This window comes from Micromesistius poutassou, assembly GCF_964030765.1.
Source record: "Micromesistius poutassou genome assembly, chromosome: 16".
Lineage (NCBI taxonomy): Eukaryota > Metazoa > Chordata > Actinopteri > Gadiformes > Gadidae > Micromesistius > Micromesistius poutassou.
In genome coordinates, this window is record NC_140286.1 from 10,710,162 (window position 1) to 10,853,771 (window position 143,610).

The following is a 143,610-nucleotide window of genomic DNA, read 5'->3' on the forward strand; positions in this document are numbered from 1 at the left end:
ATTTAAAAAAGAAAAAAAAAGAAAAGCTGGTTCCAGCACGACGGGAGGCGTTGCGGCGAAAGAGACGTTGATAAATAATTGTTAAAAAAAAGGGTTTAAAAATATGAACTCACTGTAATTGAGACGCCAACATGAGTGGAAATCACAGCCCCAGTAGGGCTTCTCAGATCGATTATGGCAGAGCTTTGATTAATTCCATCACCTTTTAATAGAAAGGGAAAAAAATTATCATTTAGCCGCCGTCCCTCGGCCTAACCATTAGCATGGTTTGTCATGTCTGCTTCTCATCCATAAACAACAGACAGGCTCAACTCCCGATTGCCAATACCGAAATTGTGTCGTGTCCGACTAAACACTGTGTGTGTCTAAAGGTTGTTCTTTTTTTCTCAATGCGGGCACCCCGAAATTGAATTCTATTTTAAACAGCAAGGCTTTCGGATGCGCTTCTCATTACGCGAGTATCAGCTGTGGGGTCAAATGAAAATGCCAGCACAATCTCAGCCGAGGGCCGTTCAGGGAGGGCGGTCTCCTCCTCCTCCTCCTCCTCCTCCTCCTCCTCCTCCTCTTCATCACCAACGACAGCAGTGACAAATGTCCGCTAGAGGCTTAACCTCATCCGGCCTGATGGGATGAAGGATTGACGCTGGCTGCAGAAGACCATCTGAGCGGGGGTGGGGTGGAGGGGGAGGGGGGGGGGGGGGAATGCCAATCTCCAGCAACACCCCGCCAAAGAGGCTAGCCGCGAGGCGCTACGTAGCATTAAGTCACAGCCTGGACATTGGCTTGGAGACTGCTAAACGCTATCAGGAGACCAGTAGAGCCGTAGCTTGTACCCTTGTCTCCTTTTCAGGGAGGAGGAGGGACCATGAGAGGAGATATATGGTGTTTGTATTGTTAGATGCAGAAGTATACCTGAGTTGTATGTGCGGTCAGTAAGGGGAGTTGTGTGTGTGTGTGTTTTTTGTTAATGTGTTTGAAGGTGAGTTGGGGTGTGTGTGTGTGTGTGTGTGTTTGTGTTTTTGTTTGTGTGTGTATGGTTGTGTGTGTGTGCGTTTGTGTGTGTGTGTGTGTGTGTGTGTGTGTGTGTGTCTCTGTTAGTATTACTATTTGTTCTTATTTGCCTTTTAAAATGACAGTATGTGCTTAGAAATTAATTGCCTGTTCTCTCAAAGGAATGACATTGGAGTGCGTGGATACGGAATAGAATTCATTGAATACCCTGAGCTTGAATCATTCCTTCTCTATTCTACCTACTACCTACTCCCCCCTCCCACACACACACACACACACACACACACCCACCCACCTCACCCCACTCAGACACCGCCTTTCAACACCATCAGACACAAAACACTGTTCCTTCACAAGTTCCCACATGGAACGAGTCAAGGTTGAGAGTGTGAAAGTGCTTCACCTGTGTTTCCTTGGCAACGTTTGACAATATAAATTCCTAACTTGCATAATTTGTAATTATCCTTTCTCTGAACCAAGTCAAGGAAACAAATATGTACATTGGTTCACTGATCTTTAGAGACGTGAACCAATGCGTGTGCGTGTGTGCATGTGGGAAAGAGTTAATGATAACACTGTCCTGGAAATGAGACAGAGGAAGTGGGTGATGGGGGGCGTTGCTCCAATCAGAGATTGATTGAATCATCGTTCCTTTGTTTCTCCGTGTGTTTGTGTGTTTGGCGGGAAGGAGGTTAAACTGTAAACATCAAAAAGAGTTAAAGATGGTTGTGGGTTTGTCTGAGTCTTGTCTGAGTCTTGTGTTTGTATTCTGAGCATGTTAGTTGCTATGTATGCTATTTGTTTGTAAGTCTGTGTTACATGTGTGTGTGTGTGTGTGTGTGTGTGTGTATCAACTAATGTATACCATTTTTGTTGCTGTATTTGTGCGGGTATGTTTGTGTGTGTGTGTGTGTGTGTGTGTGTGTGTGTGTGTGTGTGTGTGTGTGTGTGTGTGTGTGCCTGCATCGTGTGCCTATGCGTTATTTTGCGTGTGTATATGTATCTGTTAAAGGGGTAGTTCAGGATTTCGGACATTGGGTCTCATTTCCAAGTGAGCCAGTGTGTTATTTATCATTGGAGACCATTTTCAACAATTTTCATTCAGTCCTTCTAGTTGCAGAAATCGCTGGTGCTAGGCTAGCGCAACTCGAGGGGAACTGCTAGCCTGCCAATAAAAACAGTTTTACCCACTCCAAAGTACACCCGATGCAAACCAATTATAATGCCAGACTATCGATGTAAATGTCTGTGTTGATAGAATAATATTAGAAATAAAACTATCCTTGTATCGCAATGATCACATTACATTTTGGGGGACTACTTTCTCAGCAGCGGTGGAATTTCACTTTGCTCCGGTGTAGCAAACAATTCACTACAGCAGAAGGTAATCAGAGAAGCGCACTCCAGGTAATATCAGTCCGCCGCTGCCGTAGCTTGCTTCCAACTACAGGGATTATAAACTAAATGCAATGCGATGCAAGGGTAAGTTTATTTCTAACACTATTCTATCAACACAGACATTAACAATGATAGTCGGGCATCATAATTGGTTTGCCTCGGGAGTGAGTAAAACTGTTTTTATTGGCAGGCTAGCAGTTCCCCTCGAGTTGCGCTAGCCTAGCACCAGCGATTTCTGCAACTAGAAGGACTGAATGAAAAGTGTTGAAAACGGTCTCCAATGATAAATAACACACTGGCTCACTTGGAAATCAGACCCCATGTCCAAAATCCTGAACTACCCCTTTAACGTGTGGCACATGCGTGTGTGAGCGAGTGCATGCGCGCGTGTGTGTGTGTGGGTGTCTGAGCTCCACTGTGATCAGTCGGGCGGCGTGCGCTAATGCAGGGAAGGCATTAACCCTAATCTCTGCAGAGGAGAAAGCGCTAGGCTAGCAGCCGGCCCCTCAGAGACGGGTGGCGTGTTCCTTGACTCCCTGCCAATCCCATTTCCCGGAGAGCTTGCCCACTTATTTCATTTTGACCCGTTCCGCGGCACCGTATCGATTTGTGAACCATCGCCCTGGTGTTAGGGTGAGACGGAGCCCTGGTTCCAACGCGGCTTTTGTAAATAAATTTGAGCGGAGATCGTTTTAACTCCTTGCCTCAAACAAGCCCGTTTGCCCTCTCTCCGAGCAGACTAATACGAGTTCTTGTCTCGGCAGACTCCAATAAAGTTTTGTCTGGAGGAAAGGGACAAGGGGGATTGAGGAAATAAATCACGATTGTAAATGTCAGGTTTAAAAATACCTACTTTTTCTATCACCACACGAAGGAAGGCTGTCAATTGTCATATGGGTCGTAATGGTGTTATCTCGCTTTCTATTCTTCTGTCTGCCTCTCTCTCTTCTTTTTGTCTTTCTTGGAGTGTGTGTTAATCTATATGTCTGTGTACCAGTGTGTCTCTGTGTGTGTGTGTGAGTGAGTGAGTGAGTGAGTGAGTGAGTGAGTGAGTGAGTGTGTGTGTGTGTCTTCCAGTGTGCATGGTTGTATCTTTTTGTGTGTGTGTGTGTGTGTGTGTGTCTTTCAGTGTGTGCGTGGTTGTATCTTTCTGTGTGTGTGTGTGTGTGTGTGTGTGTGTGTGTGTGTGTGTGTGTGTGTGCATGCGTGCGTGCGTGCTTGGATAAAAATAACCCAGCAGTGATGGTGTTGGGGGGGGGGGTCTAGTCTAGGCATAGGAGACGCCTCTGTCTGTCTGTCTGTGGGTCCCTGCGGTACATTAGCCGGCCCTTAGCATGTATTATTGATTCCCCCCCCCCCCCACCCCCGCTGCTCTAATCATTGTCTCCACCAGCGCTACACCCAGACCTCCTCCACCACACAGCAGCACAGCCGTCCATATGCGCCCGGGAACTCTCCCTTGCACTGACCGGCATCAGTATGAACTTCGTCAGACACACACCGCACCACAGACAGCGCCACAAACCAGCCTATGCTTTCTGCTGCTGTGACGGGTGCGGCTGCGCAAAGGCTTCCGACACGCGGCCGCGCGGGGAAGAAAACCGTAAACTAATGGCCACTGATGGGAATAGCAAAAGAGTAAAGTGCAGGTAGAGAATGGCCACACGAGGTGGAGCCGGGAATGCGTGTGTGCGTTGCCTTTTTAGAGAAGACGGGGGAATGAAAAGGAAAAAGGAATCTCTGCAGAGATTAAACAGACACGGCGTGAGAGCGGCAGTCTTAAAGCCCCCCGCTCTTTTAACTATTCCCCCAGCATTTGTTCTGCAATTCTGAGAGCCGCGGCGATGTCCGCACAACGGGATATCAATTATATTCCCAGCATTATGGATCACACGCCACGCCGGCGAGCCCACCGCTGCCGAACGCACTCACTCACACGCACACACCATTATATCTGCGGTCTGCTGGGCTCATTGAAGAACACACACAAGTCCTGGGTTAAATATGGATGTATTGGATGTATTTTTAGTGTTATATCTCTGGAAAGGGATAGCTGTGTAGGCCTATGTGTCAATCGCAGCCTGAGGTGTGTGTGTGTGTGTGTGTGTGTGTGTGTGTGTGTGTGTGTGTGTGGGATGGAGCTCATAAAGTGAATGTGAGAGACTCAGCACCACCTTTCAGAGTCCGAACAGTGCTTGTTTTAGACGGACATTTCACAGCCACAGTACCCAATAAACATTTTCTCGACCTGCGTCGAAGCAAACAAGTCCAGTAGACGTCAAGTCTACTTTTTTTCTCAACTGAATAAACACTTTATATCGCTGTTTAAATGAACAACAATGGCACTCTGTAACATGTGAACGGTAATGTTTACACATGAATTGTTATTGAAAAGTGTTATTATTATATAATATTATTATTCCAAACGCAATATGCTATCATGTATATGGCCAATACGGGTGCTAAAATGTTTTATTCCAGCATTTACTCAAGTTCCATTTAGGAACTATTTTTCCGCACCAACACGTAATCCCTCCAACGCATGCGCAGGTGATATAATTTTGCTCAAGTTCGGCTGCATGCAACAGTTGCAGGTGAGTTTTGAAAAGACACTGCAATTTAAAATGCAACTGTATTTTTAAAGACATTACCCTTTTATTATTTGCATGCTAAACTGTTGAATTTGAGGCTTCGTGGTGTATTCTCATGGATAGCGGGTTTTCATATTTTTAACGTTGCATACGAACTGGGAGCGGGAAGCTAGCAGGCTATCGTTAGCTTAGCCATGAAACGGGACGCTGCTACTTCCCAGCTGGGGAGTAGCAGCGTCCCGTTTCAGGGCTAACGTTAGCTGTGTGTTATTTAAAATAAAACATGGGCATCGGGTGGCAAAGCCCTTTCCCCGTGCATTAGTCCTGTGAACTGTTGGTCAATTTTAGGACCCATTCTTCTCATTATTCATAGGGAGAGGGGTGATAGCTTCCGATGTTGCTAGCTAAATGGACTTGATGTAGCCACCAGTTAGTCCTTGAGGCTGGGGCGCTGGATGGTGAGACTGTCTTTGTCCATGCCGTGTTCTTTGGAAAATCAGGATCAGAGTCAGGATCACTTTTAACTCACTTTATTTGATTAAAGGTCCGGTATGATGTATATGAAGCAAAAGGAGGGGAATTGTAAAAGCACATGTGGAGATACACTTAGTAGGGCATTCGATAAAATGCGTTACCTGGAGCATTCTGACCCCTTGGACTATTGGTGCCTTCTATTTGTCCACCGACTCGATCTGCGAGTCGGATTTCCGAGTTACGAACCGGAAGTTGCAAATAGCACGCCCCCGAGGTCGTAAAAACGACTTGTCAACTTGTCTGAACTCAGAGGACCCCGAGTTCAGTAACAAAGATGGCTACTCCGAGCATCACATGAAAGTAAACATTGTGGTTTTCTACTATTTTAAGCACTTGTGTTTTTGTTGTAACCAAATGAAGAAGTTGTACACATAGCACTGTATACTGTTACCTATAGGCATGTCGTTACAGTCTTATTATGTGTTCAATACCGCCTATTTTGTAGCTTGTGCCGCTGAAATTGGCTAGAGACGCTCCATGTTGCTATGACAACAATGCCGATTCTTGAGCAGAAAGCAGAGCTCTGACTCGTCTTGTTGTGTGCCAAATAGAACAAAAAACCCGGGGTCACTCATTTTATGAGACGGATGTGACGTCACACCTGAGCTGCAAGTTGCGATTACGAGACAAATAGAAGGCACCATATGTTGTGACTTTATGAATGGGTGGGCGTGGCCTCCGTAATGCGCTCTGATTAGTTAAGCATGGTGCTGAGCTCCCGCCTTTTGGATACCCGTATGTGTGCTTGGTGCTGGTCCCTTGTGGCTATGTGTAGGTATTACAACTTGGTTTCCGGCTTGATCCTGGCCTCTCGTGGCTATGTGAAGGTATTACGCTTGTTTTCGTGGCCTTGGTATGTTGGCTTCTCAGACACCTGGCCTGCTGATGTCACAAGAATTGATAGGTGTATGAATGGCTCTCCACATGAACGGATGCCTCCCTAGACGCCAAGGACATATCTGGCCTGATTGAGCCAGAATCCGGGTTTGATCCTTACCTCTTGTGGCTTTGTGTTGGTATTACACTTGTTTTCGTGACCTGGGTCGCTGGGCTTCTCAGACATCTGGCCAGATAATGTCACAATAATTGATATGTGTATGAATGGCTCTACACATAGACGAGTTCTTCCCTAGTCGCCAAGGACATGTCTGGCCTGATGCATGCTAGAATATGCTACAATGCTAAAATACGCTACATCCACTGAGCCAAACACTTGTGTATTTTGGCTAGTCAAACTTCTCACTCTCTTCTCACCAACCTTGTACTGGTGTTTTCTTTCCAGCTGCTGTGAAGAGATGGAATTCCAAGGCCACAGATACAGAAATCGAAGCAGCCATGAGTTTACACCTGAAACATGCACCTGCAAGGACTGGGGGGGATGGGATTTGGTCCCAAGAAGTTTTCATTTTGTTGTTTAAAGAAGATGTAGGCCTACTTAGGTATAAATAAAATGTTTTGGATAGTGCACTTTATACCCTGAAATCTGTCTTTTGTTGAAGATTAATAGGACATTATTAATGCTTGATTGATAGAGTATGCTTGATTGATGTTGTCTATGAGCCGTCAAAATTACAGAAAAACTTTCATATCAGCCCCTCAACTAGACGTCGTATCGACCTCCATGACCAACGTCGATTAGACCTCTGATCAATGTTGAAATGTTTGCTGGGTACAATGTGTAGGAGGATTACTGTGCATGGCACGGAGGCTAAATCTATGGGAGAGACTTTGACATGACTTGTGGTTTAACAAATAGTCTAGCTACGCATCCTATGTATCGCTAAACAGGGGCTACTAAGAAGGTCTTTGCATGAGCACTGCTTATTGCTAAGGCAAATACCTAGGAAATAGTAAGAAACCTTTGAATTTGTTTGGACCATAATTTCTAACTGCCAATTGGCAGCCGGAGCCTTTTAGAGACATAAGCAGTTGGCATTTGTAAAAAAATATATATATATATCAACATATTTATGACAAATTTTCCAACAGAAAGCAACGAGGCAGTCTCAAGGTGACTCTGTTTTGTCACATTTCGGAGAAGAGAAGCTCAAGCAGGGGCTGGTAAGCATTAAAGGAGTAAGCATGCCTATGCTTACTCCACACCGCTAGTCCTTGGCTTAATGACATTGGCATGCAGGCCTCCATACAAAACAGAGCACCATGAGTGACCCGTTAAATACAAGGAACCGGGCCAAACGTTGGCTTTGGAGTATTTGTGTTTTGTCGCATTTGCTAAGTTTGAGAAGTTTGAGAAGTGCCACATATCTGTTCAGTGCAGCAGAGTCCTACCGAGGCTGAGTGTGAAAAGTGAGTTACATTTACATTTAGGGCATTTAGCAGACGCTTTTATCCAAAGTGACTTACAATAAGTACATTTGTCATAAGAAGTGAAACAATATATCGCCGTCGGCACAGTAAAGATGTTTATAGAACCAAGTACTAACAATCGCCAGGCTAACCTCATTCCCTGTATACAGCAGTGATAGCTAGCTACTGCAGATGCTACACAATTAAGTACATGCTACACAACATGCATGCACAACACAATTAAGTACATGCTACACAATTGAGTTTTTATTACTGAATGGCTATGTAGAGTCGGTGAACTCTGAACAGGTGGGTTTTGAATCGTTTGCGAAAGCTGGTGAGCTACGGTCCTGACATCAGCAGGGAGCTCGTTCCACCACTGTGGTCCCAAGATAGAGAAGAGTTGTGATTTAGCTGATCGACCATTGGTTGCTCTTAGTAATGGCGGTACCAGATGTCCAGCTGAGGTAGTTGAGTGGAGGGATTGAGCTGGGGTGTGTGGTTTGACCAAGGCTTGGAGGTATGCAGGGGCAGTTCCATCGACTGCCTTGTATGTCAGTACCATCATCTTGAATCTGATACGGGCTACTACAGGGAGCCAGTGGAGGTGGTGGAAGAGGGGAGTCACATGGGAGAATTTAGGTAGGTTGAACACGAGGTGTGCTGCCGCGTTCTGGATACGCTGCAAAGGTTTAATAGCAGAGACCGGGAGTCCAGCTAGGAGCGAGTTGTTTCACTGAGTTGTTTCACTTCCAACAAAGTAATCTCTGATAGAGGAATCCATTCAGACTAAACTTGGATAGATATGTGACAACATTCAGAACACACAGAGATTACTAACCGACCAGCCTGGTCAATGGCAAGGCAGAGAGTGAGTAGTCATTATTTTACATCCATTGAGGACGGATTAGTGTCATGCCTCGAATGACTGCCTCTTACTGGCATGTGTGGATAGGTCCTTCCGGCCCAGGGGCCCATGAATGAAACACAATTAACAGGCGTCTCTCAAGGGAAGCCAGGTGGATCAATTAGCGAGAGAACGCGTCGCCCACCCACCCGCAACTAAGGGCGTTCCAAAAATAGGAGCAGTCTACATAACACCGCCATTTCACGGCACATGCCAGGGGTTCAGGGGGCAGCGAAGTTGTACGCTGGCGGGGGTCATCCCTATGATCCCCGGGTCCTATGTTCCCCAGGTCCTATGTTCCCCAGGTCCTATGTTCCCCACTTTGTATGCGACCGGGGAACAAATGTGTTTTTCGTAGGCGCAATCCGGAAGAATCATGAATATTAGGGTTACGGTTATGGTTAGGGTTAGGGTTAGGGTTAGGAGTTAGCGTGCGAGTTTGCCTGACAGGCCGCCTGTCCAATCCTAGCGCTTGAGGCAGGACTTTTTCCGCCTACGAAAAACACAGTTGCGATCGGGGGACATAGGACCCGGGGAACATAGGGCCCAGGGAACATAGGGCCCCGGGAACATAGGGCCCGAGGAACATAGGGCCCGGGGAACATAGGTACACTCCCCGCTGGCGAATGACAAAAAGACGCGTCTTTTTCTCCTCGTCAACGCTCCGCTTCACGCACAGCCGGTGACTCATTAGACGTTTCTAAATGTGCCCGCCTCGAACACCTCGTAGTGTCCCGCTGATTAGCACATGGAGGATGGTCTCTGCAGCTGCTTGTCGCCGCTATTCTCACGGTGGCTCCGGAGAGACCTCTGGGCACCGACGCAATTTCACCTCATTAACATTTCAGGTGACGAGTCTGCCATGGCTTAAATTAACAATTCATGAGCGCGGCTTATAGCTATATTAACATTTTACAACCAATCAATCACCTTTCCTAATCTGGGCTCCTCTGCATGTGTGTGTGTGTGTGCGTGTGTGTGTGTGTGTGTGCGCGCGCACGTTCATCCTACGTGCCCACCCTATTTTGGTGTCTCTCTCACTCACTCACCCCCCACCCCCCTCCCCCCCCCCCCCGCCCGCCCCCTCTTTCCCACTCTCTCTCTCTCCCTCGCCCTATCGCTCCCGTCGCTCTTTGACCATGACATTTGTCTGAACAGCTCCCTAATCCTAACTTATATTCACGGCACCACATCACATCACATTCATTATTCCTTCTTCCGCAAGGAAACAAGAGAACCCAGCGTCGTCGTTGTCATCTGCCCGCCCACCCCAGCGAGCAGATCCTCAGAAGGTCACTCAAAGTGTTATGCCAATTAATAACTTAGTGAGATAAATCCAACTAAGCACCAACAAATGCAAGTGTCACACACAGGGTGGAGACATTTGCTAATTGGCACGCTATATATACTCTGAAAGTTTCCTATTCCTGAGCGGCGGGAAGACTAGGGGAGAAAAAAGTGTCTGTAGACGGAGTGGTACGTGCTTGTAACTCTCAGACGCTGTTTTAGAAGCCATTATATTTTCTTTAAACTTTGTCTGCGGCGTCACTTCTGCTAACACAATCCCTGCACAGAAATGTGTGGACGTGTGCCCTTGTGTGTGTGTGTGTGTGTGTGTGTGTGTGTGTGTGTGTGTGTGTGTGTGTGTGTGTGTAAGCGGACCACAGACGCTACAATCTGTGGTCCGCTTCTTGTACTTCAAACACCGTAAAATATAGGAAACACTTTATGATAATGTTCAGACATAGGTAATATATCATAAGCCTTTGGTTAATGATAAAATCATTTACAAAACATTCATTTATAGGCCTTATAGGCCTGATTAAAGATGAACTAATAATTGACATTAAAGGACCAGACGGTAGGATTTAGCATGAAGTGGCCGACTGCAGGACTTGACAATATGTTGCTTTCGATAACATGACGATGTGCGTTTGTATCAAGACGTTTTGTTTTGGATACCAACTTTCTCCAAAAGGATGAGCCTACTTTGAAGCCATATTATAAAGAATATAGTCCATTCTGCTCTATGCCACTACATCATACACACTCTCACACCTTTAATAAACAGATGATGATGATGTTTGTGGGCTCCTATTTTACGGCCAGGTGTGATGGTAAATAGCCTTTAACAAGCCCACCCAGATCAGCCAGCCTGGTGGTAAAATAGGGTCATCCTTTAACATAACACTTAAAAATCTACAAATGTATATTAATGGTTTGTTAATGTTCAGTTCCTCAATAACTAAAGGCTTATTAATGACTTATGAGTAAACGTTATTTTGACGTTTTTTACCAAAATATTCCACTATTTAAAAAGGGCAGAATTGCGGCAAAATAAATTGCATCAAAATGAAGATCCTATATATAGATTTTCCTTTCTTTCCTTCCCGTTCCTTTCCTTCACATCCTAACGCTTAGTGAACGTACCAACTCTGTCGGCCCTTGGCCCTCCGGTGAGTCACCCGGGCTGACAGCACAGCCCCCTCTCCCCGGACCTTGTCCAACTCTGTGGGATTGTTTTCCCTGGGTGACACACTCGCTGGTGGGCATACGCTGCTAATGGCACGTACAAAATGCTAATGGCTGTGTTAGGGTAATAAGGAGTGCTGCATGGCTAATACCCCCTCGCTCCCCCACCACGCACACCCAACCCCACTCCCGTAAAATCCATAACCATTACGGAAGTGCATGGAGAATTAGTCATAGGTAAATTACATTTCAGCTCCGATACCCCATGTTGCTGCTACAATATTGAGACCGAGCATTCCAGGAGATACGCACAGGCTGTAATGAATGCCAAAGTAATTTTTCTATTACCCTACTATGCCAACCCTATCCACCCGTGGCAGTTTCTCTTTTGTTGTGTCCATGTACAAGTCCTTTATTTTTCACCGGCGATGTTTAATGTGTTTTTAAGTCCAAACTGACCTCTTGTATATGTCTATCTATCGGAGTAGCTACTCAGTTTACCTTGACACAAACACACGCGTCAAATAGAATTTGGCCCATGTGAACTGACCCTGAATTTCTGTGGTCGTTGCCGACAGAAGTGGTGAGTAGCTAGCGTGTGTTATGCAGGAATAAGTTATATATCTATACTATAGACTAGAACACTACACTCCAGTACAGTTTACTAGACTGCAATACTACTACTCTACACTACAGTCAGGTACAGAGTTTACTACACAAGACTACACTGTAACACTATGACTATATACTACAGCCACAGTAGAACACCACTGCAGCCCAGTACCACCGTTTACTACACCGCAATACTACTACAGCCACACTAGAATACTACAATCCAGTACACAGTTTACCACACTAGACTACACTGCAATACTACGACTCTACTACACTACACTCTAAAGACTACTTCACCACACTGCACTGTGCTGCACCCACACCGCATCATCAGATGGCTGAGAGAAAGTCAAGGCCAGTGAACAACAAGGAATCCGACTGAAACACAATCAAGTCGACAACTCCATCTCTTCTTTTTCATCCCACTCTATCTCACCCCCCCCCCCCCCCCCCCCCCACACACACACACACACACGCATACACATACTCCCACACGCTTCCCTTTGTTAGTTTCAAACTAACAGAGTTAGTTTTTTTTTAGTTTCACTAGTTATTCCACGACATAAAGTTATTTGTCTGGTTTCGCACACAATGACTAATGCACACAGACGCACGCACACAGAGGAGGACAACACAAAGCGACAGAGTTCTGCTCAAACAACCTTGATGGCACTCACTTCCATTCAGTGACTGAGGTCCTGTTGTGTTTCACTGTGTCTTGGAGAATTCAATGACTGTATTTCAAAACACCTGTCGGTAATATATATTGCGGTCAAGCAGATAAAGTAGGATACATCACTGGGTTTACTTTGATTCTATGTCGCATATTCGATCTTATGTCTTCATTCACCTTATGATCTGAACAACGTGTGGCAAAGAAGAAATATGAAGAAGATAAAGACTATAGGGTTCGGTTCCTTCTGACAGACAATTTTTTATGAAAATATTTACACATATATTATCTTTATTATATATCTGAGCAGCTATGTGGAGATTACTAGAGGAGAGTCTGGTGTCGATCATCAGCTGCTTCAGAATCCCTGTCTAAACATGAAAATCCTACTGGTACAACGTACTAAGTATCTCACCATCTCTCTCTCTCTCTCTCTCTCTCTCTCTCTCTCTCTCTCTCTCACTCACAGACACACCCACTCACATACATACACTCATCCGTGTGCACACACACACAAACACACACAAACACAGCCTGGATCCATCTCGATGAGTAATTGCGGTGTGTGTGTTTTTCCCCCCGCGTCGCCGAGCTGAAGGGGTCTCGCAGTGACTCGCACTCTGCTCCTCCACCCCTATACTCCACACAAACACAGGCCCCACCCTGCTTTTTGCTGAGCATATTCACTGTCTTTTCTTTTTTCCTTCTCCTTTCTTTCAAAGTGGGGCGGGGCCAAGCAGCCATGGGGCGGGGCCAGGCAACCATGGGGCGGGGCCAAGCAGCCATGGGGCGTGGCCAGGCAACCATGGGGCGGGGCCAAGCAGCCATGGGGCGGGGCCAGGCAACCATGGGGCGGGGCCAAGCAGCCATGGGGCGGGGCCAGGCAGCCATGGGGCGGGGCCAGGCAGCCATGGGGCGGGGCCAGGCAACCATGGGCCGGGGCCAGGCAGCCCTGGGGCGGGGCCAGGCAACCATGGGGCGGGGCCAGGCAACCATGGGGTGGGGCCAAGCAGCCCTGGGCGGGGCCAAGCAGTCCCTGGGGCGGGGCCAGGCAGCCACTGAGGCGAGGTCAAGCAGCCCTGGGTCAGGGGTCAAGCAGCCATGGGTCCCTAACTCTTCCTCACTACGGGCAGCATGGTGGTCCTTGCAGGTGCCGCAGTGCGTGGACATCTGGAGATGTGTTCTCAGTAGGGATCAAAGTCGCCCGTTCACAGGCGTGCAGATACGCTATGATGGATCCAGCAGATGGTGAGTGGCAGGGGCCCGGTCCAAACCCCATGCAGGGCATGATTAGAGGCCTTTAAAGGTGGTGCTGGACACCTTGCAAACATGTGTTTATATCCAGAAACATATATATAGAAACATATATATGTTTCTTTACACCACTCATGACTCATGTTCTACGGTCACAACTTCCTTTAACATCAACTGTCCTGCTTTCCAGGCTGCCGTTACGGCGGCCATTTTCCACACTTAACCCTGGGAGGAGGGACCTCTTCCTGCGTTCCTTCAAAGTTTCTGTTTTGATTAAAGAATGACGTTTTTCCTTTCAGCCCTTCAGAGGGCTTGGGAGGGAGGGGGGGGGGTGGAGGGGGGTCGTATAATGTCAGCCTTTGAAGCCCTTTGAGACTTTGCACTGTGATGAAGGACTATAGCCTATAGGATCTAAATACAATTGACTTGAGTGTTAATTCTGGTGCTGAGCTTGGTGAGGACACAGTGTTCCCCCTGGCTAGAACTACAGCACCAAAAGTTTCCTGATCAACACAAAGGTTGGTGAAGTGGTCTGGACAGAGCAAAGGACGCCAGGATTCAGGTTAAAAATAAATGTATAATAATAATTAAATATAATAGATCTGTGTTTTATAAATATATATATATATATATATATATATATATATATATATATATATATATATATATATATATATATATATGGTGAGAAGATCAACACTATACATGCTAAGGGGAGACTGTGATCTTTGTGATTGGCTATTAAAGGTGTTAGAACAATGAATCAAGATAAGTTATATGAATAGAGGGAGTGGCAGGCGTTGAGAAGTCGCTTCACACTGCCTGAAAAACGGAAGAAAAAAAACTCTTGAAAACAAGTCGAATGAAAATGCCAAGAGTTAACCTCGAGCATTTTGGTTTTCTCTGCTCCTCTGCTGCCCTCTGCTGGATAGATAACCGAACGATCGCAATAATCTAAAGTTGCTCATGGATTAGGCTACAAAATTGTATGTTGGCATCAAACATCTAAATAAATGTGTGTATGCATATTATAGACATAATGTTTTGAAAAAAATTCATAGCCATCGAATGAACAGGGATATCCCGAGTATCAAAATAGGCAATTCTATTCATTCTTGAAAATCAATTCAAACAGACCTCCTCGACTTACATAACTTCTCCATCTCTGTTAGCCATCTACCAAGAAATTATTGCCTGATGATATAGCCTTGTATTATTTGGGGAGAATGGCTATCGCTAGTTGGAAAGCTATCAAACGATGAGGCATGAATATATGTGTTTGTGTGTATGTTTGAATGTGTGTGTGTGTGTGTGTGTGCGTGCATATGTTTGTGTGTGTGTGTGTGTGTGGGGGGGGGGGGGGGAGGGGGGTCTGTGTCTGTGTGTCTTTGAATTATTAATACAAAATGTCGAGTTGGTTTACAATATCATCTTTCGTACATTGAACACTGCCCATTATCTGACTCCTCGGTTTGGGGCTAAATGGCTGGGCTGCTCTCTCTGAAGTCAGCGTGGGCTCTCCGATCCGGAAAGAGGATCAAACAACGCTCACAGAGCAGACCACATGGGGGAGGAACACGATGAAATCATAATGGAGATTTATATATTCATGTTCTAAAGATCATTTAGTATCAACATGATGCTTAACTAGAAAGACAGATATATACAAACAAGTCTAGGGAGTCAGGGAGTCAGGCCTACAAATAGGCTACAGTACAATAGTAGGCTAAGTCAGCAAATACTAAACACTGGCCTTTCAAACCATATTTATTTTAGAGTCCAAACAGTCATGACTCTACAAGGAACATAAGTAAGTAAGTAAGCAATACTTTATTTATATAGCACCTTTCATACAGGCATTGCAGCTCAAATTCAACCTCCAGCAGCATGTCTTGCGTCTTGCATTTCCACAAAGCTCAATTTTTTGGACTGCCAAGCGATGAAGGTTACAAACAACAGACTACAAATGCTAACAGACCACAGTGAAGCCTTTGCCCTTTAAGACAGTGTTCGCCTCTCTAGATTTAATGAGGTGTGATGAGGGTACAACAAATGAGCTAAATGGATCCTATAATGAATTAATTAGCTAAGTTCTTCAGTGTTGTGGCTGAGAGACCTCACAGGTGTGTGTGTGTGTGTGTGTGTGTGTGTGTGTGTGTGTGTGTGTGTGTGTGTGTGTGTGTGTGTGCTCATGTTAGTTTACATACAAGAACAATAAAAGGTAGGTACAATAATATGAATATTATATATCTATATTAATATTTAGCCCAATTAAGACACCGGGATGAGGATGGTCATATTAAAGATACCAATGCATGCTCCTCTGTAGAAAATGTGTACCAAATATGGTAACGATAGCAAAGGGGGTTGCAATTTATTCTATTTGACCAATAGGCCTGAAACTATGTTGCATTAACAAAAATACTTTTACAAGTTTGTAGATCAGCTGAACATGATGGCTGGCCGCCAAGCGTGTCAATGTGATAAGCCATGCACACAATTTAAGATTATCTCCATGTTGCAACAAATGGCTAGTGGTGTCCTGTGGAGCACGGCAGTCTGCTATCCTACTTCCAGGACACCTAGAGCTATGAACTGTTTATGGGATGCATTCGAGTCACCATGGAGACTCGATATTTCTCCCGCAGACGATGTCTGTTTCAGATTATGTGAAATGGAACTGCATGGCTCGTGGAGAATGCATTGTTGGTCGCATGCACAATGACAAAATGATATATTGTTTCCTAAATTGTTAAAATTATCTTATAGAAATTGCGTTGCCCCGGGGCCGGAGTATTTCGGAAGTTGCGGGGTGACCTCTACAAGCTCATACACCACCGAATTATTGTAGACGGATTGCAATTCACGAGAAGCCTAGACCGAGGCTCCCCCTTTTAATTAATGCTGGGTGTGACCCCGTCTCACAGACTGAATTACGCGCACGCACGCGTGTGTTGGCGACGCGCGCACGCACGCACACACAGGCACACAAACGCATGCACACAAATACACGCACTTTGGCTTGTGCTTAATACACATGTCGCTTCAATTAATCAACTGGGTGCGAGGTGACGAGAAGTCATCAAGTTCCAAACAAGGATGTATTTCCAACAGCAAATCCAATCTACCTCTAATTCATTTATTGCGCAATTATCCCCCACGCTTTGTTCCACTAATGAAAGCGAGACATTCCGAGGCTGCACACCGAGTGTTAGTTCAGCCAAAGAATACTATTGAGTTGTCACACCGAGAAGACTTTCAATGTTTTTTTTGGTCCAAGTACTGGAGAGGAGGGCGTAGGCCCCTAACGTCATTACAGGAGAGTTGCACAGTTTAGTCTGAGTCAAGACTTTAGAAGTTGAGATTTCTTGGTCTAGGGCGCACTGACTTTCCCCCTCTAGCCTACTTCGTCGTAAACGATCTCGACATAGCTTTATTCGTGTGATTTATTTATTTGTAGGCTATTAAAGGAATTACCCACTAGGAGATATGGACTGGAAATGGAGCATTTTCACATTTTTTCTCAAGTTTTATTTGGCATATGGGATTCCGTACGACTTGTTTCAGGGGTCACCCTACACTGGAGTGGAACACAGGCACAGAAATAGGTAAGACAAGTGACTTTTTTCCAAAAAGGTTCGTTGTCCAGCATTTCCATAACCCACAAACCTCCAAATTCTGCCTGTTTCTTCTAGGCTACCATTAGATGTATGTTGTAGTAATAAAAAGGCTTTCGAGAGTGCCGTTACATTAAAGTGCCTATCTTGCTTTCTGAGCAGTCCAAGCAGATGGGGTGTCTACTTTTAGAGGACTTTATCAGTCAGCATGACCAAACCTGTCTCTGTTTATCTCTACAAATTCGATAAGAGCCATCCAACAGCGGAACCCGAGCCATCATTGTCTATCGTGCACGTATACAGGAATTCAGACTCACACACATCGTTCAACTACACGATACCATGGACCTGATACGAACGGTGTCGCATCTATGTGGTTCGTCCGTCAGTGGAGTGGGATGGGGGTGTTAACAGCTAGTTCTGTCCATCTACAAACTAATCCCGGACTTTTTTCTCTACTCTCGCAGGAATTGGTGCGCGTACGTCGTGCCCAGGAACGTGAGTTGCGCTGTCCAGGGGGGAGTGGAGAGCTTCGAGGAGCCCGTGGCTGCGCCCTGTCCCGCCTATCAGCAGAACTGCGATCAACAAGTGACGTAAGCATCCCTGCACCAAGCATCGAAAAGCCAATGAAGCTGTGTTCGATCGTTATCGTTATGTTTAGTGCCAGCAGGAGGTTTGGCATGCAGGAGCAGAGCCAGATCATCTAAACCTCACACACGTAATTGGAGGGTGTTGTTTTTTTAAGATCCTTTTAACCAACTAGATTTTTTTGGTTGCATTAGATGTTTCGTTCATAGCATCGCAATTAGAGGTTTGAGAGCACCCGTTGTTATGAATGCACGGTAACAATATGAATGTTGTTTCAAAATGAATTTCATTTTGACTGAGTGGATGGTTGATTGTTTGGGGAGTGAGACTAGTCAACAATGGCAGGAAGTAGTTATTGTAATCAGAGACTGGTTTAATTGAAATACCTTAGAGTTATAATAACATAATGACATAATGACATAATGACGTTTTAGGTAAAGCAACAGTAATGTGTGATATCAGCGCTTATAACATTAAGGAAAAGGATTAAAAACCATTTACACTGAGATGTTTCAGGGTGAGATCTTTGTACTCCTTCTGGGATATTGCAACACACACGACTAGAGGCTGTCTTTTTGGATTCTCTGACGTATCTTTTCCATTGGTCAAGCCAGTGTCGGAGACAGTGTCATCTCAGATGAGAATTATGATTGGTTTAAAAAAATCATCTTTCCAGATGTTACCCATGACATGAGTCCTGACTTCTGGGAAATTACGTCAGCTTTCTTTTTTATCGGAAGGGAGGGTTGCCTCAATCATAATTCCCTAGAAAAACTATGTTTACAAATTCTAAGCCCATTGATCACACATGATTACTCTCATGTTTGTTCCGTGTAACACATGTGGGGAATGGTTTCTTGTTTCCTCCGTCCAACTCTTTCAATATGCACTTTCCTGACAGGTACAGAACTCAATTTCGGCCAATGTACAAGATTGCCTTCAAGAGAGTCACACAGTTGGAGTGGAGATGCTGCCCTGGATATCAGGGTCAGGACTGCAAGGACATGAAACCATCTCTCAACCATCAAACAGTACAAGGATCCCAGCCCTTCTACTCTCCAAATCCTGGACATACCACCAGACATGCACAAAGTAAGACTAAAGACATTGTGAAATGTTGGTTGATTGCGACACACATTTTTGTTGGCGAAATGCATACTGGAACTAGGGTTGGCTGATGTGGAAAGATATTTGATCACAATATCAATGAGGTATCTCCCGGCCAAATGTACTGTATTTATGATTTGAAAATTCCAACGTTCCACCCAAGGAACCATCAAAGTTAAATTCAATAACACACAAGTTTAAACAAGCACTCCGATTGGTCAATTCCCATTCTTGAGTGTGTTTAAATACCCGGTGAAAGAACGGACAAAAAGATTGTGCCTAATTACAGAAAGTATCGCTACGCTAACTAGCCGAAACTACTTTCATGAGCCTAGTTTCCATAACAACGTTCAACTGACCAAGAGTCGGCTATCGTTACTATAGGAACTATTTTCTGATGGAGATGAACTCGGGCAGAAAGCTTGAATTTGAGGGCAAATTAACCCACAATATGAACATATTTTACAATATTGTTGATAATGAAGATGGTTTGTGTTATTGAATCGCAATCTTACACTCAATGGCGTTCTTGAATGTCATTATTGGTATTTGAAGCACAGTACTTGGGAACTCGGCGCAAGCGCCTTGTTCCTACAGCTGTGCTTCGCATACCAATAATGACATTCAAGAACGCCATCTTGTGTAAGATTGCTGAATATCCTGTCTTTATGATGAATCTATTTTTAAATTGAATCCCAGACTAATCATCGGGCCCACTCCCACACAAAGACCTAGCTAAACGTTAATATCAAATTCTCCTTTTGTGACATTTAAAAAGTTCTGCTTATTACCACCACAGTCCATGTGTTGTTTTTCCCCAAAAGACCAAAAAGTCTAATCCCGACGATGGTACTCTTGTCGCCCCAGGGCCAGAGCGGAGAGAGACGGGCCACCACGAGGCCAGGCACGGCCCTGGACCCGACAAGGTGCGCCACCTGGAAGGGGAAGTGAAGCGGCTCTCGCAGGTGGTGGTGGACCTCCAGACGGCTCTGAGCGGCCTGACGGACAACCTGCGCACGGACATCCAGGAGGACACCAACAAGATGCTGGTGACCCTGCTCAACAACCTGCGGCCGCCCGGGAGCGCGTCGCCGGGCGCCGGGCGGGAGGAGGAGAACCCGGTGGGGCTGGACGGTCACCAGGCCACCAGGGGCGCGGGCGCCATCGGAGACAGAGGCATCGAGAACATCATGGCCCGGCTGGATGACATGAGCCACACCATGCAGAGCAAAGACGACACCTTGGAGGAGCTCCGAGGGCTGGTGACGAGCCAGGAGAGCCAGATCCAGCTGCTGATGGACGCGGCGCAGTCTCAGGCGCCGCCGCCCGGCGTGCTGGACGGCGGAGGTGGCGACGTCTCGGCGCCCCATCTGGATATCCTCCAGTCCTACGTCGAAGACAAGGTGGCGCAGATGAGGAAGGAGGTGGATCTGGACCTGGAGGTGCAGCTGGGCAGGCAGCAGAGCTCCTGCAACGACAAGATCCAGAGCCTGCAGGCCATATGTGAAGAGGGTCAGGATCAGACAATGACCAGCCTCACCAAGCTGATAGACGCAAAGGACGCCGAACTGAGGAAGGAGATCCACACGCTGCGCTTTGACATGGTGGCAGCGGACGGACCCGTGCGCAATCTGCGCCAGACCTTGCCCCCCAAACAAGAACAGGACGGCACCGACCACAAAGCGCTATGGAAAGAGATCAGCCGCGTGGCGGAGGCCAACATCATCCTGAACGGTCGCATGGACAATGAGCTGGCCTACCTGGCCGAATCGCGACCGGACGAAGGGTACGGCCAAGCCATCGAGGAGCTGGAGGCACGCCTGAACATAACGCAAGAAAACGCAGAGACGCACTGCTTTTACATCGAAGAGAAGCTGAGCCGTGCGATAGAAGACCAGGCCAAAGAGCTCAGACAACTCCTGGATGAGCGTCTCAACACTATGGAGGACCAGTTCACCAGCATGTTGGTGGAGATGAGTAACAGCTCCGGACTGTTTGGGGACACGGCGGACGCTGGCCAGGGGGAGACTAACGGCAACAAGTTCCCCGCCAAAGGCCCGGTTGTAGCCTTTCCACGCCGTGGCTCTGATGAGGCGGTAGGTGCTGGAAGGTCATCTCCAGCCACTGCCGGTCTGGATCACATTTTGAAAGACTTGGGTCGCTGTAAGGACGAATTGAAAATCCTCCATACTGATGTTGGTGAAAACTCGGACAAACTCAGGAACCTGGAGGATATCGTAGAGAGGGTGTCGGTGGGTCACCTGAAGAGTGTCAACACGATGGACGGCTTCCAGAAGGGATTGATTAACATCCAGAACAACGTGATCGGCCTGGCCAGCAGCGTCAAAGGCGTGGGCGACTCGATGAGAATACACAACCACGAGCTCCACAGAATCAACTCTACGTGCTGCCACGCAGGGCAGAGCGGCCCGGGCACCCCTACAGGGTCAGGTCCCGGGGCGGGTGTAGCCCAGCACCACCAGATGGAAGGGCTCAGGAACAGGCTTGATACACTCAGTAACCGCGTGTCATTGGAACTGGGTCGTTGCAAAGACAGCACCCAGACCGTGGCGGACACCATTTCTACTGTCGACGGTCGTTTGACCAGACTGGAAAAGGTGTGTGAAAGGCAGGCCGTGGCTTCCAGTTACCCTGTCCAAACAAGGGATGGCATTGAGAGGAAGATTGCCAGTCTCCAGGGCTCTGTCCAGAGGACCAATGCCACGGTGGGGTCCCACACTGGGGACATCCACTCTCTGCAGAACTCCCTGCAGAGTGTGCAGGTACAGCTCTCTGCATTGGCCAAGCAAGTGCTAAAGGACGTCAATGAAAAACAGCCAGGTGAGTCACACGCACGCAGATATATTCCTTATTTGCTATCTTTTCAAAGTAGCAGGCCCAAGTGGGCCTGTTTTGACTCATAGTCTAAAAATCACATTGGTAACATATATTGGTATATACTTCATGATCTGTAGTCACAGGGCCGTAGGGTTCGAGGGGCCAGGGGATTTACCCCAATTTTATTCAGTAATGAATTACAGACCGCAAAACATTCCACAGTGTTTCTGGCTGTTTGTACTTAATTTCTAATGTCATTGGCAAGTCTGATCTGTAATGCTTTAAACCAGTTGACGATAGATTAAGAGATGAGACAATCACTCTGAAAAACAATGGCCTTAGGGCCTTCTCTCTCAACATCCTGTCTCCGGGAATTATTCACACACACACACACACACACACACACACACACACACACACACACACACACACACACACATCTGCGCAAACAGTGACTCTGCTTGCGTCATGAAACCAACAGCATGTGACAAAGTGTTGCCCCATAGCCAAAATGTGGCAGGCAGCGCTTCCGTGTTCCGTGTGTGTGTGTGTGTGTGTGTGTGTGTGTGTGTATGTTGTGCATGTTTATCTGGAGGTGTTGGTAGTGGTGTGGATGTTGTGGGGGTGTGTGTTGGGGGGGGGGTAGAGATGCTCTCCGACATATGGCCACGGGGTATCTCCAGTGGCGGTGGAATGCGGTGCATCTGAATGGGCCACTCACACTCACTCGCCCCGGCCACGTCATTTAGAATTCAAAGACACTGCAGGGACCTGAGAATGGAGTCCCTCCTCGCCTGCCTGGCTCGGATCATTATTCTCCATTAGAGTTTGAAGTGTGACGTTCAAGGGAAGGATTGTGTCTGGCGAAGGGGGGATGCTAAGAGACGCCTCCCGCGGTATGTCTTTTCTCTGCTCTCTCTGCTCAGGGGGCGCTCATTTGACTTGTTGCTGTTCCTCTGCCTCGTCGCCAGCACCATGCCAAAGCCTATGCCGCCCTGTAGGATAGTGTCGGCGTTCGAGTGTTTTTGCACATTATGCAGCCTGATAGGTGTAGCGCTTGTCCGTACATGACAGGGAAATGTGTTGCCAATCAAAACAGAATATTTTATCAACCGCACTCGAGTTAATGCATAAAATGCACACAAACACACGCACATGCCTACGCTCACATGTGCGCACGCACGCACGCACGCACGCACGCACGCGCACACACACACACACGCACACACACACAGACACACACACACACACACACGTGCGAACACACACACAGGTGCATGCACACACACACACACACGCACAAACACACACACATACACACAAACACACTCGCACACACACACACACACACACACACCATCCCAGCCAGTAAGCCTGACATAGGGAGTCTGCTGCTCATTAGAGACCCTGACTCACCCGTGATGGAGGGGAGAGAGGGGAGCAACCAGGGCTCCACACCCAGGACCAGATGCTGCTTCTACCGCTGATGTCATGGGCGAAGGGGGCCCCCCCGTTCCAGACCCGGTGCCTCCCTTTTCTGTCCAATCAGAAGGGGTTCACAGCATCCAAAAAAAAAGGGGGGGGGGGGGGGGGAAGACGAAAACAAAAGAAACTGACTTTGGGTGGTGTAGTCTGGGACTGCATGGGTGGAGGGATGTGTGGAGAAGGGTTATCCACTGCATCCATCATTGGGGTGTTCTGGGTGCAAGACGGTGGAGGTTTGGAAGGGGTTTGGAAACGTGAGAATATAGTGTGTTCACTTGGTGGACCAAGTATGGAGGTTGGAGCGTTGCTTGTTTTTGAAAAAGGGGGATATTTGATTTTATTACCTTAAATGGTGCTTTGGAGCAAAGCAAACAAGAGCAACCGATAAAGTACAGAAAATAAAGGCCTGGTTAGATTGCGAGCAGTCACCGGGGTGGTTTTCATATCCCTTTCTGAATACACTCAACATTTGGAAGAAAACCCAGATACCAACCCTTTCAGTTTTCCTCCTTATCCATGACCCTGTATTTGCTTTACTAGACTGCAATAGCTGGTAACAAATAGCACAGAGATGGTTTGCACATTGAAGCCATAAAAGGAGAACATGATTTTCATTATTTTAGGAAAGTATCTGAAATGATTTAAGCTAAACTCGGGAAAGACCGTGAACTGCCTCCCGGATGTAAGGGTGTGTCAGCAAGGGCAAAACCTTTTCCGAAAAATGTCGGAACTCATGCGCCATTTCCCGACTTCTGAGACTCCGCGGGAACCCCTGAGGTGACTCCGTAACAGACGAAGTGTTGTAATAAAATCACGGGGAACCATATTCTTGCGCAATAGCCCAAAGCCCTCACTCGATTGTGATTGGAGGGCGGGAATGAGCTCCCCGTTGCAAATCGTTGGCCCCAAAAGACCCAAAAGCAGCTGCTGCAATCAGCGCTGAAATAAGTTCTGCGACCCAGCCCTGTACGCTGCCCCCACCGCTGAACTCCCCAAACGGAAGAGAGAGGTTTATATCAAGGTTCTGTTTCCACACACCATCAAAAGCATCCGGTTTTATTTCGGAATGTCTGGAGTGTGATTTTGGGTGTGTGTGGCCCTAATAACATAATTTATTGACACTGCCGTCTGGTGGCTCCACAAATTTGACCTTTTCCCCCCCCCCAAGAGGTTATTTCCTCACGCCTTCTTTTTTATGGTGGGTGTCCCCACCCTATCCCCTCCCAACCTTCTCACCCTTTTTTTCCACACTTCTCGCCTCCTCCCTTTCCTCCCCTCTGTGCCCGCTGAGATCTTTCCTCTCTCCCCAAAAATGTCAGACGATCGCGTATTTCCTCCTCTTGCCTCGCCCTGGAAGCAGTCACCCACAGGGAGGCCTTCAAAACAATAGAGAAGAGGAACAAAACACACACATACAAACAACAGAGAGAAATACCTGTGGTACCTGTGGTTCAGGCGGGGGGGCGGGGGGGGGGGGGGGGGGGGGGTCGGAATTAGACAGCTTGTTTTGATTTCATGGATCACTGCCTCTTCCCACCATTGATCTTGTGGATCTTGATGCAGGGGGTGAGGTGGCCGGCTACAGTGAGCGGGGTCTCTCGTGAGCAGTAAATACCACACGGGCAGCATCAAAAGCAGCCTGGAAATGCAGAAAGTGAGGGTGGCAGTCGGAGGGTTTGGTGGAAGGACCACCTTGCGAGTGTACCGAGAGTTGCTTCGACGTGAGAGTGATATTTACTGTACACGACTCTCCCCTAGTTAACAGCGGTTTGGTTGTTGTTGAATCCCCGGAGGTGAACTGTTTCCACTCGGTCTGACAGCCCCGGGGTTCTGAGAAGCTCGGAGCCCATCTGGAAATATTCTGAAGAGAATGGACTTGGACACACACACACTCACACACACACACACACACACACACACACACACACACACACTCACACGCTCACACTCGCACTCGCACTTGCACACACACTCACACACACACACACACACGTCTGCATGTGCAGATAGATCAGACAAATGCACAGTCTCTCTCACACACACAAACACACACACACACACACACACACACACACACACATCACTCACCGACTGCAATCCTCCTCCCATCACTAATATCACTGCGCGTCATAAAGACGTGTGTGTGTACGTGTGTTAGTTCTTGCTCCCCTGATGTCTGCCGGGAGAACTCGATGAGTAGGATGCATGCCGGAGACGTCTCTGAATACACACACACACACACACACACACACACACACACACACACACCCGCGTTCCCCACCTCTGCTCCAGTGTTGATCTGGGGAATCAGTCCATTGCCGTGGCAACGGCTAGGCCATAGTGTGGGTATGGTAATGGGGGTGAGGGGGGATCCTGGACTACTACAGGGACACAGGGTACTGCTATTAAATGTAAGGTCATCTGATGTGTACAACTTTTTATATATTACACCCAATGACGTACCCCCTTTTATACCCCTGTTATCTGTGGGTGGGTGTGCGTGTGTGTGTGCGAAAATATTCTTTTGCATTTGTGTGTGTGTGTGTGTGTGTGTTTGCGTGTGTGTTTTGTGTGTGTGCGTGTTTGCATTTGTGTGGGCGTGTGCATGTATGTGCGTGAGTGGGTGTTTTTTGCGGTTGTACCCGTAGTGATTCAGAGCCCTAGCGCTCATGGGAAATATGCACTCAGAAAGCCAGCAGCCCTGAAGGAGTCGAGGAGAGGAAATGAGGGAGAGATTTGTGATTATCTGAGTGCAACAGGATTACTCGCTTTAATTCGCCCTGTCCTATCTTTTTATTGCGAGTGGGCTTCGGAGAGTGGTCTGTGGTCTTGCATATCAGGGGCCGGAGGAACGCATGTGTCTGACACAGACTGGCGACGCGCTGGTGGATAAATGGAGTGGTTTAAAATGAGTCAAGGATGTTAACTTGCGATCTGTCACTGACATCCGATATGTCAAATTGCATGCAGCTGTTGACCTGACATGTGTGTCTGTGTGTGTGTGTGTGTGTGTGTGTGTGTCTTTGTGTGTGTGACCGTAATAGAATTTGTTATCAACACCCCAAGAACCCACTCTCAATGTCTCTACTTGTCGAGATTGTGTGTGTGTGTGTGTGTGTGTGTGCGCGTGTGTGCATGGACGTGTGTGTGTGGGTCTACTCCACACCAATACCGCATTTGCACATGATCCTCATTTCCCAGATTCTTAGCCACTGTCGTACACGACTTCTTTTCCCGACTTAGTGATTATGTCAACAGTGAAAACAACAAACACCAAAACGTTGAATCCAAGTGTCATTTGGCTCAATAGCAGCAAGCCATTAGGACGGCCACAAGGGAAGGCGGTGATATGGGTGTTGTTGGGGAAACGAGCGATTTATGAGGACTCGTACATGTTGTGCAGTTGCTGTGTTTGGTGCGGGCCAACATTACACGTTATGCTGCAAAATATTTGGTGTGATGTGTAATAGAAAGGGGAGTCAGAGGAGGGGGGGGGGGGGGGGGTTATCAGGGCATACTGCCAAATGTTGACCTCAAACTGAACGTCCCCTTCAGCCGGGCTCCCAGGAGGGGAGTGGGCGGCATGTGTTGTGTGCCGTCTCACACGGACGGGCTGATGAATCCCACCACATGTTGAACTTAATAGAAGCGACGATACTTCTTCATCCGTCTCATTTCCCCCTCTCTGCCCCCCCCCCCAAGGAACGACCCTGAACGCCGAGACCCCTGGCTCTCCTGCTCCACCCAAGCGCGTCCCCCACATCCACATTCCCATCATCATCCCCAACCCCCGGCAGCCGCCGCCCAGCGTGGCTCTGCCCAACACGCACCACCAGGCCGGGCCCCCGCTCAGGCCCTCCAGCCCCGCCAAGCCCTCCAGCCCCCAGCAGCCAGCCCCCAAAAGACCCGTGTTGGAGACCGGGGAGGCCGGACCCCCGGGCTTCCCGCGCAGGATGACCGTGAGGAGGGGCGTGCAGGACGAGGCCCCTGTGCCCTTGCAGGGCTTCGCCGGAGCCCCAGGTCTGTGTGTGGTTGGTTGAATCAAAGCTAGGTTTAAAGGGGGGGGGGGGGGGGGGGGGGGGCTACATGCTGTTTGCTGCCACCTACAGGCGGCAAAAAGATGTCCATGTTTAGAAAGAGGTCAGGAAAAACACAACTATGCAGAAAGAAAAGAAAGGAAAAAGTTGTTCCAATGTGTTCCCTTTTCTTTACTTTTCATAAGACACAAAAAGTAATTCAAAGTGGTAATCTCGAAGACATCCGCGTTGTTCTCTTTGGCGCCACCGATCACGAAAGTGACAAGGTGAGGTGTGTTTTTTGGCCCTCACTTCCACGGCTTCCTAGAGATTCAGACAGTGTGACGTCAAGTTAGTTGGCAGTTGGAAACGCTGGCAGCGACCTTTAAAAAGCAGTATCTCGCTTCACGCACTGTCTCTCCGTCTACCCTCTCTGCTGGAACCACCACTGCTGCGTGATGAAAAAGTGGCACTAACCGCGAGTCCATAAGTTTAGTCACCATCCTGTTACCTTGTGTAGTCAGTGATTTTACATGAAAATCTTCGACTATTACTTTAATTAAAAAAATGTGGTATTCCCATAAAGAGGAAGCAGAACTTGACAGCATCCTTCGGTTGATGGATCACATTGTTAAGAGAGCCAGCGATCGCAATCGTAGTAATTAGTATGTAGCCATAGCAGTGTAGTGCATCAAATCCTGCAATGCAAAACGGAGCACCAAAAACACCATGACTTGTTTTGATACAACTCTTTCTCACATAGTCTCAGACTCTGTAGCCGACACCCAACCACACACCACGGCTCGCCCACGTTAACCATGATTATGCATCCTAGATTATTGTCAAACTTTTTTGTTTGTAAACCCTGTGTTGAAGAACCACCCCCTGGTGTTTAGTAGTTTGAGTTGTTTTTCCCCTGAAATGAAACAGCATGAGCACCAGGCCTTTGCTTCCTGATGTACAACACTCATTCTCAGCATGCGCGTCTGCGGTGACTTGAATATTTCCTTATCATGGTGACAAAATTATAACCAAAAAGGAGCAAACAAAAAAAGTTCAGGCAAGAAAAACTCACAAAAACTTGGAAGCTGCTCAGTACTGAGAAGCGAGCGAGTTAACATAAATGCAGCAACAGCGGCTCTCAGAGCCAAGCCATCTCTGATGGCGACAAGCAAGCGAAGCTTCCCCATTGGTTAGACTGCGATAGAGCAGTGTGTTTAAATGTCTTTTGTCACCTCTCGTCTGAAAAACTTCAGCTACTGCTGTGCTCTCTTAGCCACGTTCCAGCCTGGCCAACTGTGCACGACTATTTTTACGTGTGTGAAGTCGACTGATATTTTACTGCCAAAGCCAATTATCATCATAATCACTCATTTGTCATCATTTTTTTTGCTTCATTTATTCATTTATAAGAAATGTATTAAACATTTGCTGGTGTTTTACAGGCCATCTTCCAGTGATGCCTGTGTCGCTCAAGTCTCACCTCAGTCCAGGTAAGAACGTTATTATAAATAAAAGTATGAAATAAGTGGTGTTCTTGTTTATTTATTCTTACACACTGCCAGATGAGAGCTCCTAGAAGATCTCTCATCTTAGGAAGAGGTAATACAATTATCCTAGCTATATCACTTTGTTTTATATGCAACCAAGCACATAACATATATATGCATGAACATTTGACTTTATGAGGTTTTCTAACATTAAGTTGAGTTCCCCTAGCCTCCCTATGGTCCCCCAGTAGCTAAAAATTACATTAGGTGTAAACCGAGAAGTAGGTATCTTGCTCCGCCTTTGAAAAAAGGATCGCTGAAACGCTTCGATTTGGCTTCCGGCCCCATATGTCATCATATGGGGCCAGGTTACCTCCTCTTTCTCTGCCCGCCAATGAGACAATGAGCTAGGACGGTGCGAGCGCCACATGTGTGTGTGTGAATACACACACTGTAACGCAAGTGTTCTTTGTTATTTGGATAACCGTTCTGCTGTTGGTGTTATGGCGCATAACACGCAACACAATAACGCAAGCTTGCATAAAGCTCCCATTTGGTGAAAAGACTAGACTGCGTCGGGTTGGTTGAGAAGGAATTGGGAACCGCGACATGGAGGAGAAAAGGATTGTTGCCCAGGATTGTCTGTTGGAGCCCCGCTGTAGCGGGCAGCCCCGGGGGCAGGCAGTGGGCAGCGTTCAGCGGGCAGTGGGGCTCCGACGGACAATCCTGGGCAACAATCCTTTTCTCCTCCATGTCGCGGTTCCCAATTCCTTCTCAACCAACCCGACGCAAACAACCCCGGGCAACAATCGCGGGTAACAATCCCCTTCTCTTCCATTTCGCGGTTCAGTCTGTACTTAATATTGACGTGGAAGTGGAAGAACCAGAGGCGTCTGAGAACCCGACGCAGTCGCTTGAGATTCATAATATCATCCGGAGGCGCAAACAGCTTTTGACCATGATAATATATATTATACTGTAAACACTAGCGCATGGTACCGTGGCCGCAAGCTGCTTAGGGCCACACCCCCACCCTCCACCTTGACCCGCCTCTTAAAATGGCACGTTTGTGGAGAGCTCATTGTGGGACTGGCTCGTAGTGGCTGTAACTCTGCACCAAGGCTGAATTTCTTGAACGTCTTCAAGTACTGTATTAGGGGCACTAACACCTATATTAAAGCATCCATACAATAGCACGTCATGGGATCTTTAAGATGCATACACTTACAATGAACCAAGCACAACCATTTTCCCATTTCATTCACAGCTCTGGTTATAGTCAACACCTCAACCAAATTATATGCAGCTTCATAGCACCTGCCAGCTGAATTTAATCAATGAAACGTTGATTTGCAATGCAAATATCTCACCAGCCATCCCTGTGAGCAAGACTGATTTAAAAATAAACGTGCAACCCCTTTGTTGTTACCTTGCCTACAGTGCTGCTGTCATTTGTGCGTGCAAAGTATCATTTATGAGTCCACACACTTCATTTTTGTCATACCTTTCTTCAGTTCCTGTTGCAGCAGAGATCCCCTGGAACCGAGCTCAACCAGCCCAGTCCGCAGGTAAAACCCCCTCCATCTCCTTCCTGGTCTGGATGTGGACCATGGCAGTGGTTCTGGTCCAGCCCCAGGAGCCAGATGGGTCTTAAGTCACCAAGTCTCTTGCAGTAGTCTAGACAATTCCTTCATGAACTGTTAAAAACATTGAAACAAAAGCTGCCACAATGGAGGATAAACTCAATGAAATAGCACGCCATTGAAGATTAATTAACATTGAAACACATGTATTTAATGGGCTTCTTTCTGAAGATGATTCTTTTGCATAATGCTCTGCGACTCTTAATTGCCCTCCATTGAAAATCAGTATACTAGTGGCTCCGGAGCTACATTCACGTAAAAAAAGAAGATATTACCAAACTGCAACCTTTTTCTTTTGTCGAACACTATGTAGTGTAAGAACTTCAAACATATGGTTGGTAATGTATACGTCCTTCTAAAAAACTTTTTCCCCCATCAGCGGGAAACAAAAACCAAACTCTAAAAAACAAGCTGTTACTTTGTCTCTCCCTGTGATGGGAAATGTTAACCGTTTATCGATTAGTCATTCATTGAAAACGGTGGCGTTCTTCCTGACAACCCTCGCCTCCTAGCGTTTCAATGACTGACGCATCTCACCTTACTTCCATTCTGTTCTATTCCACGCTCTCTTGCACCACGCAGTACTGGCAGACCCCAGCTTCACGGTGGAGCCCGTCTCCTTCTCCGTGGGCCTCACTCAGCAGTACTACCTCTATGGAAGCTCTGGCCCCATCCGCTTCAACAAAGTGCTGGTCAACGACGGTGGACACTACAGCCCCAGCACAGGTAAAACAGCACTGTTTTGGTGCATGGGGGTAAACGTCTGTCAGTGGCCTTTTGAATGAACAAATGCACATGTCTGCATGTGCACTGCTGTCTGCCTCGGCACTTCTTTGTGACTCCTCCATGTATTCACTACAAGCTCAACGATTAAGCAGGGAAGAGCGGCTCTGCAGTGTATGCGTCACTCAGCGATTCTAAACCTTTTTCGGGGACGTGACCTCACTTTTAGGTCTGAAAATGCGTGCAAAGTGGGAGATGTAGTGAGACTGTTTGATTGACGTTACCTTGTAACCAAAATAACAGGAATGGCATGCAGTAGCATTGCCATATTTACACTGTATCCCTTTTTAATCTGTGTGCAATTAAGATTTGGACCAGGATCAATCCAAAGCACATCCATTATGTTTCATGCTTTGGTTTTCCTTTTAAATCCACCCGGACACCTAACAACTCCCCTCTCCTCCCTCACCTCATCCACCGCCCCTTCTCTTAAGGAATGTTCACCGCGCCGTCGGACGGCCGCTACCTGGTGTCGGGCGTGCTGACGGCCGGGCCGGGGGAACCCCTGGTGGTGACGCTGTCCGTGGACAACCGCAGCGTCCAGAAGCTGCAGAGTGCGGTCCCCCCGCTACTGGGGACAAGGGAGGTCAGAGGCTGCGGCGGCTGCGGAGGATCCGTGTCCTTCAGCCTCGTCCTGTCCCTGAGGAAGGGCCAACGGGTGGGCCTGATGCGGACCGCTGGCAAGCTGGCCTCCTCCGATGGCCGGGTGGCGCTATCCACGTACAGCGGCGTCTTCCTCTACACGCCGCAGAGCAGGAGCTAACAGGGCGGGCGTGGGGGAGTGTCACGACGACGGTGCCGCCATGAAACACAAAGGGACTGTTTATTTTGTTTTGTTTTCCAGCCCAGGCAGACTGTGGGATATAGAAGAGACGTATTGAATGCTTTATCGACTGGTTTGCTGAAGGCCTTACCCAATCTGAGCAAAGCCAAGTACCTGACATACCTGAAGTTCACATTGTGGTTCTAGGGTGGGATAAGGGTGCACACATATGTTTTCAAGTTGTTTTCCCAAAGAATCATTCAAGATATCAAAAACTAGAAGCTTTTTTGTAGCTAATATATTTCTGAATTATTCAACATTTTTGTACCTACTTTGTAACTTCAAATTGAATTATGTATAAACGTTTGTAAATGAAAGCTGATTGTTTTATACGAATGCACCTCAAGTCACTTATTCAGCCAGTTATTACTGTCATCTAAAACAAGGCGATGCTACAGCACTGCACAATGTAACATATCACCTTCAACTTATCTTCCTTTTGTAATCTATTCTCAAACATAATTAATGATCAATAAAAGATACTCCGCACTGAATGAATAAAACAAACGAGCAGTAAAGCTGGTCCATATTAAGAGATCACTATCAAGGCCTGTATTGAAGGGAGAAATATCCCATCTCCTCTTCCTGACATTATTTACCAATACCCTCACCCATTTCTTTCTTTCTTAAGCCTTTTAAGTGAATATTGAAACTTTGCTGGTGGCCATTTCCTAACCTTGTCTATCTTTGCCTGAGCCTGGAGGGAAAGCAGTATACAATAACATTGCCCACACACTAATTTGGTTAGAAACTTTATTTTAACACAAACATGACCACAAGCAAATCTTAGTTAGCTTCAAGAGGGCCAGTATTTATTTATTTCCACTTACAACTTTGCTCTGTAAACATTTTTTTTTCAACACTTATTTTATTACAAATCAATACAGAATATACACTTCAGGTATTTACATTTGCCGGACGCAATCAAATAGCAGGATCTACCTCCAAACAGAAAGAAGCAAAAACAGTCTAATAATCGATTCCCACAAAAGATTACACATCAGAAAAGAAATGAGAGATAAAAAACAAAAGGCATCAAAGACAGAGGCAAATATAGATTTCAGCATATGGCATTTTCCACAGCAGTTGTAAGATCAAACAACATATCATACCAGGAGGAGACATGATGCATTGTGAACGTTCCACACAAGATGTATCACTTTCATAGAAAGAATGGAATTGTTTTTTTCTCTATTTTTATCAGATCAATTTGACTTCACCATACATCAAAAAACGCACAAACAAAAAAGACCACTGTGACAAACACGCATCTCACACGCCACAAACAAAAACCATCCTGCATGTCTTGCAAAACAAGTGAAATAAAATCAATGCCCATGTCACAAAAATACCCATCTTTGTCAAGGAACAAATGAATTCTAGATGAAGGAATAGCTGTCGTCGTACATTTCTGTGCCTTTTTTTTTTCCAGTCCCCTTAACGTCTCACCTAGCGTGGTCTTCCTCCTCTTCCCACCCCGTGGAGCCACGGAGGGGTTCTGAACCTTTGGGATTCGACAGCTAAACCTCCAGCGTCCTCCAGTGCACAGAGCGCCGCAAAGTGCTTCGTGTTCCACTCAAGTAGTCGCTGTTCACGCCGACAGCACAACCGATGCCAGTGTTCCCACTAATCGCCGCGCCTTTACCTGGTTCCTATTTGAATATAGCGGCGGCCATGGAATATTTACCCACGCACACACGCACACACACACACACTTGTTATTCTAACCTCATTACCTTGGACCTACTGCTATCAGGCGATGCTGAAAACCAATGCCTTCCACACTCTGCTGGAGTACAGGGAAACACGGTGAGGTGCGAGGCCAGCATCTGGTGGTGTTTAGTCACCATAGCATCACCATCTGCCTTCCTATGAATAAAACTAAAAAGAAAATAACTAACCAGCCACTCTACATCAATAGTCTGTGTGTGTGTCATATACATGATATATAAAAACACTCACTGTCTCAGAAGCAAATGCGTGGTCAGTCATCAGATCGAGGACGAAAAGTAAAACAAATAAAGAAACTTAACACGTATAGCATCGAGTGTGTGTCTCCTCCGGTGCCTCATCGTTGGGTCGAAGCGCACACGTGGGCGGGAGATGTGCACCGCTGGAGTTACCCTATGTGTTGGCGATGGCGCAGCGAAGGCAAAGTGCGTTGGATAAGGCTGGGCGAGGGGCTTGGCGGCGGTGTGTGCGTGTGTTGTTGTGTGTTAACCTCTCACAAAGCGTGTGTGAAGGCCGCCACCCAGAGACACCCATTGCTGGACGAAGGCCAGTGGTCGTTCAAAAAGAAAATAAAAACTGAAATGACCTCGCGGACAAATCCCTTCATTTCACACACACATACACACACGGAAAAATTTTAACAGCTAGGAAACACATTGTTGTTAAGAACGCCACAGCTAGCCATCCTGGCTGATAAGCGCTAGTCTTTAAGTTAACCTGCACTCAAACATTCACGCATTTACAATCAGCACTGTTGAACACATATTTATAAAAAATAATAATAATTAATAACTTAACATTAAGATAAATAATTACTGCATTGTTAATGGGGGGGGGGGGGGAAACGACGACATGGGAGTTGATAACAAGATTGTGAACACACACACAAAAGAAACTAACAATATCCAAACGGTTTTCTTTTTTTTCTTTTAACACACCGCCAAGTATAAACCTCTCATACAACCTCCATCCTTCCATATCAGACCGTTATGCCCATCCCGCGAGACACAGTCCTACGTCCCGGCCTTGTGTTAAGTAGTGTACCCTAGTGCGGCCCTCTCCCTAGCAGCCAGACCCCGTCGCTCAGCTTCAAACCTCCGTCAGGGAGCGGAGGTGTGAGGAGAGAGGGGGGGGGGGGGGGGTTTGTGAGTACAACCAAACATGAAACATCAGCACTTCAATCGGGCTCCTCTCGAGTCCCCGAACGCCTTCGTGGAGCACCAGTCGAGAGGAGTCGGAGGATAAACAAAACCAGAAAGATCACATTATTGTTGGTGAGCTGGAAGAAAACTCTCATGAATTAATCGTCTATTGATTTGCTTTAGGACCCTCAGCTCCTGCTTGTTTAGAGTTGAAAGGTCTCTACTCATGATGCTAAATAAGAGCGGCGCTTTACACTGTGACCCCTCGCTTTGGAGACGCCTAGCGGTTAAGTGCGTTGTCATGGGAACCCCGGTTGCCACACTCGGGGGGACGTCTACATCCAGTAGCACCGGAACCGACCAACCCACTCCTCTGGGGAGTCATGCACAGTCCGGGTTGGAGGTCCGAGAATGGGGCGTGTGAGAGAGAGAGAGAGAGAGAGAGAGAGAGAGAGAGAGAGAGAGAGAGAGAGAGAGAGAGAGAGAGAGAGAGAGAGAGAGAGAGAGAGAGAGAGAGAGAGAGAGAGAGAGAGAGATGCAGAGAGAGAGACGGAGAGCCAGGCAGAGAGAGAGAGCGAGGCAGAGAGAGAGAGCGAGAGAGTGAGGCGCAGAGAGAGAGAGCGAGAGAGTGAGAGAGACTCAATTGCATCCAGCAGTCGAGCTGCGGAGGCTCAGTGCTGCCCCGGCCACGCCCAGTATCCTGTCCGTTCCTTCTGGTTCTTGATGTCCATCTGGTACCGACGTACACGTGTGCGTGTGCGCGTGTGTGTGTGTTCAACAGGATGAGCGAAAGAGAAGACTTCTTCATATCCATTGCTTAAACAGAGTGAGGGATTCTCTGGTCTTCCTATGTTCCTGAACTCCTACCTCTTTTGCATTATGTGCGTTGCATTACATGTTCTGTTTGAAACGGAAAAGCTGGTGTGCGGGTGGGGGGGAGGGGGGCTATGAGTGCTGGCTGCTAGAAGTCTAGAAGTGTTGTACTTGCTGTAGTTGAGTTCTTTGCATGTTTCGTCGTGCGTGGGGTGTCGTGTGTGTGTGTGTGTGTGTGTGTGTGTGTGTGTGTGTGTGTGTGTGTGTGTGTGTGTGTGTGTGTGTGTACGATCAGAGATGCTCGTCGGGGTTGATGTCAGGTATGGGCTGGCGCCAGTAACAGAAGGAGCTGTACTCTGGCATGGAGAACGCTTGGTTCTGCTCCTTGTTCAGCAGCGGGAAGACATGCTCCACCAGCTCACTCAGCCGGCAGTAGCTATACGGAGAGAGAGAGAGAGAGAGAGAGAGAGAGAGAGAGAGAGAGAGAGAGAGAGAGAGAGAGAGAGATGCAGAGAGAGAGAGAGACGGAGAGCGAGGCAGAGAGAGAGAGAGCGAGGCAGAGAGAGAGAGCGAGGCAGAGAGAGAGAGCGAGAGAGTGAGGCGCAGAGAGAGAGAGCGAGAGAGTGAGGCAGAGAGAGAGAGACGGAGAGTGAGGCAGAGAGAGAGAGCGAGGCAGAGCGAGACAGACGGAGAGTGAGGCAGAGAGAGAGAGCGAGAACCACAAAACACAAGGTGTGACTGCGGGCCTGAAACAATAATAATCAGAACAACAAGTGTAATGCATTCCATCTGCAGAGCGCTTTCCAGGGCTCTCACAGACACTTTGCATCCCATAGAAATGTGCCGAGCGTGGCGGCGGCCACGGCCCCCCCGAGATTAAACAACAACAACAACAACAACAACCAGCAGCACCACAACAGGACGTGCGTTGATTGGTGACCGCAGGGTGTACATCTGGCGGGGGGGCGGGGGGGGGGACTCACGAGGTCTTGTTCCCCCGGGTCTGCTCCTGGATCAGCTCTCCCTTGGGGTTGACGGTGAATATGCGGCACACGGGGACCCCCACCTCCTTGTAGGCGAAGACGTCCTGGGGGCGGGCCAGACGGAGAGGGTTAGAGGAGGAGGAGGGGGGAGGGGGGTGGGGGGGGATCGTCTCCGGTGGAGGTGTGAGTCACAGTAGCGTACACACAAACAACAAACGCTGATGTAAGCTGCTAATGATATTAAGACGTCAATTTCCTGCTCGGTGCACGATGCTGTTATTTTCTGGAAGTCCCTCTTTAGATGAAAAAGAGTGATGGGCAGTGTGTGTGCGTGCGTTTTTCATTCTGTTTGTGTGTGTGGGTTTGTCAATCTGTGCATGCGTGTGTCAATCTGTGCATGCGTGTGTCAATCTGTGTGTGTGTCTGTGTGGTTTGTTTGTTTGTTTGTTAGTCAGTCTACGTGTGTGTGTGTGTGTGTGTGTGTGTGTGTGTGTGTGTGTGTGTGTGTGTGTGTGTTGTTGGCTGTCCTAGCTGTGAGGACAGGTGGGTAGGGGGTGTTTGTGCAGCTGAGGATGAGAAGCTGTGGCCTGCTTAAGCTTCCCAACCACCAGTCACCACAGATGACCTCAGTCTGGGCTGAGCCCCCTTAGTGAGCCTCCTCCTCCTCTTTCTCCTCCTCCTCGACTGAACCCAGAGTCAGGGTATATTGCATCCCGAGACAGTCAGCACAGACACCGGATACGTGTGCCAGGAGGAAGAAAACAAACAAACGAACAGACACAGCCCCAAATAGGAAAAACAACCAAAATCCTCGTCATCCCGGCGACTCACGTTGGTCCGGTTCCCGAAGGCGGCGTGGAACGGCTGCTTGTTGTGCAGGAACAGGTTCTTGATGTCCGTGAGGCACTCGATCTTGAAGATCTCCGGCTTCTTCTCGATCACCTCCCTGGGGGGGGGGGTGAGAGACGGATCAAGAACGGCATTGCAATAAGCTAGCTAGGGTCGGGTGCACGCACACGCACACACACACACACACACACACACACAAATCTAACAAGTCATTGTTTTGAATCGAGGGGGATAAAAAAAATAAAAAAAATCCAAACCAAAATACATCAGCCTGTGATTCCCCTCGATCAATAACAAGGCGGTCGCTTCGGTGGAGGAGCAAAACACAAGTGAGAAAAGGGTGTCCTGAATACAGATGGGAGATTTATGAGGGGTTTAAGACTGAAGGCAGTGGAGTGGCCGGGGAGGAGAAAGGAAGGGGAGGGGGGGGGGTACGAATATAAGCCCAAGTTTCGGCGGCAAGCTTAGGACACAGGGAACAGAGAGGGTGGGGGTGGAGGAAGTGGGCGGGGCAGGGAGGAGGTGATGTCTCAGAGGGGGAACGCAGCAGGCAGGGATGGACAATGATTTCATTCAGAGTCGGACGGTGCTGGGGCCAGAGTGTGTGTCTGCGTGTGTTTGTGCGTGCATGCGTGTGTGTGAAAAGACACAATCCTTAATATTGAAGCAGTCAGCGATGATCAATGATTGAATTCAGAGTCGGACATGCTGCTGAAGCCAGAATGTGTGTGCGTGTGTTTGTTTGTGTGCGCGCGCGTGTGTGTGTAAAAAGACAAAATCCTTAAAACTATGTTTGCAGAAGTCCGGGACGAACAATGATTGAATTCAGAGTTCAGACAGTGCTGAGGCCGTGAATGTGTGTGTGTGTGTGTGTGTGTGTGTGTGTGTGTGTGTGTGTGTGTGTGTGTGTGTGTGTGTGTGTGTGTGTGTGTGTGTGTGTGTGTGTGTGCGCATTTGTGTGTATTGTGTCGGCTTCGCTCAGGAGGTAGAGCGGGTTAACTTGTGACCAGAAGGTCGCTAGTTCGATCCCCGGCTCCTCCTAGCTGCGAGTGTCGAGGTGTTCCTGAGCGAGACACACCGACCCTAACTGCTCCCGACGAGCCGGCTGTCGCCCCTGCACGGTCGACCCCGCCGTGAATGCGTGTGTGAACCCGTTCTGAGTCGCTTTGCACAAAAAGCGCCTGCTAGATGCCCTTCATGTGAATGTGTGTGCTACCTGTGGAAGGCAGAGAAGAGGCTGCTGGGGGACAGCATGAGCGGGCCCCGGGGCAGGATGGTGCCCTCGTCGTTGACCCACTGCAGGTAGCCCCGCGTCATGTCCGCCATGCCGATGGCCCGGGCCGAGCAGTACAGGAACTTGTAGCCGTTCCTTCAAACGTTCCCCCGGATGGAAGAGGAGAACAGACAAGAGACACACGACCACGCCCGTTAGACGCCGTGAAGAATCTCTCTCACTGGCACTCAAATTTGGTCTGCAACGGTCGTGCATTCAAATGACATTCGCAGACCTATAGAATCATCTACTACAGCCACACATGGCGTGTTGACCTTTGACCGAGACCAGATTAAACCATAATCTGGGAACATTATATATATATATATATATATATATATATATATACGGAGGGGTCTAATCCATCTCTTACTCTGCGACTGAGTGGTACAGCTTGGCGATGCCCTGGTGGGTCCAGTCCTTGCCCAGCTGTGGCAGAATCTGCCCAAACACGTCAGACCTGGAGAGACACACACACACACACACACGGTCAGGAGGAGAGGCAGGAGAAGCACTGAAGTGTACCTGTGCATGGGTGTTAAAAAACCCGACCTGTGCTCTGTCCAAGACAGACAGACAAGACATCGAGAACCCCTTTTCTTTGAGATAATGAGAAAGCACACACACACACACACACACACACACACACACACACACACACACACACACACACACACACACACACACACACACACACACACACACACACACACACACACACACACACACACACACACGCACGAAACCCTGTCCTGTCTTAACCCCAGCTTAGGGATCCATCTGCTCTGAAATGTAAATGGACTCATTAAAAGCACCAGTGCTCATTGCTTCCCCGATGATGACAACAGCACCCACACACACAGTGGGCGATATAATAAGCTGCAGTCAATCAGCGGCCGTTTGATGTGGGCCACCTATGAGCAGAGCCCGGTGAGAGTTACAGGGAGCGCACATCGACGTCACACATCACCAAACAATGAATGAATGAATAAATAAATAAATAAAGCACAATAAAAAGGAAAAAGGCTGGCTGGGGTCTTAAGACTAATTAGAAAAAGCTCAAGCATGTGTATAAATAGAAGTCATCTGCCGATTGCATTAATGAGGGCTAATTCTGGCGGGGGCCATTTACAGAACAGCTTGTGCCGTTTCTATGGGTAACCGCATGGCTATAGATAACACCAGCACCGGGAGTGGGACCGCCAGGGATTTAGACCTTTCACAAAGCCTGTCTGTTGGTCTGTCTGTCCTTCCAATCCAATACCATCCATCTCCCACCAAACTTCAAACCGCCAGTGCCTTCTTAACATCAACAAGGTGTCCTAGTTCCGTGGTTGTCATTGACTACCAGGGCCCTTTTGTCTTTTCCTCAAATACAATACGCCAAAAGTGCGTCAGCAGCACACTAGCCAAGGACGGCTCACACACTGTTCCAGATCATAAAAGAGGGATTGGAAAAGTAAAGCAACGTATTGATTAGGGTTTGGGCGATTTTCAGATCGAACGTTGTTATGACTGTGTCCACAATACCGTCTCAAAATATGTCTCTATAGGCTGAATACAAATATTGATGAGGGGAGGTGTAAAGAGTAACTCCATACCCTCAAAAAGTGATTGATTAGGGTAAAGTTATCTCTCAAAGTATATCCGCATACATGGAGATTATGGAGAGAAATGAAATACAAGGTTATTGCGGTTCTCAAGCTTGCTGGCTACGTCACATCTCTCGGTGAAGCTGCTTATCAAACCTGATAGCCAGTTAAAATGCTGAATTAATAATTCCTTTTACGGGCATAGCCTACTCACACAAAGCTTATGAAGCTTTTTTTTTGGGGGAGAGGCTATCATTTTCATATTGATCCAAGTAATCCTTCTCATTCAACACACACACACACACACACACACACACGGTTTATGACTCAATCCAAACTTTTTTTTTCTTTTAAAACAAAAGAAGAAAAAGTATCCTGAGATAACACAGAAGCCAATATTAAAGTCTCAAGGCTTAAGATGAAAGCAAACAGGGCGCAAATTTGGGTTCTTATTTGTAGAACTACCCAAAAAATAAATACATCAAACTCTCTTTACACAGAACACTGTGTAGCAAGGCTGCGTTTTACTTCTTTCACTTGCTACGTATATGACTTTACAGATGTCGAATCAACGATATAAACAATCATCACGAGAAAGCATACAACATTTCAAAAGAGATTTCACACAGATTACATGAATTCGAAAATGAACGCATACCATTACATAAACATCTCTTTAAACTCAGCATCAGTGCGGAGAAACAACAAAAAGGGCGCGCTTTGGGATGTTTCCGCGTGGCGAGCGAAGCACCTACTTGGTGATGGTGCCGTCGATGTCCGATATGATGACCTTGTCATCCCAGTTCCACAGGTAGATGGTGCCCTCGCAGCGGCAGGTGCCCTGGTACTGCGTGGTGATGCTGAACGTCACGTCGTTGGGCCCTTCCTTCAGCTTAAGGCTGGCCTGATGGGACACACACGGGGGGGGGGGGGCAACCCAGGACATCAGCACAGAGAACAGGGCAATACAAAACAAACTGGTGCAAAACAGAGGGAGACTTTCTGTAGTCTGAGCTCTTTTTTCGTTCTATTCACGGTGCTTTGGAGCCCCCTGCAGTCTGCTGTGGGAATCGTCACGCAGTACACAGGACTGCGCCAGTAGAGGGCGCTCCGACACATCAATAGATTTGTATTTTCTACTTTTTCTTTGTTACACTTGTCACGTGAAACAGGGTAATACCTCTGACTAACTTGTTCAAACAGTCATGATGGAAATAAGCCAATGTTGGTTTCCTCTAAAGCCCTCAGCATTAAAGGGGCATCAACAATTAAGGGCTCAATTTGTTGACATCACAATGCAAGGAGACATCCAGTCATTCAGTGTATTTCCTCTTATTTCTTTGTCTATTCTAGTATTTCCAGTTCTCCGGCATTGTTCCACAGCCGCAGAGACATACAAATACAAGGTAACACTAAGAGGCCCAAGGGTTGTGGAGAAGGAGGACTACTCTGAAACATTTACTTAAAAAGGCCAACTTTAACAAGCCTGTAGAGATGTTGAAATGTATCCAACATCAAGTTCTATAGTGACGTAAAATGACATGTAGATATTATTCTCAAATAATGGTAAATTCTGAAAAACTCCAAAGCCATTTTCTTATATAATAATTATTAAATGTGTAAGTGTATTTAACTAACCGGTCTGGTTCTCAAGAGTCAGGTGGTCAGTGCATTGAGGCTAAAGTGCAACAACCAGCTTTGTTTTAAACTCCAACCCACCTTGTACAAGAATAGAGACTTGCACTGTGCTCATGTCAAATACTGCTCCACATTGTTTAGAGTTCAAGAGCCACACACACACACACACACACACACACACACACACACACACACACACACACACACACACACACACACACACACACACACACACACACACACACACACACACACACACACACACACACACACACACACCTCAAGTGTTTTAAACCAAAAGAAGAAAACTGATCCTGAAATAACAGAAGCCAATATTAAAGTCTCAAGGCTTAAGCTGAAAGCAAACAGGGTTCAAATGTGGGTTCTTATTTGTAGAACTACCCAAAAAATAAATACATCATACTCTTTCTACACGGAACACACAGCGTGAATGAAGCAAGGCTGCGTTTTTTCGCTGACTTCGTTTAGGACTTTACAGATGTCGATCCAACGATCTAAACAATCATCACGAGACACACGGCGGGGGGGGGGTCTTACGATCTGGCTGGAGGAGAGGCGCAGGGACTTGCGGTAGGCGTGGGGGCTGGGGTGGACGTGGACCTCCCCCTGCTGCTGCAGCCTCTCTGGGCAGGAGGCGGCGCTGACCTCCTTGGACTCCTCGTCGCTGGACGAGTCCCCGGCTTTGGGCCTGTCGGGGGCCGCAAAGGGAGAGACGCGCTGTCGTCAGGGTGAGCTATGAAAATGTAGCTCGTTTTTTTTTGTTTTTTTTTACATTGTTTTCAAGTTGGTTGTAGGAATGCTCCATTTACAACACTGCAGCAACTAGGCTGTTTTAAACAAAGCCTACTTACCTAGCACAAATACATGCGGATCTGTGTAGATACAGAGCATGTGATGTTTATTTGTTCACCGAAATCTTAACAGCTACAGTATACAACAAATGCTGTATACCCAGAGTGCTGTAACACCATGTAGCAATACAACATGCGTCCTGGCTTCTAAAACCCTTGTACTGAATGAGGTGTTTATGATAAACCCGGCGGTCAGAGTGGTGGAGCAGGTCAGCGAACTCGTCATGTGACTCACTGCATGGCCAGCTTCTGCTCCGGGGACAGGGAGGGCCGGCCCTCCCCCTCCAGCTGGGACTCCTCCTTGGACTCCAGCTTGGCTTCAGACTGCCAGAGAGTGAGGAGACAGGGGATTGATACATATGGATACAGCACCGGATCGAGGATTGAAATGACTGCCAATACACACATAAATATATTTTCTAAAAATAAAACAATTATTTGTATATCTTTTTTTTTTCCAATAAATTAACTCTTAAAGTGTATACCTTGGAAGCCTGGGAATTTACCTTGATGCAAATCCTGGTTATGCTCCTCCCTAGGAACATTTCCAATATGTACTGGCTAGTTGTTTGTTTATTTACCTCATAGAACTGGGAATCGACCAGTTCCAGTTGAATTGGCTTAACGTTTGTCCATGTGTTTCTGTGCTTTCTGATACTTGCAAGGGTCCAAAATCGACGCCTGCCACCAGCCAATGGTGGAATTTTTACAATTTGGCAGGTAAAACAATTCAGGGTTACGGCCACAGTAAACCATGGACCCTGGATGCTTGTACACCTCTGAACTGAACTGAACTGAACTGACGTTACCTGCTTGACGGTGCTGTCAGCCCTCTTTCTCCAGAACCACCAGCGGCCGGACTTCTTTGGCATCTTCTCCTTTACCCAGGCCTCCTCCGTCGCCTGGGGACACACAGGGGACATGCTGCATTATGCTACACCCGTCTGCTTCCCCTCAAAGGCCTCAAAATGGCTAAAGTAGAATCATATCACAGAAGACACACGCGTAGTGGTGCTGCTTCTCATTACCTTTGGCAAATTCTTCTGAAATGCTTGCATGCTTAGGATCAGTGGGGCGGCAAGCGTCCAGTTGTAATATCTAGAAGTACGACAAAAGGGAGGATCTTTGTTTAATGATTGAAATCAAAAATGTAAACGTCCTCTACGGAAACAAGTATTTGGTTTCATAAGCGATTGGGACATTAAGGTCGTCTGACCTATTGGCGATCTTCACGACCAGGTTAGGGTTGTCAATGATGGCTGGACTCTCAGCGAACTCCTGATACGTGAGGATATGCTCCATGAATTTTTCTAGGGGGGGAAAAACATTGGGAGGGAAAAGCATGGGTTACACATTAATGGATAATAAGGGTGATCGTGTTACCTAGAAACACAGCTAGACATTAACTTTTACTACATTGATACGGTGTCCTTTCCCTGCTTCGCCATAAAGCCTCGTCGAGGAAAACAAGCTACATAAAACCGCCCCAATCAACCAAGGCTGCGTTTCCTAGCAACACAGTGTTCAGGTTACTGGGTTTCTTCAATAATAAGTCAAGTTATTTGAAGTTTGATTCAATGTTTGATGAATGGGGCAGCTCAGTGGCTCATCCTGCTAGTGGCTCAACCACGTAGGCAATACGCTACATGATAATCCCGGTATTCTTCAACCCACTGTCCTGTATCTCTTCACTGTCCCGTCCATAAGGCACAAAATAGTCCATCAAAAGCATTGATCAGTGGGAGGAGCTGGTGACCCCCCAGGAACAGGACCACACTCGATGCGACCGCCCTCGGAGCGCCCGTACCTTTGGATATCTCGGCGTTCTCGCTGAGGCCTCCGCACAGGGACAGGGTGACGTCCGGGAGGTCGCCGGCCGAGTCGGAGAGACACTCGGTGCCGCTGTCGGCGGCGGCGCTGCCCACCGACTGGGGGGACTGGGAGCCCGAGCCCATCTCAGAGTCCATCCAGTGCTTGGTGGCCGCCTCCGCCTCGCTGCAACACAACCGCAACTCGTGTTCAGCACCATAATAATGATAATGGTAATAGTAATTAAGTTCATTTATAAAGCGCTTCTCGAGGCCAAAGCGGTGTACATAGTGAGTGTGTGTATGTGTTGGGGGTCCGGCACCTCATATCACTGTTAACATTGCTAGGGTTGGAAGGAATTAAGGAAGGATGGAAGGACGGTAGAATAACCTTTTAGGGAAATAGCGGGCAGCCACATCCGGATCAAGTACGCTCAGGTCGTCTAGGTAGATATCTTCAGGGCCCTGGTGCTGGCTCCTCTTAGGGACACCTTCAGGGGAACAGCGAATCAATACAGCTGGGTTAAAACCACACCACAACGACAAAAGCAAAAACAACAACAACAACACCTCCGAAATCAGAGAGTGAAGAACAACAAAGCCTCGCCTTTCTTCTTGGAAGGCGAGTCACACTTGGAGCTCAGGTCCGTCGTGTCTCCAGCCATCAGGGCCGTGCCCGGGCCGGCGCCGCCGTTGATGGGGGTTGACGTGGCCACGCCGGGAGGCAGGACCTCCGGGGGCTCCGTGGGCGTCAGGGGGGGCGGCACGTCCACCGGGGTGGGGGAGCGCAGGGCGGGCGCGACGGCGGGGCCCGTGGGGGTGCGCGGCTGGGGCTTGATGATGGCGCAAGCGGGCCGATCTCCACCGCCACCGGCGAGGATCTTGGGGGGCCCCGACTCCAGCTCGCTCTGCATCGCCTCGGAGCTGAGGATGACCCGAAAGTGGGTGCTCTCGGACGGGGTGATGGTCACCGTTTTGGGGTGCTCGTGCCTCTCCTTCTTGGGTGCCTGGATGGAGTGGGCGGGAAGACAGTTCAGAGTCAGTTCCGCAACGGGGTTTGAGATGCTCATTGAGCAGTCACTTGCTTTAAGAGGGGATGAGGGGGGTCTCACCCTGGTGGCTTCAGGAAACTCCCCCCAGGTCCACTGCATGTGGGACTCGGCCCGGAGCATGCTCTCTGACGACCTCACCATGAGCTCCGAGTCGCTCTTCGGGGAAAAAGCCTGCGACAGCCTGTGGTGGGGAGTCAGACAGAGACACGCCATGAAGCATGATGGGTACCACCTGAAATGTTTGAGTCCACCAGAGGAGATCCATTGATTCAATACCCGTCAGCATTGGACCAGTCTCCATCGGAGAAGGGGTAGCTGTCTAGGTTGTGTCTGGCTGCAGGTAACTTGGGGTCGATGTCCCGCATCGTGGTCATGGATGGCGACCTAATCATACATCAAGTTTGTAAAAAAAAATTATAATACCATTAAAAGCCAATTCTATGATTCTACGTCTAACGTTTTTTCAGGAGCCAGGCTTAAACACCAACCTGGAGGCGTGGGTCACCATCGCCGTCTCCTCGTCCGAGCTCAGCTCCATCTCAAAGATCTCCTCAGTCGGACCGCTGGAGGTCGTAGCAGCAGGAGCCGGAGCGTTAGCAGCAGCATTAGCAGCAGCATTAGCAGCAGCATTAGCAGCAGCGTTAGCAGCAGCGTTCGCCGTGACGTGGGCCATGGGCGGAGTCAGCTCCTCCCGGCGGGGGTCGCCCTTGTGCTTTTTCCTCCTCCGCTTCTTCTTCTTGGTGGTGCCCGAGGTGCTGGTGGTGTGGTGGGGCTCGGGGGCGTCCTCGGGGTCGGCGGGGTCGTCCTCCAGGTGCTGCTGCTGCTGCTGCTGCGCCGCCCTGCGCTCCACCTCGCTGATCCAGAACAGGTGGCCCTCGGTGGGGATGGGGGACGTGACCAGGTGGGCCGGCACGATCTGCTGAGGGAGCCGAGCAGCATGGTATATGGACTCGCCCTTCTCACAACTACTTCCAACTACAACTAAGCCAGCTGCTACTAGCCATCCACCACAAATAGTATATGCTGCTGCAGGTAAGACGTAAGAGCTATTATTGGAGTATCATTTGTTAGAAATTAACACCATCTAGCAGTTATTAAGGAGTGCAATTCACGTCGGGAATGTAGTTTCAAGTTGACTGCGCCCGTCAAGTATTCAGGTTTTAGACTTCTTTCTGCAATCTTTCCTGAAGAAATCAGGGCATCTCTTCCCTGATAACATCAGCTCAATGGCGGAGAAATGTGGGGAGGAAGGGTGCAGGGAGTGAGTCGAGGGTTTAAAGTTGTTGTGTTCCAAACTGTTGCCCTTTTCTCCTCCTATCTTCATAGCTCCAGTGTCTTACCTGCAGCAGCTTTAGTATCTGCATATCGCAATAGATATGATGTTAATAATTAATCAAGTAAAACAACATTTGACACCATCAAATTTCCCCATAATACAGTGCTACTGAAAAATAACAATGAATCATCGCCCGGGCTCCAGCCATCTACAGCCAGTGAACACACTCACGTTGAGCTGCTCCGTCTCCTGGACGAAGAAGGCCTCGCCGTTGTCCCCCAGCTTCATGTGCAGCTCCACCGGCTCGCCGTTGATTTCGATGTCGATCTGAGACCATCACACAGAGATAGTTTGCTACCTCTAACAGACAGCAGCCATGCTCCAATACAAAACTACAATTGTGTTTTCAAAGAAAGGCTAGAAAGCAAAGTCAGTGCTAACTTAACTTAATAATCATCATAATAATCAGAAATAAGAAAATAAGAAAAGGAAAACAAAACAGCAAGTAAGATGCCAATGCACAACAATATCAAAACATTTTGTTAAAATTCCAACAACCACTCCACATGTTCTATAGTGTGAATTACACCCAACAGTGCCGCAAGCAGAACGCGTTCTGCAAACAGGGCTGTGTTGCTTCCAGCCATGTATGCCCCTTTTCCACCGACAGCACCAGCTCAACTCGCCTCGACTCGCCTCGACTTGGCCCGCCTTTTTTTGCGTTTCCATCGTCAAAAAAAAGTACCTGGTACTTTTTTTAGTATCACCTCCGGCGAGGTTCCAAGCAAGCTGAGCAGACGTACTTTTGTATGGCGTAAACAGGCTGCTGGCAACTGATTGCTGATTGGCCAGCGGCTGCAAACGGGAATAATCACTCAAAGTTAAGTTCTGTCCGACGTACCCGCTCCCGAGGGGGACACAGATCAGCGTTTCGCCTTGTGTGTCGCTCCTTTCCCGGGGCTAGTTAGGCTGTGCGTGGTTGTGTGTGTCCGGCGTGGTTGTGTGTGTTCGGTGTGACTTGAGTCCAAGGATCCGCTCCAGAGGGGGACACGGATCAGCGTTTTACCGTTTCATTTATGTGTCGTTCCTTTCCCAGGGCTCGAGTTTCGCCTCCATCAACGTTACCGTATGACAACAATCACATTGCGTTTTTTTATTTAATTTTTTTCCCCATTTCATAACCTTTCTGGGAATCAGGAAATAGTCTCGATCATATTTCCCGGGAATCCCATCTTAAAACCTAATGACGATCCGCCCACATTGAAGAGGTACTTTTTTAGATGGAAACGCAACGTGCCTGGAACCAAACCAAGTCGTCGCCAGTTGAGCTGGTACTGTCGGTGGAAAAGCGGCAGTAGACTGTGTCTGCGTGTAAGAACCCCCCCCCCCCGCCCCCCTCCCGAGGCCCTACTAAACCCAATTATCGACGAGCCCACCGGGCTCATGTTTGCTTAAGCCCGCCAGTGGACCGAGGCCGGCTCAGGACTCCCAGTAGAAACACCCGGGCAGGGCTGCGGCCATTCAAAGATATACGACACCGCAGAGGCTGAGGCAGGCGGGTCAGAGTCTGGTGGCGAGAGACGTTGAGAGAGAGTGAAGAAGAGCCAATTAGCCTCTGGAGAGCCCTGAGCAGGCCATTAGGAGGAATCCCTTTACAAGCAGGCCTCAGCCGCAGGTGGCTCTGGGGTAGTTGTGCATGTGTCTGGTGGATTATTCATGCCCCGTCAGGTGCAGGACGGCTCTTCCTCGAGTGTGGTTTCCCAGGGGCCCCAGAGGAGTGACTTTATGATTACCATTGGGAAGGCCGGTCTCCATTTAAGTGAGCCGAGCGATGACTTGGAATTTCAATGCATGTGGATAATGTCCGAGAATAAATTACCCAGCAACGCATGCTTTGGCCCCCTGGCCCCCTGAACTCCTCCTCAACCCTTGACAGGGCAGATTCATAGTTTCAGGCTGGTTACCAGTACTGCCAAGCATGATTTGTGTATAAGAATTACAGTGAAGTGGTTTCTGCCTAATCATAATAACGAGCAGCATGAATCATGCAGCCCTTGTTCCTTGGTTTTTGCCATGGAACTAATCCAACCTATTAAACTATTACTATAAACTATAACTAATACTGTTAAAATAGAAAATGTTAAATACGCAATAGGCTGATGATACAATTTGAACTCTGCCATATCTCCATGGCAATGTGGGGTTGAAATATTCCCCTGGACAAAAAGATGATATTTTCCTCTATACAGCGCTGCATGGCATTCCATGCCAGCATGTAGACACTGCCTCCTGGGTTCAACAGAAAGAACGCCAGACTGCACACGGTTTGAGGAGACTGACTGAGAGGTCAACTCCGCTGAACACCATGAATGATTGGGAATCTGTAAACCAGTCGTTCACTGGGAACATTAATCATGGCATTGCCCAGGGCAGAACATGAGTCCACAGAGGCTTGAAATGCTCAGTAAACCATAGAAAAGAGGTGCAGATAATTAGGGTTAATCTCAAACCCATTTTCCCCCACAGACATTCCCAGACAACACCGCCTGACGATATCCTGGAGCAGCCATAGGCAGGTGAGTCATGGAGATTTGCAATGCAAAACTGCTCCCTTTCCCTTTCCCTTACTGGGCCCTCCCCATTCTGAACGTGCACTAACGCGTTGCCATAGGAACCACTTATTCATTCCGCTGACCCCCCCCCGCCCCCCATCAGCATTCTGGGAAACCGACAGAGCTGTAACCAGTCCCCAAACATCTGAGCACGACCTGCTGACTTGTGTCTCCGTGCCATCTGAGGCTTTACAGAGAGGAAGAATGTCCACATGTCAACGGAAAAATAGTTATACATGTGCATATTTACTAGAGTGTTCCAACACGTTTTCGAGATGTTATCGTGCGAACAGTGATGTTATTCACATAGTTCAATCATCACTATCAGTGACAGATTGAGCACTTTTTTTTAAACAAACATAATGTATAGGTCAACAGTAAGACGCCCCGCTTAGGGCCATTCATTCTTCAAAATAAGACAAAATAAAGCGTTACCATGGCCAAGAATCTCAACACTATTTATTTTTAGAGCTCTTGGAAATGGCCTGAAATGGCCTCCTTGTTGACCAGAATGAATGTCCCTCAACCTGCAGGCAGGCATTATGAATTCCAACCACGCTAGATGCCACGCTTTTCTACTGAGTTCACTGTTCATCGCCGGTGTCTGTCGTACCTCAGCTGTTTAAGACTTTTAATGAGACAAGTTCAAACATTTAGTCTGGAATGGCGCCAGGCTGCAAAACTGAACAGATAGGTATTTAAAATATGCACACACAAACACTAGAGCACTCTATTTTCTTTACAGAGGAACTGCATCATTGAACCCTAATCTCTATTCAAATGGTGTTTTTATTGAAAACCACTTCCCCCGTGGAATTATAGCTTGAGTTACACCCTGGCCAGCCATACAGATGGTTTGTCCCAACCTGGTTCGGGATGGGTACCGCTTGTGGTCCAATGACAGATTGCAATTCTGGCTCAAGTCAGAACCCTTTCTGACGCAAACGAGACAAGCACAAAACATTGTACCCTTTATGTATACATCCGCTTTCCTTCCCCATATTCATTGGCTTCATTCAAATTGGCATCAATTGTTACTTGTGTCAGTGGGCTTCCTTCACTCATTTATAAGTAATGAGAAAAATACTTTATTCATCGAGACATGGAGCAGAGAGAGGGATTCAGAGATGCTTTTTTTAATAGCGCACAACACTTCAAACAATGCCTGGGCAGGACCGGCATGCTGTGGTGCTGACCAGGGATAAGTTGGAGAGCAGGGGGGCTGATAACTGACTGCTGTTTACAGATAAACACAAAGTCACATTGCTGCATGCACGATTTTGCATGCGTCTGTGGTTTGACGTCACAGCCCGCGTGTGCCTGCGGTGTGCCTCCGTGCATCTGCGTGTCTGCGTGCGCTGCAGTGTTTGACATGAGCTCAGTGTAGCATTCTCTAGCATTGTACTAGCGAAGTTGTTAAACGGTGATGACCGTATCGCAGTTTAGCCTCACTTAGCCTCACTGACTCAAACAAACAATCCAGCACCGATACCAGTACTCAGATTCTGTGCTCATGTACTAGTAAAAATTCTCAGATACAACCACCCAACACCTTGAGGTTTGAAGAGTCAACGTTGGAGGGTCAAAAGTGAACCCACATTATTTTTTGTAACCTGGAAATTTTTCCTATATGATCGTCAACATCGTAATCTATTTCATTTTATCACTGTTGCTGAAATTGGTCCCGAATTTTGGGAAAATAAGGTGCATTGAGGGTGCAGCTTGTGTGGACGTGTGAGGCTCTGTCTGGGCAGCAGTCTACTGCGGACGTCTGAGAGAAAGTTGACCTTTTCGGAAACTTATTGTACACCGCAATGGTGTAAGGATGGTGAAACTCGGTCTGAGCAGTGATTTTTTCATTATTTAATACCCGCATCAGAGCTTCGGGCTTCATGGACGTATATCGCTACGGTGCGTGGTGCATTTTTCATATACAATATTGCTTTTTAACGCTCACACACAACAACGGTACTAAAAAAAGTATCCCAAATTTACCGTAACCATGGCAAAAACACAGCCCCTCTTTCCTAGAACTCTCATAGTGTTTGAATTCCCACTTAAACAGTGGGTTCACTGGCTCTTTAAACTGTAATGGTATTATTAAGTACTCATATCTGTATTCGATATAGTACCCAAAGTACCCAAATGTACAGTAAGTACTTGCACATGTGCAATATTTAGCATATAACTAAATGGGTTTGGAGTGTCTCAGAATGGACCATGAGGCCTTTTGAGAACAGTGTGCGATGGCGAGTGTGTGTCACATCACATGGTCTCCTCATCACTACTCACCACTTTCTCTTTGGAGCGCATCACCCCCAGCTTGCCGAAGCGCACATGGAAGGGGGAGCACTGGTAGGTGCCGTCGCGCTGTCGCACCACCACCACGTCGATGCAGCCCGACAGCGTGGCCTGGTTGATGCCCTTGTACAGCTCCTTGACCGTCACCAGCACCTGGCCCGCCAGCTGGCCCACGTAGTTCATGGTGTTGGTCTGCACAGAGAACACACAGGGGGGAAGAGGGGAGGAGAGGCAAGAGTCAAGAGGAGCCACAGGCCGGGGGGTCAAGGTGCAAAGGTAAGCCAGGTGAGGGAAGTAAAAACAAAGATGATGAAGGAACAGCTTTGTTGTTTTTTTTACTGCAAAACTGTTTCTGGATCTAATTGACCCTTTTTGAATGCCTGAACATTTCATCACATTTCATAAAAAAATACTTATATTTTCTGGAAGATATACCATTGTTTGTAAAGATAACAATATTTGACTGTATTATCTGTGGTTCTTCTCTCCGTGTCGTTAGTGGCCTTATGACGTGCACTGACTGTAGGCAGCCGGTCACCCTGTTAATGTGATGTCAGCACCACAGAGCTGCTGTTGGAGGACAGCAAGTCTCCAGTCCCACAGACCACACGTCACGTTCGGGTGTAGTCAGCAAACAACAACAGAATAATGCAGGAAGCTGCAATTCTCTTATCTACTGTTGCAAAGGTACCTATACTATAACCTGAAAACATGTTGTCCCAAACAAATGTCTGGCGAGTTGGCTATGAAACGGGAAACAGGGGGAGGGGGGGGGAACTCCATTCATAAACAATGCATTGTCTGCCCAGTGAAAGAGACAGGAGACTAGAATAATCCTACATAAATGTAGCAACACATTAAGACATAGCTTTAGCTCACAAAACATGAAAGTAAGACACTGGCAAGTTTGAAAAAGCAACTACTGTTTTTGGGTTGACTGAGGGCCACAGTCTAGTTTTTTTTGGCATTGTAAACATAGAATCACCCACTGACCCCACTGGGTTTATGTAACTGACTCTATGAACTTGATTCTATGAATGTGGGTTCCAGATCTATTCTAGATTATATGTTGTCTAATACAAGCGGCATTCACATTTCACAGCACACATTCAAAAGCATAATGAAAAAGAAAAAAGGTTCAACAAAATCAAAACCCACACCCACTCACACCCCGTGAGACGGGGAAAAATGGATTGTGTGGGAGAGTCCCGCGAGAGCAAAGCCTATACAACACAGAGCATCTGTCAGCAAATGGCAGTCCTTCGTTTAAAGGAGCTCAGACGTGGCCATAACGAGACGCCGGAAAAACAGCTTCACAAAAGGAAATGCCTCCGACGCAGACATTAAAGTAAACACCACTGAGGGATTTTTTTTTCCCCCTCCACAACATACCGCTCCAATCTAAACATCGGGGTAGTCTTAAGTCGAGCACAACTCGCATGATGAAGGGGAAGCCTATTATGCTGGAGCTTTTTTTTCTCTCAGATTGCTATGTTCAAACAGACCAATGGGAATAAGACCTCCATGTCTGGGGAAAAACGAGGGGAGAAAATGTGGCACCAGTATCACCTAAATTGGCCCCAAGGGTTAGGGATTCAAACCAGCCCGTTAGTGACTGGACTGGGGCCACTGAACTCCATGGCCGCGGAAGATGATCAGGCTGTTATCGTTCGAGTCATGAAATACTGATAGCCTAATCAACATTCCAGAGTGATAGTGGCAGAAAGAACAAAGAGTTTTTGCTTTCACTCGTAGTTCATTCATCGCTACTTGAAACATGTAATCATTTTTTAGGACACAGAAACAGACAGTGTATGCCTTGATTGTGACAGTTCATACATGGAATGGAACGAACATTTAAGTCACTGGAAAAACCGGCAATAATTGAGCAACATACTTTTGATACACTAAAAAGCTGCTGGGAAAAACAAGGCTTTACAGGCATTGTACGACTACAACCAAACTAATCCAAAATCCAAATCCCACACGCTATTCAGGAACCCAAGCACTGTCCATCTGGAGGGAAACAACATGAGCCAGAAAACCTCACGTGGATCAATAGTGATTAAATCCTTTAAAAAACCCTAATAAATTAGGGACGACTGCACGTGGCCACAATGCCCCACGGGCGTGAAAGGACAGACACACGTAGGGCTGAACGATTCGGGGAAATAATCTAATTGCGATTATTTTGACTAATATTGCGATTGCGATTTAATATGCGATTTCTTTAATTTATTAAGTTCTGTATTATTCACTAAAAAAGCAATATCTCATTCTTTAGTATGACCAACACAACATTGGAAGCAGTCAACATATAAACCGCTCTTTCCTTTAGGCCAGGCAGATGTGTTGAGATGAATTGATATTATAACATCTTTATTTAAATATTGAATTCTAAAAGAAAAATATATTTGAAAAGAAAATATATTGCATACCGCGTTCTATTACATCGTGATATCGACTTGAACATTGGATTAATCGTTCAGCCCTAACAGGCAACAGAACCTGTTGAACCAGACTCACCCAGGACCAGGAGGCCCTCAGAGAGGAGGACCCGTCAAGCTCACTGGTGTCTGTGTTCTCCTCCCCTGTGGTGCTCCCCCCCGAGGGCTCCAAGTCGCCCCAGTGCCGAAGCCTCTTCCCCAGCACCGCCACCGGCGAGGTAACCTCTACCTGGTCCGGCTTAGGACACTCCATCGGTGGAGCCGCGTGGTTCTCCCATTGAGAGAACGCCGATAATGATGCCATACTCTTATCATCGACACTGTTTGAAATTGAACCCTCCTGATCGTAAACACTGAGGCGACCATGTTGCTGCTGGAGCGCTGGGGATATTGTGTAACATTATTGTTTGAGAGACTTTTTTCCCACCCACTGGTCCACTGCAGGAGTGAGGTAATGTGATGGGCCTGCCACTCAGTGACCCCAACCAATCAGCAGAAAAAGACAAGGCTTCCACCAATTGGGTTTAGTCTTTTGACTTTCTGGGTAAAAGGTTGATAAGATGCTAGCAGATTGCTGTGGTGGGCCACTACACCGGGTTTTTCTGGCAGATAAGGCCAGTCATCCGCAAGTGGTCACGTGTACTGAACTCTGTTGACTCGTTCCTGTGGATGATTCATTACGATGCATGTCATCTGCCACAGAGCCAACAAATATGATCCAGACTGGCTTAAGAGTTGACTTTGACTTGTTCATTGTTATTCTCATACTCTTCTGAGGAGCTCTCTGTCCTGTCAGCCACATAGTTAAGAAGATGCTTTTGTAGTAGCATCAGTAAGGATTAGTCTAAATTGAAGTATTCAACGTTCTTAGCAACGACTGAAAAATGGATATCCAAACATTATGCTGATAACATTTAGGCATAGGCTTCACAGCAAGTTATTCAATTGGGATGTGAAAGGACCTGAGCCATATAGACCTGTCCATTTGGCTCAGAGCTTCATGGGTCTTGTTTAGATCCGAGGAAAATGCCATGGATAAACAATGCACACTACTGGCTTTCTATAACCGGCCATATCTCAAAATCAGCAAGCACAGAGCGCATGCAATTCGAAGGTTGAACATGTTTATTGCAATCGGAAAACATGGCCGGTAGCTGTAGGGCATATCTGATGCAAGAACTGCTACTTAACTGCATACTATGTTCCCTAATTTCTTGGCTAATCAAAGCATTCTGTCATTCAACTTGCCTAAAGCAATGACTGAACTATAGTCCTGTTACTTTGAATGATATGCCAAAAACACCAGGCTCTGAGTCAACAAGGACAGATTAAATTAGGATAATGGGAAGTGTGTTTCCTATACAACTGTTAATGTCATAATAACATCTTTGAAAATTTAGAGAATAATTTGTCCAAAACATAAAAATAATCAATTTCTCAAAATAAAGTAACAGTGGAAGTTATTATTAATGGCTGTCACAGTTACTATTATTTGTAGATGACAAAAACTATATAACACAACTATATAATAACTATTATATAATAACTATATTCAACACTCATGACTCATGAGTACAAGAGTGCAATTATAAAGCCATTATTTACAATTACTTGAGCTTTTGTTGACTTCAATATTGTCAATTACTTTATCATCTGGTCATATAACAACAACATAGATGTCGTACAGAGCATTACAGAGAAAAATTAATGAATTAATGAAATGAAAAGGACTATGTCAAATAAATAAAACATAAATTAGGCTCAAATAGCTCTATTGATCAACAAGAGGCAGTACGTTGAGAAAGAGAATCCATTACCTTACAAAGCTGAGCTTATTTTAGAAAGTGTGCAGGAGCACTAAATATTTGCTCAACTTGGGCGTCACCTGTGTACACCAAAATAAAGAAAAAGAAGGAACTGAAGGAAAGGGAAGATGGACATATGTGATTGTTTTGAAAGTTGAGAGTAGGGCCAAAGATAAAGTGTTCTGGGCCAAGATTCCTTGTAACTTTTTTAACGAGCTGAGATACATGTAACTTAACTTAAGGTTAGTGTGGCTCAAAACTTGTTATGACAAGTTACAGTGACACTGAACAGCTGAGGTCGTTGACAGCATAATAGTTATCAAAAGGACGTTGCCTCAGGAATTATAAAAACATATCATGAAAAATGTAATAAACTATTTGATCTTAAAGGGGCATTCTTCACAATAATGAAAGTATGCACAACACGGTAGATTGCAAATCAGCTGGACAATCGATTATTGACAATGCATTGACAGTAAATAGAGACAAAACAAACCAACAGACACATACACACAGACAACACACATACACACACATTGTGTGTGGACAGACCCGAGGACAACATAAAAACTACAAGAGTAATACGAGGCTCGGTCCACCAAGAATGACTTCTGTTCAGCGGACGAATTGGGTCGACGACTATGAATGGACCCGGCTAACACACATAGCCTGTTTTCCTTACCAGTCAAATAACACCCGTTAACATGAGCCGATGTATACTCCAGCTTCCAGTACGTAGATGGCCTCCCTGAAGTAAACTAATAACAACGGAACCGCTTCAAGACTGTGAGGAAATACCCCGCGTTAACGGGTTTATAGTCCGCCTAGCCCCGTAGCCGGATGGATTAATCATCATAAGACATGCTAGCCAGCCCGGGGCTGCTAGCTCAAGCTAACGTCAGTACTACCGCGTCTAGGACCGCAATAAGCACACACAAACAGCATCACTCGGCGTTATGATATCACCTTACCCGTCGACGTTCACGATATATCGAAGATGAATTCGAGATGTGTGACTCTTCAGTTGGTCCCCATGTTTTCGAAACCTCCCGACGTGTCCTGTCCCCGGACCACCTAAGAGGACTGGTGTGGCGGCTGGATGCGGCGGTGGCAGAGTGGCACAGGGAGCCCCGCAGTGGCCCCGCACCACTGTACTGTTCAACTTTACTTTACCCGTATCAAGGGCGATGTGCTGCGTGCCGATTATGCATATACCTCACTTAAGACACGACCACAGTAATTGCAATTATTGTTTGTTATTATATATGGACATATTTGTTGTACAGTCAGAGATTGTATGTACATATCGAGCCAGGTCAACTTTCTTTATTGGAGAATACATTTATTTTCGGTCTCAAGCCATTCGGGAGGGCAGTCCTTATTTTGAGGAATTAAAAAATATATATTTCCGTATACTTTTAAATACATTCGTTGAGTGTCATGCTTGTATATCGAGCTCTGCAGTGTGCACACGCGATAAGTAGTATGCAACATATGCACAGACAGATTAGTGTCCACATTGCACGTCCTTTTCTTCCTGTTCTCTTTCGACTCCTCCTGACGAATGACTTGAGACTTCGGCTTACATATATGACGTCACTTAAACACAGTGACAAAATAGCGCACTAATAATACAGAAAATGGGTTCCATTCATGGTTTACAATGATTATTATTATGTATTTATTTTCGTCTGGGCGAGAGTTTTATATTTGCAAAACAATAACCAAGAAAACACTAAATTACATCAACATCATAACCTCAGTGGTGCCTTGGTGTGAGAGATCCTACACTGTAACAATGTAGGTAGTTATTCATAACTATGTTTTTATTATTGGGTGTTTTCCTTTTGAAAATCAGTAATTGTCTACCGATTGGCTTTTTTGTACTATCTGAAGACCAAAAGCAACAAAAGACAAGACATATTAAGCAACAACATATATATTCCCCGATTACATAATCTGAGCTTCAATCTGTGATGAGCAACACTCCCCCAAGGCTTTTTAGGTTGTTGTTTTTTAGCCCTGTACAGGAAAAAGGCAGAGGGAAGCGTTGTCATTTTCTCCCTGTCATCTTTTATTCAGACTGCTTCAGCTGTACTTGTTTTGCACTGGGGTGAACGACTTTCAGACATACCCCTGTCCCACTTCTCTCTCCCACTCTCTCTCTCTCTGTCTCTCTCTTCTTCTCCCCTCCCACTCCTAACATTAGAACCCCATCATGACTTCACTCCTTCTTGTCCTCATCCTCGGGGGTGTACACGCTGACGGTGAACTCGCCGTTCTCCGTGCCGTACTTGTTGCTGACCCGCAGGGCGTATTTGCCCGAGTCGGCGGTGGTGACTGCGGCGATGGTGATGCTGGCGTACTTCCCATTCTCAAACTTGAGCGTGTAGCGGTCATCCGTCACCAGTTCCCTGTCGTTCTTCAGCCAGCAGACCGTGGGCACCGGGTCGCCCCACACGTTGCCGGTCAGGTTCAGGGACTAGAGGGGGCAGGAGGTGCAGAGAGAGTCAGTGTTTTTGGTTTCTTGGTCTATTTTGGATGTGTGTGTGTGTGTTTGTGGAGGGGGGGTGTTTGTTGGTGAGGGTGTGTTTTTTGGTGCGTGTGTGTGTGTGTGTGTGTGTGTTGGTTGGTGTGTATGCCATAACACATCTACATACTGAAAAATTCTGCTCATGATACAGAGAAAACGAATGGGGAAAATAGGCCTACATATAAATGAAAGAGTCGAAGAGAGAGATATTAGAACAAAAGAGGAAGCGAAACCCAGAGATAGAGAGATAAAGAGGGAGAGAGAGAAACACGTTGGGCAAGAAAATGCAGAGTTAATCTCTTGAGTAGCTAATCTATTCACCTTGCCCTGCTGGATCGCAACCACATCTGGCAGGCCTCCAATGACACGAGCGCGGTCTAGAAAGGAAGTGAGATAACACTGTCAGAATAACAACATGGCAATCCATTTGAAAGTGACAGTGTTCCAATATGAGGGATGTAAGCATTATGAATTGACCATGAAACATTATAGAATGATTTTCCTAATGAAGAAGTGTAAAATATAAGAATAAATATACAGAATAATTATACAGCATATATTCAATAAAGAAGAAACTCTATTCAAATATTCTCCAGAAAGAAGTCTGAATATATATATATATATTTCTTATTTCACACTGGATTGTTGTCTGTATGGCCAGGTAGACTAGATATTACAGCCACAATTGACCTTCAGTTCAAACCTAGCCATGTCGGTATCAGGGGAAATGCTGACATAATTTTAGACTGGGAAACATTATTTTAGACATGGAGATCTCTGGGGACAAACTGTGGCATAAATACCCACTTACTTCTTTCTGCAATCGCAGCCGCTCTGAGGAAGGAAGGAGACATTGTCAGAAGTATCTCAAAAAGGTATCAAAGCCATGGCGTTGTACACATATTTCCCTCTCTTCCACACAATGCCTGGAAATGCACCATGAGTCGGATGTCTCCGGAAGACACAAAAAAGGGTATTTTAAGTTTTGATTTTCCGGTTGCAATGTGTAAGTATTTGCATAAACATTGTCTTTAAATAGAAGAAAGACAAGTACGCAACAGTGGGTGCATTCCAACTCAATTCATCACTTACTTCAGCCTCTGGAATTCTTCGAACGCCTCTTGCCACGCTGCACACACAAGCAGCATAATATCAGGTTCAACGTGCAGTAAAGGTTTGAGCACACACTAAGTGGGGCCTACAACCAGGACATTGTTATCTAACGACTCCGTGTCCCATATTACAACCAAATAAATGACATTATTTATCTCCACCATAAAACTCACAATTTGAAAAAGTATTGTTTCGAATGGCATGCCGAGAAATTGAAAGATCCCGCTCACCTTGACCAGACAGGTCGAAGACCCTCTTGAGTCCATCCTTGCCGTCGAAGATGTCGATGGTGTACTTGCCCTTGTCCTTCTCCGTGGGCTCGTTGATCTTCAGCCAAAGCTGCTCCCCTGTGACTCCACACTCCTGCCTGGTAGAGCTGCTTATCTTGCTCTCTCTGAGGTCAAGCAGAAATATATTCATCAGCACTCATTTGCTCAAACAATCTTCCAAAAAAGAATGGCATAAAAATAAAGTATTGCATGAAAGCAATCATTGGCCATGAACGCATTGATTTCGATTTACTTTGTATCAAAAACAAGGGGCAAAACAAGCAAGCTAATTTAATGTTTATTTCCTATCTATTAAAAGCTTTAAATAAAAGCTTCTAGCAGTGAATTGTTCTTGATCTAGGATGCCTGCAGGTAGACTGCATACTTAGGGGATCAAACCTAGATTCTTAAGACTATCCTCCTTCCGGACATTTAACCGATAATAGGCTGAGGATAAGCCAGGATCAATAAGCCAGGATCAATCCTCCAATCCTTGCTTAAAGAAAGGTCAGGCACTTGATTTGAAAAGCATTTTCTGTAATATTTGTTGAAAATCTCTTTACATCCCAGAAGCAATCAATAAATCCTCCGGTATCTGTGGCTTTCAATGTCTGTCGATGCTGCTAATTATCCTGTCCAATCAGTTAATTTTGCCCGAGTAGATGTTATGGTCTACCAGTCGGCCTACCTACCGACCTGGATACCAGCTGCTGCTGCTGTTATCCAGAAGGCTTCCACAAGGCTAGGCAGACCCAGTGCAAAAGCTAGCAAGCTAATCACATGCTTTGGGCGAGTAGCTTTGGAGGAAGAACTGAGGTCAGGGGTGGGATGTTTTATATTCGATACTTTGAAAATCAAGCTGACTCTAGCTTGGTTCATTCAAATTGCCTTCCCAAGCTTTAAGCATAAGCCTCTGAAGTTGTTAAATAGGATAATTTGGTAATGGAAAATGCATGGGTGTTACAAAAAATACAGAACATAGTTATGGTGATGGCGGTGGGTGATTATGACGCACTTTTGGAGCCAGCCGACACGCAGCTCTTCAGTGTAATAGATGACGTTGGAGGACAGCACGATTCCGTGCTCAGTGCTGATAACCTGGATGTCGGTGGAGGAGTGGGCTGCAATGAAAAGGGAACGGTTATAATACCTTAATGCCTTGTAAAGCGAGTCTCAAAGGCATTGTAACCGTCCATGTGGGGATGGTGACCCCATATACGGCGGGATAATACATTGACGTGACAAGGATTGTGTGCACAGGATGACTCACCGATAACCCTGAAGAGTTCATTCATAACAGCCTGGTAGCCTGGAGAAAAGAAAAAATGTGTTATGACTTTCTTTCATATCGTGCAGACCTTCTCATTATCAAAGATTATGATCCTTCCTTCCATGCAGGAGCTGCTTGGTTACCTGCGTCGGTCAGATTGAATGTACTTGTGTCTTTGCCTCTCTCGTCCCTCAACTTGACCTCGTAAATGCCGGCATCCCTCTTGCATATCTACGGGAGACACGTCAGAGTTAGACCTCTTCCCAGGGTGGGGGTGTGAACCACCATCGGATGCCCTTCCTCTCTGTATGGAACGGTCATTTCCATACAGATATAGGGATTCAAAATTGCGACGGAGAATACAGTTGATGTACAGTACTGGTGTGGAAGGGACAGAAGGGAACACGAAGGACAAGCGGGACAGAGGAATTGATAAGTGGGAATGAACTCCTCAGAGGAAAGCTCATCTCCTGCTCGGGATGCATTTAAAGGAGAGAAACGTTCTGAAAAAAATATGCTAAATTGAACACAAACAAATAAACATGGGAAATCTGGAAGAGGGGCGAGGCGATGCAAGCAGACACACAAGCAGGTTTTATAGGCGACAACTTATGGCAGCAATGTATATGTTTCCAGACTTTGGGTCTCGGGGCTGCTGGGGGGAGGTCCACGGCCGGCTTCTTTGGTTTTTCTTGCTCTTCTTCTGCTTGCTCTTTGTCTGGCTTAGCAACGCACTGTGGAAATTAGACAGATAAGCCGGGGTTAAAAGCCAGGGCGGGGTACACAGGAGTGGCGAGGATCAGGATCGAAAGCGATCTCTCCTGAGCTCATGCAGTTGTTACTCAGACCCTCTCTCTCTTTGTGGTCAATCATGGTTTGTTTACGTGTTGTTTCTGTGTCTTTAGATCCAACTGTAGTCAGACGTATGACCACCACAGACCAGGAGTCAAGTGGTTTTTACATCATGTTGTGAAATATAGGAGTAATTCTGAAACTCAAATGGGCTTGATTATGATACTTTTCATATTGACGTTGCTTCTAAGGAGATGACGAGCAAGCCAAGCTGAGGCGAGTCTTTTAAACTTTACTAAACTTTTTAATATTTACTGAGTTAGAATAGGCTAAGCAAGCAAGTATAATTTCTCATCAATATGTCTTTGTGCCTGATAAAGAATTTTACTTATAGAATAGTGAATATAACTTATGAATAACACAGGATTCAAACAGCACTGCTTTCTTACTCTGCATGCTGACTGATAGTAGATAGCACAGCGGCAGTATGCCCAAATCCTTTTTATTACCAAACTATCCTCAGTTATGAGTTTGTGTCAGAGAGGGAGAGTGTGGCAGCATTGAAGCATGTTACGCGACAATGGATCTTTAATGGAAGCAAAGCAGCTTTATGAGAGGCATAGCTTCTAGTGGTCGACTCTATAGGGCTCCTCCTATGAGTTTCCTGTAGACACAAAAAAAACAAGCGAAAATAAAAACGATAAAAAATGTAGAAGATGTCTCTCCGACGGCCTGACCTTTCCGATGTTAAAGGTCAACAGCCCGTCCTTCATCTCGATTTTCTTGGAGTCCTCGTCGTCGGCGTGGATGTTCACCATGTCCTTGTACCACTCGATCTCTGTCTCTGGTTTGATGTTTCCAATCTGTGGGCAGGAGCACCATTACTGTATCCATGTGCACACGATGACACATCACCCCGATGCGGCCACGTAAGGCCGTGGGTCACGGGAACAGTGCTTCAAAGAGCAATGTGTGGGATTTTGTGGCCTCTTGTGGTGAGGTTATTACACACTGAATAACCCCCCTCCCCTTCACCCCCCCTCCAGACGTCGGAGCTATGGCGGTCTGTAGTGGCCTCTACTGGCACCTCCAAACTTGAGTCATCGTCTACAACACCGTCGAGTAGCCAAGGGTCAAGTGATGAGGTTCCTTGATAGTTTTATTTATTATCTATTATTTATTTTATTTAGTTATTTTGCCTGTAAAACTAAAGGCCACAGCTTAGAAGCTAAAATAACAAAAAGCTCCTATGCTGTGTGTTACAACAACAGTTATTATTTTAATGGGATTATACACTCATAAAAACCTACGTATGAATATTAAAAATGTATGGCTAGTTAAATCCCCTAGATGCCACTGGATTCAACCCTTTGCATCTTTAATGATGAGGGGTACAGGCGCTGGTGTCCTCACCTTGCATTTAAGCAGCACATTGCATTCCTCGGTGACGGTGAAATCGAGGTACTCCACAAAGTGGGGACCTGTCGGCAGCAGGGGAGATGTTAGCAGGTGTGGAAATGGGAGTAGGGTGTCTGTACCTTTCTGTGTCTTTTCAGGTTGAATTGCCTTACCTTGTTTCCTGACCCATTCAGCCCTCTCAAATTCAGACTTCTTCTGGAGCTCTCTAAACTCTGGAATATGCCAAAAAGGATATAAAACACACGTTATATTCATGCATGCACTCAAGGCAGGCGCACTGAGCTTCAAATAAGTACCCTCCTAGCATGCATGCATTTAAAGGTGGGAAGAAACCACAAATAGTCAATTGACAAGCCCCATAAAACACAGACAGAACATAAATAATACCTAATTCCTAGAATAACAATATGGTATGCACAGATCCACTGTGAATACCTAATACATAAAAACAACACACATAAGAGGCTCCAGTTGGTTTAGAAACCTGGACCCTCTTGCTGCTACCCACTGTGATATACAAATCGAAGTATTCCTACAATGCCTTTCCCTCATTCATCCAACAGATAACACTTAAAAACAGAATAAGGTTGGCCTATGCTGCCCCCGTGTGGCCATCCACTCCAGGTAAAACACTAAACGCTGCCACTCAATTGCACTTGGTCACCTATCAGGGGTAAATACATGTAATGTAAAATACATGTAATAATGTATGATCCCGAAAACATTGAATCCAGATCCTCCTACCGTCTCCGATGAGCACCAGGCTGGTGGTTCCCTTGGCCTTGCCGTCCACCAGGTTAAAGGTGAACGTTCCCTCGTCTGTGACCTCCAGGGAGTCCATGAACATCTCGATGATGCCAGTTTTCTGGTCGAAGTTCATTGAGTATTTCTGGAAACCAAACAAATGCATATATTTTGTATAACTCTTAAATCGATCCCACGTTTTCAATACAAAAGTTTAAAAAAATAACATTTGCATTGTGATATGATTCTATTGATAGTCTCCAGCATGTGGAAGTTGAGAACCAAGTGGAGGTTGAGAGTTGTTCAGCTGAGCTCTTATAAGAAACATTACAAAACGAGGACATCATTTCATAAGACAGCGTTGTGTTGTCGTGTCGTGTGTGGAGGACACTCTGGAAGCTTTCTTTACCTGTCCTGCGGTGACGGCCGCATTATTGAACACGTACTCCACACTGCAGGCGGCGGTGCATCTCTCCACCTCGGTCCAAATGCGCACGCGGCCCTTCTCCAGCAGGTCCATGGACATCTCCTTCTTGAAGGGAATAACTGGACACCATCACACGGGTGGAGGAACACAGGGGGAAAGGAAGAGGAGGAGGAGGAAGGATGAGAGTCTGGCGGCCATGGTTTTGTTATCCTAGTAACCACAGACTTTTTCTTTATTTCAATGAAGATTGACCATGACACTAATATGATCACTAACGTAACAACTCGGTATGCTAAAAGAAGCACTGTGCAAGCCCTGAGGAATAGCCTCTGGCTATTTAGCCCAATGTGATTACACTCATTTGTAATATATGCATATATATCCTATGATCATAGCCCCTAGACTCAAACTCAAGCATAGTTGTTATTTTAGCTATCGTTAGCAATTCAATTGAATCAACATGAAGGTTAAGTAGAAAGCACAGACTCTCTCCAGAGAGCATATTGTGCTCCATGATAGTGTAGTCCAAGTTAGATATATTTACCAGGGAACTTGTGCTCATGGCTGATGTCCAGAAGGCGATTGAGAGCTGTCAATCACAACAGAGCAGAGAAACAGTGGGTGATTGTGATGAAATCCTATAAATAGCTCTACAAAGCTTTACATCTTAAACACTATTTATATGATCTGTTATCTCCAAAGGTGGTTTCAGAGATGCTGCCCGTAACCTTCTTTAACCAGTGGTCTCCAGACAGTAACCGCATTACAATATCCAATTTCTTGATGAGTTTCTTGATGATTTCTTGAGGAACTTTGTGTCGTGTGTGTGTGTGTGTGTGTGTGTGTGCATGACTCACCTTCCTCGGTGAGTGTGTAGCTGGCGGAGAAGCCCTCTGTGTTGGTGACCATGCAGGAGAAGGTCCCAAGGTCCTCCAGGGAGGGGCTGTTGAAGATAGCTCTGGACCTGGGGGGGGTAGAAGGGTAGTACACCTTACACACGACAGGTCTGGATCACACTGAGCCTGCACGGCACTGGGGTCATGCATGCGGGTAGACTGAAGACAAGCTCACATGGGGTCTGATCTCTGAAATGCTACACAAAATGGAGGAGAGGAAATACACCAGGCAAACCTCAGCTACAGCTCTCATTAGCACAGACACACGGGGCATTATGGTGCAGAAAAAGGTTTGGATAGTCAACAGTCATTGTACTGTAATCCGATTTGTTGCCGACCCAAAATAATGACGTAAGAAACCCTTGTCATTGAAATACTCCATGATGTGGATTAGCAAAGTACAATCAATAAAAGTGCTTTCTGTGTCTCACAATACTGGAACCCATATTAGATTTTAAGGTAGGTAAGGTATACACACATACATACACACACACACACACACACACACACACACATACATATACACTGTGTGAAAAGTGTATGAGGAATGTATAAGGAAATATTTGGACCAGTACAATTCCACCAGATCTGCTGTTTGCCAGGGGTATGGATGCCAACAGCATTTTGTTACGAATACAGCTGCAAAGACAAGGGTTTGCCGACCACATGACATGATGGCTAGGCCTCTCTGATAACAGTACTAAGTCGGAGAAGGGCTGGGCTGGGAACTGAGGCCCCCCCTCCTACCCACTCTGCAGTTAGTTGCACACAGTTCCACTTCACACCAGCCTACAGTGTCGACAGTGCTTTTTACGTCATCAATGACCTCTTTAAAACATCCAATAGGTGATTGACTTTTCATCATCTCTCCAAAGGCCAAATACTCCATAATACCAAATTAGATTTCCCGTTGCAGAATCAAAACAAAGGAGAAGGCTTGTGTTTCGGGGAGCCATGGGAGGATCGAGGAAAAAAGGGAAAGACAGTTTTGTGGTCTTTGCAACGACGTCTCTCTGTTTGATTTTACACAAGAAAATATATTTCTTTGCAATGGAGTTTGGATGAAAGCTACTCTGTAGTTTCAAGCAAGTGGGTTTTGCACGCAACCAGGGGACAAAGAGCATGAGCAGCAACACCAATTAACAAGGAAACAATCTTCCGTTCTTCTCCATTGTGTAATCTCCCCACACAAACAGGATGTTATTATTGGCTTACAGGCTGCATTAGCAATATACGCAACTTTTTGCTCTCTCTCTCCAGCATCCTGTCAGACCTATTTTGAGACTTTTCGAAAGAGTTACATGACAACCCAAAATGAGAATCTGGAGAAGGAGGAGGAGGGCAGGATCACCACTCCCATGAGGCAAGGAAAGAAAATTGTAAGTTAAATCATAAGAAATCCTACGTAGTTCTATACTTTTTCCACATTCAATATTTCCATTGGTCTAATTTGAGTTAATTCTGTGGTTTGTCTCGGCACAAGGCCAGAGCTAGTGTTCCCCAAACCGAGCTAGATATGATCTCTGAGGAGCATGATGCTATCTTGGATGGAAGGTCGGTGTGGGTCTTCTGACCAGGTCACAGATTAGCCTGCACTGTTTGGGGTGATACAGAATGGACTGGACCCAGATCCGAAATAGGAAGTGAATCACCACGCACGAGGTGCCGAAGATAGATCCACGAAGAGGCCGCAGAAGCCCGCTGACCCCAAACTCCCACGACGGTTATACGTGTCCAACATGAGAATTGAACCACAAATAATCTCCCTCGCCCCCTTTCCACTTCACACCTCCCCCTTATGTGTCTTGTATCCGCTGTTGTTCTGCACACTGTATTGTATTACACTGTATATTGTGTTTAGTTTTTGTCCGTTTCTGAGTGTACTGTATTGCATTTATTCATAAAACAATTGTGTAATTCCTTTTCGTTTGTCCCCATATCTATATAATCTACCTATGAACAAAAAAACACCAAACCAAGGAAAGACTTAAATAAATTGAATGATACCTGGTGCCCTAAGGTTTAAAATGCTACCGGTAATGTTCCCTTGCAAGCACCCCACACAGATTATTAACCATGGCAACTGGAGGCCCAAGGTGTGAAATGCAAATGTTGACTTTCAAGCCCCCAGCAGGGGACAGGCCCCCAAACCTGCTTCATATCCAGAGCATTCCGGTCCGCATAACAGCAGACAAACTCCCTGATGCATCCAAATATCTGTGGAGTATGCGTATGAGTATACAGGATTATTCCTGTCCGGATACACCACCTTTCACGCAGTGATGCGTACACACATACACACACCCACAAAACACACCCACAGGTAGTCCGACAGTCACATACAACATATACACATACAAACCATACACACACACACACACACAGGGTACCCACTTGCCGCCCTGGGTAACAACAGTGATGCGGGAGCTCTCTGTGATGCTCTCGTAGTTCTTGGACCAGATGAACTCGGAGTCCTGAGACATCTCGGAGCACTGGAAGATCATGGAGATCACACCGTCGTCATCCACGTCCACCTCGATCTCATGGGTGCCTGTGGCATGGGGATCAGTCTGTTAATGTGTGTGTTTGTGTGTGTGCGTGTGTGCGTGTGTGTGTGTGTGTATGTACTGTATGTGTGCGTGCATATGTGTGTGTGTGTGTGTGGTGTGTGTGGTGTGTGTGGTGTGTGTGTGTGTGTGTGTGTGTGTGTGTGTGTGTGTGTATGTGGGTGTGCGGGTGCGTGTGTGTGTGTGTGTGTGTGTGTGTGTGTGTGTGTGTGTGTGTGTGTGTGTGTGTGTGTGTGTGTGTGTGCATGTGTGTGTGTGTCTGCGTGCATATGTGTGTGTGTGTGTGTGTGTATGTGACTCACCTGGGTGAGTCTGGGCCAGAATTGGGCCGAGGACACTGGAGGGTTTTCCCACGCCGGCCAAATTTTCTGCTCGCAGACGGAACACGTAGGAGGTACCAGCATCCAGACCGGTCACCTGGACAACAGGAATAAAAACATCATGTTTCTTCAGACTCATAGAGATACACATACGTATGTATATAGTATATGCTACAAAAAACAATCTCTCTCTGAAATCGACATCAAAAAAGGCATACAGTGGATTAGTTAACCAAAATCAGTTGTAAAACTTGTTTATGAGATATTAAAACTGATACATTGTGATTGACGTGTAGAAATACTGTCCGTCCGACCACCTTATACAGTATATATAATATTTACAAAATTCATAAATATGGGATAATGATTAACAGCAATGTTAGGACAAATCAACCGTCTTGGGAGTTACTTTAAACACATGAACTAACTAGAGTCAAGGTTTCACGTTCAAACATTGAGAAAACACGCTGGGTAGAATGAAAAACGGATCGCTTCCCCGATGGAAACCGATTAGGGGTGCTCTATTATGGAAAAAATTATAATCACGATTATTTGAGTCAATATTGAAATCACGATTATTCAAACAATTATTTCTGAGCTTGAAAACATGATGTATTTATTCAGCATTTCTCTCCAAAAACTACTAGTACTTTGGAATTTCCCCTTAAAAAAAGACACAAAATGTGCAAATTGAAAATGTTAAATCAAAATGTACAATAATATACAAATATGGATCCAGCTCTTCTGAAATTTCCTTAAAACATTTAATGAATAAAATAAATATCCTTAAAAATAAAAAAAATCTTTTCAACTCGATTATATTATTATATTATATTATATTAACCCAAAAATCAAAATCACGATCAAAATTGGATTAACTGCACAGCCCTGCCACCCGTTAGCGGCAACACGTCCGTTACCTTCATGTACTTGATCTGGTGGACCTTCTCGTGCACGGCCCTCCAGGCGCCGTCGCCGCCCGCCGCCTCCTTGATGTCCAGGTAGTAGCCGTTGATCGCGGAGCGTCCGTTGAAGGCGGGGGGGTCCCACAGCACCACCAGGGAGGTGTCACGCACCTCCAGCACGTGGAGGCCGAGAGGAGCGCCTGGGGGGACACAGAGAGAGAGAGCCACAGGTCACCCCACCGGGTTCACTGGAGAGATCTTCAGAGTGCTGCCGTGTTGTTATTGGAGTGTAGTCTGTGTCATGGGGCCAACCCGCGACACAAGAGATCTGTGTTTGGCATTCGCTGTGCTCAGTGATTTCTGCGGTTTGTGGTTTAAAGAATTGGTGACAGATGAATGATGGGTCTTAGAGGCAGAATGACATAATCAGGAATGGGTGTTTTATATTTTTAGTGTGCAAGAAAATAATGATGTTATGAATAATGTTTGTCCAGACCATTGGGTTTATGGTTTACCAAATGTCTGTCATAGATTTCTACTGGGAACTGTTTAACCTTGTGTTGGTGTGTGCTTAAGACTACGTCTCATTTAAACCATCAAATAAAAAAAGTGTACAGTGTGATACTGAAATATATTGAAAGAAGTAATCGACATTAGCCAACAATCACCATTCTATTCATGTCGATTGAAATGGGCCACTTTAGGTGTTTGTCGTCATCATTTGCCCATGTGTATGTGTGTGTGTGTGAAGTGTTCCCCAGCCTGCAGTATACCTGGCACAGTGATGGTCCATTCCTTGCACTCCAGAGCTTTAGCAGCCAGAGAGGCCTTGCTCACACCCGCCATGTTCATTGCCAGCACCTGGAACTGGTAGAAGAGGTTCTCCTTCAGGCCCTCAGCCTGTCAGGGACAGAGGAGAACAGGACGAATGAGGACAGGATTATCATTATGAAATAAATATTCATCATTTGGTATTGACCCAACACCAGAATTAATCTGCTTTCCAGCTTGACATTGTTTTTTTGTTTGCTGCAAGGTACATTGGCTATCCAACCAATTACAGTGCAGTTCATTATCCCATGAGTGACTCATGTTGTACCTGGTCATGGCAAGGCTATGTACCAAGCTGTTAATTATAATCCGAAATATAATTACTCCCACAGGTCTCAAATAATGATCATAATATATAACTAACCCCCAAATTATTTACACAGAAACAAGGTCCAAGTCAAAACAAAAAACAAACGTGGCGTTTGGTCAGCCGTCTGAATCATACAGTAAAACGTCATGAGCATTGAGTCCCGAAGCCATAACCCTGGGCAGAGTGAATGCAGGGCTCCAGCAGTGGTGCTGTTACCCAGGACAGCCTACCTTGTAGGATGTGGCATTAACGGCCTTCGGGTTCAGCTCGTGCCATTTGCCCACCACCTCTCCCTTCACCGTCCTGTAGTTCAAATAGTAGCCCGTGATCTCGGCCCCTCCATCGAAGGCCGGCGCGCTCCAGCTCAGCACCATGTAGTCCTTGGCAGCCTCCACCAGGGTCACCCCAGAGGGCTTCCCGGGGACAGCTAGCAGGAGAGAGAGAGAGAGAGAGAGAGAGAGAGAGAGAGAGAGAGAGAGAGAGAGAGAGAGAGAGGGAACAAGAGAGAAAGACAGACAGAGAGAGACAGAGAGAGAGACAGAGAGAGAGAGAGACAGAGAGAGAGAGTGAGAGGGTAGAGATGGAGACAGAGAGAAGGAGAGAGACAGAGACAGACAGAAAGAGAGAGAGAGAGAGAAGGAGAGAGACAGAGAGAGAGAGAGAGAGAAGCCAAATTGCTTATCATTAGCAGTGGATGACTAATAATCTGAATTATAATTCAATGCAATTTACACAGCGCTATTCACGCACCAAACATAGTGGGTGTGTGTGTTTGTGTGTTAGTGTGTTTGCGTGGTGACATGACACCTCATCCTTCACCAGATTGATAAGACTGATGAAAACTAGAAAGATGTTCCCCATGTTATTCAATCACAACCAGGATTTGATGGATGGTGGACGTGCGGTTTCGGGTGGTCATCGGGGATTACTCAGAGAAACGGCAGGCTCTTGTGCTCCCATCCATCAAATAAACATGCAGTCTTACCGGATGAAAAGTGACACGGTTAAGATTGTTGGCATAGGAGTGCGTCAGCGTTTGACATGAGTCACCAAGACAGGGGGATCATCACTTTTACATTCAGATCAATGCCCGCTACTCTGACAGATATTAGATACGTGATGAAATCACCCCGACTCGATCCATACAATGCAACCCCGGCTAATGGCTCCAAAAAATGGTTGTGTTAGGCCACACGCAAACACCAAGACTTCCTCCCGCTGCATCGAGTATACTTACATGTCGGCCCGCAAGGGGGCTTAACGCTGTGCTTTAAGTACCTCCGGTCAAGGCAGGCCGGGCTGAGGCGCTGGTTAGGCACATGCTCCTCACAGAACACACCGCTTTAGTTATCACATGGCACAACGGAACCCAAGCTCTACCAATCAATACACAAGTATACCACCCACCAAGGGCATGAGCTGAACAGGCGGAAAGCATGGCGCAAGGCTATTTCAGTCTAATACAGAAAAACGTTTCCATTTAGGCCTTGGTTGAATACAAATACGTACATTTGAGGTTAAGGGATGGTTAAAGGGTCAGGCACATGCAATGCCCTCTATGGGTCTCATATATGTCATATAATGTATGAAATGTATGGAGGACACACAATGAGGCAAACGTATTAGCAGAGGGTAGAAGACGTTTACATTAAATATAAATGTTCTAACAAGTAATTGGATAATGGTTTGAGTGATTCACATTGTGAAGCAAACAAAAAGAATAATAATGAAGGATAACTGATTTTAAAAAAAAAAGTGATGGAAAGGAAAACAAAGAATGGAGAATATGAATAAATAATTCTAGGGGAAACTCACAGACGGCAGCCTTCACCAGGACGGGATCAGACAGAGGGGAGCTGCTGCTGTATCCTGCAGCGTTCACGGCCTTCACCTTGAACACATACTTCTCACCGGTAGTCAGGCCATGGCACACAAACCTGAACACCATGGAAACAACAGGTCGTTGGGTTTAACAGCAACTCATGGAACTGCCTTGATTTAGATATGTAATGACAGACAACATCCACTAGGTGGAGTACTCACTCTCAATAAGACCAGGGCATATGTCATCCGAATAATCAGCATGCAGGCATACATCAAACTCAACGTCAATCAACTATAATGACTTTAGCTAAAATAAAATAAAATAATCCAAAATAAAATAAAATATGCTAAACTAATCTTAGCTAAAGTAGACTAAAGTAAAATAAAATAATCTAAAATAAAATAAACTATACTAAACAAAGATATGATGAATATATTCGAAGCTAGGCTAAAGTCAACCAAACTAAACAAAAAAATACCAAAGCTAAGATAAAATACTAAACTAATGAAAAACAAACTAAACTAGACTGAAGCTATGAAGATATGCTAAGCTAAGCGGTAAAGTGACCTGGTGCTCTTGACAGGCTTGTTGTTGCCGGGCACCCAGGCCTCGCTGCCCACCACGCTGTACTCGATGTAGTAGCCCACCAGGTGCTTCACCTCCTTGGAGGCCGCCCACGACACCACGATGGAGGTGGCGCAGTTCCTGGTGACCGTCACCGCGCCGGGAGAGGAGGGCAGTTCTGAGCAGAGAGAGGATCAAAATGATCTTTATTTAGAAAATTGTCCCTACAAAGAAAGGACAAACTGGCACTTAGAAACAGTACTTAGCATGGTGTAGCATCTTGTTCTACCTTTGTTGCACACGGGGAATGGGTTAACCTAGCAAGTGTAAATGCACTGTAAATGGCACTTCTTACTACGAACATCCTTACTGTACCGACAGCAATATATTGTTGTTTCTCTTTCTGCTGACAAATGTACTTATTGTAACTCGCTTTGAATAATAGCGTCTGCTAAATGCCCTAAATGTAAATGTAAACAAATTAAAGATAGAAAGAAAGACGTAAGGGAAGAAAGGCTAAAAGCATCAAAGAATCAAGGAACAAAAGAACGAAAGAACAAAAGAACAAAAGAATCAAAGAATAAAAGGAGGAGAGAGTTCTTGCTGACCCAGCTTGTCTCCCACGGTGATGTTGCTGGTGGAGCTGGAGGCCTCACTCACGCCGGCCGAGTTACAGCAGCGCACGCGGAAGCTGTAGGACTCGCTCTCCTCCAGGTCGAACAGGGCGTAGCGCGGGGACTTGACCGGCAACCCGGTGTTCACACGCTGCCAGTGGTCCGTTCCTGCAATGCACTGGGAGAGGGAGGGAGAGAGAGGGAGAGAGAGAGAGAGAGAGAGAGAGAGAGAGAGAGAGAGAGAGAGAGAGAGAGAGAGAGAGAGAGAACGAGGGGGAGAGAACAGAAAACGTACGAGGATGAGAAATGTAAACGGTGCGCATAAAAACAGACAATAACGGCTCCAGTGAGAGTTTGTGTCTAAATATATACAACTTTTTGTCATCAAGACCTGCAGCGACATATGGAAATAATCAAACTACCATACAATTGAATTCTGTAATAAATAGGGCTTGTACATCAGAATGCAGTATGTTTTGTTGGTGCTACTCCACCATTTGGAAAGGACTCAAGAGAGTTGTAGTAATGTAAAATACCAAATTAAAGTAAAGTTATTGTTATCTAGGTTATTGACCTACCGCATGAGAAACACTGTGCCCGTTTCAAACACGACAACGTCTCCCAAAAATGACAAATAACTAAAGCATTACAAGGAATACTAAAACTATTAGTACAATGCTTCTATGCTTCCAAAAAGGCGGTCATGTACTCAATGTACGAGTCCGGCACACATCCCGTGGCAAGGCAGCCCACAGCAGAGTGCAGTTCCTCCACCCTGTCTGCTCACCTTCTCGATGTAGTACATGACCCCCTCGTGACCCCTCTGCACGGGGGGCTGCCAGCCCAGCACCACGTAGCTCTTGGTGGCCTCAGTGACCACCACTTCGCTGGGCTCCCCGGGGACCACGCCCACTATGGAGGCAAACGGAGAGGGTTGGAGGACATGATATATGTTAATATGTACAAATTAGATCTTTACATACTCCTCTTCTTAATGGGTTTAACATGGAGATTGAATCTAAATGGGGACTCGTTGGTACAACGGCTAAATCAACAAAAAAATTGACCAAGAATGAAGAAGGTTTTCCCACTTAAAAGCGGTGTTGTATGTTAATTCTTTAATCCTCTCTGAAGGAGTTACATCGGCTTAACATCAATCGCTATTTTGTCATGAGTCATTACGTTGAAACACACAGTTACCACGGTTACACTAACGCTCATGAACCTGATGTGGTCGGTCGGGGCTCATGAACTCACCGGTGGGGTCCTCCTCAGTGAACTTGATCATCCCGGTCCACGGAGCGGAGGGTCCGGCTGAGACCAGACAAAAAAGCAAAAAACACACGGCATCCGTCAGTCTAACGTGCCGGCGGTCCGACAGCACTCCCTGTAACGCTCTCTCTCTCCCTCTCCTGTCTCCTCACCCCTTAGGCGGGCCCTGTCGAGGGGGTCCACGGCCGCCACGGGGTCCGACACGCGGGACGGACGGCTGACGCCGGAGGCGTTCAGGGCGCTGACCCGGAACACGTAGGAGCGGCCCTCCACCAGACCGGTGACGGGGAAGCGGGCGTACTTGATGGGGCTGTCGTTGCACTGCGACCAGTGCTGGGTCCCCACCTCGCACCTGCGCCACAGGACACACGCACACAGTTAGCCCCGGCTGCATCACGCATTTACACCGCCAGACCACAGGATGTCACTATAGGATCAGCTGTGGCTTTCACACTCCAGACGGACATCAAGTCAGCTTAAAGTGCTCTTAATTTCAAACCCTTGATACATTGTAGCTCTACGCTACCATCCTAATGTTAGAATCTTTGGGAAACAAAAAAAAGTATATTTATATACAAGTTTACACATATAACATTTCATGATCCATTATAAACACTACTTAAAGAACATTACCAAACTAATGAGGGAAACCTGCAAGTTACATTCCCCTAATAGGCAATAATCAGGGTGAATGTAGTTTTTAATTTTCTCAAGTTGCATTGTCCTGATGGACGGCTGCCTCCAGATAAGACTCCAGTGAGGGGGGCGTGACCCACTTGTCGATGAAGTAGCCCAGGATGGAGCTGCTGCCCTCCACCGCCGGCTGCTTCCAGGTCACCACCACATAGTCCTTGTTGGCGTCGTGACAGCGCACGTCCAGGGGGGCCACGGGCACGCCCTCCACCTCCACATCAGCATCTGTCACAGAGACGGGCACACACACACACACACACACACACACACACACACACACACACACACACACACATACAAACAGACACACGTACACAGATCAGTATGCAACAAACGGTTGCATTGGTTGCAGGGGATTTGCGGTCAAGCACACATACAGCACATACATAGACAAACAAACACACTCACACACGCACAAACAGAAACAAAAGGACAAACACAAGCGCGCACACACACACACAATCACACACATACGAAACATACTTTTCTACTTTGCCGTTTCTAATTTGGTTTTTATTACAGACCCTTTTTTAGAACCCAGTTTCCATTCTCTGCCTCCCACACTCCTCATGTGCTGGTAGCACACCATGCTGCTACTGAACCTGCAGGTCTTTCATATTCCTTTGTGTTTAGGAAACATGGGAGAAACTAAATGAACATAAACTGCACAAACTTCATATATTTGGTATATATTCTGTTATTATGTTCAAAGCAGTTTCTCTCTCTCTCTCTCTCTCTCTCTCTCTCTCTTTCCCCACGTCGCCTTCATCAAGTAGGAATGAAGCAGGACGGATATAGACTGGGAGATTCCTTAAGAGACACCCAAGGCGACAGGGAGAGAGGAGCTGTGTCGTTTTAAGGGCGGGCGTCAGGAGCGGAGCAGGAGGGTGGGGTGGGGGGGGCGGGGTGGTGGGTGAGGTCACTGGGTAACTGGAGCCTGTGAACACTCTCCACCACGGCCCAACTGTTCGCTGCTCTGTAATGTCCCACATGACAAAACACAAGTGTGTATGTGTGTTGTTGTTTGGTTGTCTAATTGACGGCTACAGCCTCTGTCACTCTGAGCCCTGACAAGGTCACTTAGCCTTTGTCATTTTACATTTAGACTGGTGGTTGTTTCATGATTGTTTTTCCCAGATTCTGCCTGTATTGCACATTGTTTGTGCGATTGTACATACTGTAATGTATGCTAAGTGTTTGGTAGGGATAAGCCTAACTTTGCCGTTACCCGTCGCGTATTGTTAAGGTTGAGTTATCCATCCCCACACGTTGAACAACAAAGTCACTGAAATGACAACACGTGACATCACAATGTGTATCCTTCACCTCTGACGAACACGTAGGCGGAGTAGGAGTCGAAGCCGGACTTGGTGTTGACGCGCAGGGTGTACATGCCCTCGTCCTCCTTGTTCAGGTGTGTCAGGGTGAGGGTGGCCCTCTGTCCGCTCCAGTGGGAGTTCACCCACTTGGACGGCTTCAGGGCCACAGCTGGACACAGGAGAGACGCGGTTTGGGATTCATGAGGAGGACAAACGGTGTGAGAGAGACCAAAAGCTGAACACTAAACACCACATACGCAAAAAAAAACGGCTGCTTGGATACTGTTTTTGATTGCCGGAGATTATCAGTGCCCCGGGGATGTCACTTTATTTGTGGAGAGTGACATCATCCGGGCACTGATATTAGCCAATCAGAGAGAGGGATAACAGGTTTTTTTTTAGACCTTGTTGGTGCTGTCCTTGAGTTGTGATGTTAGTGTTGGTTAACAATTTGAAGCGATGAACAACACAAATCTTTAATGTACTCGTAATTATGTTATTAAAAGTATCATTGGGTTGCTGGGCAAAAGCCTCCCTACGAAGATCTGAGATTCCGCCTCGCTGGTACTCTCAGACCATCTGGCTGACGAACGGTCCAATCAGAGGCTGCCGTTGTCATAGGAGGCGGGTTTTACTTGATAATGTAAGAGAAAAGACAGGCATGGTGCCATGCTGATCCAGATTTTTCATATAATTGCCTGATGAGCCTTATCTTTCGGCAAGTCAAAGCCAACCAACACTGACTTTGAGATGTATATCAATACCCTCATTATTTTTGTGAACTATCACGGCTGATTAAACGTTTAAGACCCTGTTGTCCATCACTTCAAGGGTAACGGATATAGCGTAGCGTGTGGCTGAGAGGTCTGTGTTTAAACACTTACAGTTCCTGTACCACACCACGTCCGGCTGGTACTTCTTGATGGTGGGGAAGATGATGACGGTGCAGCCCAGGCTCAAGGTCTCGCCCTCGCGCCCGAACGCCACCTCAAACTTATCGAGGATGCTGGTCTCGAAGGTGACTCCGTGCTCGGCACAGAAACCGTCTGCAGGGAGAGGGGACGGGTTAGCACGCACAGGGGGAGAATACAGCCTTATAGTCTGTGTGGGGACGTTCATGAAGAAGAAGAGTCGGGATGTTCTGGACTCACGGGGTTTAGGATCCAGAGGGCCTGCTTCCTCACCCTCTTGGAACCCTGGGGGGAGGGAGAGAGAGAGAGAGAGAGAGAGAGAGAGAGAGAGAGAGAGAGAGAGAGAGAGAGAGAGAGAGAGAGAGGGTGGGGAGTTAGATGTAATTTTAGAGATGATGAGAAAAATAGTGAGGGAGTGAGGGAGAGATCAAACTCATTCGACTTGTTGTAACGATATCATCAGACACTTTCATACATACTTCATTACCATAAACACTTAACCCATTCTCCAACCACATCATCTTACATGAATTGTAGGATAAAACCATCACAACGCCACGCGATCACGACATTCATAACAGCCGTGGGTGACCTACGTTTGATAACGATTGTGGCCGTAGAAGAAGACTCTCCCTTGATGTTGAGGGCAGAGGCACGGTACAGAGCAGTGTCCAAAAAATCACAACTGGGGAAAAATAAAGGGGAACGAGAATACTAGATGTATTTTTCAGGTAAAATATAAATTTAGACTCATGAGAATTAGGTATTTGCACACTTGCAAGGGAGCATGGTTTGGTGTGAGTAGATTTGTCATACAAACATACATAGAGGCTCAAAAGTGCAAAGCAGGCTACCTACTTCTTGATCTCCAGGGAGTGCATGTTGTAGTTGCTCTCGGTGGTGAACTTCTCAGGGTGGGCTTTGGCGTCGATCAGGACGTTGTTTTTATACCTGGGAAACACATAGACCACGACCAAGACGATTACCGTCAGTAATCAGTAGACGGCAGGTTTTAGTTTGGAGAATTTGGATCCTTTCTGTATTTATTCCTGTTTTGATTGGATGCTTTTGATAGTGCTCAGTCTCACTTTCCTTTAAAGGAAAATACCATTCTGGGAGATCATCTGAAACCAACTTCACTAACACATTCGTTAACAATATCATTTGGCAAAAATACTTTTGTTTACGTAGATGCAATCACACAAAATCATCTTCGACAGAATTGCCACAACAAGAGATTTTGATCAAACCAGGAGAGACCCTTACGATGGTCTGGGTAAAGTTAACGGGCATCAATATGCTACCCAGACTGGTACTGCCTTTCAAGTCGCTTTGTACAACATCGTCTGCTAAATGACTGAATGTACATGTGATGTAGATGCATTGTGAGCGAGGGATGGTGACTGAGTGCATAGAGCAGTTCCCCACCAGGCCATGCGTGGTTTGGGCCAGCCGGCCACAGTGCAGTGCAGCTTCAGGGTCTTGCCCTCCCAGACCGTCTGTCCGCGGGGCCTCACCACAAACTCGGGACGGTGGCAGAGGCTGTCTGAGTTCATCTTCTTGCGAAACTCGGCCCTCTCCTCCAGCTGCAGGACAACGGGCATGCTCAATGTTTTGTATGTGATGATGTAGCGATATTTCCGTTTCGGAATTAGCCAAAAGTAATTACTACAAATATAGATATGATGATGGAGCAGATTTAGCATTTAGGATCCACAAATCACATTAAAATAAAACATTCTGTCTTTTGTTTGTCTGTTTCCCAGCTTGTTGTTGTTTTCTAAAGATGTATTTGACAGGTTCATAATAACATAAGGACGGTTCGAGAAAGTTCCAAAACCTGGAATTACACATAGCCAGCAAGAAATCTAGTCTCAGCGTCTCAAGAACCACGGTATAAATGCTCCATATGGTGTAGGATGGCTTTTTTTAATGGATGGCTTTACCGTCCTGTCCAATTGGAGGCTCTCGGCCGACTCCCTGATCACCCTCTTCCTGGTTTTCTTCTCCACGCTGAGCGTCATGGACTCCTGGGACTCCCTGACGAACAGGTTCCTCATGGCCACGTAGTTCACCCCCTCCTCCTTCACCACCTCGTCCTGGGCCTCGGCCAGACCCCGCACCACCTCATGACTACAACACATACAGACACAGACAGGTGTGAGGGTGAGAGGGTGAGGGGCTGAAGGTCCAATAGGGATGCATTGATCACCACCTTGGTTTCTAGTGCGGACACCAAGCTCAAACCAAGTATCAAGCCCAAAGCACTGAGTGTGAATTCTCGTGTTTGTATTGTGACACAAACAGGGAACTAGAATCACATTGTTTTAACGGAGCAAAGCACGAGGTGACGTTCACTCACTTGGCTCTGAATACGGGGACGACGTAGCCGATGACCTCGAGATCTGTGTCCGTGGCTAGGTAGTTGCGCTCGACCTTCTTGGGTATGAGGCTCATTTTAGAGGCCATCCCCTTCTCTGTCTTCACAGAGCTCTTCAGCGAGGTCTTGAGGCTGGCCCTGGGAATGAGGCAACAAGAGTCAGGTGTCTGACACAAGCTACACACACAAGCAGCTCAGCTCACTTCTTAAAAGTACAATACCGGTCTGGGTGATCAAACTAGTATAGCCGTCTCTCCGAGTAGTAGTTAGTTACCACATAATCTAAAACCATTTTTCAGGTATTTTGAATAATTGAAGGAACTTATAAGAGCAGAAAGCTATTTTTTTAACAGAGAATACTAATGCAAAAATCATGTAACGCTTTGGACAGATTTGTGAGATGAAGTGAGGATATGTACATGTGTACACTTACCTGGTCACAAAATGGTAAAAAGTACAAATTAACACTCCATAGGGGCAAAAAGTAAATACTCAGCGTGTATATGTATTGGACTTAAAGTCAGAAGCATGGTAAATAATAATAAAAATGACACAATGGTTGATACTCAGAAGAGGATAATGTTATATTATAAGCTCACTGACAACATTGATCCCAAAAGACATGAGGTATTACTAAGAGCATTCATAACCCATCTCACTTGTAGATTTATAAATAGTCCCACACCGGAACTGTTGGACGTGGGAAGGCGCTCGATAAATCCTGCTTAAACTTTGCTAGTCCATATCTAGTGCGTGTTTGACAGCACAAAGTGTTTTTGTGATGTGGCCTTTAATTTGACCTTAACAAACCATGCCACTTCATGGGGGAGAGTTATGAGAGTCAATAACATCAACATCAAGAATAATATCAACAGTTGAATGGGCTGTTGAGCTGTAAGAAAGCCAAGTGTAAGGTCAGAGCGAAACAAAGTGAGAGAGGAGAGTGCGAGAGAGACCGAGTGTGAGACAGAGAGAGCGAGAGAGAGAGAGAGAGAGAGAGAGAGAGAGAGAGAGAGAGAGAGAGAGAGAGAGAGAGAGAGAGAGAGAGAGAGAGAGAGAGAGAGACACAGACAGAGACACAGATACAAGCCATGAGTGTGACCATAGGCTGGTCAATTTGTGGAACTAATATTAATATTGAAGATACAATTTTTCCTAACTTAAGCGTACAAGTGTTCCTTACAAAAACACAAGGTTTCTGTGGGTTAAATATTGTGCCATTCACAACAGATACTGGGATACTCATTTTGCATTACATTACACATACAGGTCAATTCAGTAGGAGAGTTCTCTGTACAGTCAGCGTAAAGATAGCTCCTCTTGCCCGGCTAACAGAAATAGCCCAGCTGTCCGTGAATATCTATGGCAGCCAATGAGATGCAGCTCAAATTCCTGCTCTGACCTCCTTCATGAGGTGTAAGGGGCTGCATTATCCCTGGCAGCGAGGAGATCAAAGTCAATCTCACTGTGTATAACAGACCAGTATCAAATGTTTGCCTATCCCAGGCTATTATACTATTATTGAATTAGTGGACGCTTTTACCCAAAGCTATTTGATCTTACTTAACTTACTTTAATCTGCTTTGTTTTGTGCTCCCATTAAATGTCTACTCATTTAAAAGCTACTTCATGCACACCAAACCATCCATGGAAGGGGGATCCCTCTTTTGGGTTCCTTCTCAAGGTTTCCCTTGGATATGGGGAGTTCTAGTTAGCCCTGTCATATTTGTGGGCCTGTGAAGCCCCTTGAGACTGTAACTGTAATGAAGGGCTATACAAATACAAATGACTTCACTTACAGTGAATTCAGATACAGGTTGTTAAGGAACATGTTGGGTTTAAGCATCCCGTCCTAGCCTAGGGTGCCTGTCGGTAGGCTATGGACACTGGGGGTCAAGGCCAGCACCTTCCAGCTGAGAGTCAAACACCATGACAGTGTCCTGTCCTACCAGACATTAAGTTAAAGACACACATACCCTGTTGGGGATTTCCTTTTAGGATGAACATTTGATGTGATTATAATATCACATTGTAGGTTAAAGCTATCACAACAATGTGCATGTCGGGTCAGTCAATTTCAAGGCTTACAGATAATCCAATGGCATGTGTCATTAGTCCGTTAACATACCATGGAAACATGACAGTAATAACAGGGTTCTTTGATGGAAAGCATGTTTGTCTTTGTATTCAACCATTTAAACAGCCATGTGAAATATTCAAATTATGTGCTGCTTTGTATAAACTGTAAAGGAGAACCACCGCGATTATTGTGTACTTTTATTTTTATTAAAATTAAGATATGATGGTTTATTTATTAGATAAGGTCATTTTAACTCATGTGGTACTACAGAAACTCCAAGCTTGCTCGCTTTCTGATACAAATTAATGATTGTACACAATGCATTTCCCCACAAACTAAATGCACTGGCACGAACCTCCATAATAGAGTTACATAGCAATTTCACAATTTTTCACAACTTGCTTTAAAGCAAAGTCAAGGGGCATCACTATTTAAACCGAAAAATATTTACCGTATTATAGATAATATATCATACAAAAAAGTTTTTTGTAGGATTGTATGACCAGCATGGCTCGCCACTCTGTTGTCAAGGCAACAGAAGATGCTGCACACTGCTGGCCTCTGCTCAGCATCCAAACCTTTAACAACATCCTTATTTACAGTCTCTGGACCAAACACTACAATGGTGTTTACGTTTTAAAATAAATACCAAAGGTTCACTAGTCACAAGTCCATTCACTCCATCACCCTGGTGGAAGTGACTCATTTATGGAAAAAACTCCCTCAACAGCATTGCCTTCAGAAATATCAACCATTTTGCCAACTCTAGATCGTCTTTATCCACAGCCGTTCACCACATTATATGTTGTTCGTTTTATCCCCAATAACAACCATTAAAAAACAAGTGTTAATTTGATTAGGTGTGCCTCTTCTCCACACCCTTACCCTTGAGTGCTCTTGTGCAGCTCATGTGAGACAGACTTGTGGCTAACAGAGGACCTGCTGCTCAGGTGATAGCTGCTCTCAAAGTGATGACGCTGCTCTTGCGCCACCAGAGTCTGCTTCTGCTCCTGGAAGTGCTGCTGGCGCTGGCGCTTCTCCAACAGATGCAACGATGCTCCTGACATCCTGGCGGGGGATGGGGGGGTGGGGGCTCTGCTCCACACCAACTTACAGTGTCACAGAAGGGCCGATCGGAGGGTCAATCTCAATGTCTCGTACTTGAGACAGATTTGAGTTAGGCAGGGGGGGGCCGGGCGTTTGGGTTTTCGTTAGGTATTAGGATGGAGGGTTTAAGCGGACGACTTTGAGGTAAACTATTGATGAATTAGTTGAAGCAAAAAAAAGGGAATTAAGGAGTAAAGGAACATTGTTAAGATGAGGGAGCGATTAGGTCTTGGGTGATTGCGTAATGAAATCGTAATTTATTATTTTCCAATAACTTAAATTAGGTTAAATGATGGAGCAAGATGGAGGAAAAGCAGCAGCACCAGTTTATTCATATTATTAGAAGCAGAAGGAGCTATAGCTTTTCTCTCTACGGTTATTTCCACAAGAGCATTTTGTTAGAGCATGTGCTTCCTTTCAGTTTAGAGACACACAAAAGCTCTCCAAAATGAGGATGCCCACACACGTCCAAAGGCCTGTCTGACCCACAGAATATAAGTCGGAAAGGTTTTGTAATAAACAACCACAATAACCACAACTACTGCATACCTGACACAACATACCTACTCCTGTCAAACAGTAGGCATGTTGCACCATGTCTCAGCCTTCACTCTTTTGTCAATAATAACATGACACTATACCTTATGTTATTGGGGTTGTAAAATGTTATGTTGGCTATGAAACTGACTTTAAGTATTGTATTTAATACTTAAAGTTAATACTAAAGTTAATACTTAATACTTAATACTTTAAATACAATACTTATTACATATTAAATACAATACTTTAAGTATTGTATTTAATATGTAATGGGAATAGTTTTCCTTTCCTACCATTCATTAAGGTCATTATAAATTAGCAAGCAAGCGCACACCTTAGTAAGGAGAACAATACGATAAAGCTCATTAATTACTAGCATTATAGCATTATAATTCACAACAATTTATATTAAATCCATATGCTAAATGTCTTTTCAGTAACGTTTACCTTTGGTAAAGTGTCATTGAAAAACAATTATGCAGCGTTGCGATTAAACCATAAATAAAATCAAATGTAGTTAGTAGAAGGATATTAGCCTAAATGTTCATTTTTAGAGACTTAATAAAAAAAAACACGCTGCACACATCATGGATAGGCCTAGATTTTCTTTAAGATTTCTAAGTAAAAATAATACAATCTAAAATATAATGAGCAGAAATAGCACTCACCAAAACAACAAATCAGTTGAAGAAAAGCAAGAGAAATTGCGAGGTACGAGTCCAAAAGGAAACTAAAGCAAGTCCAGATTGGGGTAAAGGAGCTCGGGTGCGGGGCAGTGGACAGGACGACAGTCCACAGAACAAAAATAAGGCTGCCACTCGGCAGAATGTCCAAGACACCGTCACAACCTTTTAAGGCTCGGGCGACTTTAAATTTAGCGCAGGAGACCGCGAGAAGGACCAGAGGGCAAGACGTCCAAAAGGCTAGTCTACATATCCCTTTATTTTGTGCAAACAAGATTATTGTGGATTGACTGTTGTTATTTCTTATTCCAATATACATTTGAGGAGATTCGCTTTTGAGAAGAATAAATGTGCTGGCAACTCTTCTTCACCTGCTGCCAGCTCACGTCCCTGATTCAATGAGCATGTGTTATCAGGCTATGATCCTACAGACCGACAATAGGCCATAGGACACTAAGCATCTGTCTTGGACTAGTGTATTCAAATCAACATAGAAACACAGATGCATAACTGAATAGTGTGTTGTTCTCAGCATGGAAAAGGAATATAGAGCAGAAAGGAAAAAAGGAAACCATGTTTTAAACTTTTGAGCACTTAAGTAAGCCCAGCTTTGGCCTGTGGGTGGCACTAAAGGGTTCAAATCATGGCCCCGATGTGATGTGAGGGTGTCTTGCGGTTTTGAACGGTTGGGTTTTTGGTCCTAGACTGCCACCTGCTGCAAAACCCTAACCTTGTCATGCATACAACTGTAGTAGTTTAGGCAATCAGATATATGATAATTTAATGTGGAAATGTTGAATATTATACTGTCCAGTGGTGCACATGCATATGAACATATGCATTCATGCATCTGTGATTAACTAATGTCCAACTCAGGTTGGTTTAAGCCTCACACGGTCACACCTATGGAATGCCGCCTGAGTCTGTTGTTGCTGGTGACGTAAAGAGGTCTGCAGGTACCATTAGTTGAAATGGGTACGCGCCACCTATCGTACCAGGCATGACATGCTTCGGCCAATGAATCGATTTTCTCACCGCCATGTATACTCAGACAATTGCAGTTGTCCAATTGAGGAGCATAGTCAAACTATGGCTTTAATCGGATTAAGCTGTGCATGTAAACGTACTGACTGTAAACATGCACACCGTGCACACCAAAGAGTCCTAACTGTACTAATATTGACCTTGATTTGCACTGGCCATGACTAGCTGTGAACAGAAGCAGACAAAGCAGAACAGGAGGTGCAGGACTTCCTGGCGGCCGGCCTTACGGGGCACTGTGGGGAATAAATCTATGACCGACGTCATCACCACTTCCAAGCAGAAACAGAAGATGGATCACGTGTTGGTGTGTGTGCGGCGAAGACTATAACATCTGTATTTTTATTGTTGTTCTGTTTTTTTTTTACTTTTCTCGACACTTACCTGAGTGTCCAGGCCCAAGAGAATGATCATAATGAAGAAACACACAGCCCACAGCTGAGGCAGCGGCATCATAGCTATCCCTGAGGATATGCAACGAACACCAGCCCTGGGCCTGATGATCATTGTATTAGATACACAATATTGACTTTTTCTTGACTTTATTTGTACTATTATAAAAAAGTATGTATAGAATCAGGGATTATTTTCTCTGTGGATGCAGCTTCCTGCAGTACCTGACTCTGCCACTTGCTAAATGGACGTGTTCTGCATCTCTGATATGAATCCTCATAGGGCGCACTCACACTAGGCAAAGTTGCCCTGTACCGAACTCAAGTACAATTGCCCTCCCCCACACTGTGCCGCTGGCCTGTGCTCAAACTAGGCAATCTCAACTGGGTCTGTGTACGGTTGCCTGTCGTCCAGCTCAGGTTGCGTATCCGTGCGTGTGCGCGTATCGGCTGATTAGCATCTGTACCGTGGCCTGAGCACACCTCTCCGAAGTGTACTGAGGCCACGGAATTTAACTGTACTTGAGTACGGATGGCGTGCTCACACTAGCCAAACAATCTAGACTTTAGGGGGCAAACGTAGTACTCGGGCACGCACGGTACAAATGGCCTAGTGTGAGTGCGCCCATACACAGCCAACCCTGCTACGACACTGGGGCAGCAGTTTAGCAAGCAAGTATTTTATTTTCAATAACCACGTAGGCTTAGTACTGTTACCGTTTTATTTATTTCCATCGTTAGGCCTACTTTACTATTAAAACGTGTGTGCGCGCACGCACGACCATAGACACGCAGCATTACACTGCAGAGCCGGTACGGTCGTGGCTTGGCACACCCTGCAATTTCACCATCTCGCCTATGTAAAACGGAGGGGTTTCCGGCTTTCTTGGTTCACACACACACACACACACACACACACACACACACACACACACACACACACACACACACACACACACACACACACACACACACACACACACACACACACACACACACACTCCAAGTAAGTCATGAAGTAAATTTGGGTTAGGGGCCGGAACAGAGTCAACGATGCAGACAATTAGCTAACAACTCTATTTCAAACAGCTTAAATAAATAAAACTAGAAAGCAGCGACTCAAAAAACGTTTCCCTGGCGACCTGAAAGCAAATGATGAACCACCACAAAGTATTTAGTTTTACTCTTTAGGCTAACCTATTCGTCGAATCATAAATAACATCACTTATTTCTGATAAAATATTAAATTGGTAGTAAATGTGATTGACAGGAGCATAGCAATCGAGCGCACACACACACGTCACGCACACGCCTCATCATGACGTCAGTCAGGCCTAAATTCCACGTGCCCAATTAACCGGCTAAAACTTGATCATTTCACTGTATTTCACACCAAGCCTTTGCTTGGTGTGAAATACAGTAATCACAATTAAAACAAACTCGTTGTTACTAACAATTATATCGTTAAGCGGCAACTATTGAAATGCCTTAACCATAATGTGCTTATTTATTTCCAACTTCTTTGAGTCAGAGACAAATATTGTCGCACCAACACTTTGCTGGATTAACATGCAATTTGTTCTTGGTTTCTGAGCGCTCGTTTGGTCGCGGTACACAAAACAGTATCAAGTAAATATTACTAAACTTGTTGCATCGTGCTTTACCATAAACAAGTTTTACAAAGAAAGGTTTTCATAATTACGTGCTGATAGACATTACATTCCGATTCAGAGTAGGCCTACTGAATCATCTCCTAGGCGTGAGTGTGTTCCTGTCAGCGCTGTTTAATATAACGGAGTGTCTATTCGTACCCCTGGTACTTTTAGCCTTGGCCACACAGTGGGGCTAAAAACGCCATTTGCGATGCGGATTCGCATCATGTATACATTCGTACATTCGTGTACTTTATATTGTAGTAAACCTAGAATGTGAGGTCAGATTGTTCCGGCTAGAGGGATATGATCTACAACCCAGGCAGCACCACAAAGGTAAAAACAATCATCTTTTTTAAGGTAATTCATGCAGCTACCACAGTCAGACATGGGTCAGGTTCATGAAGTCCTCAACCCGAAATGTTGCCCGCCTAAGCGAATAACCCACAACAGCAAAGTATAGGTCCTATCAGATATTCCTATCAGATGTCCATCATCAGTCCAACTTGAGCGCAAATATCACTTTATTATTATTAACCTCTATTCATTGTCACCACAGCATAATAACTTTATAGGAAAACTACAACTCCATTAGCCCTGCTCTTTTCTACTTATTGTCATTTCTTCATAGATAGACAGTTCAGTAATACCTCAAGAGTGTAGTCTCTCTCCCGTGCCGCTTGATCGTTCGTTTGGGGGTTTTGGACCCGTGTATTCAAAATCAGTGCCGTTGCGAGTCTCGGGAGTGGGCGGGGGGCGCTCGGGGTGGGGCAATATTACCTGACTGCATTCACCTGCAGTCAGACATTTGAAACTTGCGCTCATAAATATCTCGTAAAAGCCGATTTTTTTTTTAATTCGGCGCTGCCAACTGGGGTGGCAGCGGGTGGCAAGGCTTTTTTTAGGGTGGCAGTTGCCACCCCATGCCACCCCGGTAGATCCGCCCCTGCCAGTAGGCTACTGTAGGCTAAGTCATAAATCAGCTGTCGAAACGTGCGCTCCTCCTCAGAACTGGACATGTGTGTGTTGTCCGCCGGGAAAGAGCAGGCAGCAGGTCAATAGAGCCAGTGAGAGTGATATAATATATATGATATAAACCTCACGTCTATCTACCTCGTTCGACTCTTTAGAAAAAAAGCGCGTTCAACGAAGGCCTACTTCTTGTTTTCTCAAATGACTCAACAAGCATACGTCGTCTCTGTTTCTAGTCATTTGTTTTTGGAAACAGGTAGCCTTTTCGCCCAGAGATCGGCCATAGTGGGCCACTTAGCGTCCGAGGTGCAGTGGAGCACTAGGTAGCGCGTTCATGAGCGGCCGGTCGAGGCTCCCTGGGAAGGATGGCTATGACCGTGGCGAAGATACTGCATCTCTTCGCGGGAATGGGGATGGCTTTTCAGTCTCAAGTCAGCCACATGCAGTTCAAATCTCCATATGGTGAGTCGTTTCTAAATCCATATTCAGTTGTTACTTATTGGCGATAATTTGTATATATTTTGAGATTATGGTAGAAGACGAATTCCAGATAAGAGTTTTAACTAAAGAATGACCCGTTACAACTTTTTTCATCAAGAGGGTTCAAATTGTGTCTTTAATAGGTAATATGTAATCATAGTTCCCCTTCATCATACAAACGCAATTTATATCTATATATCCTGAGGAATAGAATAGCAAACTGATGTATGAAAGGCTGCCCACGGTGACCGCGTTGGTATAATTGTGCAGGTGGAAATACTATATATACAATATAATAATACTAATACAAATCTAATATAATACAAATGTAGTCTAGTAAATTATTATTCTTGTTGATATAATTGTAATTATATTACTGGCAACATATAAAGGATAAAAAGTTAAAAGTAGCCTTTCTACTTCATCATATTTTCATGTAATGTAATCATCAAGTCCATCACCAGTAATACTCATATACAAGTAGCTTAAATTAATTAATTATAATTACACTCTTATGTTATTAAGTATATTCTTATAAGTTCACCCCTGAGTATCACAAATTAACACCTGACGCCAGCTAGATAGATTTGGTCATTTGACAGTTCCAAAATAAGAAAAAAAAAGAAAAACAATTGCTTGTCCATTAGATTTTTCCACACAATAAAAAGTCAAAATTCATTCAGGGACCAAAGTTGATTTTTCCCAGTCCCCAGGGAGTTATAATCAAACCTGTCCAAATACTGCTCTTAACCAAGGCAATTATGCAGTCTTAGAACAGTGAAAAGTATAACAGGGAAAGATCATAAGTCATTATCCGGCAACTCTAGTATAGCTAGCATTTCCCCGTTGTTGTCACAGCAGTGTAAACAGTGTATAATTAACTCTAAATGGGTGTATTCCATTCAGATGCCCTGGAGCCCCAGCATGGACTACTACACCAAGGTATTTCTTTGTTTCAGTTGTGGCTTTCTATACAGGATCATTGGCCTATGGAACTGGACTGATAATTAGTTCCATTATCCACACCAGTGTTTACCCTGAATATGACCTCTCTGTGAAAATCTGTCCTGCCTAGTAAGCGCTTGCCAAAACAAAAAGCTAGTCTGTTATTATGGAACAACTAGTGATCTGTTCAGAGCCTCTCCTCCTCTCGAGTCACTTCCAGTCAACACTCGTCAACACCCACCGTGGAGGTAGTGATTTAGTGTGTGTACACAGCACGTGTATACAGCCGCATTGTTGCTGTTGCTGCTGTCAAAGAACCACTGTGACATTCCCTCAGGGAATAGGCCCATCCCTCCCACATCTCCCTCGTACGTCGGGTCGTGGACCGGGCGGTGTGAAGAATGCGAGGCATTCCTTCACCCTCTGATGTGAAGGGGTTTGGTGAGCAGGAGGACACACACTGTTGTGTTGTCAATGGCCAGTGCGGTCGGGGTGGGGGTCCGTGTGGGCTGGCAACATGGAGTTTTTATAAATTAAAAAACAATTTCATACAATATGGAAATAAAGAATATGTTTTTTTTATGTGTAATCATTGGCCATTGTTTCACTTTTTGCTGGTTGTGCCACACATTGTCATCAACTGCGGTGGCAATGGTTTCAGCGACATGAAGAACGATGACGAACACAAAGACTAGACTGTAAAACATTGCAATGCCAACAACATTGTTCTCTCCCATCTTGGCGCTCAACTCAGGGGTCTACCATGCAGACACGCAGGGACTAGCTCCTCAAGACACAGGGTCCCCTATAGACCTGCGCTCCAAGCCCCGGTGGAGGAGGTGGACTCCCAGAACCAGGTCTGGGGCCCCTAGTTGGGCCCCTGACAAGAGGGGTCATTACCGAGACCAGCATCGGCCAGAAGACAGCGAGCAAGACCTGTTGACCGAGGAGGGACATGACAATTCTTCCCAAATCGTGGTACGCCTTTTCATACAGTCATAGTGAATCCTGTCCATAGACCAACATAACAACACATCAAAACACTAGAAATAACTTGTGTGATGCGCAGGATTAAATAATTTAGATGGTTTTGTCATCATTCATTTAGCTGACTACTAGTTGAGTAGTCAGTCTAGATTGATTGATGACGCTAGTACTAGAGTATAAGGATGTGTGTTTTGTTTTGACAGGACATGGATCACGTCTACTATACGTCTAAGATCTACGGCCCGGGAGACCCGGGTGGTAAAGCTCTCTGGGTGGACATTGATCAGATCTCAAAGGGGGACCAGAAGGCCCATGGGTTCATCTCCAATACCCACAGACAAGCAGCGGTAAGGAACATGTTCATGAGAAGACACTTGAATGTAGGCCAATGTACGTACAGAAAAATGACAATTAAATTTGGTTTCTAAAGCCAAAGCACACCAAGCCAATTTTGGTACATATTTGCAGCGTTACCCAAAACATAAGTATCACATTGTTTTAATGGAGCGTAGCACATGGATCGTGAATGAAGCAGGGCTGTAGTTTATTGATCACATGAAATAGGATCAAAGTCTATGTGGGCAGGAAAATTCAAAACCATTACTCTGTCTGTCCGGACATGATGCTGTTGGCTTTACACTCTCCAATCAGCACTCTCCGTTTCTGTCTCTGTCCCTGAATGGCTGATGCCTTGCTGTAATGTGGATTCTTGTAGTAATAAGCTATTTATTCTTAGGCACAATTTAACAGTGATGCTCATGCTCTGCTAATATGATAGAACCCTGTTTTTTGATTTGCCTCCAGAAAGTCAATCTATCCTTTGACTTCCCCTTCTATGGCCACATATTAAAAGAAATAACAGTGGCAACTGGAGGTAAGTCTAAACTGAACTAAATGCATTCAATGTAGGCATAAACCAAGGTTGTATATCAGAGAAAGACTATCTCCAATACATACTTATTGACTTAAAACGTGTGCTTGTGTGTGTCTCCCCCCTCCCCTCCCCCTCCTGCCCCCTTAGGGTTCATCTACACTGGTGACATCATCCACTGGATGTTAACAGCCACTCAGTACATCGCCCCTCTCATGGCGAACTTTGATCCCAGCCTTTCCAAAGACTCCAGTGTATTCTATGTGGACAATGGTAAGACAAAAATCATGTAATGACCGATCATCAAACTTACATTCATTTCAGTCAACGTATCTGTCATTGTGTGTTGTATTCATATCCATGTCGTGGTGTGTGTGTGTGTGTGTGTGTGTGTGTGTGTGTGTAGGCACAGCGTTAGTGGTACAGTGGAACCGGGTCCACCTACAGGACGGCTCCGGGCTGGGGACCTTCACCTTCCAGACCACCCTGCACAGCGACGGGCGCATCGTCTTTGCCTACAAAGACGTCAGTCTCTGCCTCTTTGTGTGTGTGTTGTGTGTGTGACTTTCGACTTGATGCTGAGGTTCTCTCTCTCTCTCTCTCTCTCTCTCTCTCTCTCTCTCTCTCTCTCTCTCTCAGGTTCCCATCGCCGTGGGGGACATCAGTGCTGAGCACCATGCAGTCAAAATGGGCCTGTCGGATGCTTTCGTTGTGCTTCATAAGATAGAGCAGATTCCCAGTACGTACTCAGCTCAGCTTGTGTGTCATTTGTCAGATGTGATCACATGTTTGTCAGGTCTTACAGTTGACGCAGTGAGTTAATGCAATCAATTATTAATTCAGTTGATTCGTTTATTGTTTTTATTCGGCCGTTGAGATCCTTCAATGAGATCTCTCAATAAAATAAATGATTTTATTTGTGCTTCTTTTTCCAGATGTTCGACGGAGGACCATTTATGAATATCACAAGGTGGACATCCTGAAGTCCAAGATCTCCAATTGTACCGCAGTGGAGATCCTGCCTCTGCCCAGTAAGAGATCTAGAGACTATAGACTATAGCCAGAGATGGAGCTTAATGGTCGGAGAATACCCTCAACAGATACATTGAACGTGTCCTAGAAGTACAAGACTCTCATTCAATCACTTCTGAAAGTGTTTAACTGAAGGGGGTGATGAATAAACAGCCTACGTTTGTATGGACATTGCAGCGTGCGTCCAGTTCTCCAGCTGTGGTACCTGTGTCACGTCGCAGATCGGCTTCAACTGTAGCTGGTGCACCAGGCTGCAGAGGTAACCCTTCAGTGTCAATTCTACACAGCAATATCTATTCAATATCAATATCTATTCGTCTTTTTCTTATATAACATTCATACATTTGTGTGGATGAAATATATTGTTTATTGTATTTGTATTTAAGATTGTGATCATTGGCCTCCAGACAAGTATAGTTTTGTGCTGTTTTGTCATGGGCACCAGTAGTAAGCCTGCCCATTCTGTATGTTCAGATGCTCCAGTGGATTCGACAGAAACCGCCAGGACTGGGTGGACCACGGCTGCCCAGAAGAGGTACGAATCCTTTAGTTACTCAGCCGCATTCCACTACAGCTAGTGCTTCACAAGGGTTGAAGTCCCCAGCAGTAAGAGTTAGCTGTGTTGGTTTTCTACTTCCCCAGAGAAGGGACCCTCGGTGCGTTCCCCCGGCCAGCCTCACCAAAGCCAGGGCCCACAACCACACCAACACCACCACTCCGGTCTCCGTTTCCAGCACGGAGCATCACAGAGCCTCCGCGACCAGCTCCACCGCCCTGGCTAAGATCTCCACGGCGACCGACACCACCACCACCACCACCAGCAGCGGCAGTGTGCCCACGTCCGCATCGCAGGACCCCACCAGCCCCCCTGCAGAGGGTCAGTCCCTGGTGCTTTATTATCAGAGAAATCAATTCATTCAAACCTATATGCTTAAGTCTTTTTTTTTTTTTTTTTTTTTTTGCCAGCTCAAAATACACCAAGTTTCAACATTTTTGACTCATTGGCGTCAACCTCTGTGTTGAAAATTTTCTTAAATCATGATGCAAAATCAGGTATGTTAAGCATTACAATTGACGAAAAAACTAAACCGCAGACACAAAAGGGTGAAACAAACCGACCGTCCATATTTTTGCAATCGGCGCACTGTTTCAGGAATCAGCTTGCAATATGTGCTATCCTCTTTAGTGTATCCATAGCAATTCCACGCAGTGGTGGCTCATCTGTGGTTTCCATGGACCCTCCGCGGTCAACACATGTCAATGTTGTGACGACGCTTGTTTTCGCCTTTGCGTTCCGCAAACCCAGCAGTCCCTGTGTTTTCGCCCGTCAGCCCTTTCCCCATGCTGCTCCATGGCGTCATTATCGTCCAATCAATAAGTGCCTGTTGTCATGGCGAGGTACACAGGCCTAGCGTGTTCCGCCAGGGATCCTTAGAGGCCCTAATTGTTTGAGGGGGTCAAGTGGTCAGCTATTTCCCATGGCCCCGTGAGGGTCATCGGCGAGTATATACAACGCCATGTTAAATACTACATACTGTCCTCAGCTGCGGAGCGGTGGCTACGTATGTGCATCGCTCCGAAAGCGCACAAGGAGGTATACTGTATGTATGCGTCGCCGACGGTTACTTCACGTAAACGTCAGCTGCTTGGCTGTTATGTTTGGCCACGGGCGCTTTCTTGAAAAACACCGTGTGACGTCCCTGGAGAAGTCACATGTGCCGAGGAGGTTTATGGGTAGAACGTAAACACAATCAGCTGGAGGTACACTACCGTTCAAAAGTTGGGTGGGGTCGCCCAGACAATTTCATGTATTCCATGAAAACTTTCACTTTTAGTCAACAAGTTTTCAGCTGTGCTAACATAATTGCACGAGGGTTTTCTAATCATCAATTATTTTTTAATTTTCATCAAAGCCTTTTAACACGATGAGCTCAGATAAGAACACAGATAAGAACACAGGAGTGATGGTTGCTGGACATGGCCCTCTGTACACCTAGATATTCCATAAAAAATCTGCAGTTTCCAGCTAGAATAGTAATTTACCATATTAATAATGTCTACACTGTATTTATGATAAATGTAATGTTAACTTCATTGAAAAAAACAGTGCTTTAAAAAATATGGACATTCTAAGTGACCCCAAACTTTAGAACGGTATTGTATGTCCTCGTGATTCAGAGTTGGATTACACAAAGCTTGCTTGTGCTCAATGGCGCAAAGTAATATATCATTCTAATGTCGATATCGTTTGACTGGGATTCATAAACACAGGGTGGCGTATCTAACCTGCAATAACTTGATCATTGTTTTGTTGTTTTGGATTCACAGACAACACAAAGATGGAATCGCACATCAACGAAGCACGTAAGTCACCTGTACGCCCGATACACTTCTATTCATTCTGGGTGCCAAAACAAACTAGATTTATTTCTTGATCTTACATATTTAATACATACAATCAATAATAATATAATCATTCTTCTGTTTCTTTGGGCAGCTGAGATTGACAGTTCAGGGGAGGGGGAGGAGCAACTGCAGACCCGCCTCCTGGCAGCCATCATCCTGCCCATGGTGATCATCGCCACGGTGATCCTTCTGAGTGTCTACATGTACAACCACCCCACCTCCACCGCCAGCCTCTTCCTCCTGGAGGTCAGTCTGTGACACTGCTGTCGTTTCTGCTCCTCTCATGCTGAAATGTACGGCGCCCTAAACAAATATCTCATGATGACTGTGGATGAATGACGGACGTTTGACTTAAGTAGGTTCACAGCCAAAACTTAAAATAAAGTGTTCCATCTAATGTTTTTGTCTATTCCTTAATCCGTTAAATCTCACTGACTCTGCTTTGCTCTCTCGTTGTAACCCCCGCTCCCCCCGCCCTCCCCTCCACCGACCCTCCGCTCCACTGACCCCCAGAGGCGTCCCACCCGATGGCCCATCATGAAGTTCCGCCGGGGCTCGGGAAACCCCTCCTACGCCGAGGTGGAGGCCGGCGTCGGGGAAACGGCGGTGGTGGTGGCCCCCAAGCAGTCCTTCATCATCACGGGCCGCAGGGAGAGCGACATGAAGGAGGGCTTCATCGTCCCCGACCAGAGAGAGCGCTGCCTGGTCTCGGAGAGCTCCTGACTGGCGACTACGCATCCCAGGAGGCCTTGGGATAAGCGCTTGAGTGCTATGCTAGAACCGCGTATCTCTTTTTTTTTTTCCAGTGTGACAAAAAAAGGAAAATTGCATTTGTTCCTGTTTGGCCGATTTTTCCTCAAGTTCATTTTGAGGAAAGAATTGGGAATATCTAGAAGAGGAAAAATAAAAAACCTCTATGAGGAATTAAGTATTTATGAATTAAACAAACAGACTCGAAGGCGTGATTGTTGATCCATTACTTCTCATCAGTGCTTGACTGAAACGGAACAGAGGAAGGTTTGTATCGGTGTGATATTAAATGACGTCTGCCCGGTGACAGATGGGTCTGGAGACACTCCAGACACCACGCAGCAACAGACAGATCGTTTTTTAAACAGTGTTTGCTGAACCGTCTGCCCGGGTCATCCCCCCCCGTGTGTGTCAACCGCAACGCAGAGCCCCCGGGCTGCCCAGCGCTGTGTTGACGCTGTGCTCGGGTCGGTCCACGGTGACGTCCGTTCTCCTGCCCAATGGCGCTGTGTCGTTCACACTTCCCTGGGCAGCGGGAATGTGGCACACCGGTGTTATTTCCTCCTCCGCTCCAGAATACTGAGCACATTTCCCAGCGGCCGGTGCCCACCTTGTGGAGGGCAGATGTCGGTCACGCGGTTCCCATCACAGTCAAGCCCCGCCCCCACTTTAGCTTTGTTCTGACCTCTGACTTTTTTTTGGTGAAAATCTTGACTTGAAATGGGTCTCTGTCCAAAAGTAGCTCCTGTTCCGTTTAAATGTCGGTGGAATTAGGTGTGTTGTTTATTTAACGCCAGAAATTGTTTTTTTCTCTGCCTTTCGCTTTTATCAAGGATGATAATGGCTATGGAAATGCAATTTGGAAGACACGCCACACACATGTATGCACACACACAAACGGATGGACAGCAATGCTCTTGAGGTAAACCAGCCAAACATTTAGCATATAATGGACAGGGATACCACTGTGTATATACTACTAACTGCTCCTATGTGGGCCAAATTCTTCAGTGGAGGAATGTGAGTGACACCGTGGTGACTAGCCCTGCACATCAGACGGACGAGTTGAACCATAAAACATGTTTTTTTGGAACTTTGGAGTCTCTAAAAGTTTATTTATTGTACATTTTCCACTTCTTTGACATTTATTAAAGGCATAGCCATGAAAATACTGATTTTATTTTATTTGAAACACACAATGTGCACAATTCCAAGAACAGTTTAAGAACAGTTTAATCTCCCTGTTGACTTTTCTACCAAGAAATACAGTGAAATGCTGTTTTTCACTGACAAAATATTTGGCAGCATAAAAAAAAAGAATCACGGTTAAAATAATTTCCCCCCAATCTCTAAATCGTCCTTCAGAATCTTTCTCGCTCACTGTTAAATAACAGTGAGGAACAGCAGTTTGTTGCTGCTAAATAACCGGTACAATAAGATACATTTAAGGGTATGCAGCTTATAAGGGACATTGCATCTGTACAGCCTTTAAGGAGTGGCTCCATACATTAAAAGGTCTTCAATAATTTTGTATATTGTGCATTTCAAAGTTAAAGGTATAATTTGTAACATTTCTGCATTAAAATATCTAAAAAACAAGTAGACCTATGTTATATATTTTGTTGAGTTGTGTACTTACATGATCCCAAGTGTTTCCAACAAAAAAAAAAAACTATGTCTTATTATTGTTTTGATTGAGAGACAGTTTGTGGAAGAAATTATACATTGTACCTTCAAATGTCAACTATGTATGATACATTCAAAATGAACAGAGTGACAATCATTTTAAGCTAAAAGAGACAATTCATATTATATGTTTTTTTAACACTCTGATCATCCCTTGGATCAAACCGTTAGGAAGTCTATAATCCACTGTCATAGAAAAGTAGAATAATATTTATATTTAATGGTTAAGCGTCGTTAAAAGGCAGCAATCACCTCATTGGCTGAGAGCATCTCAAATCCCCTATAAGATGTAGAGGCTGTAGATCAAGGCACTCTGGTGGTGGTGGTGGTCATGGGGGTCCGCATGGCTTAGTACGAACATGGTCTCTAAGCAACACTGCTCAAGCTTCCTTTCCTACATAGGGGACATAGGGGAACACAAGCAGCTTGTTATTTAGTCATTAGTTGAGGTAATACTATCATAATAAATTTAGTTTTCAAGTAAGGTTCTGTATCCCATTCTCTGCTATGGGCATAAGGCAGAGAGAGATGGCCTACCTTGCATGGGATGCAAGGTAGTTCACAGACAAAATTGTTTGTTATTACGTTTTGGGGGGATTTGACTCATCTTATATACACAACTGAATCATATTGATCTGTTACTGTAACTGTTACAGTAATGTCAAATGAATAGTGAAGTTCAATTAAAGCACCAAACTCGAATATATGTTTTGTTCTCTGTGGCGACACCTATGGCGATAAGTGGTAATACGTCCTAGAGATCCAAACGGACATGAAGAAGGACCCTCACCTTCCACCGGTGTAGCAGGTAACCTCCTCCTGAGCAGCCGAGACGAGGGGGGAGTGTTTGGCTGTAGTGGAGACACAGAGACAGCAGATACACAGTAAGAATCAGCACTGAGTGCCTGAGCTCTCTATAGGGGAGAGAGAGACAGAGAGAGAGACAGGGATAGGAGGGGGACTGGCTCTCGGGACCTAGCTATAAGACTGGTGAGTTAGTGGCAGGTGTTGTCAATCACTAATCGACCTTCTCTTTGAAACATGTAAGCCGTTTCTCAATACCAAGTACGCAGACTACGTTCTCGCGGACTTGGAAGTACGTACTTGGCAAGTCCGGACTTTCAAGTACAGACTTCCGAGAGCGCGAGTACGCACCTGCAATTGGAACAGCAGCGGACTCGATGATGCATTCTGGGATATTTAACGGTCCCAAGTCCACACGAGTCACCTCCGATGCATCCTCGGTAGAACGGCCTACCGTACACGAGAACACACGAGAACGCGAATTGAGAAACGGCTGTAGTGTTGTACCCTGTGTCCGTTTAAATCTTTCACACCTAATGTATTATACCATGGTGGGTATCGGCCTGACCTGAGTGGTCCCGGACTGAGGGTCTACTTTCAGGCCGGCGGTCTTCAGGGCAGCGATCCTGGCAGAGATGTTTGATAGCTGCAGCATAGAAAACAAAAAATAAAGCAATTTTTTTTAAAATATATATATTCTTTATCATTTTATGTCAAAGTGTCAGTGGTTCTTGGGGCAACAAGCACAAAATAGTATTCCACCGAGGTTCCCGGTAGGGGTACAACCCCTAGGATAAAGATCATTGCTTTCTCCCATAAAGAGAATATTTCACATTAAAAACCACACAGAGTAGAGTACAATCAACACAAAAAAAACAAAAAAGTTTAAAAAAGGTTATTGGTTTGCCAGTCGAGCCTAGAAACAAAAGGCAGCAGTGAACAAACAGACGCGTGTGTCTCGACCCCCACCTGTTGCCCCGACTGGTGGACCTTGGCGGCAGCCGAGGCCACCTTCTCCTCCAGGAAAGACAGCTCCGCGTCGGGGGTGTCCCCGCCCACCCCCCGGGCGCACTCCTCCAGACCCCCCAGCTCAGACTCCAGGCTGAACATGGCGCCCGCCGCCACGTACACCTGCAGGACATACCCCCCCACCGCCCAGGAACCGTCACCAACGATAATGAACCGTTAAAGGAGCAGGGTGTAAAGGGCCGATTGTGGTTCCACATCGACGCAACGCAACGACCCCCGCAGACGCTTCCTGCGTCGGGTTTTAGTAAGCGGACCAATCACAGCTCCTTGCTGCTGCGTCGACCTCGACGGAAGGTTACAATTTTTGGGGGAGGCGCACGTCAGGCCCCTCGCGGTGGACGCAAGGAGGGTCCGCAAGGATGTAAGGGGTCTGTAACCCCCTTGCGTTGCGTGAACGTGGGACCATAATCAGCCCTTAAGATTGATCAGTCCACTCTAGACTGGCGGTGGGACCGGGCGTGAGCTAGGGTAGGGTTCATGTCCACTAACTAGGGGGTGACTAACTAGGGCTTTGGGAGTGTCCATAGTAACATTCTTGTTAACAAAGAGTAGTTATGCAGCGGCCAACATTTGATTTTTGTCGAATGTATCAGTTACACGTTGTGATTTTATTGATACGATGATTGAAATCACTAAGGATCAGTGTCATTTTAAGCTAAGAGCTCGTTGAAATTGTACACATTGCGACTTTAAATATGATCAGACGTTATATGAACAGTATAAGAGCGTTGTGTGGCGGTGGTAATGATTGAGGCCGCGTGGTCTTACGTTCTCCTCCAGCCTGGAGAACTGCTGGTCCAGCTTCAGGGGGTCGGCGCCGGGGGCCAGCAGGAGCCGGGGGGCCGCGGGCTCCCCGCCCCCCCCCGCCCCGTGGAGGATGGCCTCGGTGGCGTTCAACACCTTCAGCATCTCCGTGGTGAGGCCGCGCAGAGACACCGCCGAGTACCTCTGCACGCACACACACACACACACACACACACACACACACACACACATTCATACAACCACACACATGAACACATACGCACACATAAACACACACACACACATACAGATACATTAATAATACATGTATTCAAATTTGAAATGTTATTTTACATTTCACAATTTAGATAAGATATTTCAATAAGGGTGAGGGTTGGCTAAATATATAAATGAAGATCTTGATTTCAGTTTGGGATATTAAAATTGTTCAAGCCAATTTTAGTGTGGTTCTTTTGTGAGGACATCAAATCCAGTGCAAATCCTAAAACCAGTCCATAGACACCAACACATGAGGCGGGAGATTACTGATGATTGAGGAGGAGATAGACAAATAGAGAGTTAGTTAGATCACTGTGGCAGTGGGCCACAGTAATAAAGTTATTAATTATGTATAGCCATTGCAATTGGAGTGCAAAGAACCTCCTAAGATGGAACAATTAGTTTTGTAGCATATCAATTATGTAGCATATAACAGTTGTTTATACTATGCTTGTGTCTTATTATTGCATTGTGTATCACCAGGCGTTTCTTTAGAAGTGCCACTACAGCGAGGCTCTCTTACGTTTTGAATCTCCTCAGGGGACAGTATGGAGGTTTGATCTTCTGGGTGAAGGTCTCCAGCTTGGCTTCCACTGGCCATCGCGCCCTGCTCCTCCGACCCTCCTGCTGCCATCCTGTCTCCTCCGGTCCTCGTCTCACGGCTCAAGTCTCTCTCGCTGCTGCAGAGCAAACCCAGAGTTGTGCCATCGCCTTGTCTCTCCACCGTCTCAGGATGGTCTCTTTCCTGAGACGCCTGCTCTCCTCCTGAGTTTTCCGACTCCCGTTCATAACGTAAAATGTCATCTTTTGAGACCCTCGTTTCATTTACGTTGGTAGTTAGTTCCTTGTAAGCCTGTCTCTCAGCCTCCTCTCTCTGCCCTGTTTGTAAGCATCTTTCTTCTCTGTTCTCTTGCTCTCGTTCGACAGGAGCACAGGACAGACCTTCCGTCTGGTCTTCCCGGGGCCAGTCTTTGTCCTCCGCACCACCTCCTCCTCTGGGACTTGAATACCGGTGCTCCCCTTCCTCCTCTGTCCTGTCTCGCCTGTCTGCAGTCATTCCCTCTTCCTCCATGGCTTGGGCTACATCGTCTACAGCCTTTGGGATGCCTCCTCCCTCTTGGACGTCCAAGAGGTCCAACATCCCCCTGGCTAAATCCGCCATGCTTCCCTTCCTCTCGGCCGTCGATTCCGCTGACACGCCGTCGCGCTCTAACAACCGTTCCTCGACTTCCCTTCCCTTCCCCTCCCGATTTCTCCTGCTCACTGCTCCCCACCTTCTGATTCTTCTTCTTCCACCTCCTCCTCCTCCTCCACCTCCTCCTCCTCCTCCACCTCCTCCATCATCACCTACTCCTGCCCGGTCCAACTCATCCTCCGTGGAGGAAAACTGGGAGGTGCTGACCAGACTGGCCAAGTCCCGGATCTGGGAGGACGGGACGACGCTCTCTGCCTCCTTCCTCCACAGGAACGTGTCCTCCTTCTCCAACTCTCCACTGGACCCTTTTCCGTCCTCCCTCCCTCGCATCTCCGCCTCCCTCCGGCCCGGGCTCCCCTCCCGCTCGTCATCGGTGGACGAGAACTCCCCCCCGGCGCTGACCTGCTCGGCCAATCGGCACAGCCTGGCGGCCATCTTCTCTCCTCTGGCGCCGCCCTCTCCCTCCCCGTCGTCGGCCCCTCGGCCGACCCGGTCGAGCTCGTCCTCGGTGGAGAAGAACTGGGTGGCCCTGACCTGGCCCTCTAGGTGGAGCAGGTGGAACACCAGCTCCTCCTTCTCCTCCTCCTCCTCCTCCTCTGTCGTCTGGCCGTTCCTCCCAGGCTCCTCCTCCTCCTGCTCCTCCTGCTCCTCCTGCTCCTCCTCCTCCTCCTCACTTTCTCCGCCCCCTGTCGCCAAGCCTCCCTCGCTCTTCCAGGCCCCGTTCAGCTCCGGATGAGCGGCTAAGGAGAAGGACACTCTGGGCTGAGAGGCAGTCCGACACAGGTTGTATTCCCTCTTCATCTCCTCCTCCTCCTGCTCCTCCTGCTCCTCCTCCTCTCCGTGGTCTTCTTCACTTCTCCGGTAGCTCCAGTCCGTCCCGTCCTCAGGGATGGACGCGTGCTCCGACCTCGTCCCATCCTCGTCCCCCTCATGCCTAGACCTCCCACCCTGTTCCAGCTGCCCCTCCGCTCCGTCTCTCTCCTCCTCCTCCTCCTCCTCCTCCTCCTCCTCCTCCCCCTCTACCTCCACCTCCTCCGTGCCCGGGCGGAGCCCCCCCTCGTCATCGCCCCCGGCCATGGAAGCGTCCGAGACACTGCCCCGCCGGGCCAGCTGCTGCAGGCGGTACACCAGCTCCGCCCCCATGACGCTCCCATCCTGGTGACGGGCCCCGCCCTCGAGGTCGAAGGCGTCGGGGGTGGCGGCCCCCGAGGTCAGCGTGTCCGGAGCGGTGTCAGATGCATGCTGGGATTGGGAGTTGGCGGTGTGACTCCCGTTGTTGGCATCCTGGTGGTTTTTGTCGCACTTCTGTAAGTTGAAGAACAACAAGAGCTGAGGTTGGTGTTTTTCAAGACCATTAAGTAAGAAAGTAAGATCACGTAAATGTGAATATATTCTTTTAGCTAAAATGTAATTACTGCTAGGTATATCAATGATATTGTTTGCAATATTCTTTTTATTTATAGGCTAGTTAGACTACAATAATGTTTTTCATTTTTTAACTTTTCAATTCAACCTTAGCTAGAGTTTTAGGAGTTTCTACCTCATTTGATCCGTTTGTGTCTGTCTGTTTGAGCTTCACCCCTTCATTTCTTGAACTCACTGGCGGCGGCGAAGACGGCCCCTTCTCCCTCCTGCTCCTCTTCCTCCGTCGTGATCGCCTGACGCCGCCAGAGTCCTTCGACTCCTCCCCCGTGCTGCTCCCCCCCTCCCGCACCCCCTCCCCCCCCCCGGCGGCCCCCCCCTCGGGGCTGAAGTTCAGGTCGATGACGCTGGTCCTCCGCGAAGACGACGGCCTCCGGACCTCCAGGGGCAGCTGCCTCTTCATGAAGGCCAGCGAGGGCCGCCGGTGCTTGGAGAGCCCCTCTAGAGCATCCACGCTGGACCGCCGCCGGCTCCCCGGCCGCCGCGGTGGGGTCTGCGGGTCCCCCCCCCCGCCCCCGCCGCCGCCGAGGTCCGCGATGTCCAGCGCGCCGTCCGTCATCTTCTTGTGGAGGTCCTGCAGCACAGCCCCCCAGGAGCTGCAGTACTCAGGCGGGGTGTCGGGGCCAGAGGCCATGGCGCTGTAGGCCGACACCTGGCCGGCCTCCTGCTCCAGGGCGCTGAACACCAGGCTCTTGCGGCGGGTCAGCAGGCTGGGCCGGGACAGCTGGCCGCTCTGCAGGGTGATCCAGTTCCCGTCGGGGCTCTTCAGCACTGGGGACGCGGCGCACCCGGAGTCGCCAGGGGGGTTAGGGGATGGGGATGACACAACCGTTAGATGGTCTTCTTAAATAATGACCTTTTCTGTACCGGCGACCTGCGATATATTGTTGCTCGTTCTTCTGACAAATGTACTTATTGGAAGTCGCTTTGGATAAAAGCGTCGGCGGAATCCCCTAAATGTAAATGTAATCGTTCATAATAGTGATACATTGCATATATATTGCACTTTCCAAGACACAAACACTTGCTTTCAATAGTGAGAGTGTTTGTGTGTGCGTGAGGGGGGGGGGGGGATTTGACAGCTCATCCACTAGGTATGGACAAAACAAATGAATATGTAGATGAAAGTGTTCCCTCCCTACAAGAGTAACACAACACAGTAACACAAAAATTCAGTTCTGCATCAGCTCAGGCAAACAAGTAACTGCTATACTCTATACTTTCATTAACAAAAACATGTCACAAGATCAATTTCAAAGGGTTTGCTACAGAATATGTCACAAGATCACGCAAATTATAAGTAATCAACATGTCAGTCACAGCAGTTGCAATTAACGATGGATGGACTTTGTTTCTTGAAGCTTATACCATGGACACTTATATCTTACTAGAGTTGTCCAGAAGCCGCTCCACACTCTGCCAGACGGCAGACCCTCCCCCCTCGCTCCTCAGCCCCATTGGAAGATTCAACTCTGGGAGGTCGTTGTCCAGCAGAGAGAAGGCCGACTGGGTCCTCTGGAAAAACAATGACCAATGACCATCAGTATAGTGACAATGCAGAGATATCATATCAACCTTCTGCGTGATGAACAAATAAAGGTAATGATGCAAAAGTAAATGCTTATAGGTAGCCAGTAGAGGGCAGTATATCACAAGTTAGGTTTTGTTCAGGTTGACTCATGTCATGTGCACACACAAAAAACGGATGCACATGCGCACACACATATGCACACAGGCACGCACACACACACACACACAAAGACACACTCACACAGACACACACAACCATGTTTTTCTATGGGCCCATAAAAACGCTCCTTCCTATGGGGTGGTCCTCATACCCAGATCTTGGCCTGGCGGGCGAGGGAGCCGTGGCCAGTGTCCGAGGGGCATTCCTGGTCAAATCCTGGCTTCATCTCGGCCAAGCCTTTCCTCCGGCTGACGATCTGTTCATGGAAAATGCCAGCAATTAGTTCTGCAGGCTGGGCTGATTCCCACCTACGCAGGCTGGTTCAGTCGGTTCTGCTGGTCCTGGCAGTGTACGGCTCCTTGTGCGGCTCAGTGAATTAACTCAAACCTTTTGGACTGACTATGACACGTAAGAACTTCATTGTAAAAAGCCATTGAAGCCAAAACCTTTTTTTCTTTTACATGTTTTTTTGTCTTATATGGTTGTAAAAATAGTTATCTCTGTTGTTTTATCACTCTTACTGAAATAAGTCCCAAACTTAGAGAAAAGAGGTTTAAAATGTTTTTGCCATTCTCCCCAAACACTATGAACTTGAACGTTCCACTCTGCTGCGAACGCAGGTGGCGTTCGTTTCAGACTACCTTTTCCGAACTAGTCTGACGTCACGACCAAGGGGCACCGGCGAGTCGGTTTGATGGTTGAAATAAAGTACTGTTCGAATTCCATCTGAATCCATGGGCTCAGCTGGCTTTAAATAAGAATCATTGTGTGTCGCAAAAATTAAAGTGAAAGTGCACTTTGTCGTGTTACTTTTTGGACGATAGTTTTGGCCAGTTCCTCGATGAGTTCTCCTCTGTGCTCCCGTAGATAGAGGGCCTCCTTCTGCTTCGCCTGGTCAGTAAACAGCAATAACAACGACAACATGAAGACAAACAAGGGAACTTTACTGTGGGGCAAAGTGTGCCGTAAGCAGATTACTCCTCTTAGCACATTTAATGTTTTCTCTGTGACTCAGTGAAAGCACTTACGACACTTTTCAGATTACAGAAGGAAAGCAAATCTCCTGGGAAATTCATGCTGGTGATTGAAACTGCTGAAGCGTAGCGAGGAATTGAACCATACAAACACAGACACACACACACACACACAGGCACACACACATGCACATGTACCATACGTACAAATACACAAACACACACACACGCATGCAGACACTGATTAATGAGGAAAAGTGAGTGAGTGAACACAACGTAATCATGTGATTAATATCGGAATGTATTCAATAAGCGCAAATAAAAAAAATACTGAGAGTGGATTCAATATTATTCAAGAGGTCACTGCATTTGGTCGCATGTTCTGACCCCAAAGGGGAGGGGCACATGGGTAACCACTGCACCTGGTTGTCGGTGTGAAACTCGGCCGTGGAGATGGCTTCATCTATGGCGTCGCCGGCCACCCGTTTGGCCACTGTGAGGGTGTCCGCCTCGCCGTGCTCTGGGAGAGAAGTGAACACGACCATTCATGTGTTATCCAGCCATCCAAACACCCACACATCCGTCCAAACTATTATACACGAGGAATGAATGGAGTCACACAAGAACGCAGATACCAATGATGTCCATTTTGACTGCATTACTAGCCAGGAGAACAACGTTTCAATTACAATCAACCAGCGCTGTGGAGCGCCTCCTACAGCACTGGAGTAACAAGGCATCCAATTGACACTTTCAATAGCGCCCATCACACAAAGTAAAATCTCCATCCATTTGCCATAATCATCACGGTTCACGAGTTCAGCATCGGGTGAAATCGGCACGGCAGAAGCAGACACAGACCTTCACTCTGACGGCAGAGCGCCGCGTCGCTCTCACTGACGCTGCCCTCGGTGTGGATGCTCTCCTCGTAGGCGCTGCCCTCTGCAAGCACAGCAGCGCACAGAGACAACGATGAAACATGATGCAGCGAATCAGAGCACCCCGTTGGAGGGATGAAAGGACGTCATGACGCGAGCAGCGCAGGCACTGCTCTGTTCAGACACACACGGCACAGCTTTAAAGACAAAGACAAACAAATACAATCTGTTTGAATGTGTAGCTGTATCCTGAACTTGGAAAACAGATGTGTGATTCATAACTAAGTATATTGATATTGTTTTATTTGATCCTCACAAAGTTGTGGACTCAAATACGACTGACACCATTCATAAGACTTCACACGTTAAGTTTCAGAGATAGCATAAAGAATAATCAATTTACTAAAGAGTTATGATTTGGGTTCAGGCAAGCAGAGCCCTAAGTATATTCTCCCATCAGCACCACCACTACCACCACTACCACCAGCACCACCAGCACCAGCACCACCAGCACCACCACTACCATCAGCACCACCACTACCACCATCAGCACCACCACCAGCACCACCACTACCACCAGCACCACCACTACCAGTACCACCACTACCACCAGCACCACCACTACCACCAGCACCACCACTACCAGCACCACCACTACCACCAGCACCACCACTACCAGCACCACCACTACCACCAGCACCACCACTACCACCAGCACCACCACCACCACCAGCACCACCACTACCACCAGCACCACCACTACCACCAGCACCACCACTACCACCAGCACCACCACTACCAGCACCACCACTACCAGCACCACCACCACCACCAGCACCACCACTACCAGCACCACCACTACCAGCACCACCACTACCAGCACCACCACTACCACCATCAGCACCACCTACTTTTACCCCCGCCATGAACCTGAGGGTGGGGTTGTTCCGGGTCACCCTATAGGTGTTCCTGCAACAATGCTGCCGTTTATTGTTACATAAGAGCATTACAGCAGTCTCATGTCTGTCATAAGCTGGCCTCTGCCCCCCCCCCCCCCCCCCCCCACTCCCTAGGGGCTTTAGATCCCCCCTCCCCCCCCTCCCTGGGGTCCAGAGGTCACGGGGTCAACTACCAATCACATTAAAGCGCCAGAGGAAGGACTTATCCCAAATGATGAAGAAGAATAGCATTATAAATGCACAGTAGGGAAAATAGATGCACCCCGTTCTGTTTGTCTCTCTAAAGCCGACTAGCAGACATTTCAGCAGCAATATGAAAGATAGACAAAAATAATCAATGGGAGAGAGTATAAAATTTAGAGTGCTGATGAATGAATATAGTGAATCACTGAAAGAGTCCCATGAGCTTTGAGAGTGAGGTCTGGGCTTCTGTTGGCCTTTGAACTGGATTACTTTCAGAGACGAATTCAGAAGGATTGACGACCTTCTTTAAGCATGTTGCTATTTGAGTGTTAATAGGAGATTGACAAAGAGTTGTTCTGAATAAAATAAAAGCCTAAGCCAGGCCAATGTATAACCCAATGTATATAATCGTCAAAGTCACAGGGATGCAGAAGTCGTAAATAAAGTTCAGCATATATTTTATTATCTAAATACAATGTAGAGAAATAGTCCAAACTTAAACTCTGACAACATTCCACACTCTAGAGATAGAAGTCTCAAATAATATACAATCAGTCAGTGCTGAAAAACCTTGCTGACAGTGTGGCAGGCGACCAGAATAATCTGCTGACGCTGTGGTCAGGATGGAAGCCCGACCAGGAAGGGGAATTAATGTTCTCTGTCTCCCTTCACCTGCACTCATTTTACTGAAGCTTTTTATCCCCCATAGCACACTCTTCCAGCCCAGACACACACACACGCACACAAACATACACACACTACCACACAAAAACACACAGTACAACAGATGACTACACGCACACACACACACACACACACACACACACACACACACACACGCACGCACACAGACACAGACACACACACACACACAGACACAGTTGCACACACACACACACACACACACATGCACACACACCCGCCCACGCACACACACACACACACATCTATAGTCAGATATTGTTTTGTTTTATGCTTTATAGACATCTACCAATTGGTTTCAAATCTCTTTCTGGTACATTGCTATGGGCCTTTTATTAGATTAGATAGGACCCATCATGTGAGAACTGTAGGTCGGTTTTTGGTTAGGATCAAAGTCATTTTTGTCAGCTTTTTTCACTGATCCTGGCAGACTAAAGAATAAAGTAAACACAGAAAACTCCACATAATAAACCACAGAATCATGAACCACAGCAAATCGTCACCCTCTTAATGTAATGGCCTAAGTCATATTTTCAAGTTGTTCAGAAAACTGAACCATATATAGACTATAATATACTCTATATATGGTTCAGTTTTTTCTGTTTTCTGAACAACTTGAAAATATGACTTAGGCCATTACTTTAAGAGGGTGACGAAATGTGGAGCCCAGATCAAGAGAAAATGGAGTGCCGATTTTTTAAACATGCTGTGTGTGTGTGTGTGTGTGTGTGTGTGTGTGTGTGCATGCGTGTATGTGCACGTGCGTGCATGTGTGTGTGTGTGTGTGTGTGTGTGTGTGTGTGTGTGTGCGTGTGTGTGTGTGTGCGTGATAGGAGGGGCTTACCTGTCAGCTCAGCCACCGTGCCGCGCTCTGCCAGGTGTTTCCTGTACAGGGTCTTCAGCACCTTGGCGCTGCCGAACCTCTTGAAGCGGCCTTTGACGTTCACATAGAACCACTCCAGAGACTGGACCTTCAGCAGCCTGTCAGAGAGACACACAGAGACCAGGTGGTCCCACACACAGACGGATAAAACATTGGTGAATAAAATGGTGTTTACAAGCGATCTCTGGCAGAAAGCCAGAGGATACATGACACGTGCATGTGTACACCGGTGATTGACGTAACAAGTATGTCTGTATGCACACTTAGAGATGGACAAAACAAACACACACACACACATACATACAAACACACAAGCACACGCACACACACAAACAAAACACACACGCACACACAAAAGCACACGCACACACACAAAACACACACGCACACACACACACACACAAACAACACCCACACCAACACAACAACACACACACCAACACACACGCACACACACACACCGACTCCTCCTCCGTCCGTCCGCCCCCCCCCCTCGGCGGTGCGCGTACCTCCTCTTCTGGCAGGTGGAGCAGAGCCAGGTGCAGTCGGCCTTGCGGTGGGAGCCGCAGGCACGGCACACGTCCAGCAGGCAGTCGGTGCAGCGGCGCCGCGGGTTGAGCAGGAAGTTGAAGGGCGAGCAGCAGCGGATGCAGCACAGCCGGTTGAAGCGCGGCTGGCGGGAGAGCAGCCGGCAGCGGCCGTCCTCCTCCTCCAGCTCCTGGCGTAGGTCACTGTGGGGGGTGGGGAGGGGGGGGGGGGGTGATGATATGGGGGGGGGTATGGGGGGGGGTTTGGAGGGGGGAGTTTGGGGTAGAGGGAGAGATGGGGGCAGGTGAGAATGAGATAGGGGAAGGGTTGGGGGTGAGGGGGTGGTACCTGTTTAATAAATGACTCAAATACAAGTTACTTCCCGTTAATATTGTCTACGGTGTGGGCGAGTGCAAAACAATGAAAAAACAGAACATCTTCCTGTCAAACTTTTAAGCAGGTAGGATACTCAAACAAATAATGATTGCCAATACAATTGAGACAATCTCCAACTTTTTTTTTTTATAAAGAAAGAGGTCATCAAAAGCTATAAACAAGCTGTGAACAAATATTACATACCTAAGATTTCACACACAAGGAGATTGTGTGTACTGTGTGTGTGTTGGTTTGTGTGTGTGTATTTTTAGGCCAACTTTCTGTCTTGTTTGTCTACATGTGTGTGTCTACATTAAACAATATACCAACAGATAAAAGTGTGGTCTACATTCACCAGTGACTTGCACTCTCCCCATTCAGTCATTGAGCACATGTTGTCCACTAATGTGTCAATAACACTGGCCAACGGGTTTGAAACAAACAATGAGATTAGCCGTTGGTTAGCACTTTGTATTGTCCAAAGTTAGTTCAAAAACCTCCCTTCTTTGTAAAGCGATTAACCAATCGCTTTACAAAGAATCACACGGAGGAAAAGCTGGGGAGCCTTCCAGCTGCCACATTGGTTTTAGACAAAGTAGACTTGGTGTGTTTGTATTGAATCTGGATCAGATAGGTTGATTCCACTAAAGTGTTTCCACTGTAGACTGATTAGCGTGGACATGGCGGTGGAAGTGGTCTGAACACAGGTGTGCATGTATCAGACCACACAGGATAAACGAACATCTCGACAAAATCAGTTTTTTCTAAAAGGTGCAGTGTGTAGGATTTAGTGACTGTGAGGTTGCAGATTTCAACTAACCAACCAACACCCCGCCCCCCCTACGGTGGCCTGAAAGGTACCAGTAGGTAGCCTACTTCCAAAACAATTTCATAGTTTACTTTTCTTATTTATGTTACCATATTAGTACGTATGTTACATACATATTTTACATAATGTGCTATAACATGCTGTTGATGTGACCATTACTAGAGATGCTATGCTACTGTTCCTTTCTCCCCATATTCCCTGTCAACTTTCGCTGAATATCTCCCCATGATTAAGGTTTTTGAGTCATTTTTCTTTTTCCATTTCTTGTGTTTATTAACGGCCTGCAACAATCTCTCTCAGCATGTCTCACAGTGATTAAGGGCTTTCATAAATAAAGCTGACCTGATCTGACTTAGCACCTAAAAACTAGTCCAACAACGGCACAGAAAACAAAACTAACCGAATCTTAAGAGCATTCTCATTCCCTGCCCTGCAGACTAACCTGTGCATAGACTACATTGTTTTAGTCATGGGAATAAATTCAGGCTCACACACACACACAAGAGCCTTGGGGTATGACTAAAGGCTTTGAAGACCCAGTAGAAAACATAAGGAAGTCAATGAGAATAGCACAGGAAAGGGAGGTCTTTTCCTGCTAAGTGTTGCGGGAACACTAATCTCTATAAAAGGACAACTGTTCATGTGCCTGATTCAGAATTACAGTCACGCCTTCATAATGGCATGGAATGCAAATAACACAGAGTTCAATGTTGACTGAGAAGAGGAGACGTTCCAGAACAACTCTTCCTCTTCCTCGTTCTTATCTTGAGTTACTTTAAAGTAGCACTGGTGTAATGTTTTGACTGCAGGCAGACATTACTTCTGGTGAACATTATTTAAGTGTGTGAAGGATAAAGGCCATCCACCCACGGCTCAATCAGCCCAGGGCGGGTCTCTCCTACAGGGATAGTGATCATGTGTAATTGCTTTTTAATGGATTAGACACCTAAAGGGAGAGTGTTGAGAACATATAATCAAGTAGAATTAGTCACGTTAAAAAGGATTTGAGTAACAGTGAAAATCACTGTTTGAGAAACCTACTCAAGTAAAGGTAGAAACCGACCTGGTAATAGATAACTAAAATAAGTTACTTTCCATTTATATTTTTTACAGTGTGCGGGCCAGTGCAAAATAATGAAAGAATAGCACTTCTTCTTATTCAACTTTTTAGCAGGTAGGATACTCAATACAATTGAGACAATCTCCAACTCTCTCTCATTGTCTTCCTCTCTACTCTCCCCTCTCCTACGCTCTATCTACATTTCCCTATCCGTCCTAGAGTGGGCAAATGAAATGTCCCTGCTTCAAATAACAGAATTGACATCGAGATCAATTCTGTGTTTTCTCCTGTGATTTCCCTGTAGCCATCAGTGAAGAATCAAGCAATAATGAATTCATAATGTTTGTACACGTGTCAAGGAGTGACAGGAGTGAAGGCCCATAGTTCAATCCTTTCAAAAGAGCTGTCTTCATTAAGTTAACGTCCACACTAATGTAAATGAATTTGAAAACACTTTTCAAAGACGCACTACCAATTGAGCATGGGTGAAGACACTATTGAGGACAGAAAAGTCTTACGTTTTGATGTTTTCGTGCGCGTATGCTTATAGGTGTATGTGAGGGAGGAGGGGTAGGTAGGTGGGGGGGTCACCCACCTGAGGCGCTGCTCCTCTTTCTTCCGTAAACTCATGTCCCTTTGCACCACCTGCAGCACGTGCTCCGCCTCCAGCGCCGTCAGGCCGGACAGGTCCAGCTTGTGCCCCATCGCTACAGTCCAGCTAGCCAATCGGCTGTCTCACCTGGGCGGAGACGGAGGGGGAAAAGGTCTGACGATATCGTTCTGTCTCCCTACATCAATACGTATACGTATACACGCACACGTGCACGCAGACATACACACACGCACGCACGCACACACACACACACACTCACACACTCACACACTCACACACTCACACACTCACACACTCACACACTCACACACTCACACACTCACACACTCACACACTCACACACTCACACACACACACACACACACACACACACACACACACACACACACACATATACATAGACACACACACACACACACACACACACACACACACACACCTGCAAAAGAGTGCTTTATAGACTCATTGAAAGTGAACATGTTCACGAGGAGTGGGCGGTGCAGAAATAACAGACAGACATTTCAACCTGTTGAAAGACGTCTAGAAGAGTCTGTGTTTTTGTGCACTAAGCGGTCCTGATACAATCGTTATTGTTAATTTTCAACTGCGATCAATCGATCAGGCTACGTAAGCAATACAAATGACAACATTAGCTTCATATCCATCAACACTCACCGCTCTCGCCTGAACTCCGGAGCCCACCGGTCCGAGACTCCCACCAGGAGGTATAGAAAAAGGAAAAACTCCCTTGTTCTTGTGCCGAAAGTATTTTACAATCAATAGTGCTAGAAATAGCAGTCCTAAACTACATTAGGATTAAATCAAGTCTTAAAACGCAATGTATTTTTCTTTGCCATTAGAAGACATGGTAAATGATGTGCTTGCAGTCGTTTCTATGGCAGTTCGAAATATCAGCGATTCACACCATAGTAGGCTATAATATATTTTTTATAATTCTTGTCAAAAAATAGATATAGTTTACGAAAAAGGAAATAAATACGAAGTACTATACTATAGGCTATGGCATGAGTCCGAGTATGCGTAAACCCTTTTTAAATGTATTTCTATAAGGCTGTGGATCAAAAGCCTTGGTCTGCCAGTAGCTGTGGCCTGTACTCGGACATCTACAGGCTTCACAAATCTGTCTTTCTCCGTAGAATGGATGGATTTCAGGGGCGAGCAAAACCTCTTAACCCTATTACAGCCTGAGCAGCACGGTTACCAAATGTACCACCGGTTATTTTCCACAAGGGGGGCAATGTGGTGCGCTGTAAAATGTCCCATTGCGTTACAGTAATTCTTATCAAATTATAATAACTACAATAAAATGACATGGATAAATAGTTCATATTTAGTTCAACTATTAATATTGGCGTCTGGTTAAATGAATTATATTGCAGTTGGATTTTTGTAATTCAAAGGTAACTAACTAATTAATATCTCTCTCTCTCTCTCTCTCTGTCACTCTCTCCCTCTAACTCTCTCTCTCTCTCTCTCTCTCTCTCTCTCTCTCTCTCTCTCTCTCTCTCTCTCTCTCTCTCTCTCTCTCTCTCTCTCTCTCTCTCTCTCTCTCTCTCTCTCATTTGTTTCTCTTGGCTTCGAGTTGCACTCACGCAATGCACTCACTCCTTGATTTGTAACAACATAGCAGACAAGGTAAGAATAACTCCAGCGGTTTCTTGTTTAGAAAATTACGATTAGATCGTATTTTCGACCATTTAAACCATTTCGATCGTTTGTATCAATACGTTTACTAAAAATTTGTCCTCAATTAAGGCTACCATGAGTGAGAAGGTACAGGCCTTTAAGATATGTGATGGGTCGCCCTGAACTTCACTTTGGGTTAAAGTTAGCGGACAACACGAAGACATCAAATCAAAAGATCAAAGATTTGCTTTGTAGGCGATTTCATTTATATATTTGTATTATGTTTTCCATATTTCAAAACTATTTACAATCGTATAACAGCATTGTGAGTTAAAGATTAAAAAAACAACGTTAAACAATTGTATTGTTTTTTACATTTATGTTTTAGTTTCTAAGGTTACACCAAGAGTAGCATACAGACATACTGTGCTGTTGATTCTCTTCCTTCACACCCCTACAGAGAAGGAGTGAATAAAAACAGTTTTGTTTTCCAAACGTATCAAACTAATACCTAGTATAATATAAACGTTTAACCTTTCATAGACGTTAACATACCAGTGAAGTGGTAAAGACAAAATAAAAATGTTCTTCTGATCAGGAATCAACCTTTATCATACTGATTTCACAACATTTGCACTCTAACATGAGAGGTTGACCATCTGTCCCCTTGGAGCACTGTCTACTGTCCTCAGACATTCTCTCTCTCTCTCTCTCTCTCTCTCTCTCTCTCTCATCTCTCTCTCTCTCTCTCTCTCTCTCTCTCTCTCTCTCTCTCTCTCTCCCTCTCTCCCTCTCTCTCTCACACAGACAGCCTCCGCTCCTCACAATGGACTTCCCCACGTCGGGCCCCGACTACCACGACTACCACGACGGCCACGACGACCTCAGCCTCAACTACAGCTACGACGACTACCCCACGCTCTGCGAGAAGGCCGACGTGCGCTCCTTCGCCGCCGTCTTCCTGCCCGCCGTCTACGCCGTGTGCCTCGTGGTGGGCGTGGCGGGCAACGCGGCGGTGGTGGCCGTGTACGGCTGCCGCAAGCGCCCCAAGACCATGACCGACGCCTTCCTGGCGCACCTGGCCGTCGCCGACCTCCTGCTGCTCCTCACGCTGCCCTTCTGGGCGGCCAACGCCGCCCGGGGCTGGGAGCTGGGCGAGGCCCTGTGCAAGGCCGTGTCCGCCTGCTACACCGTCAACTTCACCTGCTGCATGCTGCTGCTGGCCTGCATCAGCCTGGACCGCTACCTGGCCTCAGGGAGGGCGCGGGGCCACGCCCCGGGCCCGCCGCGCCTGGAGAGGGCGTTCCGCCGCGAGCACTGCGGGAAGGTGTGTCTGGTCGTCTGGGCGACGGCGGCGGCCCTGGGCGCGCCGGACCTGGCCTTCTCCACGGTGAGGCCGGTGGGCGAGCGGAACGCCTGCCTGGCGGTGTCCACGCCGCACCTGGGCAGGGAGGTCAAGGGCTGCCTGGAGATGGCGGAGGTGCTGCTGGGGTTCGTGCTGCCGCTCGGCGTCATGGCGTTCTCCTACTGGAAGGTGGCGCTGGCGCTGCGGGGGCTCCCCGCCGAGAGCCGGGACCGGAAGTGGAAGGCGCTGCGGGTGCTGCTGACGGTGGTGGGGGTGTTTGTGGTCACGCAGCTGCCGTACAACGTGGTGAAGATCTACCGGACGGTGGACTCGATGTATCACGTGGTGACCCACTGTGGGACCAGCAAGGCGCTGGACCGGGCGGCCCAGATCACGGAGAGCCTGGCCCTGACCCACTGCTGCCTCAACCCCATCCTCTACGCCTTCGTGGGCACCTCCTTCAGGCAGCACATGATGAAGATGGGGAAGAGGCTCGGAGAGAGGAGGAGACAGAGGAGACAGCCGACGACTGAGGATGAAGCAATGGACATGTCCTTTCATTCTCACAGCGCATCACAAGAGACAAACACGTTCTCCATATGAGCTCCACATGGGTTTACTTCTTTTTTTTTTTCTGCTTTGTATTGTTTGACAACAATCCCTGACTGGGAATATTTTGGATCAAGTCAGTTAGGAAGCAAAGCGAGCGAAGCAAAGTGTCCATCAATCTTCTTGCAGTGCCACTCGATTTTTAGCCGGTTGCTTCAGCAGGTTTTTGTTCTTCAATTTATGGTTGTGTAAACAACAGTGCTGTTAGGTATTTCTGTTTATCCAAACACAACAGGGAAGGCTGCAAATACTGGAGAGGAGGTTTTAAATGAAATGTAAAAACAAGCGACCACATTTTGTGAACATTCGGTCGCCTGGAAGTGGTTGAAACCTGACCTGAACCAGACATCTATCTATATCTACCAATATCACGATAGATTTAGCAAGAAGCATTTGTGTATCACTCTAGAAATGATCTGCCAGAAAATGTACCTTTATTTGTAATGCTTTGAATTATATATATACATAAATATATCTGCGAGTGGGACTTCATTACAAAAGTCACCGTAATTGCTTCGCCATAGTGGAAGTGCTGAAGGGTCAGGCTAATATCGGCATAGGGGACAATAATACCAGCTGCCCTTGTCTTGTGGCTTTCAGAGTTGTATATATACGTTTATACAGTAACTGTCAATATTAACCCAATTGTTATCAACCATGCTTCTTGTAATTCTCAACCCTTTCAAGTCAATACATTTCATGCAGCAATGTCATTTCCATCCATGTCCGCATTGGTTTGGTAAGTGACTCATTGTGCAATCGCTCTCTGATTCAACCATTTTATCAAAATCAAAGGGGGAAGGAGATTACAGATCTACAGAACCGATCTTGGATTCTACCACAGGAATCCCTGCTGTTGTTCTCACATTTTAAACTTCCCCCAGTGGGCATAATTCGTCTTTGATGTGAAGGCACTTAATTATGTGGCCTAACCCCATCTGGAGTCTGGACTGGATTCAACTTAGACTTTAGTTGGACCAGGTTTTTAGAGACAAGAGTCATCTCTGTTTGTAGTTTGTAGTTTGAGTTTCGTGCCAGTTTTAAACCACCTTTTTCCTGAAGTGTAAGTGCAATCCTGTAAATTGAGAAGACACATTATTGTAAGTTGAAAAAGAATACACATTTATGTGACGGTGCAGAATAAACTAAAATTCCAACAGAAAACATGTTTAATTGTAGGTTTGATCCAATAGGGCATCATTTAAGTCTCTTGCTCTGTGTTACAGGTCATGCCGGGCATGTGTCCTCACACCAGGAAACATTTAAAATCTTATTTAATTTGGCCAACTTTTGTAGCTCAGCCAGTTTAGCTCACATTGGTATAGAAAGAACCCAAGGTACAAAGACAAAGAAACAAAACACAATGAACTGAACATATCTACGAAATGGGACTTGCAATCAAAAAACCCTAATCATGTAACCAAGGCACTTGCATCTGGCCTATGACAACAGACGCAAAATTAATAGAGACTAGGCATATTATTTATTTTAAATTAGGCAGTCATTTAGGCTTTGACGAACTACAACCAAAATCAGTTTAGTCTTAAATTAATATGAACAAATATTAAATATATTCAATAATAACTATGAATAGTTAATAGAAAAACTTGGAAGCCCTCATTGGCAAGTTGCATTACAAAGCAACGCAGTATAATTTGATCTGGCATTCCAACATTTGATCAAGGTTAGAAACACAACCAAAACATTCATAAATACAACAAAAGAACCCATCCGATCAGAACTAGTTCTGTGGCATAGGTTTGACACAAAGAATGTCATCATCGTTACCCTGTACTTTAGACCATAACCCTGTATAACATATTGTTAAATAAATACCATTCACTCAATACTGAACAGCCACAAGTGAGTCCCATTACATCTGTAGAAAGCAATCATGACAATGAAAACACTGTCACAGGCCTGACGCTGAATCCTGTGCCGCAAGGCAATGGAATGAGTAAATACATGTTACAAGTGCAGGGGGCGTTAAGGGCTTCTCCTCGGTTAGCTAAGGGCCAACCTTAATCTTTTCTTCAAGGTTTCCGATGTGCCCCTGTAAACCACACACTAGTTCCCCGTTTAATAAAAAAATGTAAGAAAAACAAACAAACAAAAACAGTCAGGTTGCTGCTGTCATTGCGACTTCAGGCTCAACGTTGCTGCACACCTCGTTCATCTCTTCATATTTTGGCAGAGGGAAAGAGGCAGTTTCAGTAAACAAAATCTCTTGGAGGTGCACCAAAATTCATTTCCATTTAAGGGGAAGTCTACTTCTAGGATGGCATTTTTTTTTGTTTAGGAGAAGTGGCAGTGCAACAATGGAGAAAAAGTAAAGAACAAAATCATCAGAGCCAAGGGCAGCTCATGAAAAGAGTACAGTTTTGTACAGTGACAGATTGTATTGTATGTTGAGTGGCACGAACGGACAGTCAGTAGTTAAGGATCTGCACGTCAAAGAGGTCGCATACTCCTTCGTTGTCGTCCAAGTTGAAGTTGTAGTCCACTCCTGTGTGTGGAGAGAGGCGCAGCAATGAGAAAACAAAACATGGAGGCGACGCGGGCCAGCCATGATGTAACACCTGGAGCCTTTCTAGCGGTGGGGTTCACTATGCATCAGATAACGAAGCAGAAAACAGTTTGGCACTCACCATCAGTGGACATCAGCTCGTCAATGAGGTCAGCCACACCTAGGGAAAACACACAGAGGTGACTCAAGACGTCCAGAGTCATGCTTTCCATTGGATAGTTAACCAGCAGTGTGGGATGAATTAGCTGCTCTGCCTGGTGTAAACAGCTGCTCCCTGGGGGGTCCAGTCCCTATGGTATGTTGAACTGCACACCAATACGCCTCGAACCCATCCCCAAAACATGAAATAAATCTATCATCTATCAATAAAATTGCAGTAATTTGCTTTAGACACTAATGCCAAAAGGAATGTATGACATGATGTGGAAAGACAAAGTGGGTCTCCACTGCACTAGGGCAGCACTCTCTACTGCTGGCTTTCCTCACATCCGCTGCACTGTACCCTTAAGCTAAACTAAAAAATAAGCTCAACTAAAAAAATAAAATGGTGTGTTTCACACAGATAAAATGTCCATCAGAATAGTCTCACTTCCCCCCCCCCCAAAATATACCACTGCCTGGAACAGGTCAACAATACCACGAGAATAATTCAGTCGGTATCTGGCATCTCTACATAATTGGTATCTCGACTATTATGGGGGGGATTACGTGCAGTTGAATGACCACCCGGGCTGGGCCTACCAAGACAAGGAGATGGTAGGAAACTCCTGGCGTCATTAAACAAAAAACTAGGACGTTGCAGGACCCTTATCGTACCTCACCGAAATCGCTGTATATCGACATGGGGTCCTTTACCTTCCCTCTCCTCCTCCTTCAGGTGGTCCCCGGCCACGCTGTGCCTCAGCAGGCTGCTCACGTCCAGCATGGAGTGAAAGTCCTGGACCACTAGGCCGCTGAGGGGCTGCCCCGACACCATCTGCTGCATCAGCAGAGTCACCGGCTGGCCGTGGCCCTCTGCAGGACACGGGGAGGAGAGGACGCAGGGGAGTTCACAGTGTGCCGGACCAGAGGAGGCTAGTCAATCTGTGAGGATATGCCTTGATGTGTGTGTTCTCCAGTGAGTGGGGAAGAGTCCGTGATGGGCAGCAGGGGAGCAGTTACTCATCGTTGTGGACATCATCAACTTGACTTGCCACTACTTTAACTGTCATGTAAATACCTCTTCAAATGTATCACTTTATGATAATGGGATTGCTTATTCACACACACGTCATTTTCTACATTGATATACATATAAATTATCAGTGTGCTACGATTATTGTAATAATGAGAGTCCAACAAAGAGCACAACAATATGACTTGTATCAAAACCGTAAAATAAAATAATGCGGATAGCCAAAACTATCTATGACAGCTGCACGCAAGTAAACAATGAACAGCCCAGAGGAAGGGTGGGATTGAATGGAGAACCACTTTTAGGTTGGTTTGCATTCAATGACTCTCTATAGGTTTAACACCTAATTGAACGGGTGTTTACAGAGGAGCCGGCCGCCCCGCCCCAGAATGAACCAAAGCCTGTAGCAGTCCTTCAGTGGTGCATAGAGGTGTGTGTACAATGATGGCCTTCACATGGCCCTTACAGAGAAATACTCATCCCGCACTACTCAACAACAACCTAAACCAAGCATCCCCGTTTCCAAATAAACAAATGCATTGCGACAAGGTGAAAAACAAAATCGTCCTCACTCCGCTGAGCATCTAATTTAGTTGTATAGACAGTCCCAAGAAAACCTCTTCAGAGGGAGGGATCAGGATGTTTGGTTCTCCTCTGATGGGATCCATCCCTGCATGTTTTGAATAACTGTTACTCCCATCTGCTCTGAAGCTTTGACTGGAATCCCTCCAGCACGGGATCTTCCGGGTCAGGACAGCTCAGTCCTTTGTTTTCCTTGTGAGAGGTACGCTCCCCTACAGCTGGAACAGATCAGGCTACTTCTTGCCTGGTCTTTTACTTCTTATCTTACACTGCGGCAAGCCAGCCATTCCAGCACTGGTCTTCACAATCCAGCAGAGTAAATGTTGATATTGTGAATTGAACAAGCAAATCCGGTGTCGATTTGCAACCAAAGTCATGACACGAAGGAGATGATATCTCCTTCATGTCATCCAAAACAGTGACGTCTCTAGGGGAACTGTGTGGCTCGTTGTAGCACTTGAAGCAAGCCAGAATAACAGAGGAGCTAGATTTACGGTTCTACGTACTGCAAGTCTACCGAGATTCACAGTGTGGATATTTGCATAGCCGAATGCATTTATACTTCCAAACCATGTTAATATGTATAGGGGGTAGTATAGCATTTACAAAACCTTAATGTACCAGAAAAGACAACCAAAACGGGGAACTGCATTGAAAAGAATTTGGAAAAGATTATTCCAATGTACTGCTTAAAAGTGGTCGGTCTATCACAACCAACTGAAAATAAATATTTTGGATTTTGCCTTGTAGCGTATTTTAGCATTGTAGCATATTCTAGCATGCATCAGGCCAAATTGTAGCGTATTCTAGCTCGATCAGGCCAGATATGTCCTTGGCGACTAGGGAGGCATCCGCTCATGTGTAGAGCCATTCATACACGTATCAATTCTTGAGATATTAGCAGGCCAGGTGTCTGAGAAGCCCAGAGACCAAGGCCACAAAAACAAGCGTAATACCTACACATTGCCACAAGGGACCAACACAGAGTACACATACGGGTATCCAAGAGGTGGGAGCTCAGCACCATGCTTAGCTAATCAGAGCACATTACGGAGGCCACGCCTGCCCATTATTAAAGTCACAACACATAGCTCAAGAGACCAGAAGGCTCCAGGTAACGCATTTATCGGATGCCTTACTAAGCGTATCTCCACGCGTGCTTATACAATTCCCCTCCTTTTGCTTCGTAGATAACATACCGGACCTTTAACAAATAAAGTGAGTTAAAAGCGATCATGAATTCAAAGTGTATCCCCCTCACATGAACAGGAGCTAGGCTACAGTCACTCTGTATAAGCAGCCAAAGGAAAGCATATTCTGACCTAGAGAACTCCACTTCTGGACGCACAATGATGAATTTGGAAATAAACTACTCTGAATATGGGTAAGACAGGCAAACGCAAATTCACATTATACCTCGGTCCATCCTTTTCGACACCATAAATCATTTAGAGGCTTATGCTCTAAAAAATTACATATACATTTACACATGTGTGCATTATTTGTTTGTTTGTTGGTTTCTTCATCTCCAGAATCTAAAGAGGAGGGTCCCCTTAATCTGGAGGGTGGAGCTCGATTGGCCACTTCCTGCTCGCTTAAGACACACAGATGTTGCCTGATGTGGCCTTCAAGAGGAAAAAACATGCCTGGCAGAGAGAGCAGACCTTTTGATCTGCAAATGAGGGTGTGAGCCTTTTTGCGTAATACGTCTCTCTAGAGTCAAGTGAGTATTTATTTGCAGTGTTCAAGCTGCAAGCCTATTGCGCCAAGTTTAATCCAAGGTATTTAACCGTATTACTCATAGCACTCAATTTCTTTTTAGGAGCAAGTTGTTGTTTTAGAGTAAAAACTACAACAACACCCACCACCTCCCTCCTACTTACCCATCTGTAAGTCGGGAGGAGTGCAGGAGGGCGTGAGTGCATCGTCCTGCGGCGCCATCTGGTGGTGGTGGTGGTGGTGGTGGTGTTGGCCCGCGAACAGCGAGTCCGGGCTGCAGCCGGAGGAGTAATGGGAGGAGACGTACGAGGAGCAGGAGGAGGAGGAGTTCAGGGGGAAGCGCTGCAGGGTGGCGGGGGTGTTGGGCGGGGTGGGAAGGGTGGAGGCGTCGTCGCCCGGGGGAACGGAGAACACCACAGGCTTGGAGGAGGGCGTCTCCCTGTTGATGAGCAGCACCTGGATGGGGGCCGTCTGGCTGCGCAGGGTCACCTGGTACCTCTTCTGGCCGCTGGGGCCCTGGGGGAGGGGGGAGGGGATAGGGTTAAAGTATAGGATATGACGCGGCTATGTGTGGCTCCGACAGAAGAATACAATGCAGACGTTTTACGTTGACAAATGTAAAGTGTTTTTTCAGAAACACACAGGACACAACAGGACGTGTCTGAAGTCTACATTAATAGGGTCCAATCACAATCCCACTAAGAAAACTGAAAGCCATACATGTAGCAAGGTAAAACGTCCTATAAACCAAGCGGGGATAGGAAGAATCCCAAGGAGCGATATATAATGTGTATCTGGCCAGTGGCCACGAGGATGGCTAGGACTGTAACCGGTGGTACATATCATACTCACTATATGCCTCAAATTGATTTCTCAAGAAAACTAGCAAAATGCGTCACTTCTTCTGAACTGAACGATTATAAATACCAAATACAAAACTTGAATTCTAAATCCAAATAAGTTCAAATAAATAAATACAATTTTTCCCAGCATTTATGGTTGAAAATCTAGAGCAGACATGGATCTTACGTATTTATTAATTGGAAAGGGAATGGCTGAACGTTACATGGATCATGCAGAAGGCAACAACCGGAGAAAAACCAACCAACCAACCATTTCAGGAAGTGGCACCTCTAGCTGGGTACCCGAGGGAGCCACCACCGCCAGGAGAGTGTCCCCACTGAAGGCATTGCAGATGTCGTCATGGGTCACATACTTATACGTTCAAGGATTGTTAAGGAAATTCACACCTCAGTGGGAGAAAATACCTGAAAAACTAGACCAGATTAGCCAAACTAAGATTACGTGGAACTACCGGTAATTACATGTTGCAAGCATAATCTGCGTGTTTGTAGAAGGCATTCCAATCACTAAACAATGTCATACAGATCACTTTTCCCTTCAAACAAAATCAGTGGGGCCACTCAGATGGGGATAGAGTTACAGATTCTACAACTCGAAACCCATTAGGTTTCAATGTACTGACAGGAAATCAGAGTTAAATCATCAGTGGTCCGTTAAGGGGGAGAACACTTAGGTTGTCCCGACGGAGCCCAACCCTGCATGCTGCAGTGATCTGGGTAAATGCCATTGGACTAACATTACATTATATACTGTTTGTTTAGCATGCCAGATGACAGTGTGACCATTATGATTACAAATGGAGGAACAAACGCTACAGTCTGAATCAAATCCGCTTTGAAACAACTAGAATTAAGTAATATGAAGATTCCCTATGCTGTATCAAGGATGTGCAGTCACGTGATCCTTTAGATCCCATCCACCTGCTGTCCGTCAAAAATTGTAAACACACGCCTATCATATGTTGACGCAAATGTTCAAACGAGATGATGAGCCATCACGACCTCAACTCGGGTTAAACTGTTTACCAGGACATCCACATTTGTAGAGCTAGTTACTGTTACAGTTTTACAGGCTAATTAGTGAGATAAGAAATAAACATCCCAATATTTTTTATAGAGACCCACATATGGACATATTGTTAAAGCCACCAGGGGAGTCAGAACATCGGAGTACCATGATCACCTGCAAATTCTCTACATGGTAAGTGACCTCAGAAAGGATATGAGCATGTGATGGGGTCGTGGCAGAGGTGCTTGATGCTCTGCTCCAGCCAGGCCTTCCTGTCGTCCAGCAGTCTCTCCTGGGCCTCCAGCTCGGAGATCTGAGCCTTGAGTATCTCCACCTGCTCCATCACTTCCTCGCTCTGGCTGCCCATGTTCTCCCCCCTGAAGACACCCCAAAGATGTATGATGGGTGAGAGACATGGTTGAAATAAATAAAAAGGGCAAAAAGGTCTTAATACCAAAATGTCCACCGGTAAAATAAGTTTACACACACACACACACACACACACACACACACACACACACACACACACACACACACACACACACACACACACACACACACACACACACACACACACACACACACACACACACACACACACAGCAGAATTAAATGTATTTGATCAAACCTCCATTGGATGATATTCTTGGTTTTCTTCTCAATCAGCCCCACTCCTTCCAGCACGTTAGTGATGTCATATATCCTCCTTTTCTGTCTCACTGCCAAGCTGTCTGCAGCCTATCAAGTCAGACAACACATCAGCAAATACAAGTGTTTGTCAATGACGGCTGCATGGAGTCTTCAAGCCATTGTTGACAGATGATCACATCAAAGTTGACATTTGAACAATCATTTGACCTCACATTGACCTAACATTCCTGTAGGATATGTCAAGACCAAATGAATGACAGGAGGGGAGGGGGGGAACCGCCAGAGCAGAACCTACTGAACGGCAAATAAAGGATTTGGCAAATTAAGCTTGACAAACAACAAACCAAAGCACTTGGAACAAGATGGGGGTTATACAATGGCAGAGGAGGCAGGGAGGGGGCCAAAGCCCTTGAAGAGCCTGCTGGCTAAACATTACCATGGTTTGGCGGGTAAAGGGAGAGGGAAATCTTATTACAACGTACGGACAGGGGACAGGCTGAATAGAGAATAATTACCCAATACATCACTGTTGATGTGGTTCACTACATGTTAGGATAAAAAGCAGGCCTAAGTCTTGGCAATGAGGGATCTTCAATACATTTTATTTCTGTTGTTGAGGTGACCAATCTCAACGATACATTTCAAATAACTTTGGACATTAGGAATAGTGGAGAACCAACATTAAAAAAAAAAAATGAAATGGCAATGGCATGAGTTTCTAACTGCTTGAAGATATCCTGATATGTTGATGATCCAGGAGGAGTGAAGTCAGCCATACAACGTGTACAACAACATGTGTATTTCTTCCTGTGATATTATCACCATACTAGGTAATGGTCAAAAAGCTTTCCATGTGAATGGAAACCAAGCATTAGTGAGCTGGCTTCATAGACTGTGAGGAAACAGGCTGGCCAACGTGTTGAGATGCTCATGTTGGGGGCGGGGGGGGGGTTGAGGTGGTGGTGGTGGTGGTGGGGGGGAAATCAAATGCACCTGACTGGTCGCTCGTGTCTGACGGCTCGGGCTCTTTGTTCATGGGGCAAGGATGTTCTTATGGCTCCCATAAAACCACAACAACAACAACAACACCACCACCACCACCAATACACCAACACGATAACCAAAAATCCAGAGGGCTTCCTCCTCGTAACTTCACTGACCAGTTTTAAATCAAGCACGCCGTCCTTCGCCTCCTGGAGCAGGGTGACGAACTTGATGGTGAGGAGCCCCAAACTTTTCTCGTGACGGCTCGGTGTCCCGTTCGACCGGCTCGAGCGCACCGACTCTTCCATTGTCTCGAGTTCCATGTTCCAAAAGCCTTTCTTCTTCACCGACCTCCTCACTTAACCGACCGTGACAGACCATAAACAACGATATTTACTTTCATTCAGCCCCCCGGTTAATAACCTTCAATTGGAAGACGGTGACTCTTGTTTGTAGGGGTTTTTAAATAAACGGATGTTACGTTAGATTACAGTTGCCAGGGCAACCCTCGTGCCCTCCCCAACAAGGTGACGTTCCCTCCCCCCCGCCCTCCTAACCCCACCTCCTCCCACCTGCTCCTCCTATGGTGACTGCTTAATGGTTGCTTTCTGCCCAGAAATTAAATCTGCTCTAATCTGCGCTACCACGCCCCTTCCAACCGCAGAAACCCATGTATTCCTTTGAGGAGATGAATTAAGTTTACAGCCTTCAACCAAACAGAAGCCAACAATAATGTCTTAACACATTTTATTACATAAATCATGATACTCCATAATGCAAATCAACAAAAAAAGTATCAATTGATTTCTATTTGTATTAAACAGTATTATAGCCAATACATTGTTCACAAACCGTCAAAACATTGGGGTCAAAATTAGATATTTGACAGGGTCAAATATCTCATTTTGGTCTGATTGGCAGGACATGTTCTAGCCTCGATAACTTACCACAAACGCCATATCCTATCATAATGTGTAACATGGCAGGGCTTTACCAAATAAGGGCTTTACTTTCCTTTAATCCATCCTACACATTTACCTGGTTTTATTTGTTCTAAATATTCTTTAACTTTTTTCTTGAAAGTGTAGCCTACATACACCATGGTTGGAGTTGTTTGCCTTATTAAACAATAAGCTTAAAGTGATTAAAAAGTCTGTTTTACATATTCTCTTTGATAAAGATTAAACTTATAATAAGAGGGCATTCACCTAGTACAACAAAGATGAATGACTTGTATTCCTCAGCAGTTTTAATTCCACATGCCTTAATGTAAAGGTTAATCAGATATAAATATTAAAGTTAATTAAAGGTTAAAATAAAGTAAGTAATTATAAATAAAGGTAATGTGTAAACTGTGCGTGCGCAGAGCAAACATATAAACAAACAAATATTCACCAATCATCAGAAATGCAAAAAAAGTGAGATTTTACGAGTTTATTTTTTTGAGTAGTATGTGAATGGGACATGGTGTTAAGGGCAGGGGAGGATGTGGGGGTGATCTGTCAGAAGCAGCAGCAGGTATTGGGTACAGCTTGAAGGTCCATGGCCCTCCACACTGCTCCCCCTCTTCTTCTTATAGAGTGAGAGAAGGAACTGGCTTAGGTCATCTCGTTATGTCTTCTTCTCTGTCTCCATCTCTGTCCCTCTTTGTCTCCATCTGTCTCTGTCTCCGTCTGTCTCTGTCTGTCTTCATCTCCCTCTGTCTTTGTCCTCGTCTCCCTCTGTCTTTGCCCACATCTGTCTTTGTCTCCCTGTCTTTGTCTTCATCACCGTCTGTTTATGCCTCCCTCTGTCATTGTCTCCCTCTCTCATCGTCTCCATCTGTCTTCATTCTGTCTGTCCTGGTCTCCGTCTGTCTTCATCCTGTCTGTCCTGGTCTCCGTCTGTCTTCATCCTGTCTGTCCTGGTCTCCGTCTGTCTTCATCCTGTCTGTCCTGGTCTCCGTCTGTCTTCATCCTGTCTGTCCTGGTCTCCGTCTGTCTTCATCCCTGTCTGTCCTGGTCTCCGTCTGTCTTCAGCTCCATCCATCTCCTCCCCTTCAGTAAAATAAGGCTCAGCTATCTGTAAAAGAAAGAGAAACAGAAAACTGGCCAGTTCACTGTTAACAAAGCTTATTGACATAGTACTGCCCAATAATTAATCATGCTACATTAATATATTGTTGTATTATAGATATAAATTAATTAAAATGTAAACAGTTCAGAAGAAAAAAAAGCCACACACTTACCTAAAATATGATGAAGTTATTTTAAAACATTCCTAAAACATAGCTTTTTGGGTTATCTACTACTATTATATACAACTATGTACAACAGTCTGGCCTCTAGATGGAGCTCAGTGCCGGACTGATTTCTGTCTCCATCCGGCTTCATCTCCATCTGTCTTTGTCTGCGTCCCCGCCCGTCAACCTGTAATGAAAAGAGAAACCCACACAGAACTGGCTAGTTCACTGTTAACAAAGCTTATTACCGGTACATATAGTTCTGTACAATAATTCATCATGCTACCTTTATATTTTGTTACATAATAATAAAAACAAATGCTGTATTTTTTATATGATGAAATTATTACTTATACTTATACTAATTACTTATAACATTATGATAAAATATGTATATAATATAACTTATACTTATACTGACTTAATTTGAACTTAAACTTAATACTAAAAAACTCACACACTTACTTAAAATACGATGTACTTATCTTACTTAAACATTCCTAAAACTTTGCTATGAAGGTTATGACTATTATATACAACAATGTACAACAGCCTGGCCTGTTGCTGGAGCTCAGCTCTGGACTGGTTTCCCGGCCGGCATCGAACCACCGGGCTCAGCGCTGGCGTCCAGGTCCATCTGTGGGACATATATATATATATATATTAATTTTTTAAGCTATCAATTCATTCCTACCAAACAATGGCTATTTGATATTTAAATATAGTTCATCGTTGGTTTGGTTTAAAAATGTAAAATTATAAATATAAACAGTGGTGCCTTCCCGGCCGGCATCGAACGCCCAGGGTCAACGCGGACTTCCTTCTGTGGATTGATATCTTTCTTTAAAACTTGACTCACACGCGATCAAACAAAACTATTCAAGCTACATATTTAAATATAGTTCTTGGTTGGTTTGGCTCAAACTTTGAAATGACAATGAAAAATGAGGGATATTAGCATGACATTGTCTGAAACCAAGCAGCGATCCGTACCTTCTTCTTGGTGAAGCAGGACCTCAGGACCTTCCAGAGAGCAGAGAAGCAGCCAGGGGAGGTGGAGGTCTCCTCCTCCACAGGTATGTTCATGGCAAACTGCACACGGTTAAGAAACACAATCTTATCCTGATGATCCTGCAACTGCAAGATCATGTCCACCACTTTGTAGTTCATGGACCGGGTCAGCACCTTGACCCTGTGCTTCACGGCCATCTGCAGGTTCAGCTTGGACCCAAAGGCGCTGTGGAGACTGTTGTGGAGCTCCATCGCCATCCTCACGATGGACTCCGGGCTGAGCCTCCAGTTGACCTTCTCCGTCTTCTTCGAGGTTCTCATGTTGTAGAGATAGAGCAGGTTCTCCACCTCGTCAAAGATGGGCCAGTCAGACACGTCCAGCTGAGCCTCGACGCGCCCGTCAAATATCTGGACCACCGCCAGGCCCACCAGAGTCCTGAGGTCTTCAGCATGAAGAATCAGCGGCTGGGTGCTCGGTCCTGGTGGATAGATCCCCATCTTAGGCACTGGGTCCTTGCTGTCGGACAGGTGGTTGAAGACAGCCCTGGTGTGGATGACATCCTGGCGCTGCTGGAACAACTTCTGGACCTTGAAGTTCACAGCATCCACCATCCTGCCGGTCAGGCTGCGCTCCTCAGAGCCCTGGAGCTTCCGCATCAGCTTCTGGACGGAGTGCACCATACGGACCCCTGCGGCAGGGGAGTAGTGGACCTTCAGGGTGTCCAGGGAGTCCAGAGCAGAGGCCAGGTTGTCCAGGACTTCCAGCACTGCACTGAGGACCACGTCGGTCAGGGCCAGCCAGCCTCGCTGGTCCCTCGGGAGGGCCTTCCCGCGCTGGGCCAGCAGGCTCAGCAGCAGCCTGGGAACCAGGTCCACCAGCACTTCAGCGGGACTGTGCAAGGAGGCCGCGTGGTCAAAGGTCACTGAGCGCGACACCTGCCTCAGACCTCTCACCACCTCAGAGTGGACCTCTTCGCAACTGAAATGACACAAAATTAAATATTATGTATTTATGTTTGTGATGAAAAATTTTCAACGTTTTTTTACCCTTGTCAAGAAATGACTGGATAAATGAATGGAATATAGCAGCTTTCTAAATAAGAGTTGGGGATCGGGTCGGCCTTAGGTTTCTAGGTCACTCACATAGAGGAGAGGTCTCCAGATGCCATGGGTTCATGAGCCTGAGCGAGGTGGACTGCAACCTCCTTACATGCCTGGAGCTCCAAGGTTCGCTGCATGAGGTTGGTGTACACACACCACTTCTGAACAAGTCCAAAAATAAAACAAGTTAAGTACAAAAAATACACAAAACAAGTAAATGAAAGTGCCAGGGGCTGCAGTTATTACATTTCAAGGTAAAAACAACAAAAGCTTAAATGAATAACAGTAATGTTGTATGGATTGTACTTTACTGTCCTAGCTATCTAGTGTCTCCTCTGACTTACCAAGTGGTGAATGTCTCCAGTCCTCCCCGATTCCATCAGTGGGAACCTTCAGTTCAAACACAGACCAGTAAATACTTCTTGTCTTACACACAATAGCCTCTGCTAATAGCTTTACAATGGACATGACCAGGGCAAGAAGATTGAAATGCAAACTCACAATTTGGGCATCTGACGGTTTGGGCACGTGCGAGACATGAGCCAGGAACTCATGTCCTCCAGGGTGGTGGTCTCTGGTACGATTCCCTGGTTGCCATGGGTCTGGAGCACCACGAGATGTTTCAGCAGTCTCTTCTGATACGGGCAGGAACAGGACATTGATAAGACAACGAGTAAAGTCGTAAGCAAGACGTCAATTTGAGAGTCAATTTGTATTCATTCATCTTTTTGTTCTCACCATCTCACAGACCGTGCTCTCGCTCCAACAGGCGTCTACTAGGCTCAGGAAGTCAGCACTCTGACACACCTGGGGCAATAAAATAGTTTTTTAGGCTACAGTTTCAAGTTTAATAAAAGGGTTACGACATGGCTATTTTTTTTAATGACATTACTTAATTCTTTAAACGTAAACTCCATCAGCCTTATTTAAAAAAAGTAATCTGAATTGAAAATAAATACGAAATACGACATTCATTACTCATTCATGTGGTCAAAATACGGATCAGAAAATTCAAGCTGTACCAATTTTGACTAAAGTAGTAGAAGTAGGGAATCCCAAGGACAGGCCGAAGCAATCGAGACTGAAAGCAACGAACCGACTGCTGGCCTAGGCGCGCATTCTGTACGTCACGTGATCAAAGAAACGGCTGGAGAAAACCCAACCATGGCGCACGGGAAGAACGACGGGGCTCCGGTAAGCTGGTTTTGGACTTTGAATAACTCACCGCTCCGAAAAGTTGTTCAGAGCCCAAAACCGGACAGCTTACAGTGACCTGTTGTTCGACCTATAGGCCTACTACACGGACCGCTACTACGGTCAGGGTAGCGGCCGCCACGTCAGCCGTTCGGTCATTACAGATTGCTTAGGCCTGTCCTAATTTAATGTTCCGAACATGATCAATTAATATCCTATCAGTAATAGCTGCTACTTGAATTATTGCAACTTAATTAGAGAACATTGATAAACAAAATCAAATGAAATCGTGTTTTTGAATGCTACTGGAAATTACCTTGAAATGCATTATTTGAATTTCAAAGTGATATTCAAAAAGAACGAATTCAAATGACCCGGTTTTCTAAGTATAATATTAAAATGTTATGAATTTAAAGGTGTTCACATTTCCATATTGGCCTACAACATTAAATGCCTTAGGCCTATACAATTAAAAACTGCGGCAGTGATTTCCTTCAACACGGGACGCTCTCACGAGGCGAGCGATTCGTGCGCCACTTGAAAGGAAACATGCGTCGGCAATTGCAATATTTTTTAATAAAAAGTAAAAATGCTTTTATCTTACCATATTCGTGATGAAAACCGTATCTTGATTTAATATCGTTGTAAATACAATATGTTTAATATTTCCGTGGACTTTTGTATTCTTGTCTGTCTCTCTCTCGTCTCCTTCCGTGTGATATCGTCGTCAAGTTAGGAACAAGTGACAAAATTCTGAGTTTTGGTTACCATGGTTCGTTGACACTATCAATTTAAAACATAACAGCAACGTCTTCGAATTGCTATTATGTTTTAAATTGATAGTGTCAATTGGATGCCTTGTTATTCCAATACTGTAGGGGGCGCTCTAGAGTTAAAATGGATACCAATGCCTCTACATGCGTTCTTGTGTCACTCAGTTCCTAATGTATCATTATATGATATGACAATCATATAAGTTACATATTCTAATAATGAGTACAAAGAATAATAGGGTACCCCCGACATCTTTTCTGATTTATATTTATTCATTATTCATCTTATAGGACTATATATAAACTATTGTTAGATTATAGCATAGTGTAGTCAATTACTCTTCAGTCTAATGTTATTTTTTTATCCTTAATTACTCAGAATACATACAGAGGTCCGTCCGGACCTTGGTTAGATAGATATGGGCCTGATATATAAATATATTTTTGAATAAATTATGATTCTCTCAAGGGGAGATGTTTTTACTAACCTTTTTGCAGAGAGCTTAAGCACATTTGCCAACAGACTGAGTATGGCTTATAGCCTACAACTTTGTACAGCGTTTTATTTATAGATTGAGTTTGTTTTGTGTGTGTGGGGGTCTTTTACAGAACACATTGTGGGATCATGAAGAATGCTTGGAACTACTTGTTCAAATATGTTTTATTTGAGGAATAAATGCTCCATATAGCCTACTTAAAAATAGGTGTGCATCCTGTCCTCCGTCATTTCTAATCTCTTTCTAGTCTCCAGCCTTCACTGGGGTCGGCCCATTACACAGCAGGGGGTCCCTCTATGTGCACGGCTGTGAGCCCATCCTGTCCCTGCTGCTTTTCACCAGTGCCAGGGCGTTCCACTCCTCTCAGCCTGACCTCAAACTCCACCGAGACTTCCTGTGGAGCGTACAGGTCAGGACGCCCTGTCCCTCTGTGAGTATGTGTGTGAATAAGGCTGGATAGAAATAGGTGTTTTCTTAGATATGAAGTATACAATTAGGAATTAAGCCTTGGTCACAATTTCTGATTCATGGCAGTTTATTGTGACTTGTCAACTTGTCAGAGTAGTTAGATTTACCTGTGAAAAATTACTTCCTGTTGGCTTAGATAGAACCAGATTGTGTATAAATATAGTATGCAAGTATATTATGTTGTGCAATGTAGTCCTTTACTGACCTCATGTGGTGAGAAGGTAGCTTACATTGTGTGTGTGTGTGTGTGTGTGTGTGTGTGTGTGTGTGTGTGTGTCTATGTCTGAGCATGTGTGTATGTATATGTGTGTGTGTGTGTGTGTGTGTGTGTGTGTGTGTGTGTGTGTGTGTGTGTGTGTGTGTGTGTGTGTGTGTATCCTGACAGGCAGAGGAGGAGCCAGGCGGCATGGAGAAGCATGAAATCTGGAAGATCCTCTTCAACCTGCTGCCAGCCCTCGTGGCTCAACACTTCCTGCTGTCCAACCCCAGGAACATGGTGAGACACCACTGCCTTATGGACGGACAGGCAGACAGGTATTCCACTAGACATCCCTGCAGATAGACAGATAGACATTCCTTCTGGCTGACAGCCAGATAGGCAGGCAATTAGATCCATCCATGCAAGCAGACAGAAATTGCAGGCAGACAGACAGAGAGAGAGTTAGCACTGTCATGTCATTCATTACCCTGTTCTTTTCCTTCCCTTTCAGGACTTGTACTATCAGTTCTAAGCACAAGTGGGGGTCCTGTTTGCCTCAGTCCTACAGTACATTGAGCAGGATGGCAAATGCTGGTAGAGTGCTTGAGACTTTTCAAGAAACTCCTCATTCTCTCCCCCCCCCCCCCCCCCCCCTCCTGCTCCCATGTGTGTGCATTCGCACAAGGCTACTTGAATGAAAAATCCTACAGTCTAATGTGAATATTTTGCAGGACAATCTGTTCATTTATTTCACACTTCTTTAGCCGAGAAGTGTGTTTACGACCACCTGCGCATCATAGTGGACTATGCCATGGAGATAGAATAGAGAAATAGAAAGCCTTTATTGTCATTATACACAGTACAATGCAATTCAGAGAGCAGCTCCTTAAAAGTGCACACATAGTTAGCACAGTATAAAAGACTAAATAGATGATTGATGTTCTGGATGAGATCAACTGTCTGTCATACAATGACTTTGTCCCACACGTGGGTGCTCATCTAAGTGTCAATGTCAGTCATCAACCTATATATAAACACAATAAGTATATATATATATGAGGTCAAATCAGTGCCATAAGTCATGGTGGAGGCGGAGATTGGAGGGGATGTTGTGGTGTAGGTTTGTCAGGTGGGCTGGGAGGTACTGAAACTGTGCTGAGTTGAAAACATCTGGTGCTGTGGTGAAGAGAGGAGGCATTCAGATGTACTCTGATGCCACCGCCTCTTCATACACATTCAAGAGTGTTTCTTATCTAAACCTGCCCTGGTCCGAGATGGTGGACATGGTTCAGAGGTCTTCCCTTTTTGTAAGAAGGCTTCACACGGAGCAAATAATTAGGCAAGAGATGCCCTGTGGAGCTCAAATAAGAATTTCTTGTTTTTGTACCATGCTATTGACCAGATGATTGGGTCTGTGGGTTATACTCCTCAGTGTATGTACACACTTATATCAGAAGGCAATCCTGGAAACCGAGTAATACACAAGTGTGCTCGAAATTGAAATAGCACTCAGTACTGCTTGTTTTATACTTTTATACTTTTTATACTTTTCAATTTAAAGCTCTCTTTGTATATTTTTAGCTTTTAAACACACAATTCAACAGTGCATGGATGGCCACCAGGGGCAGCACCACTGTGTGAAAGGATGCTGCCTGATGAGTAATTGTTCAGTCTGGATGTGCACTGCCTCTGCAGGACAAAAGCGGGAATGGTTTAGTGTGATAACATTTGCGGTCAGTTTTTGACTTTACAGACAGTCAAGTAAAATCTAAAGTCTTTCATCTTTGAAACTTCTGGATTATTCCAACTGGACCGTATTTCCACAACAATTTTTGAAAACCTTGCACCCTAATCCCTGAAACCGGGCTGCAATGTAATCCTCTTGGGGCAATAGCGCCCCTCCACAAGTGCTTGCTTCTGCCATTGACATGCTCAGATTATATTCTAACATTATGGAAAGGGTCCCTACAGAGAAATAACCCTTTTTCCTATTCCGGTTCGGTTTCAGATTTGCTTATCGGTTCATGTACATTTGGGGTCAGAAACGCTATTCTGCTCCCTGGTGTAGACTTTAACTTGACATGGAAGTATGAATGCACGCATCTCTGCAAAGATCTGTGTTGTGTCTCGGTGTCTCGAAGTGGATCTTCGCAAAACATGCTGTACATATAACTCTAAACCTTCAGCTTTGATGGGCATGCATGGGACCATTGCTTTGAGGACACAGTGGGAGGCACATGTGAGGGGGTGGTGGGTGGTGGGGGGAGGCGATGTTATGCTGACCCAGGGAGCAATGCCTCCTGCTGCAGACGACTTTGTGTGCTGCTATTGATACATTAGTTAATGCCAAACCTGTAGCATTAGGCTCAGAGAAAGTGCACACCACAACACACATATGCACGCACGCACACACTCATACATTCAGTACCCTCACATTCAGTACCCTCACATTCAGTACCCTCACATCCACCATCCTAACATCCAATACCTGGGGAGCTGCATGTTTTCTATATGATTGATGACCAAGCGATTGTCCATACAAAATTGTATTGTTATTGTATAAGTTCACAGTGACTGAATTTGAACATTTGATTAAATTCCCTTTGATATAAATATTATACACTTTTAATTAATGAGCCCAAAATAACTTTTGGGCTTAAACTAAACATTTTTATATCTTGTATAGTGTAAAGTAAGATGATTGAATATTTTGGAATAAATACAATATTGGGGTGCACAATGTCAAGCTGGTTGGTGATGGTTTGTTGATCAAGTTATACTTAGTCCTGAGATGGTCTAAGTTTGAAGTGTTGGCAGGGAACAGTTGATGGTGATGGTGGTCTAAGGGTCAACATACAGACACGGCCAACTGACTGGGCCTAAGAGGGCCCATAGTTTCTCTTCAGTGTGTCCTTCTGGAGTTCAATGTGTGTAAAGTGCCAAGTCACCAATGGCTCGACTTGCGCAATCTTACACTCAGGCAGCCAACCAGGAGTTGTTGTTGTGGAGTCACCTTCTTCTAAGGCCACCAACAATAATAGTCTGAGAGCTGTACACACACTTTATATTAATACTGTGTTTAATTAACTACGATAGGAATGTTTTACATGCTGCTCAGTTATGTGGGGAGACTTCTATGTCTCACAACTGCATTATGTATTTAGAATTAAACTATTTTAGGATGAAATTTCAGACTATAATTTAGAATAGAGTAGAGTAGAGATTATAACTAGATGAAATAGAGTAACTATAGGAATCAGAACACAACACGTAGGCCTATCTTATTGACCCGAATATAAGACGACACCCCCTTTTTCAAGACTCATTTTTGTAAAGAATATTTTTTTAAGATCAAAAATACGTTTTTTGTGAAGAAAATAATTTTACTTGAAAATCATGATAATTAGAAAGTCGCGTGGGGATAGGGACATCCAGGACGCTCTACTGTCCTGACACTCCCAGAGAGGAGAGAGATGCGGAGAGGTGCGCAAACACGCCAGACAGGCACTGCGGGAAAATAACCTCCGCTACTCACGGAATCCAAGCGTTCGTAGGATAGGAAGTGTGTGGAACATAAGACATATACGTGAAGGCAATTATCCGTCTACTAATGTATGCCACTGTTGCGGTGTGGGAGCAAGGTCTCGGAAGAACGACAAGGTATGCCGTTCTCCCGAAACCTTACTAGAGAAGAGAGCAACAAAAACACTTTCTCTCAAACTACGGTAACTGTTAGGACCCAGCTTTTACGGGGAAAGGGAAGAAGCATAGGACCAGATGGAGTTGGTAAAATTAAAGGTATTTATCACCAGGAAGTTGTGAATGTATATTTGACATTTAAAAGTCTAGACCCCGAATATAAGACGACCCCACGCATTTTCCAGGAAAAACCGTCTTATGATCAATACAGTAGGTAGAATTTAAATAAATCAACGTGAACATCTGTGTTCTCAAACAACAAAGTGTAGGCCTACAAAGCCGATGGTAGTAACAACATGACGAATCATTTAAAATGTCTCGTCATTATTTATCACCATTTCTAACTGGCAAAAGCTGTGCGGTTTCCATAAAAGACGCTACAAACAAAAATACTAATTCAACATAGTTAAACGGTAGTTAATCTTGCCTTCACCTAGGCCTATATAATCGAAAAAAGTAAAACTGCAGGAATCAAGACAACAACAATCAGCAGTATTGTCTTAATGAATTGACGAGAAACAGCTGCATTAGTTTAAGTCCAAGTTCACACGGCGAATAAACATTAGTTACAGGTTTGCTTTCAGAAAAGAACAGTCAATTATTCACAATAAAACGGGTGTTCTCTTAAAGGTAAGTGTACTTGACATAGCAAACATGCATATATGGACATTAAGTAATGGGATTACATCCAAGGTAAACAGTGATGAACCTCACAAACTAAACTATAGAGTTGAATGGGGTCAAACTTGTTTGGTCCAATTCCACAATTGTCTTCATAATCGTCAAATAGTCCTTTGGACTATTATTAATACGTCTCTTTTGACTATTTTATACTATGATGTTACTTTTATATTATGTTGGACTATATTATAATGTGATAATATGGATGATTATTATAATCTGAGTGTCCCTGTGAACCTGATTAAGGTATACAAGAGAAAGATAACTAACCTTTGTTTGTTTGACAGCAGACTACTAACAAATGGACCATCAGTATGTAAGTGACCATGTACATTGATTATCAACAATAGTATATCATTTTATATATAGTTTGATATAAAATACATAGTGTAAGTGGTGATTACTCAATTATTTAATGATCAAAGGAAAAATGGCAATCAAAGCATTTTGGTCCAAATGTGAACCATCATTTTGATGTATAAATCAAAATATTGGGAATTGTTTTGTATTAAAATGAAAAAACGTATTAAAAAGTACAGAACATGGGATTGGAAAGGACCATACACCCTCTTCAGAGAGGGATCATCATGAGACAGGTGTCGCTTATAAGCGTGATTACCGGGGGAAGGCCATTGACTAAACCAGTGAGATAACACACACACAGATATGGAGCCTTTTCACAGAGCTGTCTAGCAGGGCTCACTCTGAAACCTCAAATGTACATTGGGTATTGTGGGCAGCAGGTGTTATATTTGTGTGTCAAAGCACCAGGAAAGGCCAATGTGTGTCCTCCATACTAGTTTGGTCTACTACCAGTGCCCTGGTACATGAAGGGAGCAGACTGTTGAGGACACTTCTGTGAAAAAGGTTTAGAACTCAAGTTGTCCCACAGACGGAGTGGAGGGCAATCCTGTTTCCTATCGAGGAGGAGGGTGAAGATGATGAAGACCATGACATGGAAGAGGATGTTGAGGATGAAGAGGAGATCGAAAAAGGGAGCTTAAAGGAGAACATGGACCAAATGGAAGAAGATGAGGAAGAAGAAGAGGAGGAGGAAGAAGAAGAAGAGGAAGAGGAAAGTGGCCGAGGGGGAGGAGGAGGAGAAGAAGATGAGGAAGACTCTGACACGCCCCGTCAGACGCCCAGACCCTGGCGACTGTATAGTGACTTTGACGTCTTCCAAGAGACGCGCTACGTGGACAGTGAACAGAGTGAGTCTGGGTCAGAAGACAGCTCCCTCGAACCACTGCCCACCACCACCCCTCCAACCGAGCACAGCTCTCCACCCAAAGACACGTCTCCACCAGAACACAGCTCTTCATCAGAACACACCACTCCTTCACAACACACCCCTCCACCCACACACACCTCTTCATCAGAACACACCTCTTCATCAGAACACACCACTCCTTCACAACACACCCCTCCACCCACACACACCTCTTCATCAGAACACACCACTCCTTCACAACACACCCCTCCAGCCACACACACCTCTTCATCAGAACACACCTCTTCATCAGGCCACACCCCTCCATCAGGACACACCCCTCCATCAGGACACACCTCTTCATCAGGACACACCTCTTCATCAGGCCACACCCCTCCATCAGGACACACCTCTTCATCAGGACACACCTCTTCATCAGGCCACACCCCTCCATCAGGCCACACCTCTTCATCAGGCCACACCTCTTCATCAGGACACACCCCTCCATCAGGACACACCTCTTCATCAGGACACACCTCTTCATCAGGACACACCTCTTCATCAGGACACACCTCTTCATCAGGCCACACCTCTTCATCAGGCCACACCTCTTCATCAGGACACACCCCTCCATCAGGACACACCCCTCCATCAGGACACACCTCTTCATCAGGACACACCTCTTCATCAGGACACACCCCTCCATCAGGACACACCTCTTCATCAGGACACACCTCTTCATCAGGACACACCTCTTCATCAGGACACACCTCTTCATCAGGACACACCTCTTCATCAGGACACACCTCTTCATCAGGCCACACCTCTTCATCAGGCCACACCCCTCCATCAGAACACACCCCTTCATCAGGCCACACCTCTTCATCAGGACACACCCCTCCATCAGGACACACCCCTTCATCAGGACACGCTCCTGTGCCTCGACCAGGCCGCAGGTGGAGCGATGGACTGCCGAGCATCAAGGTATGCCTTTCCCCAAAGATATGGAGACCCAGGGTGTGTTTCTATTCTGTACTGAACCCTATCTGTCCTCTAGGTCTACTCCTGGGCAGAGAGAGCGTGGCGGCGGTCAACAGCAGAGCAGCCAAAGAAAAGCAGGAAGAGGCGTTCACCAGATGTAGGCAACCGAAGTGTCAATGAGACCTATTGAATACAGTGTTCATTCAATATAATGCTACACCAATGTGCGCTAACCCCCCGACCCCCTCTCCCCTCCTTTCCCCTCAAACCTCTCATCTCTCCCAAGGCGGATTTTCCTGGCTGGTTGCTGGAGCTCATGTTTAGCATTGAGGAAGCGACGAAACATGTGTTGGTCGTTGAATATGAACATTCAAGAGCATAACGGGTTGTTGCATGTTGTCAGAATACCATTCGATGGTGTAATAACGGTGTATTTTGTGGGAGAGTAGAGGTTTACTTGTAGCTCAATTCATGTAACTTTTCTTTTGGCTCAAGTCACACAGAAAAAAAAGATGATTTTCTTGAAGAAAAAAAATAAATGGAGTAACAGAAGCTGTGATTTCAAATTAAGTCCTAAAATAACTGTTGCACAATCACATCAGAGCGTTTGTTGACCTTTCTTATGGTAGCTATTCCTGATTTGAGATGTGTTAAAAGTTAGACCCACCTTTCTGCCCTCACTATTCAAACATGACTACAACAGAGCCAGGCTCTTTAAAGTCCTATTTAATACTACACCAACAATCACTTACTACCGGCTTTCTTCACACAAACATGTTGTGATTGCGGTGCAGGAATCCATAATGTTTGTGGTAAGGCTCTGTTAAAGGGTCATGAGGCTGTTGTTTGTGCTGTCTGAACGATAAGGTGACCCTTCACCAAATGGACTACAGTGACCAATATGTTTTTGGTTTTTGGTTGTTTCTTTAGTCAACGGGACACATTCAGCCTGCAATGTCATTGCTCAACCGTCACCTGTATTAAACAACCTGGTAGGCCTACTTTTGAGGTCGGCTTAGCTCAGGAGGTAAAGGGTTGCCTTGTAACCGGAAGGTGGCTAGGTAGATCGGTGTATGTCGTGGTGTCCCTGAGCAAGACACCACACCCTAACTGCTCCCGACGAGCTGGCTGTCACCCTGCATGGTTGACTCTGCCGTTGATGTGTGTATGAGACGTTTGAAGTCACTTTGGATAAAAGTGTCTGTCTGTTCCTTAAATTTAAATGTGCAGTTAATCAGCTCTTGTGTCATTGCCTGCTTACTGTACTGTAATGAAATTATTGTAATTCTTATAAACATATCATATTCATGATTTGGTCCTGAATACGTAACATTATTCACATAAAATGGGGTGATGTTTTGAATGTTGTCCAGTTAGAGTCAATATTGACCGCGGCCATTGTGAAACGGGAATTACGTACTTCAAGCAAGACCGTCCACCCGGCCACACAAGTCGGTCAAAAACATTTTACATATGCTCAACCACCAGGTCAAAGATTAACTGGTGCGGGGGCCGGAGGCGTGTATAAATACAGCCAGTTAAGGGAAATCAATTTCAGAAGAAAAACACCTTTGAACGCACCAGCAATAGGCATTCAGCTCAGCGTGGAACAAAAAGGGACAACAATTACACCAGCCCAAAGAGAAACTCAAGATAATACATCGCTGAAGCCGGGAGATGTCTGGATTAAACGGAAGGTTGACGGTGACGGCGGTGCTGGCGGTGGCGGCGGTGAGCGTGGGCGTCTTGGGGGGGCTGGCGGGCTGCTCCCCGGTGGCGGGCCCCGAGCCCATCCGCTGCTCCCCCTGCACCGCCGAGAAGCTCAGCCAGTGCCCCGCCATCGCCCCGGGCTGCAGGCAGGTGCTGCGGGAGCCCGGCTGCGGCTGCTGCATGGCCTGCGCCCTGGAGGCGGGCTCCTCCTGCGGGGTGCACACGGCGCACTGCGAGCAGGGCCTCCGCTGCACGGCCGGGCCCGGGGAGCCGCGGCCACTCCACGCCCTCATCAGGGGACAGGGCGTCTGCACCCAGGAGCAGGGGACAGGTGAGGACCCCCCACCTCTCTCTCTCTCTCTCTCTCTCTCTCTCTCTCTCTCTCTTATGGGGAAGCTATTCTCTGTGGTGCTGGTGTTGGGATTCAACTGCAAACAACTTTGTTGTTTGTTGTTCGGTTGTTTTTTTGCATCAATGATTGGTTTGCTGAGTCAATACCTTCTTTTAGGCCACCTAGTGCACTAGTAAACCTAGTGTACTTAGGGTTTTTTTGTGTAGTATTTTTTTAAACATTTTTATCATTTATTGTCTTTTTTTAAGCCTTTCAATTGTAAGTAAACAAACAAATGAAATAAATGAATGGGATGATTGTGTAATAATGTGAGACGTGACCTCTCCCTCTGCAGAGGATGTGGACGGCCTCCCGGACCATGGCTCGCTGCACTATCTGTTAGGGTTCAACGGCCCCCTGGAGCCCAGGGACGCTGCGGAGGCCCAGGAGACCATCAAGGCCAAGGTCAACTCCATCCTGAAAAAACTAGTGCAGCAGGTGAGACGGTTCTCTATTATAAGTACTGGAATTAGTATTTAGACTTAATTATAAATAAAAGGATGATATTTTTCATTAGATTCTTTATTAACTATAAAACTCCGTACCTCAAATCAAATCAGCAATGCTAACAAAAACAAACAATAAAAACATCTGAAAAATGAATAAGCTTTGTGTGAACAAACCAGAATCATCCTTGAGTCAACCTGATGGCGACTTAATGAACGACCACATTGTGCGTCTATTGTCTACATTGCTGATGTTCCCTGACTGGTTCACTGCTGCTCTACAGGGGCCGTGTCACACTGAACTGCACGCGGCGCTGGACGTTATCGCGAGCTCCCAGCAGGCACTGGGAGAGAAGTTCACAACGTTCTACCTCCCCAACTGTGACAAGTACGGCTACTACAAAGCCAAGCAGGTGAGCAACGGACCGCGAAGCCCATTCAGTCTTCTCATGTTCATGTTCTGCTCGTGTTGCCTCTTTACTAATGACTCGTGTCATTGCCTCTCCCTCTCTCTCTGTTTGCGCCGCCCCCTTCCTCAGTGTGAGTCCTCCTTGGTGGATCCTCCCGCTCGCTGCTGGTGCGTCTCTTCCTGGAATGGGAAGAGGATTCCGGGATCAAATGACCTGCCCACGGACTCAGAGTGCAATCAGGAGCTCACACACTGAGCGCATGGACATGGAAATACAAACCATGTGCATGCAAACACACACGCACACACACACACACACACATGCAAGCGCGCACATGCACACACACACATACACATACACAAACAAACAAATAGTTTATATATATTTATACTGTGGTAAATGTATGAACCTGAGCTT

The 143,610-nt window shown here is 46.0% G+C and overlaps 9 protein-coding genes across 14 annotated transcripts in view; 4 read left to right on the plus strand and 5 right to left on the minus strand.

The window, feature by feature from the left end:
* The first annotated feature begins 17,144 nt into the window (after window positions 1–17,144).
* Window positions 17,145–32,574, plus strand: emilin2a (elastin microfibril interfacer 2a). Its single transcript, XM_084480721.1, has 9 exons — window positions 17,145–17,370; window positions 17,847–17,972; window positions 18,869–19,059; window positions 19,942–21,915; window positions 27,100–27,417; window positions 28,859–28,906; window positions 30,418–30,471; window positions 31,129–31,272; window positions 31,764–32,574. Exons 1-9 carry the CDS (start codon window positions 17,252–17,254, stop codon window positions 32,090–32,092), a joined length of 3,303 nt encoding a protein of 1,100 aa, XP_084336847.1. The 5' UTR covers window positions 17,145–17,251; the 3' UTR covers window positions 32,093–32,574.
* A 340-nt stretch (window positions 32,575–32,914) lies between these two features.
* Window positions 32,915–57,447, minus strand: lpin2 (lipin 2). 4 transcript variants are annotated; one of them, XM_084481157.1, is made up of 20 exons: window positions 57,318–57,447; window positions 52,086–52,286; window positions 47,413–47,508; window positions 46,394–46,824; window positions 46,182–46,289; window positions 45,966–46,086; window positions 45,461–45,860; window positions 45,245–45,344; window positions 44,853–45,040; window positions 44,262–44,355; window positions 44,074–44,143; window positions 43,855–43,947; window positions 43,281–43,369; window positions 42,732–42,882; window positions 41,291–41,439; window positions 39,317–39,403; window positions 38,887–39,039; window positions 37,653–37,767; window positions 36,822–36,925; window positions 32,915–36,274 (listed from the first exon to the last, which is right to left on the minus strand). In XM_084481157.1, exons 2-20 carry the CDS (start codon window positions 52,275–52,277, stop codon window positions 36,130–36,132), a joined length of 2,886 nt encoding a protein of 961 aa, XP_084337283.1. In that variant the 5' UTR covers window positions 52,278–52,286; window positions 57,318–57,447; the 3' UTR covers window positions 32,915–36,129. The 4 variants fall into 4 exon arrangements, with proteins under 4 accessions (XP_084337283.1, XP_084337284.1, XP_084337282.1 ...); XM_084481158.1 differs by lacking the exon at window positions 57,318–57,447 and adding an exon at window positions 57,029–57,142; XM_084481156.1 differs by lacking the exon at window positions 57,318–57,447 and adding an exon at window positions 54,621–54,860 and having other exon boundaries at window positions 46,394–46,821.
* A 210-nt stretch (window positions 57,448–57,657) lies between these two features.
* On the minus strand, window positions 57,658–84,858 carry myom1a (myomesin 1a (skelemin)). Its single transcript, XM_084480936.1, has 37 exons — window positions 84,716–84,858; window positions 83,286–83,509; window positions 80,303–80,458; window positions 79,887–80,073; window positions 79,369–79,526; window positions 78,799–78,891; window positions 78,537–78,625; window positions 78,181–78,225; window positions 77,914–78,075; window positions 77,037–77,198; window positions 75,794–75,935; window positions 75,170–75,369; window positions 75,003–75,059; window positions 74,533–74,657; window positions 73,740–73,923; window positions 73,135–73,309; window positions 72,558–72,679; window positions 70,973–71,169; window positions 70,375–70,501; window positions 69,617–69,801; window positions 68,679–68,793; window positions 68,204–68,360; window positions 65,771–65,877; window positions 65,458–65,502; window positions 64,896–65,032; window positions 64,487–64,631; window positions 63,895–63,954; window positions 63,737–63,804; window positions 63,061–63,186; window positions 61,675–61,762; window positions 61,532–61,570; window positions 61,277–61,382; window positions 60,223–60,386; window positions 59,972–60,008; window positions 59,691–59,713; window positions 59,201–59,256; window positions 57,658–58,828 (listed from the first exon to the last, which is right to left on the minus strand). Exons 2-37 carry the CDS (start codon window positions 83,465–83,467, stop codon window positions 58,571–58,573), a joined length of 4,479 nt encoding a protein of 1,492 aa, XP_084337062.1. The 5' UTR covers window positions 83,468–83,509; window positions 84,716–84,858; the 3' UTR covers window positions 57,658–58,570.
* A 4,294-nt stretch (window positions 84,859–89,152) lies between these two features.
* Window positions 89,153–96,231, plus strand: plxdc2a (plexin domain containing 2a; the record flags this gene model as incomplete). Its single annotated transcript, XM_084481500.1, has 14 exons — window positions 89,153–89,249; window positions 90,174–90,209; window positions 90,967–91,190; window positions 91,403–91,546; window positions 92,004–92,073; window positions 92,221–92,343; window positions 92,477–92,595; window positions 92,710–92,809; window positions 93,006–93,101; window positions 93,280–93,361; window positions 93,577–93,637; window positions 93,745–93,979; window positions 95,600–95,754; window positions 96,022–96,231. The coding sequence occupies 14 exons, from the start codon at window positions 89,153–89,155 to the stop codon at window positions 96,229–96,231; spliced, it is 1,752 nt and encodes a 583-aa protein (XP_084337626.1).
* A 2,045-nt stretch (window positions 96,232–98,276) lies between these two features.
* On the minus strand, window positions 98,277–113,785 carry myripa (myosin VIIA and Rab interacting protein a). Its single transcript, XM_084481501.1, has 20 exons — window positions 113,767–113,785; window positions 113,074–113,217; window positions 110,196–110,417; window positions 109,648–109,784; window positions 106,943–107,023; window positions 106,504–106,601; window positions 105,918–105,998; window positions 105,259–105,363; window positions 104,806–104,932; window positions 103,596–104,188; window positions 103,019–103,300; window positions 102,670–102,757; window positions 102,148–102,537; window positions 101,743–101,991; window positions 101,324–101,565; window positions 100,546–100,725; window positions 99,718–99,879; window positions 99,317–99,394; window positions 98,735–98,795; window positions 98,277–98,338 (listed from the first exon to the last, which is right to left on the minus strand). The coding sequence occupies exons 2-20, from the start codon at window positions 113,181–113,183 to the stop codon at window positions 98,325–98,327; spliced, it is 3,300 nt and encodes a 1,099-aa protein (XP_084337627.1). The 5' UTR covers window positions 113,184–113,217; window positions 113,767–113,785; the 3' UTR covers window positions 98,277–98,324.
* A 1,779-nt stretch (window positions 113,786–115,564) lies between these two features.
* On the plus strand, window positions 115,565–116,686 carry ackr4a (atypical chemokine receptor 4a; the record flags this gene model as incomplete). The annotated part of the gene is made up of 1 exon (XM_084481502.1): window positions 115,565–116,686. One exon carries the CDS (start codon window positions 115,565–115,567, stop codon window positions 116,684–116,686), a length of 1,122 nt encoding a protein of 373 aa, XP_084337628.1.
* A 2,435-nt stretch (window positions 116,687–119,121) lies between these two features.
* On the minus strand, window positions 119,122–126,524 carry e2f5 (E2F transcription factor 5; the record flags this gene model as incomplete). Its single annotated transcript, XM_084480513.1, has 8 exons — window positions 119,122–119,198; window positions 119,341–119,379; window positions 120,075–120,233; window positions 122,859–123,210; window positions 123,808–123,909; window positions 124,775–124,943; window positions 125,195–125,304; window positions 126,378–126,524. The coding sequence occupies 8 exons, from the start codon at window positions 126,522–126,524 to the stop codon at window positions 119,122–119,124; spliced, it is 1,155 nt and encodes a 384-aa protein (XP_084336639.1).
* Window positions 126,525–141,808: 15,284 nt separating this feature from the next.
* igfbp1b (insulin-like growth factor binding protein 1b) overlaps window positions 141,809–143,610 on the plus strand; it is a 2,313-nt gene continuing 511 nt past the window's right edge. The window contains exons 1-4 of the mRNA XM_084480663.1: window positions 141,809–142,277; window positions 142,633–142,775; window positions 143,068–143,196; window positions 143,323–143,610. The exon at window positions 143,323–143,610 is cut by the window's right edge and continues 511 nt beyond it. Of these exons, the coding sequence (XP_084336789.1) occupies window positions 141,914–142,277; window positions 142,633–142,775; window positions 143,068–143,196; window positions 143,323–143,448 (762 nt within the window). The 5' untranslated portion in view covers window positions 141,809–141,913 and the 3' untranslated portion in view covers window positions 143,449–143,610. The remainder of the gene's footprint in view (window positions 142,278–142,632; window positions 142,776–143,067; window positions 143,197–143,322) is intronic.
* igfbp3 (insulin-like growth factor binding protein 3) overlaps window positions 143,255–143,610 on the minus strand; it is an 8,604-nt gene continuing 8,248 nt past the window's right edge. For all 3 annotated transcript variants that reach the window (XR_014638449.1, XM_084480660.1, XM_084480659.1), the window contains one exon: window positions 143,255–143,372. Coding sequence is in view for 2 of the 3 variants with exons in the window: in XM_084480660.1 (XP_084336786.1) it covers window positions 143,264–143,372 (109 nt within the window). In the remaining variant the exon portion in view is untranslated. The remainder of the gene's footprint in view (window positions 143,373–143,610) is intronic.

Excerpts from the sequence above, each read along its gene's own strand:
- emilin2a (XM_084480721.1), top strand. The coding sequence starts at position 17,252 with ATGGACTGGAAATGGAGCATTTTCACATTTTTTCTCAAGTTTTATTTG. Across the intron at positions 17,371-17,846 it reads GAACACAGGCACAGAAATAG|GAATTGGTGCGCGTACGTCG; the intron begins GTAAGACAAGTG and ends CTACTCTCGCAG. Across the intron at positions 21,916-27,099 it reads CGTCAATGAAAAACAGCCAG|GAACGACCCTGAACGCCGAG; the intron begins GTGAGTCACACG and ends CCCCCCCCCAAG.
- lpin2 (XM_084481155.1), bottom strand. The coding sequence starts at position 54,845 with ATGGCATCATTATCGGCGTTCTCTCAATGGGAGAACCACGCGGCTCCA. Across the intron at positions 46,825-47,412 it reads AGGAGACGGAGCAGCTCAAC|CAGATCGTGCCGGCCCACCT; the intron begins GTGAGTGTGTTC and ends CGGCTCCCTCAG. Across the intron at positions 37,768-38,886 it reads CTCTTCTCTGCCTTCCACAG|GGAGGTGATCGAGAAGAAGC; the intron begins GTAGCACACACA and ends CCCCCCCCCCAG.
- myom1a (XM_084480936.1), bottom strand. The coding sequence starts at position 83,467 with ATGTCAGGAGCATCGTTGCATCTGTTGGAGAAGCGCCAGCGCCAGCAG. Across the intron at positions 75,370-75,793 it reads CTGGGCTACTTCATCGACAA|GTGCGAGGTGGGGACCCAGC; the intron begins GTGGGTCACGCC and ends CCTGTGGCGCAG. Across the intron at positions 65,503-65,770 it reads CTACACACTCACCGAGGAAG|CTCTCAATCGCCTTCTGGAC; the intron begins GTGAGTCATGCA and ends TGTGATTGACAG.
- myripa (XM_084481501.1), bottom strand. The coding sequence starts at position 113,183 with ATGGGGCACAAGCTGGACCTGTCCGGCCTGACGGCGCTGGAGGCGGAG. Across the intron at positions 110,418-113,073 it reads AAAGAGGAGCAGCGCCTCAG|TGACCTACGCCAGGAGCTGG; the intron begins GTGGGTGACCCC and ends CACCCCCCACAG. Across the intron at positions 102,758-103,018 it reads CGGGCACGGAGGAGGTGGAG|CCCAGAGTGTCCTTCTCCTT; the intron begins GTAGAGGGGGAG and ends ACTGCCTCTCAG.